The following is a 144,179-nucleotide window of genomic DNA, read 5'->3' on the forward strand; positions in this document are numbered from 1 at the left end:
GGAGTCTTCCTGAAAAACATACAGGGGCCATCAGTGGGGTGCCTTTTCTTCCACTCTCTTCTGCACCTGAAGCTACATAATAGCTGTTACACTGTACTGCACTATGAGGATGACAGATCTTCTAATTTGGCTGTGGTAGCTGCTTTTGAGCCAGGCTCCTTCGATGGCCTGCAATGAGGAGCCAGGAACAGCCTAAGAAGCTTTTTGAGCTTTTTAGACAATAACTGTGTGAGCTAAAGGGCTGCTTGACTAATTTTTTTTTTTTTATTATTATTTATGTGAAATTGTCAGTAAACACATATGGAACAGAATCTGGTTGCTTCCACTGTCTCTTTGAAACTTCTATATGTCAAAATTAATTTACCTTTAAGAACCATATTTTGAGATTTTAACATTATCAGAGCATGGAAATAAGTAGCTATTCTTTCTAAAGGTCTTTATATGCCTTATATACTTAACATGTCCAGGAGGCCTTCCATGGTCTACTGAACTTTTTCAAGAGTCCTTATGATGATAAACCATTTATTTCCTCTCTCTTTTAGGTTTCCTCTCTCTTTGTGTTTAATGTTTTCTTATAAAAAACTACAGTATTTTTCCCCAAGAATAATCCCAATATATTTTACAAACTGAATATTTTGAACTTATTTAAACTCAGTATAATCCTATTAAGTAGCCTCTGACAATAGGTATGTGCATGTAGAGTTCTATATTTCTGTCTGCCCTGTGAAGCACACAGAAGTGCTGCACATCATATTTATAAGCTCTATTTTGAATTCTTTCTGCAACTAAGACTCCCACTGAAGCCATCAAGCAAGTTACTTTTACAAGGAATGTAGACTCCTACTCAAAGTGAATATTTTTTGTTATAGACCAAGCCAGGGAATGCTGAGGGAATACTTAGAGTTGTCTTTAAAAGTTTAAAAGTTTTGAGTCTCCAAGAAATAGTGTTACAGGAGAAGAGTAAGGGTGTGCAATGAACGATAAAGTAGAATGTCTCTGCGTAAACAAGCCAATTCACTTCTCATTAAACAGAATATAAGATGATGATGACTGGCACAAAAATTAGATTATTTTTCTAAATAAATAGGCAGAACAAAGGAAGCAAAATAACCTACTCCCTGTTTCAAGGTGTGGCTTCAACTCCTTAGTTTGACCACTCTTCCTTACAAAGCTGATATGTTAATTGTGCTTACCTGTGTTTGGTTTAGGCAAATACTTTTCCTTGTTGAATGTCCTGATTACCAACAGACTCTGATCAAAGTCAAGATCTTTCTGTCCCAAGTTACCATTTGCCTGTTTACTGTGTCCACACAGTGTTCTGGCTTAAATAGTCAAAGTGCATTACTGAAACAAAAACTGTTGAAATATTTTAAAAGTTAAAAACAATTTTGGCTTCACCAGAACAGAATGGTTAGTTGCCATAGGAACAACATAATGCAGGGGGGAATTAAACATCATTACAATAATTTGTAAGTATTGAATAGCTGCTCTAAGCTTTTCTTCTTGGCATATGGCAAATCAAAAGGTTCATAACTTTGTTGAAGCAAGAAGACAGCCTGAATGGCTTTATTTTCTTTTCCAGCTCACTCTGAGGGAAAGCAGATTAGCAGTCTTCCCACAAGTAACAGACAGAATAACGAAGTATAGTTCAGTGAAAGGTAGTCTGGTGGTTAGGAAAGGTAACGAGTCGTTGACTTTTGCTTATGAAACATCAAGCCAAATTCCTGTAAACAATATCTTTTAACTGCATATGGAGAAAGATAATGGAGAATGTCTAAACTCTATTAGCACAGTAAATTGCATGATATTTTGCAGTTGTATAACACTAGCTAGTGTTAATATGACACCAATTGATGCTAATAATTTTTTAAAATCTAATCAGTTTTTTAAAAACATGTCCCCCCAAAAACCCTCCCCCCAGATCCAACACATTAATCTCAGAAACTTATGAGGGAATGCTTTGCTATCAAATAGCTTTCTCTTTGATTTTAAGGAAAAAGTAACAAAAGCCTAAGTGTTCACTATGTTAAATGTATTGAATAATGTTGACAAAACCCATTACCCTCCAATATTATGGAGGATGTATCTTAGCAATCTTACTAAATGAGTTAGAAAATAGGGCAAATCCAAAGCACTATTCCTATAAGCTTTTCAGTTGTGTTCTAAACTCTTCCTGAAACTCTAAGAAATCTTAAATACTTCTTTGATGTAGTGTGATCCCATAAAAATGTAAGAAAACCACTGTAGTTTTACAGACAGAATCCTGTCTTGATGATTTCAATCATTCCAAATGAGAATTCTATTTTAATTATACGGTTTGGCTGTTGATTTACACTTGTGTTTCCACATTTTACACTTTTTGGCCTTCTGACTTCATATCCACCGACCAGAGGGAAAGAAGTACCCAGTGATTAGTCTTTGTTTTAGTGAACAATTAATTTCTTGCCTTATCTGAAACTGTCATCTAACGTTGAAATTTTTTTCTTTTTTTTTTTTTTTCCCAACCACACCTAAGGAAAAGAATCAATCAGTAGTGACAACTGGTATATTAGTATGTCCTCATGAAAAAAAATTGAAAAACAATATTGTATGTTTTGAATAAAAATAATGTCTACTTAATAGCCTTTACAAAGAGTAAGAAACTTTTTAATATCTGGGACCATTGTCCTGTGTCTCCAGTGTTTGAAACCTTTGCATTAGAAATTAATGATAAGTACTCTGGGACTACATCTGTCAAGGGACTTGGACACTTTCCAGTTAAATGTTGTAACTTTTAGGGGTCTGACATTCATATTATTATACCAGACTTCAACTGAGACACTGTCACCTTCTTTATTTTGTTTTGGCATGTCCCATTTTCTGTTCAGAAATTTTTTCTAGAGATAGAGGGGAGAAGAAAAGTGGATGATTCTTGCTAAATAGATAACACATTGAATCAGCCATGTTGAGCATTCTGATGGATTATTGTGAAGCCCACATTGCTTATTAACTATGTGCCTATGATCTGCATGGGCATACAGAATTTGACATGTGTTGGAGGTATGGGGCTTGTCATGTGTGTATTGATTAACTCTGCAGTGCACATATAGACACTTTGACTCACTCTGAAACTGATGAACAGAGCATGAAGGCCTTTCACAGCACTGGAATGAACAGCTCCAGGAAATACGTATTTGAGAGGCCTCAGCTTCCTCCACCTCTGCTGGGAAGGTAGGCACCTGTTAAATGCTCTTTTACAGAACTGAACAGAGATCCCAGTTCTCTCTTAAAAGATGTGTGTATGTATATATGTGTATATATATATATAAAAAAATAAAAACTAATAGAGAATTTTCCAGGCTGCAAGGTCAGGTCATGTCTCCATTTCTGAGAATTGCCTGTAGTGAACCGTATCTGTACCTTTTACCTCCTGCTCTAACCAAAAAACTATTGCAGGGGTGGGGAGGGGAGGTGAGAGGATTTGGAGACAGTAAGTTGAATGAGAACATTTCATTATTATCTTTGAAGCCCTACCAGTACCAGTCAAAAAAACCCAAAACAAAACTAAGTTTCCTGAGATGAAGAGAATGTTTGAACAACCTATTTTTTTAGAACACCTATCTGAAAAAAGGCAAGCTCAGATTCCTATCCCTGCTCTCAGAACCATTTCTTTTTTTTTTTTTTTTTTTTTTTCCCAATAGTGTTTCAAGTCAGTCACAAAAAAATCCTTGGATTGAGGAATGCACTTCATGATTATAGGCTTTAATACTTTTGTAGTCAGGATGCCTCACAAATTAGGTGGCAATGCCTAATATGGCCTTAAGCTTCTTTTTTTTTTTTTTTCTTTTCCTGTGCAAGGCACTTGATTTTATACCCCTGAATGACTAAGAGAGTATCTAGTGACTACCTGCCACACCACACAAATTCAGAGCAGTGTCCTGTAGTCATGCATATTCTTTCCTATATTTTCCAGTGCTTATGCAAAGTTTCTTGAAAATAATTTCTACACCTGAGGTAGACTGTAATTAGTAAGCTATAGATAGCAAATTGTGCAATATGCACAATATATCATTTGTGTACTGTAACCTAAAGAATTGGTTTCTACTCTGGAAGAATTATTGAATAAAAGTATCTGATAGATATGCCAGATTTATCTCATACAGTGAATAGACTTATAGGAAGAAAATTGATAACTCTGTGTTCAGTGCTTTATCTGCAGAGTGTGCAGTAAATAATTTATGTGACAGACATTAAATAATGACAGTATAGGAAAATGTGAAGTACCCCTTTATGAAACAAGCTATGCTGTATATGAAATGGAAGGGTAGAGAGGGTCCTCTGGAGAAAGACTACATATATAACAATTAAATACTGCATTGTAATGCATATACACGGAGGATAAGATATGGGTTCTGCAGGCATACTTCTTTGTAGCATCCTTAGCTCTTCATGAGCCTGACTTTCTACCAGACTAATTAGCAATTTCTGTAATCTACCAGTGTGATTTGTATTTCAGCTTCATATCATGGTTATAAAGAAAGGGTTCCTATGCACATCTCTGTTAACATTATGCTTTTAATATTTTTAAACAAGAAGAAATAAGTAAAAGTATATTTATTTTTGTGTGTTCCGTGACTAGAGCTAATAAAATACTGCAAGCTGAATATTCAACTGGATTTTGAGTGGTTCCCAGTTCAGGCACATTCATGAACCTTTCTCCCTGTTTTCACTTGCACAAGAAGAGTTTTAGCTAAATATTACTCAGAATACCTATTTTGATCACCTGTACTTCAATAAAAGTCTTACATAAATGCCTAAAACATCATTTGGTGTTGCACGTTTATTATTTTCTGTTTCAGAAAGCTGTATTCAGTCAACAACCAGGAACAGTACTAAATCCAATTTTGTTGTTATTGGATGAATGCAAGACTTTGACTGTGCCCTCAATGTCTTGTCTCTTCTTACAACACACTGTAGTAGTGATGATTAGTGTCCTGACTTAGATTTGTCACAAGGATCTGGAAATCAATTTGTGAGCCATGGTGTAGGGTGGAATGTAGGCAAAATATTCTGTGGGCCCTTTGAGTCAGATGTAAATTGGTTGTGATTACAAATTGGACATAGTTAATGGCTCCCATGCTCTCTTCCGGTGCTCTGTTCTCTTTTGTTCATCAAAAGAGAGAAAATGAAATGTAAATTTGAAAACAAAACACATAGAACTGATGAAAAAACAAAGCAAATGTACAATGATGACCTGCACGCAGAATGTGTTTGTTTAAGCTGCTGATTATGAGATCCCCTAATATTCAGAGTCCTTGTGTTTCAAAGGGATAAACTTCATCCTTTCTGAATGTCTACAAATACTGTAAATATTTTCAGAAATTGGGTTTTGTTGAAGGGTGCTCAGTAGAGTTAGATGTTGCAAATTATTTGGTTGTCTGTATGATTGTATAAGCATTTGGTGAGCTGATTGGTGAGCAGCTTTTAAAACTTACCTTTTGAATTGAGCAATTAATGGAAGTAGGATGTTGAAACTTCCATATAACTAATAGTCTATCTTAAGAGAACTGAATGCAGAAATTGTGATAGAACTGTGGTTGGAAGAAAGTCCTAGAATATAGAATGTCAAAGCTCTTCACAATTACAACAGATTATTTAAGTACTCATTTTCTTTTTCCATCCACAGTTCACTGTCTGGGAAACAGGGAAACCACTTTTGTTCCATACCTAAAGAGTCAGAGGCAATAAAATAATATAGAAATTGCTTAAAAAACCAAGCCCCACAAAACAACAAAAATTGAAATGTTAAGACACATGGAATGAATTACAGAATTAATAAACTGTAGGTGATGATACCAAAACCAAAATATACATAAATATGTAGATTATTATCTATACGCTGTTATTATTTATTTAATGAGATTACAGGCAATACTGCCTGCAGGGTATTTATCAGTTTACAGAGCTGTCTGTCAATGTATAAGTACAGAATATTATATGTTATAGAGCAATCTGTAATAGTGTTCTTTTTCACATTAATATTTACCTACATTTTATTAAAGAAGGTAGAATAAACTTTTTCCAATTAAAAAATAGTAATATCTGTTGTCTTTGCATTAGCAGCAGTTGCCTCTAAAGTGAAAATAAAGTGCTGTTAATTGTTTTTTTATTTTTAGTATGTAATGTGTAAGGCTAGTATGGATGTTTGTATGTTCATCTCTTTTTTTAGAATAGTTTGAGAATCACCTTAAAATGTCTTTTGCTAAAAGCCAGAAAAATCCATCTACATTTGTTAGTATTATAGCATGTATGTAATGGAAAAGAGAGCACTACTTTCTCAGAAATATGTTATTGATGACTGCTGTTTAGCAAAACCATTAATTTGGTTAAATGTCAGCAACAAATTTCTACTGGATTAATGGTTTTATACAAAACCTGAGAGGACTTAATAGTCACAGAGACAATCAAATCTGTATATTGATTATGACAAAATTGCTCCCAGATAATGATAGATTTCTAAAAATCTTTAGATTTAAAATTGTGTGAAATCTGAACCTACTGACTCTGTTCAGTATAATGGTGGAATACATCTTAACACAAATATGAAAATTCAGATAAAACTGTACTGCTATTTGCACTTTTTTTCCTTTATTGTTAAAGCAGAACAGTTTAATCCATTAGAACCACCTAAAAATAAAGTGTGACATTAAAGTCTTTATCTAGTTATACAGCTGTCAACAATACTGGTCATAGTTTAATCAAAATATCAGTAAAGTTGCTGCCACTTAGTTAAGTAGCCCAGAAAATTAGATCCTGTTTTGTAGTGTATGTTTATGTTAGTCTCTTTTAATGTGTTACTTAACAGAGGAAGCAACAACACAGTAAGTCTTTTATCCATGGATTCAGTAGTGTAGCAGATTTTCTTTCATCTTTTTACTGTTTTTCTTCTTCTAGCTGATAATAATATTAATGATAATGAAACAAAACTTTGTATTGTGATTGATCTCAGTAAAAACAGACTGTGCCCTTCAACTGTAAAAAGTAATTTTAAGTTTTCACAATATTTGAGAATATGCCTATGGTGCTTTACCAATAAACCAGAATTTCCTGTATGCTACTTCCTTGCTTAGTGCACAAAAGAACTTGCTTGAGCGTGAAACCAAAGGCATTTTTTGACATACAAATTTTCCCAGCCTTTTAAAATTAAATATTTAACTATATATAAAAATTGTGTAATTTCACTGTACTTATGTGCTCAGGTGGCAATTATTTTCCTTATATTCTGTATAGTGCTTCAAAAATGGGTAATAAACATTTAATGTGTTTAATGTGTATGGTTTCGTGACCTTTAGTTTTTGATACTGCCATGAAATGACTGGCTTTGGAGAGTGAGATTTTTTAAATCAGAATCTCCTATAGGTAAATCCTGTGAACTACAAAATCTAGTTTACAAGTTTTTGAATAAGACAAAGAAATGAAATAACCTGTCTTCCTGTGACTGATTTCTTCCCCGCCTTTCCTCCATAGCTACATCTTCCAGGAAGATGCAAAGAGCTTTCATCCTTTTACTTCCCCGCACCTTACGTCTTTTTTTCTTACTTTCCTTTTTATAAATTTATTTAAATTAACAATATCTTGCATATACTCTCGATTCTGGATAAGATATAAAGGTCAAGAAGAAAACAACCTAACATGGAATTAAACTCTCTGTTATGCTCTCTCACTCTTGCATCATGGTGCTCTGGGTGCTTTGTGTGTTATAGTACCATGAATCTCTCTAATGTTGAACTCTATTTTTTTTTACAGGGTTATGAAATATATTATTGTTTATCACATCTCTTAGAAGTGTTTTCTCACACTGAAACAATTTATTTATCCAAATTCAGAAGGTGTTCTGCTGTGGCTTCCATAGAAACCACTCTTCCTGAGTAGTTAGTGTCCTCTTATTCTCTGCTAATGAAGAGTACTCTACCTCGTTTCAGTACTTGACACTGTTGATAATCCCATCTTCCTGAACTATCTCCATAGCAATCGTAGTTATCCTACCAATCTAACCCATTATTGTCCTTCAAATCTGGGCTACTTCTTTGTGTTGATAAACCTTCTGCTTATACCATAACAAGGTTAGACTCATGATCTTCCATTTTCTGTGTTCAGCTGTACAATCTTCCTCTGTTTATTTGTCTACATTTAGTAGGTTCCCAGTAATGTTTTAAATTAATAAATTCTAAATGGTTTGTTACATGTTCTAAGGAGAGAAATACCAGGTTACAAATTTAGTTGCTAGAATTAGAATTATTACTAAGACATGATTTCACAAAAAGTTTGGCATATTTGTGAAAGAATATACAGATAATATAAAACAGCTATATAAAAGGCTGTTACTTATTTTTTTAACAAATTGAAAGAAAAACAATGATTTTAACATATCTCTGTTTAAACAATGGTTGCAAACTGTGCTTTCTATTTTTATCTAGGTGCATTGATTTGTTATGAGGGGTTATAATTATTGGTTATACTGCTCTTTAGAATAAATTCTCTGGCAGCAACATTTATGATAGCATAGAGTTAGTAATTTTAGTGGTTGAATGAACAAATCCTAGCAGTGGTAGAAAATCAGCAGGGAGGCTGAAGGAATTATTGCTGAACCAATAAGAACTAACAAAATTATTAGTGCACCCTTACATCTACAATCTTTTCCTGATGTACAGGGAGATGTTATCCTTTTCAGTAGAGAATAAAATTCAATTTTCTGTAATAGTAAAGTTAATCTAAACCTATATTGAATAAATATTGGGGGGGGGTGGGGTGGTGTTTGTCCACATGATGAATATGCAGAAGGACTGCAGAAAGATTTCACAGGAAAACAGAACCTAGTATCAGCCTTCACTGAAGAAATTCAGACTTCTTTTTCAGAAGAACTGACAAGTTATATAGCACAACTAATCATGGCTGAATTTTATCAAAATCTTAACTATGGTTTAGTAAAGATTCAGAGCATGACTACTTTTGACATATGTATATTTGCATCCCAATATCCTTTGACATCGTTTCTAAATTATTAGCTATTCTGTGAGCATAACTGATTAGTTAGATGGACTTCTAATGACAAGACTAAGCATATTTTAATACAGAGATAGGAAATAGAAGGTTTGATTAACAATGAAAATTGAAAAGTATCATCTTTCATTGGAAACATGGACACAGTTGATCTTTGATCAAAAGAAGAAAAGAGGAAAAAAGACTAGTTTCAGATTGCCAATGCTGATGTAAACAAAACATGTTTTCTGACATATTGTTACTGTCTGGGGTGAAAAAGTCCACTCAAAGAAAGATGCTAAAACCTACAATTCAGATGAATATAGAATAAACTATGATTTACTTTTTTAATATATTTGCTGCAAAATAATTTATCATACATAGTGTATTGTGAAGAGTTCAGTTCCCTGCATCTAAGTAATTCATGAATGTTTAGCTGTGATAATAATTTCATATAGTGGAGTCAAAATAACCTCTGTCCTGTCTGTATACTGGAAAATTCTGATGTCTTGTAGACTATGAGTAGAAAGAGTTTGTGTATCCCACTCATGCCAGGATTCCTCTAGTTATTTAGCTTTAAAATCTTGTCTTGAACTGACCTGAGGATCACAGAGATAGGGAACAGGATTGAATTAACAGTCTGAAAAGACTGCTGAAGGACTGTTTGTGTTTTGAGAAGTGTAACTTCTGACCATGATGTAACCACACTGTAAATTTGCCATGTATATTCTGTTTGCCTAAGTTGCATGGTGTTATCTAGCAGTCTCTTTGGCTTGTATTCTCATTTTCACACAAACTGCTCCAGGTGGGCAGAACAGCCCTGCCAAGGACAACTATATCCTTCTCTACCAAGCTGCGGAGCTGGCAGAGTGGAAAGTCATATCCTGCCAAATGTCTCTGAGGAGCACAGCAGGCACAGTGGGTTCTGCAGTGTTTTTCTGAGGTTGCCTGCTTATCTAAATATTCATTCAACTGGAAAGCTGTATTGGGATACAGTATTACAGCTGTATTAGGATACAGTATGGATTCTGGTAAGAAGCCTGTTTTGAAAAAAAAATTACAGAAATAATGCAGAAGGGTAGGGAAAGTAACAGTCTTAACTTGAGACTAGGTTAGAACACAGCAAGTTATTGAAATAATCTAAATGTATTCAATACAGCTTGAAGCTGGTCTTTGAGACTTTGTGTTTTTCTGCATGGCGGTTTAATTGATGTGTTTTACAATAACAAGTTTGCAAGCATGCAGTGCACAGTTCAACACTTGTTTTCACAATTAAACATAAGTGTCCTGGAAAGCATACTGTTATTCAATGATGTCCTATGGCAAATAACTGATCTGGAGTTCTCCTTGTGACCATCTAACTAGTATTAAAAAACCTATACTGGTAAGGCTTATGTTTAGAAATACATATCGCTGTTAAACTAATTTTGTTGCTTGCCTGAAGAGCTTTCTGCAGGGCCATGTTAACAAAGAATAGTATTAAGAAAACCTTATCTTCTTTATTGTAATTTTAAAATTATTAAAAAAGAAGTAGGAGCTGACAATAAAAACCTAAAAATATTTTTCTATAGTAATATTTTTTCTGTTCTTTACTAAAATAAACTTTTAAAGAAATGTGTTTTAACACAATTTTGTAACCTTTCCTATAGAATAGGTTTCCAACTTGTTATACAAATATGACATAGTCATCAAGCAGTATTTTTATGTTCCAGAAGATATTCTGATATTTCTTTATGTAAGAAAATAATAATAAGAAGTACCTTTGAAAATTTCATAAGAAAAAAAATGGGAATAATTAAAAACATATATGTATTAAGTAAAACTTTGATAAATTAACTTAATTTTATATGTTTGGTATGTTGGTATCATTGAACCTTTTTCTACACAGAATAGAATTTAATGAAAATTAATGTGTTCTGTCTGCTCAAATGGTAAAGTTCTTATTTGAGGCTAAAAAACATTTTAAAAATCCATGAAAGAGGCTTGAAAATCAAGAATTTGGCCTCAAATATCCATGTGTCAATATAAGACAACAGCAATAAAATTGTGACTGAGATCAGTTTCACAGCTTTTTTCTGGCTAAGTACTGAGATAATGACGTGCACACCAGCTTTCAATGTGGGAAGCTCCATAGTGAAGAACTAATCCATGTTCTTGAGACACTTGAGTGTGCCCTTTAAGTTCTGCTTTATTTTCACCCTCCTTGCCAGTGGTGCAGACTGTGATTTAGGCCACCTAGAGGGCCCTGGCTCTTTCTCTGCATGCAGAAGCTCATCCTTTCTTGTTGTGAGGGTTAGCAGTTTTGCCTGTGGGTGTTATTTTTGGTAGCCTTCTGGGTGGCAGAGGAAGTGGGACAGAAACAATAGAAGCCAGTCAGAGAACCCTACACCTGTTAGCATTTTCCTACAGAAAACAGCGAAGCTTTCTTCCTCTTTTTTTTTTTTTTTTATATTGTTTTATTCTCTATATATCCCAGTATGATAATCAAATACACTTCAGCACTGTATTATTCAAAAAAAATGGGAAAGAATAAAGAAAAGGTCCACATGGGAATGATAATATTTATATATGAATGTACTGTACAAAATGTGTGTATGCTACTGAGATTTAAATTTCCATATCTGACATAATGGTGATTTGTTTTTCTTTGATTATATCATGAGAAACAGCACAGGAAATGCATGCTGTTAACAGCTGATGCATTGGATGTCATGTTTAATATTTTTCAAATATAATAAAAATATTTAATATTTTCCTGTGGATTCTTCTGTATAATGCTAAAATTAAGGTCAATGAAACACCATATTTTTTTTAATATTCCTTAAGAACGCAAGAGAACATATAAATGACACATACTAGGTTGATTCAAGTACTTTGCTGTATTAGCATAAAGATTTCTTTTTGAAAACATGCTATAAAAAGCACAGCAGGATTGTAAACTTGGCATTACCATACCCCAAAGGGCTTATGCTTATGTAGCAGTGCTAGGAAATGAGACCCTTCTTCCAAAAAATAGAATTTTACCCTATAAAGACAATTTGATAGGGGTATTTTGCAGGTATACACAGGTTCACCAGTGGAGAAGCTCTGCAGGACCAGGTTCTGCATCTCAATACTATGTAATGAAAAAAGGAATCTATGTACAATTATTTAATATTGCAGATGCTACTGCTGTAAGAGAGTAATATTGTCTTAGTAATTACCCCTTCGTTCTGTTTCCATCCCTTATTCCTTAGCAGAATGGTTCTCTACTGCATTATTGTTTGTTCTTCTCTTACTTAATTTAAATTGTAACAAATAAACGAGCTTCTACGTTTTTCCTGGGGAGATAATTCTACAGTTTAACAAATATCAGTGGTTTGATATTGAACGTTCTCATAGTCACTCTGTACATCCCTATTCCTAATTTTAAATGGAATCCCCTATTTTTTTGAAGAGAAATGTCTTGTAGACCACACCTGGTATTTAGACTTTTTTTCCATTCACAGAATCATCTAGGTTAGAAAAGACCTTGAAGATCATCTAGTCCAACCATTAACCTAACACTGACCATTCTCAACTACACCATATCCCTAAGCACTATGTCAACCCAAATTTGTTCTTCTCAAATTTGAATAGTGCATGTCTACTGTGAAAAGCTGCTAGGTTTTATTTATTTGAATTTTTTTAAACATTTTGTGGTTCACAAACAGGCCATTGGCTGGATTATTTCTTAACCAATACAGTAGCAGAAGCTTTACCTTTTGACTATTCTTTAATACAACAAAACCTTCTCCTTCCTTCTATTTCCCTCTTCACTCCATAAGTTCTAATTGCAGAACTGTGGGTGATGCATGAGCAGTAAAGGGACACAGCTTGACTTCCTGCTTCCATGCTGAGTTTGAGGCATGACTAAGAACGAAAACAAATTTCTACTAGGAAACTGAGCAAATATGATCTTGAAGTCACTGACAGTTAATAAATTTGGAATCCCTATTTTTGTTGACCTGTTTACTAGGCTAGGACTGTATTGTCTTTTAGCAGTCACAACATATATGTAAGTTCACATCTTAGAAGGAGAAACTGTACTTCAAATTATTTTGAGGTTACTACACAAAGTTCTTAAGAACAAGCTAGTTTGAAAAAGAAAAGTCTGGTTTGGGAATTACTCATCTTTTGAATAATCTCTCTGTTAAGGAGAATCTTGAATGTATCAAATTCAACTATGGCAATTATACAAGCCCTATTGAATGCTTCTGGATCAAGACCAGAGGGGTTTTCTCCAAGGGGGATCTTACAGTAGGCATCTGCTACCGACCTCCAAACCAAGACGATAAGACGAAAAAACCAATATCTGGGTCACTTAAGAAAGCTTCAGTTCAACAGAACCTGGTTCTTATGGGTGACTTCAGCTACCCAGACATTTGTGAGAAGAACAATACAGCAGCTCACACAACATTCATCAAGATCCTTGAATGCATAGATATCACATCCCAGTTTCTTGGGACGATGACTCATTTGCTGATTCCCAGGTCAGGATTAAGGTGAAAGAACACCAAGGATTATTCAATTCACAGAACTCAATTTTTATTTGCTCACAATAGATATTGGCATGAAACTTTATCAGTAAGCTTTGCAACTTCTGCAACAAACAGTAAACTTCATAACATACACCAACTAGTGGCAGATCTTATAACATGCCCTGACAAGTCTTGCCTTATATGCAGGGATACAGAATGAGGATGGGAGGAAAAAGAGAGAAAGAAAAAGAGAGCAAGACAGACAGAAAGGAAGATTTCACCAGTCCTCATTCCATTGTTGGTCCAGCCAGCCCAGGAGCCCAATTCCAGAGGGGCACCACCACTTAGGGCTTTGACTTGTGTCCTTTTATAATTCCTTGCCCCTCCTCCAGGTGGGCACATAGACTCATTGGGATAATTAGGCATCATGTGCAGTCTATGCTCCTCAAATTCTTTTTACTTTGGTGCATGTGTAGTTTGTACCTTTAGATTCTTCTGGAAATGGGTCAGTGGGTTTGGGGGTTGTTGGGAAGTTGCTCCCCCCTCTCTGCAGATATGACTATTGTCTGACCTTTCTTCTTGATGCATATGTCATGAAAATGGCTTCTCTATTGGCTCTATATGAAGTCATCAAGATAGGGAAGTTCAGACTCAAGGAAATGTGGTCCCATCTCCATCGGACCCCCTCCTTTCACCGTGCCTCCCTGACATTACCTGTACAACCCCGGTATTTCCATAGAAATTATTTCTTTTACCAAAGTTCTTTATTGAATGTTTGAGACATTAACTATGGTTTCATCAGACTGTCACAGTAGAGGACTACTTCCTCATACAAATGTTAGATGTGCCAACCAGGAATGAGGCACTGCTGGACTTGCTACTCACAAACCAAGAAAATCTGCTTTGTAATATCCCAGTTAGTGATAACCTTGGCTGCAGTGATCTCAGTATTACTCAGTTTGGGATCCTGCTGAACACACAGAAGATTAGTATTAAGACAAAGGTTTTAGATTTTAGAAGAACAAACTTCAGCTCGCTCAGAGCTCTCTTGGGAGGGATTCCATGGGAAGTTTCCATGGAGGATAAAGGAGTTAGCAAGTGCTGGGAGTAGTTCAAGAACACTCTCCTGGAAGAAAAAAAATGAGTTCATCACCTTTAAAGGTAAGGGAATTAGGCCAAGTAACAGACCCCCTTGGCTTAACTGTGAGATTCTGAGTCTGCTCAAAATCAAAAGAGGAGCATACCAGAGATGAAAAAGTGGACAAATTACCATTGAGAACTACCAGGACATCTCCAGGGCATGCAGAGATGCTCTTAGAAAAGCAAAAGCTCAGCTCAAATTGAAATTGGCCAAAGATGTGAAAAACTATAAGAAAGAGTTCTTCAGGTATGTAAACAACAAGTAGAAACAGAAGGAAAATATTGGCCCATTTTTAAACAGGAGAGGTGAATTAGTCACCAGAAATGCTGAAAAGGCACAGGTTCTCAACACTTTCTTCACCTCTGTCTTTACCAGCACTGTTGGGCCTCAGGCCTTGGGAACAAGAATCCAGGTCAATGCAAACACAGACCCACTGTCAGTGAAGTAAGAGTTGATATGTGAACTATTACAGGAGCTTGACCCCTACAAATCAATGAGCTGTGATATTATCCACCTAAGGGTGTTAAGAGATCTGGCTCATTGTTGTGAGACCGCTCTCCATAATCTTTGAGAAGTTGTGGAGATTTGGGGATGTCCCAGACTATTGAATGAGGGAAATGAGACCAATGACCCGAGTATTGGACGAGGGAAAAGCTGTGGATATTGTCTACCTGGATTTTCGAAAAGCATTTGACACAGTTCCCCATAATATTCTCATAGAAAAACTGGGTGCCCATGGCCTGGATGAGCGAACGGTCTGCTGGATCAAGCACTGGCTGGATGGACAGTCCCAGAGAGTGGTGGTCAATGGAGCTAAATCCAGCTGGCGGCCCATCACAAGTGGTGTTCCTCAGGGCTCAGTGTGGGGACCATTTCTGTTCAACATCTTTATTGATGATCTTGATAAGGACATAGAGGGTATTATCAGTAAATTCGCAGATGACACCAAGTTAAGCGGGAGTGTCGATCTGCATGAAGATAGGGAGGGACTACAGAGAGACTTGGATAGATTGGATCAGTGGGCCAACATTAACGGGATGAGCTTCAACAAGGTCAAGTGCCAGGTCCTGCACTTGGGCCACAACAACCCCATGCATTGCTACAGGCTTGGGGAGGTGTGGCTGGAGAGCTGTCTGGAAGAGAAGGATCTGGGGGTTCTAACTGACAAACAGCTGAACATGAGCCGGCAGTGTGCCCAGGTGGCCAAGAAAGCCAACGGCATCCTGGCTTGTATTAGAAACAGTGTGACCAGCATGAGTAGGGAGGTGATAGTCCCTCTGTACTCTGCACTGGTGAGGCCACACCTGGAGTATTGTGTTCAGTTTTGGGCACCTCAGTATGAGAGAGATATCGAGGTGCTGGAGCGGGTGCAGAGGAGGGCAACGAAGCTGGTGAAGGGCCTGGAGAACAAATCCTATGAGGAGCCATTGAAGGAGCTGGGACTGTTTAGTTTGAGGAAGAGAAGGGTAAGGGGAGACCTCATCACTCTCTACAGCTACCTGAAAGGACATTGTAGAGAGGTTGGTGCTGGTCTCTTCTCACAGGTAATTAGTGATAGAACAAGAGGGAATGGCTTTAAACTCCAACAGGGGAGGTTTAGACTGGATATTAGGAAAAAAATTTTCACAGAAAGAGTGGTCAGACAGTGGAATAGGCTGCCCAGGGAGGTGGTGGAATCACCATCCCTGGATGTGTTTAAGGGTCATTTAGATGAGATGCTGGGGGATATGGTGTAGGGGACAACTTTGTAGAGTAGGGCTGATGGTTGGACTCGATGATCCCAAGGGTCTTTTCCAACCTGAATGATTCTGTGATTCTGTGATTCTATGACTGGAAGAAGGCTAATGTTATCTCCATCTACAAGAAGGGCTTAAAGGAGGATCCAGGAAATCATAGGCCTATCAGTCTTACTTCAATGTCTGGGAAAGTTATGGAACGAATCCTCCTGGGGGCTATCACAAGTTAAATGAAGCACGTGATTGGGAAAAGCCAGCATGGATTCACCAATGGCAAATTGTGCTTGACAAACCTGATCACCTTCTACCACAAAGTCACCTGCTTGGTTGATGTGGGGCAAGTGGTGGACATTGTCTACCTGGATTCTTCCAAGGCTTTCAATACAGTTCCCCACAGACTTGTCCTACAGAAACTGAAGCATTATGGTCTAGACAAGTGATCTGTGTGGTGGATGGGGAACTGGCTGACAGGCCACACCCAGAAGTTGGTGGTAAATAGCTCTTTTTCAAACTGGAAACCTGTCACAAGTGGGGTCCCCCAGGGATCGGTATTGGGCCCAATGCTGTTTAGTATCTTCATAAATGATCTGGATGATGGGATCAAGTGTACCCTGATGAAGTTTGCTGATGATACCAAACTGAGTGAGGAAATGGACACTTCGGAAGGGAAAGCCACCCTGTAGGAAGACCTGGATAGGCTGTAAGAGTGGTCTCACAAGAACCTTATGAAGTTCAACAAGGTCAAGTGTAAGGTCTTGCACCTGGGAGAACATAATCCAGGAGTGCAGCACAGGCTGGAATCTACCTGGATGGGGAGCAGCTCTCTGGAAAGGGACCTGGGGGTCCTGGTGGACAGCAAGTTCAATATGAGGGAACAGTGTGCTGCAGCAGCAAAGAAAGCCAACAGGATGAGGGGTTGCATCAATGAAGGCATCACTAGCAGAGACAAAGAAGTCATTACCCCACTCTATTCAGTGCTTGTCAGGCCACACCTGCAATACTGTGTTCAGTTTTGGTCCCCACTATGCAAATAAGACGTGGAGAGGCTGGGGAGGGTCCAGAGAACAACCACAAAGATGATCAAAGGACTGAGAAGCCTGCCCTGTGAGGAAAGGCTGAGAGAATTGGGTTTGTTCAGCCTTGAGAAGAGAAGGCTTAGTGGAGACCTTACCACCATGTTCCAGTATTTAAAGGGTGTCTACAAAGAAGATGGAGACTCCCATTTTACAAGGAGTCACATGGAAAAGATGAGGGGTAGTAGGTACAAGTTACTCCTGGGGAGATTCCACCTGGACACAAGAGGAAAAATTTTTGCAATAAGAACAATCAGCCACTGGAATAATCTCCCCAGGGTGATTCCCCAACGTTATGTGGGGATTCACTAGTGGTGGATTCCCCAAAATTGGGCACTTTTAAAATTCATCTGGACAGGATGCTGGGACATCTTTTCTAGCCTGTGCTTTTGCCAAGAAAGGTTGGACCAGATGATCCTTGAGGTCCCTTCCAACCTGGTATTCTATGATAATAAAATATTTATAGGATTGGTGGCTGAAAGAGGTTTAAAAGTGATTACTGTTGATATGACCATCAACAAAACCGATTTACAATTTTCACCTTTTCTAGTTTTGTGATTCTCCCCACTACTAAAACCAATAGCATAATGTAGACACATAACTAGGCTTCTGGTTAGCCAATTTCTGTTCTTGGTCACTGGTCACATCTCTGACAGTCCACTGTCTGTCCTTTGATGAATCTGAATGCATTTTGTGACCCTTGTCTGCTTTAAAATATTTTATTTTGTTTTTTGCTCCCAAACTGCCATTATCTTTCATCCTCCTACACATCTGTTCTTTTTCATATTATCTTTCTGATATCTGTGTATCTTTCTTTTATGATATATTTTGATGTTTCCCAAACTGTAATCCGAGATCAGTGATCTATATTAATTAGTAAAGACCTTTTGTATAAATATTCTTTTGTCCTGCTCTTTCTGCAAATATCTGTTTATTGTATGAAAGTAAAAAAAAATCCATGTTCTATTCATTTTTCATCCCTAAGCAATTAGGTGCCACAAGGATGCTTTATAGCCTCTAATGAACATACTTAGTTTTTCAGGAAACTGAAACAATATTAATCATATGCAAATGAAATTATATCCTCCTCAACTACAGTGCATTACCAATGCCATTTAATCTCCAGGTTGTTGGGGTTTTTTTGAAATTAACAATTCAAAACCTATTTATGCATGAAAAGATAGTTAACTAACTTTAAAAAATGAATCTAAAAAACTAAAACTTGATCTCATTTTTTTTTTTTTTTTGAGAAAATTAGGTAGCAGGCTTAAAGCAAGTGCAAGCTCAGATCATAATTAAATTGAAGCTATTCAAAGCATAAATGGAATCAAAAGAGATTTTAAAAGCTTCATGGAAGATAGACCTATTATTGGCTATTAAAATGATAGTCCAGAACAGGTCAGGATGAATATTGAACCAAGGTCTCCTCTTTCATTTCTAGAGGCCGCTTGTCAGAGCTTACTGGTATTACTGTTATACAGAGGAAAGAACACATGTCCTTTTTTTTTTTTTTTTTTTTTTTTAAAAAAAAAAAAAAAAAGTGTAGTAGATCTTTTCTACTCCTGAAATGAGAATGAATCAGTCTTTCATAAATGAATGCAGAAAAATGGAAACATTTAAGATAATCCAATTATTGTTCTACAAAGCATCTCTTATGAAAAATAATAGTGCTACAATATCTAAACCAGCCTGAAAGAGCTGAACTACCAGAGGAATCTCTTTGTGTGTCAGGAGGAAGAGGGAAAGAACATTAGTTTTCTCAGTCTGTTTTATTTACAGTCTGTAGGTTTTGCTGCTTGCACGAACAAAAGATCAGCAACAAATCATCATCAGTAATATTGAGGAGAGCAGAACCACATCCACAGTTGCTTTTGCAGTTTTATTCAGTGAGAAAATTAATACTACAAAATTGGAAGGCAGCACTACACTGATGTATGTGGATGGGCAAGATATTATATAACAATAAATAATTTCCTTTATACTCTGAGACTGCAGGTGAAAGTCCTGGGGTTAACTGCAAATGATGGAGAGAGGACAATGGAGAAAAAGAAACTCGGAAAAATTGATTTGTTCTTGAACCTGGTAGAACATGACAGTGTTGTTCAGACCTGTTGTTAGGCACTATATAGGTTCAATGATTTATGCGTTATGTAGATTTATGCTGCCTAGATTTATACTTTTAAACAGTGTATACTCTCTATTAAAGGAACTTAGTACAGGTTCATCATGACATCATTCAGTTACATAGCACTCCATAAGGAAAGGCTGTGATGCTATGGGACAGATGGTTATCCAAATCCAAAATAATTTGCTCTGGAGGGAACAGAAAAGTAAATCTGGAGCTGCTAAATATAATGCAGTAATCACTTTACCATGTTCATCTGAAATCTAGAAATCACTGAAGCTGTATCAATGAACTTTCATAGCTATATTCACCCATGTCTGCAATGTCCCAGTTCACCAGGATATTTAGAACAATACCGTCACTAAATGGAACTGCAGGCATCCACAAAATCATTCAGGCCTGATTCCATGATGATGTTGCAACTTCAGAGAGTTGCCTCTAACAGTGCTTCACATCCAGCAAGACTTGGACTTAAATGAGACCTTCATTGAATCAGAAATGTAACTGATTTTGAAATAATAAAAGTTTGGAGTCAAATGTTATGTTCTTGCTCTTGATTTTTGCCATCCAGAGCTGCAACCTGACAGTTCAGAGTTCCCATCTTTGATATGATAACCATGACATGTGTGGTGGTGTAGCCCCCTGCTGGGGTCTGAGACCATGTGGCCGCTGCCCCTCCCCCACAAAGGGAGTGAAATACAAAGCCCCGAGGCTGAGATAAGGAAAGCAACACAACAAACAATAGCAATAAGAATAACAGTGATACCAATGAACAGAGTGAAGTATATACCGATACAGCAAAGAGAGAACCGGCTGCGCCAACCCACGCGGTCACCGATTCTTCCCGCGCTCGCGCCAGGATGTGACGTCAGCATGATATATGAATAACCCGGCTAGAGCTTCCCCCCACTGCTGGGGAAACTTAACCCTATCCTGGCTAAACCAGGACAACATGTCAGGAATTTTCTTAAAATCCAATGCCTGGCTGTTGTGAACCACTGACTTCACAGAAGTTGTGTGCAATACTTTAAAGAACTGGATATATTACAAGAAACACAGGATAAACTGTTATTTAATTGCATAGTAAAAATGATTGAGAATATGTATGTATTATGCATCTGAATTGTGAACTACTTTGTTGCCAACTGGTTTATCTAATAATTTTGAACTAGCTGCTTTGAAATTCTGCTCTTCTGCCTCTCTGGGTATGCTGACAGTCCTATCCTACAAAATTCAGGCAGTGTGTTGCCCTACTGGCTGAAAAATCAGATTAGAAGAATGTTTTCTCATGAACTGATTTGCCATATTTATGCACATATGACAAAAGTGAATTGAAAAAAGTATTAATTGGCAAATGTCCCTAAATGGGGATGTCAGCACATCTACCTTACAATGTTGCATTACCAAAATACTCAAAATTTGTAATTTAAAAATGAGAACTTCTGTTAAAAAACAATTTTTAAATTAATTTGGCATTTGGACTTTAAAAGCTTATATTGCAGAGTGTCACTGAAGATTTTTCTAATCTTTGTCAGTCCTGATGAGAAAGGATCCATAAGCCTAAAAACTTGTCTGGTTTTATTAAAGCAACTAATATGGTTGGATAAAAGATACTACCTCTCTCCTCAGACTTTCCTTCTATTACAAGTCTGTGAATCTTTTCTGTAGGAAAGTCCACATTTGATAGGTAGAAATGTATCACCTTTCTTTTTTTTTTCTTCTACTTTATGTAAGGCAGTATAGATTCATAGTTTTTGTAAGATTATTTAAAAATCTGTACAAAGAATCTTTCTGCAAATTATATATACACAATACTATATAACCATCTAATATTATTTAAAACCGCTTTAGAGGATTTTTAGAATCAAGATTTTAGTATACATTGAACTATCTGGTTTAAAACATCGAAAGATATTTCCTCTACATCACTCAAATACATATGTAAATTACGTCAGATTACATCACTTGTACAGACATCTGTTTGTATTAATGATGTAGTGCAAAACATTTAATTTTTAAAGGTTTTTAATAAAATCAAGGGAAAGACCATTAATATGAGGGTTTTGTTTCCTCTAAAAAATTACGGTCTGTGATTTCTCATAGTACTTTGCAATGAGTTTGGTATTGTGAAGTACAGCATCATGTCATTGACTTTAGAAATAAAATGCAGTGGGTGAAATCTGGCCCTTAATGGTAGTGCTGTGCAAAAGCTGGCCGTAAAACACTGCAGGGTTGGCTGAACATCAGTGACAACAAATATTCTGGCACTATTGTACAGGATGGCTGAAGGCACTCAGCCATGGCACAGAGGAAAACACACTGCCATTGCTTTGGAAAAGATCAAGCTTCTCCTTTGGTCAGTAAGTTGCAGATGGCAGCATATGTACTAGCAGGTGGGGAAGCTGTTTACACCCTTTGGCTCTCACTCAGGATCCTGTTGGATGGTGCTGCGCTGCCTGGTGTCCATTCTGTATCCTAATTTGAGCATTAGTTGAAACGAAGCCCTTCACTTACACAAGGGATAGGGTTGAAAAGCCTCTTCATGTCTTGTTTTCTTTCTGCATCTCTGCTGAGTGCTAGTCAGGCTTGTTCCTAAAGATTTATCATTAAATTACCAATCTGGAACTTCAGGGGAAAAAGCAATTTCTTTCAGCAATCAAAAGATAATGTCTCATCAAGAAATCAAATGGAAAGGCATTGAAGGAGTCTTCAGAAATAAAAAATAATAAATTATGGAGGAGTAGAGACCAGCTGGTGTTGGATACTACAACCTAATATTCTTCCACTGTCCACCCCTCTGTCTCACTGTCATCTAATTTAAATGAAAGATTAACTTTTAGGTTTAAGCTACTTCCTTGCCAAATCTGGGCATATGCGTGCAGTTTTTAGGGCTTACTCCACATTTCTTTGTCTCTTCTTTTCACTTCATACCTGGAATTAAAAGCCTCTTTTGTTCACTATCTTGCAAGAAGCAAGCCCGGGAATGCATCTCAACTTCTCTTGCAACTACCTTGGTCCTGTGTCAGAAACACATGTCCAAAGCACAACCTTAATTTGGAAAGGATCTTTGACTCATGGTGTCCCATGGGAGGGCATCCTTTAAGATGTCCAAAATTTGTGGGTCAGTAAAAGCTAATTAAAAACAAATTTTCTGATCAATTTAAGCAGTGAAGGTACATAAATTAATGCCTGCTAAATGGTTATCTGTCCTCAACGTAGTGTGGCCTGTCCTGCTGGGTGTCCTTGGGGAAACTGGTGCACAAATAAGTGCTTTTCCTACCTGTAAAATCGTGATAATGACACTGACCTTCTTTGTAAAAAGCTTTAAAAACTATGGATGAAAAGCATTATATAAGAAGTAAGTATTATTATCGTTGCTCCTGGCAACTAGCAGCCTGCTTCCTGACAGCTGCAAGAGCAATTCTCAAGTGACAAAAATCCCAGTCTTAATTTCCTTCTCACAATTTTTACTTGTGAAACTCTAGCTTTCACCTCTTCTTCCAGCAGTAAGTGCCAGATATGTACTTATGCGATGCAGTGTCTGGGAGGGTCATTCTGCCTCCTGCTGCTGGAGGGAAAGGAAGGCTGTAAGGATCCCAGACTGGTTTTTGGATCCTGTGCTGCTCCAAGGATATTCTTGCACTAATCTAACAGATTATAAACTGTTTCTAATATGGTCTAAATGCCTACCAGTAACTCAAAAGGTAAATTGAAGGACAGAACTATAAGCGGTGAACAACATTATTATCATTTTACTCCCACCAAAAATCAAAATCTGTGTTTGTTCAGGCTTACTTTGTACAGCCTGTCATTCCCCTGTGAGAAGTGATGGTAGAAATGCTTGGCACACTGACTCTAAAAGCAAATGCTTTTTAAAATTATGGAGTTCATTTCAAGCTTGATGAAGGTATATTAATATGTGTTATGACAGGAGCTGTGTCAAATTCTGTGGTAAAATGAACAAAATCAGGAATATGCTCATATTTTAAGTCACAGGACTGCTATGAAAATGTATTTCCTTCTAAAACTGCACACCAGCAAGAGGAAAAAGACATTGAAGTTGTGACAAAATGCTGTCACTTCTTCGGCTTTTACTGGTGATCTGAAATTTGCTAAAAAGTGTTCTAATGAATTTTCCTGGAGTGGGTGAAGGGTGTTGCAGAGTACTTTGCTTTGAATGAGGGTGGTGGGGGGGTGGGGAGCAAAAGGAAAGAAGTAGATGTTCCTGCATTTCCTCTGTTGCATGGTGCCCTGTGACAGCCATTTGGCAGATTCTGCGCAGAGGCACTTGTTTCCCCTGCAGAAATAACGTCAACATGATTTCTTTGGACCACAAGAACAGTGATATTCACAACACTCTTTTCTGCATTTCCATTTCTATGAGATTTTAACAAAGATGCAAAATCCCAGATTTGGAAGTGATTTTTAAGTAGAGTTCAGGCCATATACCTCCTAGTTTGAATATTGATTCATGAACTGAAATGGAACTGAAGTGTAAAAATATACCCTCTAACACCAGGATGCTAGAGCAACATAAAACAATCTGTAAAATCATATTGTTTTATGTGCTTTGGTTTGCATAGAGTTGAATAAGTCTTGTACCCTGGCATTGTTTTTTTCCTATTAGATGGGCATCTCTGTTTGAATAGAAGTGGTACGTAAGTGTTTCCGTTTGTTAACCTTATAGATCATAGAGAGGATTTTTCATGTATATGCATATATATGCACTCACCCATACATATAGACAATCGTATGCATACAAAGTAATATCCATGTTATGTTCCTGTAAAATTCTTCTAGAATTAATCTCTCCCCCATTCCTTTTTGTCCTGGTTTGAACTTGGCTGGTAGCCAAACACCACGTAGCTGCTCACTCACCCTCTCCCCATCTGAGGGATGGGAGAAAGATTTGGAGGGATAAAGGGAGACTTATAGGTTGAGATAAAAGCAGTTTAGTAATTGTAATAAAATAAAACAATGACAATAATATAAAGTACAAATGGGTAATGCACAATGCGATTGGTCACCACCCCCCAACTAATACCCAGCCCGTTCCCAGCTAGCAATCCCAAAATACCAAGATCCCACAGTTGCAATCCCAGAAGTGAGAGAGAACCCCCTCCTTCCTGGCCACCCCTCCTTTATATACTGAGCATGACATTACATGGTATGGAACATTCCACTGGCTAATTTGGGTCCGGTGGCCTGGCTCTGCCCCCTCCCAGCTTCTTGTACACCTGCGCATGGGCAGGACATGGAGAGTTGGTGAGACATTCATCTCTTAACAACAGCCATAAACATCAGTGTATTATCAGCATTGTTCTCATACAAAATCCCACATGGAATCCAAAACATAGCACTGTTCTAGCTACTAAGAAGAAAAATTAAATCTATCCCAGCTGAAACATGGACAATCTGCCTATAACAGGGGCAAACATGTTGGATTTCCCCATTTTTCTTTTTTTTTTTTTTTTCTTTCTGGAAGTGCTCAAATTCATCTACAAATTCAATTGTAAACATAAAATATAACAATACTTCAATATGCAATGACCCACCAGTTGTGTGTTCTATCTGTCTGCTTAGCATAAGTGAGGAGTGAAGTGTAAATGTGACTTTAAAATACAACTTTCAGTGTAAATTAAACCATTACCAGTTGAAGTGCCTTTGGTAGAACTGAAGCTGTTAATGCCTGTTATCATTAATGCATAAAAAAATGTACTAAGAGAAAGTTTCATATATTCATTGTGTGTGTGACTATTCTATTCTGAAACAGCCATTTCATGAAATGACTAATAATTTGAGGCATGTTTATGTATGGTGATGGTTGCAGTTAGATGGCTTAACATGGCATAATGAAGAGTCTGTTTCAGCATTTCACTGAAAGATGCATCCTTCTGTGGGAAATTGTCTCCAGCATTATTTTTTACTGATAAGACTGTTTATCAGGATAAGATTATATTCTATGAAGGTGTTACAAAATTCAGTTAAAGTGAAAAGAAATAGAAAATACATAAATATTATAAAACAAGACTTTATCATATGTTCTTCTTTTCTTTTTCTGCTTTCAAGATGGAATGGATTTACTATTTTTTTTTCTTGGAACATTCACTTGGAATTTTTCTGTGTTCATTTTAACTCCTTTTCACTTCTTTTTCTCATTTTCACTTAATCATGGGGAAAGCCCACTCAAAATCAATTTGAGACTGTTCAGAATGATGACTAAATCCCACAGTATTTCCTCACGAGTTAGTAAATTTATCTTGGCGCTTAGCAATCACAAGTAATTTTTTTGGAAGAGATCACAAATCAGTCTTGTACATCTTAAGTGTTTTCAGCTACTTCTCCTTTGGAGTGAACCACAGCAGATCTGAGTGACAGAAGAGTAGTTCCTTGGTGAGATTAACATCAGAAGAAATTACCTTTCTCCTTCCTCTTGAGCCTCTTCTAAAGGCCTAAGGCCTTGAACTTCCCAGTGAGACATGTCATAGGTTTGAGGCGATCCCATGGATCTGGAACTTTGTTAAGCACAGCTGATTTCACAGAAGATGAAGATGTGCATGAGCATGAAATGCCCAGCACTTCTGTGCGTCAGTTCTCTCACAGAGAGAAGAACGTCTGCAGAAGCATGACTGGAAGGTGCTTCTACCTCTCATCCCTCTGTTTCCTGCTGCTTAATCAGTATTACATATCCCACTGTATCAATCAACACTTCTGCCCAGTATTGGACCAATATTATTTGCCTATTCATCTGAAGCTTGCTCTTTTTTGTTGGACTTTTTGTCAGTTGTACCCATCAATGTCACTAATCTTAAAATGCTAAAGGAAGCTAATAACTTCATCACTACCAGTTTGTATTGGACAACTCAAAGACATTTTCTATAGCAGTCAGCAACTTCAACCATGCTAGGGTAGTGGTATCTATACTGGACCTCACCAAATTCCTCTAAATACGGACCTCTGAATGTAAAAATAGCCATCAAACTCTAAGACGCCTCTCATGACTTTCTTTTCTTTCCCTGTATCTTTGGAAATCCAAATACAATGTAATAGTGGGATCTAGGTGTGATGCTCCCTTTAGGATTTATAGAAATCATATAGCCGTTGTTTCACTGATGATTAAAAGGAGATGACTTACCAGTAACTGGCCTTCAAAATGAGTTGTCCACATACACATTTATTATTCAATCTCCTTTTCTTCTCCCTCAGAATTCTTGTTTATTAATTGAATGATGAACTGTCTTAATATTTATTTCACAAAAAGATTGTTTAAATGATCAAAAAATTGATGTACTTAACTTGATCAGTCTGAACCTGTTACTGGAAAATAGGAGTCAATCAAAGGGTGATCTGAAGTTTTTCTGCCACCTTTGTAACCCGATGAGGTAGATTTCTATATCTATCAATGTTATGCAAGTTACTGTTGGTTCCTAGATATCTCCCTTTGGCTGTTCAGAGGCATAGAAAACCTGAGATTTAATTAGCTACAATACCCACTACAGCATCCAGGGTATCTGGCCACCCAGCAGCCTCAGCAAGTCACTGACCAGAAGCTGCACCTGTTCAGAATGTCCTCAGCACTGGAAGGTGATACAGGGTGGGTTTTGCAGGCATAACCCTCTAGCATTTTGGGTGAGCAAACTCAGAGGCAGTGCAACCACCCTGCTGAACACCCATCACAGCAAAAGTGCATGCCTCTGTCATAGAAAAAGGTGGCAGTGTTACCCTTGAGGGATATGGCTATTGCTGTGCAAAGGCACTCCTCCATAGGAAATACCCTGGGAATCAGTCTGGCTTATGACACCAGAAGCAGCAGCTCATCCAATCGCATATGGTTGTCACTCATTAGTTCTATTGTATAAAACGTAATCAAAAAGCCTGTCTCCAAAATCTCAGTGAATATAAACAGGTAAAAATGGGACAGAGTGAAACTGACATATCACAGTAGTTTCCCCTGTGAATACAAATTCCTCATCTGTGATGTGCTATTTACTGTGTTGTTTCAGATGTAAGAGTAAAAACAGATCCATTTTTTAAAAAAGAATTGTAATAGAAAAAATAGTTTCTGCATCCCATTTGAATGAAGAATCCCACATAACTACCAGTTAGGCATGTCAGGTGATAAACTTGCCAGCTAGTTTTAGTCATTTTAAGAATACTTGAAATTTTTAGCAATTTTGGGAAATTACTTGTTTTGTTGTATCAACTATGTGAATTTCTCTGAGCTGTAAACCCATGTAGGTCTTCCTTTAAACATATATTGCTTTAAGTGATACAGGGTTCTTGGGCTTTGTCTCATCCCATGTGGAGGGTTATGAGGGGGTGAATCTTTTGAATTCCCTGAGAGCCTGCGTGTCCGTGGAAGAGCCCGTCTGGTCTCTGCTCGGCAGAGCTGCGGCGGGGCGGAGTCACCACAGTGACTCAGAGGAATAATTGTGCTGGTGACTTTATTAAGTGACCACTTTAATGAATGAATGGAGACAAGTTGGCAGCAATCAACTGATAACCCTCCGGAGAACGAATAAAGGCACTTTGATGATGAGACTATTTTCCTAATAACCCATTAACAATCAACCAATTGTAGTTCAATTCCTACAAAAGTTATATACATGAATATATGTAAGAAAGAGAGACACCAGAAAGAGGAAAGAGAAAAAGAGAGAGGAGGGGATAGGAAAAGAGGAATCACTACCCTTGGATCCCACATTGTCACAGATTAGTGAGCTTGTCTGTAGGTGGTGGGTCGACAAAGACACACGTGGGGTATTGCCTTTACACAGGCTACAGTTACCTCTCTTTGCTTTAGTGGCAACAACTCATGGGATGAGAAAACTTAGAGTGAAAGAAGAGGGGTACCTTTCTTTGATGATCTTCTGGAGTTTCTGCTCTTCTCAAAATACCACATAGGTACCATGACATAATGAGACTGAGGACATGTCTCTCCCAGATCATTCTGTGAAGTTACTTCTACAATACTTCTTTTTCCTTTCTGTCACTCCTTTCTGAAAACAAACAAACAAAACCACCACAATACAAAAATAAGATTATTTCTATGTGAAAAATATAAATTCTAAATTAAATGTGTATGTCTTCAAGGAAGAAGAATTCCTCACACCCTGTTTTCCTTCATCCTGCCTTTACCAGTAGCCTCTCTGAAATCAAACTAGTACCCTTTGATTTGTCCTCTGCCAACTCTTAACATCTTAAAAACCTATTTAACCCCACTGACATATACCTTGTCTGTATCTGTCCTTGCTTAGGGATACATGTATTTCATTTTGCCCTCTCCTGCCATTCTACATCACTGTATGATATTCAGATTTCTGATGACAATTTACAAGATTGCTAAAAGCTCTCCCCTTAGTCCAATCTACTGTGTTTGTCACTGAAGATGAGGTTTGGGTGTACAGCTTCTGTAAGTCAAGGAAGTTTTTGCTATATTCTTGTTTTGTTTTGGTTTTTGATTTTTCTCCCCCCACACCCCCCACCCCCCCGCCCAGTCATTTATTTTCAGGGACATTGTTTTATTGTCCATTTTTTTCCTCTTATCCTATGTTAAGGCAGTGCCTTAAAGTTATGAAAATTGCATTGAAAGACTAATGCATTCCTGTGTACTTTCAATTTGCCAGCAACACTTTTGAGAACATACATTCCATAAGTCTTTTGTTTTCTCTGGCAAGACACAAAAAAGAAATACGCATTCTTGTGCCATCAAGCTACACACTGATGCCTTGTTACTGCATGTCATCCATGTACATGGCTGACACATGACAGCAGATTATTTTGACTGTTTTGTGTCACTGAAGTTTTTTGTTTGCAATATAGTATTGCAGACCTGACATGCAGCTCACAGTGAGCTGTTCAGGTGCTTGTTTGGAAGCCCAATCCCCACACACACACACACACACCCTCCCAAAAAAATAGGAGTTCAGTGTCAGAAAACTTGAGATGCATCCTTGGGGCTGTCAGAATAATATGGTCAAGGGATAAAATAAATAATAGTGAAGAGATATTTGTGAGAAATAATCTGAAAGTCAGCATAGTAGAGAGGAAAATATTAGGCAGGTGTGTGTTCCTATATCTGGGTGAAGCGACATGTAGCCTCTTTATTGTCTTTTTGGTAAGAGATGAGTGCCTCAGTAATCCACATTACATTGCCAATGTGTATCTTAAGTTTCTTTCTGAAAAGATTTGAAAAACAACTAAGTAATCTAGACAAAACCTTTAAACATGATTATTTTGGACATCTGTATGCACTAGGTTTTCCCTAAAGTTGATATTAAAAATGGAAATGCTATGGATACTGTATATCCTAGATTGTTGAAAACTTTGACTTTTTTTCATCCATTTGAGGTCTTTTACTTTTCTTTTTTTTAAAAACAAATATGGATAAAGCTTGCAACTCTCAGTCAGATCACATGTGATCCAGGTAAATTTCTCCTGTCCTGTGTTGTGGAAAAAATGTGCATTGCATGAAAGCTGATCCAGCAAATATATTTTAAACATAAATATATACTTGAAGATTGTCATTAATGCTTTAGAAAATATGCAAATGTATGCACTTCTGTGAAGGAAAAGAACACTGACATCTTTAATAAAATATTAGTTGGACTTTGTTTTTATTGCTTGGCTGACTTTGATTTAAAAAGAAGCTGATTTGCCTGATTGCAACTAATTTGTCTGATTTGCCTAATTGCCTCAAAACCGAAAAATAAGATTAGAATACAAAAGCCTTCCTTTCATTGTTGATGTTTGCTTAATTATTCCATTTTTTTAAAAGGCATATTATAAAATTGTTTTCATATCTACCAGAATAAACCTTCATGGTTCCTTAAATCCCCAGGCATATATCTGTTAAATCCTATCACCAGTTACCTGTTCATATAAGAAGGTATGTGGGAGTGAGTTTCACAATGGAACTATATTATAATGCCATATAGTAATACACATTGCAAGTCAGACTACATTTATTTATAATAATTTTTTCAAAATAATTTTTCTTTTTTCTACACTATATTCCCATTACAGAGCACTCTCTCCATATTGTTCTTGCACAGTACATTTCAACCACTAATCCAACATAAGAAGATGCATTCAGAAATTAAATATTGCACAATATGCAGTTTCCTTTGTTCAGAAAGTCTGGACAGTTCCTTACGATTAACAAAGTACGTGAGTAAGTAGTGTTTTTATAAATACTGATTTATTTAATAAAAATACAAAAATATAAATATACATATATAAAAATATCATGATGCATAAACACACAGACATTCTTTAACTCAATAAATATGGCAGTAATATTAATCTTCTTTAAAGTATATTTTTAAGATTATGTTACAATGCAGGTGCACACTGTCCCAGCTAGTAGGAAAGATAATGCAAAGCAATTAAAAAAAAATTAAGTTTCCATCTCAACATTAAAGGCACAAAAAGCCTTTTATTGTAATTTCATTGTCAATAAAAAACCTTTCATCGGAGGTTTCTAGGCAGAGAGGGTGAATTATAGACTTTTTAAAATCTAAATCATTCATATTCATTCACGTTGACTTATTGATTAAGCAAACCCTTACTAAGACAACATCTATTTTTTGTAAATTTTTTATTCCCAAGTAAGAGAGAGTAGGCCACTTTATCTAGTTACATAGACATGAATTCCACTAACACTGACCAGGTCACAGATTACTTTCTCAGTCTCGATCACTGTCTTCTCCACCATACATATCTGCTAGTTTTTTAAACCGAGGCCCCCAGTCACTGAGGTAATCATAGTCTTGGTTGCCCTCCGTGGTAAGTGATTCCAGGGAGCTGAGTGAATTTGCTATGGAATCATTTCCTTCGTAGGCATATGTTGCTAATGAATCATAAGGAGGGGCAGCTGGGTCTAAATCATTTTCCTTTAACCTTCTATGAATAAAATCTTGGACATCAATGTTTTCCCAAAGAGGTGCAGTCCTTCTTATCTGAAATATAGTTTCTGGGATAACATCTCTTCTCATCTTACTTTCCTCCCTTGCTTCTGGATTTCTCAGTGTGCCAATGTCAAAAGCCTGGGTGTCTTCTTCCCCACCTCCTTCATCATTGTAGGTCACAATGTTATCCCGAACATCATCCTTTGAGATTATCAAGGGCTCTTTCTTTCTCTGTCTCTTGAGAGCCATAAACAAGACAACTAATACTGAAAGGAAACAAAAGGTGGATGAAGAAACACGTAGTTAGAAATTAAATAAATAATCATTTTGCATTACATGTTGGACTGGAAAAGTTTTAAGGTTAGGGCGGGATTTTCAGTAGGAATATAGTGATAAAAGCTAAGTCCAATTTGAAGTTAATAAGGAAAAATTATAATGATTTTATAGCACTCAAAACTTATGCTTTTTTAAACTTATGGGAGCAATGATTAAAATATTATATATTTGAAATAGATATAGAATTAAGCTGAAGTTGAAAAGCAGACAATGTAAAATATATCATCCTACCAGGGTTTGACTTTGATTTTAGTTTTGTGAAGTACCACCTTCCTGGCAGTCACTAAGGTTGATTTCATCAAACGTAGTTGAATCTCCCTGGCAAAAGTAATTCACACTCTTGAAAGCTAGTGATTTAGGTATTTCTAAGTGCCTAATTCACTTTTGAAAATGGGATCTATAGGTCCTTCTGAAAATAAAAACCTAACACCTTCAGCTATCAATATTATTGACAAAACTATTTTTGGCTTCAATAACTGCAAGAATTGAAATCTAATCTTTGCTATGAAACGTTTCTTTTTAAAAACATGATCCCCCTAGTTTAATGTTAGTTGAATAACTCTTCTCTTTGGAGAGGTAAGGCTTGACACAAAAATGAACCTCTGCAGAGGGAGATGTAATACTGAAGTTAGATTTGCAAATACATTCTGGTGTCTAAATGCTATTGATTTCAGTAAGAGTTCAATGCTTAAAAGCATTTAAAAATCTGACCCTAGCTCCAGTAGCTGGAGTAAATAGGAGAGTCAGCGAGATCATCTGTCAATAAGGCATAACAGTGGTTGCTGAACTGCACATTACAGCTGTGCTGAGTACTTTTGTTGAGTCTTAGGAGCAAAGTTTTTACTCTGAATGACTTGAATACTGGTGAATAAAAGGGAAGATTGGACATAATGCAGGTAGGAAGAGGGGAACAAATATCTTCCACATGCCATGGTACGATGTTGTGAAAGTAAAGGCTGTTCTGTTCTGTTCTGTTTGTTTGTGATTTTTGTATTTGTACAGGAGTCATTCTTTTCAAGTTTTCCTAATGCTAGACAAGTAATAGCCCACTTAAGAAAGTTTAAGAACTTCATGTACAAGAGTAGGGCAGATCAGCAAAAGGTTATTATGAAGAAGTGTCTTTCACAGCCAGGTACTTATTATGTCTCTCCTATCTTGGGCATGATGACACCATTCTACTATCCTAACACACCACATCTTGTTGAACAAATAAATAAGGTGCTGAGAATCACACCAACTGTAGACTAACAATTCTGTTTAGCTGCTCTTCAGCCTTATGCTACTCTGGCTTCAGCTATGTCTGTAGCGTTAAATAGAGCAGGGTCTCTGACGCTGGGGCCAAGAGACACAAAGTCACAGTTGTTTTGCACAACACTGGTACCTGAGCCTATTCTGAGTCTCGTGTGCTATCGTTGTGGTTTTAAAGGCACATTTTGATTTTTGGTTTTAGTTCAATATTTCTGTACTAAAGCATTGTAGCCAATCTGAGTGATGCTTTCATAGTGAGCCAGTAAGGGTATGTGTTTCATGGTACACATTTCATGCTCTGTGTTGGGGCATGAAGGGTGGCTTTGAAAACCCAGAACCTGCTGACATGGTTTTAAGAACTATGCAAGGTGGAGACTGAGATCTGTCAAAGTTTGAACCATAATTGTCTGTTGGAAGTGGTGCCCTGAAAGTTCTGATGCTCAGACTATGCCTGGGTAACGCCCTGGGGAATCCAAGCTGGCTCATGCTGAAACCAGGTCAGCAATGAAGATTGAACCTAAGCAGTATGGACAGTTTGCCAGAGTTCAAGTACCCTTCCTTCCCTATGCCCAACAGTACAGATATAGTTCCTACATATTGTCCCTCTCCTAACAGTCTCTGTGGTCCTTTGACTATTTACTGGAGGTAGCTTGAATCCAGTCTAAAAAATGAAAAAAAAAAAAAAAGTGATTTCCTTAGGATTATGTAAACTGACACCCATAAATTTATCACTGCTCCCTTGGCAAGTTGTGTTGGCTAGGACAGCTGGAAAGGGAAGGAAGTTTTCCACAGAGTTTGACCAGAAAGTAGAGATGATGGCACTTTTAAGGAGACACTTCTCTGGTAAGCAAAACATGCAAGTTGCAATTTCAAAATTCTTTCCACCAGGTTATGAGCTAGCATTTATTCTAGTCTCTTAATTTGTTACTTCATCTTTCTAATGCTTCTGCTCTCCAACCACCCATATAACTTCTGCACTCACACTTTATTTAATCAGTTGTTCTCACTACCACTTGCAAGCAATTGAACAGTTCTCTTCTATGCTTTTGAGCTAAATATTTCCTGAGTATAAAAATTACAAATCATTCATGATTAAATAGATAGTGTAAGTGATAATTTTTTAATCACTGAGAAACTTATCACTCACCTTCAGGAATATGATTTTAAAGTCCTGGATCTAAATGAAGATCAAATGAGCGAGCATCATCTAAAACTGGCCCTAGACTTTAAAATGTATTTCATCTAAATAACATTGATCATCTCATTCTTCTTGTACACTCTTCTGAATAGTAATGATGAAAACCAGCCCATAGTATCTCCTTTTCCCACTGTCCCAGCTCCTCTTCCATCTTAGAAAACAGCTGATTAAAAAAACCCCAAAACAACAGCAAAAAACCCCAACACTTCAGGTATGAAATATTGTTCTGCAGGGTCATGTGAATAAGGGGTTGAAGAATATCAGGGGTCTAGAATTGACCAGACCTTTGCCTAGTCAATTCAATGTCTCATCACAGGTACTTGCCTAGCAGGATAATGATGCAGAGGAGAATGGCAATGAGTGCTCCTGTGCTGAGGCCAGCAGGGAGGAGCAAGGCCTCAGCGCTGCAGGACTGCATGTTTCCCCGGCTGTCGCAGGCACACACTCGAATGGTCAGTGTGCCAGTGCTGCTCTGGATCGGGTAGTCATTGTCAAATATTATGATTGGCAGGAGATAGGTACTCATCTTACTACGGCTGTATCCATTTCTTCTAGTCATAATTCCTGCTGTGTTATCTAGAATGGAAAAGCAGAATAAATACATGTTGCTGAGTGAAGTTTTATGTGGTATTGGGGCTGGGAGGCAGGGAAGGGGATAGCACTGGTCAGTAATTACCTTTGTTGTCTACAATGGAGAAGTTTGGATGAACAGCAAATTCTGGCACCAACTCAAAGAAAAATTTGTGTCCTCGAGGAGGGTCATCTTTGTCAATGGCACTCACAGTCTGTATCAGCTATAAAGAAAACAGTATTTCATGCTATTTTAGAAATCTTGTGTTTAAAATAAGGTCTCTGCCTTTCATGTCTAGTAAAAATCCAATGAATCTCTATCTGAAGGCACAAACTGATGTCCTAAGCCAAATGTTCTCCACATAACCACAGGAAAGGTTACAGTAAGCAAATTGTTGTTTTATTGTTTAAACACATAACAGAGGATGAAAAAGGGGAGTCCTCACTGCAAGACAGCCATGTGCTTTGATTTGTATTCTATATTTTGCAGTGATACAGAAACAATTGCTCTTCTGAATAAGCCATAAACCTCCTGTGGCCTCATGTAGGAATGACACAGAGTAGTGTGTAAACCAGTTGTTAAGTGGGTCCAATTCCCAGTCCACCTCATCTGCTCCTGGCGATAAATTGGAGTACTGCACTGGCTCGGTTCTCCTGAGGTAATAAAAAGAGATGCTTTACTCCCTCCTAAATTGAAACCTCTGGCTGTGGAGCTTTATAGCTGCCCTAACAAGGTCATTCAAGCTCAGCTGGGAAGGAGTGATAATAGTGCTAGCACAGGGTCAGAGTAGAGTAGACTAAAAAAGAGAGGCTTCAGCAGTACTTCTGGCTTTCCTGTTGCATCAAAACACGTGCCAATATATGTACTCATGTATATAGAGACACACATACACGCAAGCAATCTGAGTCTTTTCCTATGTGCTGTTAGACAGATAGATAAAGGCTAAGAAAAACAGCTGCAGGAATGAGGAAGGAAAAGCTACCTGGGAATAGCTGTGGTTTGTGAAAAGACTTACAACAGTTAACACCATGCCAGGTTTCATGAGTCGTAGTGACTCCAGTGAGCCGTATGAATGACTGCTGTGTCCTTTGCACTCCCTAGTGGGTATCGCACTGGAGAGTGACCCATACTCCATCTTGGCTTGCAAGGACGTGTTTGAGTTCAATCACAAGATGACAAAGCTTGGTGGCATGAGAATGGGAGTAAGCTTCAACTGAGGATGCTGCAACTTAGTACAGGTGAGTTTCTATGGCACCTAAACTTAAAGGCAAAAAGGGCTCAGTAGTCAGACTTGTTTCTTTCAAAGCCATGAGGGAACAAATGCCTGTCTTGAGGTTTTCAAGTGTTTCCAGTGTGTAAGGTGTCTTGAAATCCCACAGACATCAAAGCCACTTGTTATCAAAGACACTTCACGGCTTGTTTTTCTACTCTTTCCAGGGAAAGTACAGCATGACTTCTTCAAGAAATACAGTAATTGACAAGCAACACTGATACAATTTTTAAGTTTTGGAGCAATCAAGTAAGGAATGCCTTTTTCTTATGTACTTTCTCTGAACATCAGCTTGATTGAGACTTGAGGATACAGTTAAATTTTGGAGGGTATTTAGCATCTCTCAGGATAGAACACTGTATTAGACAAACATAATTATAGGGCTACCAAAAATACTAAAGTGTTTTTCTCACTGCAACATTCAGAAACCTGCTGTTGCTAGTGCTGTATTGCACAACGAGTTTTTGGACCATTCTTTCTAGTTAATTTTGGGATACATTTATTACAGCTAAAATATTAAGTTATTAAAAAAAAACCCCAACCAAAACAGTAGAGAGATCTGAGTTTGTCTCACTCATTTCCTAGCAGCGCCTTCTAAAACAACCACAAGATTTATTTTTCTTTATAATTTTCTTTTGATTTTTGAGGCATATTGAGGAACTTGAAAGGTAATTTGTGAACATCAGCCTTTTACAAGAAGACATGACTATGGTGAAGGCAGGATTATGCAGTTTTTCTAAGTGTGATTAGAATAATAACTACATAATAAGATCTCTTTATTTTTAAATCATTTGATGATTATTAGATTTTTTTTTTTTTAAAGTTTTACCTATTTCCCAAAATTAGCCAAATCCCTGTTTATGGCAAAGTAGCCTGTTCACTATGTTGCTGAGTCTCATTTGAGAAATTATGCCCACATTTTTCTAGTGTCTCATTGCTTTTCTCTTTGCTGTAATATGCTTCTGACAGTGGCAATACAGAAAACAAGACCAGGATGGTGCTCAATTTTAGTTTTCCATTGTTTAATGCAAAACTGTAATATTGCTACTAAAAAATAATTCTTTCTGATAGGACTAAAATACCATATACACTGCAATGAGGAATTTTTCCTCTCACATTTTTACACGTTTGAAAAGACAGAAAATGTGTAAAAGTGCCAGAGTAAAGAGATATCATTAGAATAAGTAATAATATTTGTGCAATTTCTTGCTGAAAACCTCAGGGAAAAAATATCCTCATATACTAGCTACCAGAAATTTCAGTTGAGTATCTTGGGGGTTTTTGACATGTAATCAGTGGGATGTTTGTAGGATCTGGATTTGATTCCCTTCATGTCCAAATCACATGGAGGAGGACAATTGTGCCAGACATAGAGGGACTTAATTACATTGAAAACTTATTGTTGAGGGTAAGGCTGAAGTAGGAAAAAAACCCAAACTTATTGCCTGCTCTAACTAATGGCTGCATAAATTGAGAACCAGCTGTTCTTCCACCAGGAAAGATGGGAGAATAAAAAAAAAATGAGAAAGGATGATTGAAGGTGATTGTGTCCAAATGATTAATAGGTGAAAGGAAATCAGAAATGTTATCTAATTAAGGATTATTTTTTCAGTTATACAGCTGTAAATAAAAGAGAATGATATTAATGATAATCACTAGAAAGATATGTGGCTATTTTTATTTTAAGTATCACAGTTACATGTAAAAGTTTAGTACTGTTTCATGTACATTTTGTAATTTCATGTAGGAAATGTATTCTTCCACGTTGAAGGAGTTATGGACATTGAGTTATGATCACTCTTCACCAGGAGTTCAGAAAAAGATCTCTGAAACTGTAAGATTTATGAAGGAAGAGTTATTTCAAGAAAATTACTTTTACTCAAATATATTTCAATCATATCAGTCTTAAAGAAGATAAAAACATTCCCCTTTTTTTATTTCTTCCATAGTTTCCCATGAGAATGAGCACAATTTGTAAAATACAACATTATAGCCATTATTTTGAAGGTTGCGTGTGCATGTTCATGTGTACTTCTGTGTGTTTAAAGAAACAGTCTCATACTCTTAAGTGGAACTTATTGGATAAATTCAAGTTTTTAAGGAACACTTGTCTTTGATGATACTGAAAATGTAAACAAGCATTGACATAAAGTTTGCTCTTTTACACTCAGGGAAAAGTGGCTATAGCAGCTTAACAGCGTAAGATGAGTTGTGAATGAGGAATTATTCCCACTGGAAATATTTCTTGTAGAATTTCTTTCATGATGAAACCTTTTAAAGGGTTTGGACCTATTTCCCATTGGCATAATTTTTTCAAATGTGGAAATGTTTTGATTATAATACTGTTTTGCACTTGTTTTGTTGTGGTTTTTGTTTGTTTGTTTGTTTTCTCTCCTGAATACTGTGTTTTTAAGGCCATGACTTACACCACAGTCAAAACTGGGATTATAGTTTGCATTCAGTCTACTTTATAGCTGTTCATACTCATCTCTGAAAAAGTGATTGGGGATTAATAGACTGTCTAGTAACAGATTCCTTACTTGTATCTGGTATATTCCTAGACATAGACTGCTCTCCCATTTTCTTCAACCTGTTTTAAAGATAGAAAGTGAGTAAAAGCTAGGTGGGGGCATTATGAATTAACAAGGGTCCCTGTGCACTTCAGAGCATGCCCTTACTGTTCCTGAGGCTGCATTTGTGGACACGGAGAACTTCACAAGTAGGAGACTTGGGTCCTGGGCTCAGCCTTGGGACCGCCTCTAAAAGGAATATAAGAACCATTAAAGCAAACATTAAGCTAGTAGGGCATCTTTAACTGTATAGAGGTCAGCACCAGCCAGCCACTTTTTAGATCAGCTTTTCAGCCTGTGCTGGCTTGTCATGTCATGCGAATAAACCACAGTTTCACATTGGCTCCAGGGTACACACTTTAAAAATGCAGCAACATGCTTCAGATAGATTCTTGCAAGGTTCATTGAAGAAAGCTGAACAAAACAAGATCTATGAATGGACAGATGCAATATATTTTCAGGTTAAAACTTCTACTAATAAAACAAAATTTGAGACAAATAGAAGGTCCTCAATGTAATCATCTGCTGCTTCTTTTCAAAACAGCAGCATATCTGTGGTTGCTATCGTATTTTTAAAACTTTTTTTCAAAATTTCTCCTTTTAAAATACACTATAAATAAGACAGTGAAAAATAATGTCACCTTCACAGGAATTTAAAGATGGTCTGCTGTTGTAGACAGTGCTTTTCTGAAGACTTAAAGGACTGTAATTGTCATATAGCATGAAAATTGTACTTCTAGTCTCAGAGAAGTAAGACCACTGGAGACAGACACTGTTAAGCTACAGATACAGTAGCAGCTGCTGAATTTTGTTGTTCCTTATATGTGATTATACATATGCAGTGGAGTAGGCCTTCAATCCACTTGAATCATTTGGGCTTTCATTTTTGTTATGTTATGCTCCTAGTTAAACCTGGATATTGTACAACAGAGAAATTTATCAAATGTCCTTTATCTACTTTCAGCTGTTTCTGAGATAAGACTTAAAAAATTTCACTAGGCATTTGAGAAAGGAAAATTTGGGACATTTTGCTGCTTGTTTTTGTATGACACTTTTTTTCAGAAGTCATATAGGAGAGAGCAGAACAAATACTGGATCTTGGAGCACTGTTTTTCTGATTCTTGAAAATTACTAAACTTGTTTTTTGCTGCAAATATTTCCCAAGGAATCTGGAAATCTGTCACCACTTTGCAATAAACCATGAAAAAAACATATTGTGAGAGAGGCGGAGCTTTTGACAATCAACAGGAAGTAGTAGTGTGCAAATGCTGTGGGGGAATGTAGGAAGAGCAACTTTATGTTTCTCCTGTCCTTTCTTTCTCTTGCCCCTTTTCCTTCCTCTATGATATCTGGTAGGGACAATCACTAACTAATCTTGAATGCATTAATAACACAGCACAGTGTAAGTGGCTGGGATGAAGATTTTGTAGAAGATTTCAAAGTGGCTACATTTCTTCAGGAGTGAAATAATAATATAGTTTAAATGTCCCCACATAGAAGTGTTTCAAAATCAGTCCAGCTCTTAGTGGATGACCATATTGTCATTTTGCAGCTTGAGTGATCACACATGTTCAGGCACAGATCTAGCCTATACACATGTATGGTGCTAGCTGCAGAAAGCAGCCTCCATCATATGTGTATAAACTTGAATAGACCTTTGATCTTGATTCCTTAAGTCCAAAGAAATGTTCTAAAATTACTACTGCTTAACAAAGCTTCATGTTTGGTAATGCAAACCACTTTGGTTTTGAAGTCCTGGCTCTGTTCCACAAATGCGTTGACAGTTTTAAAGCAGGACTGAAAGCTTATCAGAAGTTGGAAAATTCTCCCTTGATCTCCAATTCCTACTTCAAAACAGAGACAGACTGCTAGCATGGGTCTCTCTAAATCAAGACAATAGGTGTCTACCTAGAGAAGGCAGCTACAATATATAAACAATGTAATCTCTGTGTGCTTCATCTGAAAAAAGGAGGGGGAGTATGGAGGCTAATGAAAAGAAAAATCTGCCAGCTTTTTGATGGAGGAGACAAATTCTTTCTCTGTTCTGATGCCTGAGAGCCCCTGAATGGCAGGAAAGAACACAGCATCACTGCAAAAAAAAGCTACCCGGGTTATTTTCTTAAATATTATTATTGATGGCTGTTGAAATTAGCTAAATTGTTACTAGCAAATTGTTCAGTTAAATCAGTCTCCTTTTCAAGTAAATCTTCCTGGTTTCCATGGAGAAGACTCATCCTCTAATCCAGCTAAAAAGACCCAATTAATTCCTGTGACAAGGGCATAAGAGAACTTGTACCAGAGCCTTCCCCACAACAGTCCCTGGGGCTCTAGAGCACCATCAAAGGATTAGAGATTTCTAAATTGTGCGAGAGGAAAGCTGTGTCATACTCCTCTTTAGCCTGTGTATTAGCCAGTGGAATGGGACTGCATGGTAACAAATCTGTTCCAGACTAATGAACATAGTTGTTTATGCACTTCTAGTGATAATGTTTCTCCACAACCATACCGTTGTTGTTTGGAGACAAAAGAGTAGCAGGGGAGGAGGAGAAACTGTAGGATTTTCTTTCCTCTGACCCTCCTAAGGCTATCTGAAAAACACAATGAATGCAGCCTCTAATATCGGCTGATGTTGAGAATGAGTAATGTCGCTTGGCGACAGAGAGCAATATTTGATTATTCTGACTGCTTCCTGATGCACCTGAGATTTAGAGAGCAGTGTGATTAATAGCTGGGCCCGATTAAAAAAAAAAAAAAAAAAAAAGAATTAGAAATTAACTAAATGTATTTATCTTCTCAATCTGGCTCTCCTGCTATGGGCACCAGATGTAGAAGCACTGCTGTGATCTGTTAAGAAGCAATAATGATCCTAATAAGACAGCTGCTTTAGGTGATCTCTAAAATAAGGTGTAGTCCTAAATGAACACAACATGATTCTATATCTTTATTGTACTATAGGGGGACTGCTAAACATGAAAAATATGGGTTATCTGGAATTTAGCATCCTTGGCCAAAATATTCAAGTTTGTATCTCTGTAGTCGTTGCTATTTTTAGGCACCAAAATAAAAGTAGTCTCATCCGATAAAGGTAACTTGTTTTCTGAAATACTAAGTCAACTATATGCAAATGTCCAGCTGTGAACTCAATGTCTAGAGGAACCCAATTGTTAACAAATAGAAGAACAATCTGGATCTCTCATTCTTCTGCAGCTACACTTAATGCACACTGTCCTTCTAGTATTTTTTTTTTTTATTTTTCCAGTGAGGGAAAATAATCTCTGAAATTAAATTGGTATGCCACATGTAAGGGAGGTCTGAAAAACCATATGCCTATCTAATGGGCCTCTGTCATCTCTGTTGTTAGGAAAACACAGAATTTACCAGAAAGGTGAATGAAATTTTATACATTAATGGATATTTCATCAAGTATGCTAGACTAGATGGAAATTTAAGAAAACTGACAAGCAGTATGCCTGGATTGAACTTGGTTCAAATATATGACAAAACCTGTGCTTGCTGGTTGATAAAATTGCACATGATTAATTTCAATGAAATCTTAATTTGTAAGCTTTGGAGCCTTTGTGTTATACAATCAGAGTACATCACTCACTTCGCTATCAGTCATTATACTGAGATTTTAAGCTTTATTTGTCTCAATTTCATATTGTGCAAAGAGATTTTGTTGCACAGACAGAATTTAGGTCATATGCCAGTGTTTGAAATTAATGACTAGGATTATCTGAATGTATTCTATGTGTAAAAACATGATAGATAGATAGATAAAGATAAAGATAAAGATGTTAGATAAAGATAAAACAAAACTATGAGTGTAAAATAACCAGAAGTTTAGGGACTTTTTTCTCATTTTATAAGGTTTGAACTGTATTCTTGTGTGACAGTTTATGTCACTGGTTAAGACACAATGTTGTGATCATAAACCTCAGTTGTTTTGGAAGGTGTTCCTTGTTAATTTTTCTGATATTTCTTCATTGTTTTAATTTAATTAATCACTGCCTTTTATATGCATATTCCTCTATTTATATAATTTGCATCAAAAATATTAAGACTTTCTTGAAAAAGAATTAAAATAATGGTCAAGTACCTCTTCAAAGCCAAGTGATTTCACTCAAAGTATCCTCTGTCTTTCTAACCCACTTACAAAAATTCCAGTATCAGGTGCAATGAATGAAAAATAAGTAGAATTGAATGTAAAACCCACCAATCCACTTTTTCTCCCTTATTTGTTCTCTCCTTTTTTTTTTTTTTTTTTTTTTTTAATCTGTTAAACCATTCATAAAACATCATTTGAATTACAACTTGTAAATTGCATGTTCTTGCTCTGTCTAGAGTTCTGCAGGACCTGAAATTCTAGACTCATATCAGGGAACATCTATGCTACTTTCAGGGCAACTCCCATGACTATGTTAAATACAACACTGGGCAGCAACCAAGTGAAAACATGAGCATGCTTCCTGATGCATATCCATATACCCCAGCCCTGTAAAGCCTTTGAGTGTTGTATGATCACTGTGCTCTAAGAACAAACAAAATAGCCTACATTCAGATCCTTTCCACATACTTTCTATGAAGACAATCAGCCTTGTTGGATGATGTCAGCATAAAACTAGTGAGACACAAGGACAGAACTAAGCTGAGTTTAAGGTTCCATCCTGGCCTCTCTCCACTAGAGTAGGAACACACTCAGATTTGTGCTAACAAAAATAATGATCTCAAGCTTTTTCTTCCACTCAGAAATACATTAGTCTAGAGAAGAGGCTCATGCATGGACTTAGGCCCATACTTGAAAGACAATCTCAAGGTACAAAATCTGCTATTAAATCCAGTTCTTTGGTAAATAATTTGAGAACTAAAAGCCAGCAAATCATACATCTTTCTTCACAGGATTTGAAACTGAAAGGCTGTCTGGCATTAGCATAAATAGATGTTGGTTATAGCCGCAGTAATATTAAAAGATTTCTATAAAGTCCTGGCTCTGAGTTCCATTAGTCTGTCTCCTTTCTCAGATCCCAGTTATCACTTTATTTTCTCTAGAAATCTTGTTATTGTCTTTTTAGATTATTACAGAATTGCTGAGATAATTTAGAAAGGTATATACAAGAGCTTTGACCAAATTCAACTCAATTCCAAACTGAAGTTTAACTTGCAAAAGTTTATTTTTCATATCTCCTTTACCGAAGCATAACAAAAGATTTTCCTGCTTTGTGTACTTGAAGATATGGTTACATTAACTAAGGCTTTGAAAAAAATGCGGAAAAAAATGGAATTATTAAACAGTATAAAGGGTTTTATAGCATTATGTATAACTAGTTCTGAAAAACATTTTCTGACAGTAGGAATGAAAAAACACCTTAAAGTATGATTTGTATTATATGCTGTATTATTATACTAGGGTAAAATCCTGCATCTTTTATCTCCTCCTTTTTTGAATCAGTTGTTAGTTTCTGTAGAAGGTAGGAAATAAAGAGGCTGAGTTGCTTTGCAGTTGTTCAAATTAATATATGTTGAAGTCTTCATTATTTTATTCCAGGATAGTTTCATTACAAGTTCTTCAGTGACATAAGTATTTGTTTACCTGTCCTGCTTTTGCATTTTCACAAACAAATGTTTCATAGTATTTGTCAAATTCTGGTGCATGATCATTTATGTCTAAAATCCGGATGAAGACAGGTATCTGGCTACTTTGTTTAGGATTATCTGAAACAAGAAAATTTTTAATATTACAATACAAGCATTTACAGTCTATGTCTATGAAAAGACCTGAAAATATCTAATCTTTTTTTTCCAATATACATAAGAAATGTTAATTTTTCTTGATTATACTAAAGCAATTATATTTCATTTCCTACTGACATATATTCCATACACATAAAAGCCCAAAAGCCCTATTTATATTTGAAACAAGTTAATCTATTATAGTATATATATTTTGAAATAATATAAAATATACTTAAATTTATTTGCATTAAAAACAGATCACTCAGTTATTATTGTCTTCTATACATTAGTGCAGTAAATGATTCATTGCAAAAGCTGTTTCTTGAGGTCGAACTGTCAATAGCATTTACTTGTTCAAATCAGTAAAACAGTTAAACAGCATCAGTCAACAACAACACAAAAAAATCCCCCACAACCAACCCAAAGTTTTCCTTTCTCTCCAAAATGTAGAAACCAAAACAAAAAAAGGATGCTATCATCAACTGGTGTTCACAAATTTGACCACCAAGGTTAATCTATCAGTGGAAATGAATTTTGCAGTACATGTATTGAAAATGGGGACCATATTTGACTAAACAATGAAAAAGCATTTATGAGGAAAAGGTATCAGTCTTTACGGGGATATATATAATCTCTTCATATTACCCGATTCCCAGACTGTTAAGCACATAGACTCCTGGGGAATCTATAGGGAGAATGAAGGAAGGGAGGAAAGTTGTTCCCTAAAACCAGTGTCTCTGTTTCCCCTCTCACTCTGTTGGCTGGAAAGAAAAGGCAGACAAGAGACATTCAGATCTAAAAGGATCCAACAGAATGTGAAGAATCCAGGTGAAAGTCTTAGGGCTAGGATTTGCTTCAGACATGGAGGGGAAAGAATTTCCTCTAGTATTGGCTACAAATGAAACCATTTCCTGAGATAAGTTAAAGCAGTTGATGTAAAGCATTATTTCTTCCGCTGTTTACAGTGGTCATTCTGACAATATGTTATTTGTCTGTCATGGCCGTCTTTTTTTCCAAGGATTTTCCCAAAGACTTAGCTTAGGATAAAGCCTAAGTGCATCACCCCTGCACCAAATTATTTCTTGAGAATTCTCAAGGAACCAGTTAACTTGTCTAACATATACTGTACCTGGTTTTGTTGAGCCTGAGAATTCCATATTAACTTTTCATAAATGGACAAGATAATCCTAAAGTAGTAAATTAAATTTTTAGATGTGCATTTAAAGATACTCTGTCTATTGATAATATCTGAAGAAGGTCAAAACCAATGAAACAAGGTAAATAATAGATACTGTAGAATTTTAGTCTTTTCTCAGTTCTAATGTTCTTGTGAGATAAATGATCTCGAACTTACTGATTTCAGTTGCTATGACAGTGATGTTGTGCCAGGGAGTTTCTTCCCGGTCAAGTGGCTTTGAGATGAATAAGGATCCATTTCCTGAGTAGATGTTGAATATTCTGTCAAGGTCAGTGTGTCGATCCACAGAATATCTGTCAAGGTACAGTACAACTGAGCATCTCCTGTTACAGTTTCTAGTTTAGCTCACAGCCATCTCTAAAAGTTTTCTAATTTTAAATGTGGTTAATCAAGAATGTTTCCTTTACAGTTTAGCTAAGCTTTCCTGTAGCTGCCTGAGGAGTGTGGCATGTTACAAATACTGAGAAACAATTTTTTAAGACTAGTGAGTTGGATGAAGAGCAAACTATGTGGGCAGTTTGTTAGACTAACATTTTAAATTACATTTTAGCTTATAAAGTGAATGCTGGAATAGCAACTAGAAGTGAACATTCTTAAATATTTTTTTTGCAAATTAATTGTTTCTTGGAGAACTCAGTCATCAAAGGACACACATTGCAGATATAATTAAGTATCAGTTTATAACAAGATATTTTTGAGATGTCACAAGGACCATCAAAATCACCATAAAAATCTTTGGATTAGTTGCTGTTTAAGATGAAAGTTCTTAAAATCTTATTTTATGACACTTGCTATTGGTTGTTTTCCAGCAAGGAAAAATTCATTTTACAGGTGTTTTTTAATTAATCTAGTAGTTACCAGTCACAATGTATAAATTGAGATTTTATACATAGATTACTTAAAAATATTTTATTTTCTTCCTCCTCTCACACCTCCTACCTCAAACTGTACTGCTGCGGGGCATGATAGGCTTGTTCAGAAATGCAGAAATCAAGTTTCCTAATCTGTTGCATGATAAATACACAGATTTCAGTGCTGTGTTTGTTACTGCAGATAATAATAGCAGATGGCTAACAATTACAGCAGTTTCACAGCATTGAACTCTTACTTATAATTGCTATGACTTTCTCACAATCATTTCTTATTTAATATAATGTGATCATAAAATAGTTAAACTATGGAACATGGTAGACAATGTAATGTTTAGGGAATTATGAAGGTACAGAAGGCTGACTGCTGTCAACCAGCAAGGAGAATTGAAATACAGCATTTTAAGTAAATTTTTTGAAATACATCATTTTTACATAAGTTTGACGATGGAAACATGGTATAAAAGCATAATGTTATGAAGAGTTTGGTGAAAGTACTAGAACATGATGCCAGTTAAATGCTGATCTCTCCTTTCTTTTTACCTGGTGCCTATAGGCTGTCATTCAGAAGCATACTCTGCACTGTTAACTACAAAATAATTATATAACTATACTGTTACCTACACAAGCTCCCATAAATATTTCTCTGCTTGACACTTTTCAGATTACTCAAGTGGCCCCCTATTACATTGCACTCTCATCACTCTGTGCATGAGACTTTACCCACATCTAAAGCATTTTATATTGTGGCTTACTTTATTGCATTCTTTGTTATATCTGGATCTTGGGCTACAACCTGCCCAATAACGCTTCCTTCCTTGACATCTTCATCTACGTCTATTAAATACCAGGGTCTGCTGAACACTGGAGGCTCATCTATGTCTTCCACAGAAATTTTGACCAAAGCCATGTCTTTGAATGGCCCCAGCTGAAGAAAACGAGGATCAAGATGAGTGTTGGTTGCTTCCACTCTTAAGGTGTATAACATCTTGTTTTCAAAATCCAGATGCTGGGGAGTAAATAATAATAAAAAAGAAATTTTGTCATTTTACAATAAATGTAAGTCAGTTTTATAATGCTGAATTAGAAGTGTAGGCATTTTTATGAGTAAAAGCTCTAAAATTTAATACATCTTGGAGAAGATGGAGTATATTAGGGTTTGTTCTAGGTTTAAGAAAAATAAAGAGTATTACAGAGCAGCAAGGTAATTATGATCCCTCTACCTACTACTTGTTCAGATTCCTGGAAAACCAGGAGGGGTCAATCTATAGAAAAATAGAGAGAAAGAAACAGGGAAGTTGGAGTCAATCCACAAGTAGGAGTTGCTAAAGTTCTTATTTGTCTCATCTCATTGGTAGGAACAAGAGCAATTATCCCATCTCTTAAATGTTCTCTGTCCTATATCCTTTTCCTTACTCCTCCCCCATTACCATCTACCCTTGAATATTTTGCATCAGGAGCAACTCAGACCTGTCCCTGGCCTCCTTGTTCCAGAGTGAAAAAAAACCCCATGAAGTCTGATTTCCAATCTATGTGACATTTATATTATGCATATCCATATATGCATATATGTACATTCATACGTGCACACATATACAAGCATGCACATACATAAATATACATGTTTCCAAATATGTGTGTATAGATCTATATTATATATATGTAGATATCTATTAATTGTTCCTGATATGTTCAGTCAGAATAGAACCAAAAATAATGTTCAGAGTTTAACAGTCTGAACACTAAAAAGTAACCAATAGATGTCAGAGGTGGTATTTTGAATTGAATATCTGCTGATGTCTTTGCTCTTTGAACTGCCATTGACATAATGTGTAACAACTTAAGTTTCACCAAGGTTGGACTTAAACCAAGACAGGTTTTAGGTACTGGAGATACCTGAATTTTGGACAGATTAGAGAGGGACAATTTAGCCTTGGAGATGTAAGTTCATCAAACTTCAGGTGAGCCTCCAACCCTGTGAGCCTTACTGCATCATTCAGCTGACAAATCCCGCTGTGAACTGAACCCTCCAGGTTTTCACAGCCCTAATTTGAAAGTACTGTGTGTGAGAGTATATGTATCGAACAGACAGCAGCCACTGAAATATTGCTTTATGTGAAGTGGCATGCCAGTAAATTTCCCTCAAGACTTGAAAATAACAGGTATCTGCTGAAGAAAGCGAAGAACAAAACTAATACAACTTCTTGGCAGCCTGACCCCTTGTGAGATCTACCCTTCCCTTCCCTGGAAAAGAAAAATAACTGTAACACCTGGAGAACTAAGTACATATAAAAGAGAGGGAGAAAAAAATAAACCTTTTTGACAGTTATAATCCCTTCTTGTGTGTCCTTGTCAGTGACGATATCAAACATGTCTGATCCATCCCCATTGGAGATGCTATACTCAATCTCTGCATTTTCACCCACATCGGGGTCATTGGCTTTAATTCTGCCAAGAGGAGTCCCAGGTGGTGCAGACTCAGGAGAGCTGAACTGGTAGGTGCCTGGAAGAGCAAAATCAAGCATTTACTGTTCTGAGAAGCTTTGTTCTTCTGAATAATAAACATCTTCAATTTCACCCGGATCTTTTAAGTAACTTGAAGTTTGAAACGCTGTAAGGAAAATGATGTTAGTCATCATACTAAACTTTAAAACAGGTTTTGGAATTGATTGACAAACTGTCACAAAAATTTCAAGTGATTCTTCAAAGCCATGTAGGATTGTGCTGTTAATGTTTTTTACTTTTTTTTTTTTGTGTTCTTCAGCTATAAGGAACAGAGAAGCTCGACAATAAGGCACCAGTTCTAACCTTGATAATTTAACAGTATATCTATCTTTTTTTTTCTCCCAGTTTTCTATAAATGTTCTCAGATATATTTAGAAGTAGCAGGGGATTTTGTTTTGTTTTCTCAAGGCACAAGAGTTGTAGAAACCAGTCTGTATTTTAGAAAGTGACTAAAATAGAATAGACATTTTTATTTTATGCTTTTGAAAGATGTATTCAAGATTTGTAGGTGTTCTGTGTGAAAGTAATCCATTCATCCATTATTGGTAATACATACTAAAGAGTCATGGTAAAGAGCATTGGATACAGGTTCATTTTAATTGCTATAGTTAATTGAAATGCAGATACATTCAGATTTTCTTTACTCTGCATATACTTTTTGTGCTCTTTTAATGGTTGGTTTCATTTAATGTTTTTATAATCAAGGTTTGCTAGAAAGAATTCTGATTGCACATTAATCTTGCCTACATGTATGAAAAGTGAATTTAGATGTATTTGTTGACAACACTTGCAATAAAGATCTAATTATAAAGACATACTCTTGCAGAAAAAGTAATAATCAGATGGTTTTCTTGACCAGTCAGAACAAGACAATGAAGACCTTTCATCACTAGCAAGACATAAATGGTTTTAAATCAGTATTTTCAGTTATTTGCTACTAAGAAAATGTAAAAAAATCTGATATATTCATCATTTTACATGTGACATTCCAGAATCTGGTATTTATTTTAATCTGTTTTCTCATGTAAATTAATATTAATTTACTGAGTGAAATAGTAGCATTGGAAAAAATACCTTACAAGATTTAAATTGTACAAATTATTTTGACTTGCAGTGAAGTACAGTTAAGTATCTTTCTTGCAACTAGCTTATTTCCTGTATTTACATGTACTTGCTTTCTTTTAAGACATTAAAGGGTCATGAAGGTTCTTTTTAAGTACAAGGAATATACCAAACTTCTGAGTGCTGCATGAGTTTCCATCCCCAATGGTACAGACGAAGAACAGAAGACTGTCACTGCAAATACCTTATAGTTGTATAAATGTGTAACAAAATGGAAGATAATACTTGATGCTAAATTTTATTTGCTGTTACAAATTCAAGGTTGTAAGTGAAAACTCAGTAGTAGACTGTCTGGCTGCAATCCACGGAGACTAAAATGCATATTATTCCCTTAAACCAGGATGAAAATGGAATGAAAGCTGGGATTCCTGGCAGCTAAACCATAAGTGTGAAGGCTTGTTCAAATTCAAGGTTTTGGCAGGTGAATCAGAAATACTGTAGGAATAGATTTAATCATGTTACTTATGACTTCTTCCAGAATAAATAACTCCCTTGAGTGCTTTTACATCTGAAAGCATTCCTTATTTTTGTGGTGCTGTGTGTGTGCTACGCATTTTTGGAATGCAAGATGGCTAATCTTGTTTAGAGTACAATGTAATTCAGAATGTCTAAGATTTTCATTATGGTACCATTTAAATTTAGTTTAGGCCTGCGTCTTTTAACTGTCCAGGATTTCTTTCAGTAAGCAAATTGAAACGGAAAATCTGTTCCTTCTTAATGAAGTCTAAACAACCGGTACTTCACAGTGCACTCTGCCATTTTCCTTTCTTCTGTCCCTCTAAGAAATCAATCTTTAGTTCTTCAATACCTTGATATTAACTCCTGTTGCTTGCATTTGCAATTCACTCTCTGCTTTGGGCCACATTTTCACTTGTTGCCTCATATAAGAGAAAATGTAAAATAATTGGTTTTGGAAGGATAGATTTCCAGAACTAGATAGCTCTTTGAAGGTATGTCCCTCTTCAGAACTATCTAAGAAGAAATCACATTCTCCAGATGTTTCCCTCTGGGTTATTAAGTGTTGAAAACCACCCTGCTGAGGAGAAAGAAAATGAGAGGGAAAGGTCATCAACAAAATTAAAATTAAACCATTTAATAGATCCCAGAGCAGGTCTTCTATAGCCCATCCAATGTGTTTCAGTGATGTTCAGTGATGTAGAATGTTACAGAGAAGATTGTATGAGGCATCAAATTGTGTAAATTTCCCTATAATTAAGTACCAAGCCCAAATATTATTGAAATAATCAGAAGAACTTCCATAGACTTCAGACTTCAGCAAACCTTGAAAGAAGAGCATCATGAGGAACAAAGGTGGAGACTGACAATGTATTTTGCAGTTCTATGAATTCTTCATTCTTTATTTTTTAATTTAATTTAATTTAATTTAATTTAATTTAATTTAATTTAATTCAGCAACAAAGCTTACAATTCAATGTGCTAGACTATTCTAATTTAGGTTCAAGAATTCCTATATGCCAAAATATTATGGGCTATCCCATGCTATACATGTTTAAGCAGTATTCCCTGCTGAAGTCAAACAGGAAGGTTGGTTAAAAATTGCTGTTTGAGTTTGCCATGTGAAGGCAATTCTCAGAATGTAAACTCCAAGTATGAATTCAAATTATATTTCCTCATAAGGACTGCAGTACTTCCCCTCCCCTTTCTTTTAAAAAGCAAACTGTTATCATGAATATAGAGAAAAAAAGTTATATGCAATTTCAAGAATCCTTTCTCCCACACTGTCAGAGTTTTCTAACATTTTTAAAAATCTGTTCTAGGTTGACCTGTTTATAGTATTCTGAGTGCATTTATTGCCATGGTACTGAAGTGCCTTTCAAGTTTCTTAAGTCCAGGAGAGTGTTTTCTAAATCAGCTCTGTTCAGTCCTTGGTGAATCTGTAAAGAGAAACAGTCAGGTCCCTAATCAGCAACAAGCAATTCTAATTTTATAATGTGGATATTTTTCCAGCAGGCACTTGAACTGAGGCTATAAATTTCTTCTATCTGCAGCCTATCCAACAGTTATCAGACACTGATTATAACAATCTGGGATTGGATTTAAACCAGTGGCCTAGTATGAAAGGATCTGTAGCATGCTACTGTGAAGCTTTCTGCATTGTGCAGCTTTCTGTTTGCTATTTTTTATTCTACAGAGCTATTTTTAGAAAGCTTCATTGTGTTATACTGGTCTAGATTATCAAAATCATTCAACATCAAGAGCTGAACACAAGTTACAGGTACCTAAACCAAATGCGTAGACTTCCAGCAGAGCATACCAGCTGACCAACCCTGCCTGTGCAGGGTGGTACATTAGAAAATTTGCTGACCTATTTGCTTGCCTAAACATGTGGAACTAAAAGTGTCTCCAAAACCTGAAACTTGTATTTAGTAATTAAATAACTCTAAAGGCTTTCAAGTCCCTGCACTTAGACATCTAAGTTACTGTTAACAGCTCATATTCCTTTAAGCAGAGTAATAATGGGAAGTAAGTATCATTCCAAGAAATATTTTGTTATTAAAAAAATTGAGGCAGACATTCACATTTGCCTTAATAATGCTGCAGCATAAACAGACACAGCAGTGGGCCAGAATTTATACTTAAAAAAAGGGAGAAAAAAAGGTCCCAGATGGTGACAGTGAAACAGCTGATTTTAGAGAGATTCTCTGGAAAACAACAGTACTATTAGATGCTTCATACTCTGGGGGAAACGAGGCGGGTTGTCATTGACATCAGTCAGAGTGATGTTCACGGTGGTCGTCCCTGATAGTCCTCCCATCTGGCCTCCCATGTCTTTGGCCTGGATGACCACTTGATACTGTTCCCTGTTTTCTCTGCTCATGTCTGGTAAAGCAGTCTTGATTATGCCTTGGAGAAGAGAGAAAAAGGAGAGACAGAGAGGTAAAGAAGAAGCACCACCCACATTAATCTCAGGGTTTTTAAATGGATTCATGTAAAATATACTGTGCAGATGTTAATCTGTAGCAATCAAAAGGCATACTACAATAAATCTTTCAATCTATGGTTGATTTAATGTGATTTTAAGAAAAAAAGAGAAATAAATGTAACAGAGATATTGTTCATTTTCTGTGATGTGCTAAATCAATCTAATTATTCTTTCAATTAAAAAATATAAATATATTTGTTGATTTAATGAAATTTTTCAGCTACTATCCCCAGATATTATTTTAATGGGTTATGTAATCTCTGGCCCTTGTGAGGTTTTGATACTATAACACAAGGCTGAACTCTAACATGCCCTGCATTCATTCTTTCGGACTGTAATAAATCATAGATTTTAATGCCCAATGGTTGCCCCTGTAAGTCAGCTAGGACTATAGATAATGAAAGAATTAGTCAAGACTGTAAAATTAGTGTTGGAAAATCTTTTTTGGGTGTCCAATCTCAAGAATTTCATAAATGTAATTTAAATGTCTCAGACCCTTGTACAGCACAGAAAAAGAGTAGGAACCTCAGGTGAGAAAACCAAAAATCCCATAGGCTGAACAGAGAAGTGACCTCAGTCCTCCTGGGATCCAAAGTCCAAAAGACCTTTAATGAAAGTAGACACACACATGCTTTCTTTTAGAAAACCAAGCCTTTTTTTTTTTTTTTTTTTTTTTTTAGAAGGGTGGTGGCTTTGCAAGGTTGAAGTGATGACAGCTTTTTCTTGTGAAGTGGGAGGATTTAAATACAGCATCCTTTTTTGCTTGGAGGATTCACACCCCTGCCTTTCCTCTCTCAGAAGAAGGGTCTGATTACAAACTTGATATGGAAGCTGTTTTATTATGCAAAAAAGGTAACCCTGGAAAACTCCTACTCTTAGAAAGAGAATGAAACAAAGAAAAAACCCCTCTGTAGTCTAGTGGTTGTGGCATTTACGTATGTTCCAGGATTACCAGGTTTTTATTACCATACCTAGACTTGTTTATATATGTAACATTAAAATACAAATGGGATTAAAATGAAAGATAATCCCAGAACCAAAGATGAGAGCTCAGGTCTTCCCCAAACCCTCTGCATGCCTAACCACCTTCTGCCATCAGCTAATGGCCATGTGGAACTGTTTCCCTGCCCACGCCTGGTAAAGATGTTTTGAGTAAGGAATTGGAAAAAAGATAAAAAGGAGAGAGGTAGGAAAAGGTGGAAAAAACCCAAACACTTTAATCCTAAACAAAATCATTATGCCACCTTTTAAAACTGTAGGTATGTGACTCTCATTATCTTTTTGGTATAATGCCCTTGCTGGATTTAAAAAAATACATTGTTTCAAAAGGAAATTAGCTATCAACTGAGCATGCTCAATGGATTAGGAACTTCAGGAATTCTGGTCACAATTGCACTTAAACTCTGGATTCTCAAACCAGAACAATTTTGATAACATGCAGGATCAAGCTAATGCAATGCCTGCTAAATCTTACATGCATTAAGATTAGGTAGCTAGAGGCAGGGAGGGTGTTTGTTTCTTTTTTGAACCCCAATTTTGCATTATAGATAACCAAAGTTTACCCAAGATTTTCTTCTGTCTGTCTCATATATTATTTCCTTCATAATAGTGAAAAGGGCTTCCATTCATGCATTACAACTTAAAAACATTAATACTTCTTACTTCAATTCTAATAGCTGTTGGAATCAGAGTACAGTTTTAAAACTCATCTTGAGTTAAAAATTGTCAGTGGTCAAGAATCCATCACAAAGTTTTAGAAATAATTAATTGACCTTTGGGGATTTTTTTTACCTTATAGTCTGAAATTGTCCAGCTACTTTCCCCCCCCCCCCCCCCCCTTAAAGACAAACAGATGAAATCCCTAGAAATTGGTGTAAAGTAAGCTTTAATATTTTCATGATTCCTCAGACCCTTTACAATATTCTATACCCTTTCAACTGTTGACCTTTAGAGCTAACAGTCATCTTCCAGAAGTTTTATTCATACCAAGTAAAGCAGTTCTTCTTCTGCAATAATATTATTTTCACAAAAAAGACACACTTTTATTGTGATAAAAAAAGTATATCAGCTTTGTGTCAAGTCATATGATACCATACGCCTGTTCCAATATTTAAATGCAATTGAAAAGTGACTTGATCCCTGTATCCTGTCTCTGTCATTGCAAAAAGTAAGACTGAATGAATTGCTAACCTGTTTCTGGATCCACTGAGAAATATGGCTGTCCCTGGAGAATGCTGTACACCACTTTGGCACTGTTTCCATAGTTGGCATCATCAGCATCTGTGGCTGTCACTTGAATAACAGATGTACCTAAATGGGTACCAAACAAGGAATCAGCAGATTTTAAGAAGGCATCTACTTCTTGTAAACCACATACAGTTGTTTCAGTATTGAATTCAGTAAAAAACTGGACAGAATCTAGTGGACAAATCCAGTGTTATCCTACCCAAGCAAACAGTAAAATAAAGCCTCATCTTCCTTGTGACTGAATCTAAATTCATTATCACATAAGATTGATGCTTCAGTTAAACAAGTGTAACTGCATAGGGATTGACACACGTCTTTGAAACTCAACACAGCATTAGGTTTTTTTGGTGATGAAACAGGTTTGAAGATTGTTCGCTGGTAATAACATGACCTCAGTTGAAAGTATTCACTCAAAAGGTACATAGCTGCTGTGTGAAAAGTACCATTATGATTCTTAACTTCAGCTTAATCAATAAATTAACCTAAATTAATTTCCTTACACTAATTTTCTGCTTAGATGACAACCTCCAAATATCTGAAGTCAGACTGAATAAAAAATTTTGTCTTATCCTAACTAATTTTTAAGATGCTCTTAAAAAATTAGCTTGGTTTTGCAATAAGAAATTCTGGATTTCTTTTCTCTCTTGATCAAAATTATACACCTATTTGGCAAATAATCGCCATTAAACAATAACTACATTTTTTCAGCATTCACTTATTTTGCATGAAAACGGCTTGTGATGGCTTGTGATCACAATGAAGAGAATATAGGATATATGGGATTAAGAGTACTGTGAGCCAATATCTTTGGTGTAGTTTATGGATTACAAATGAAAGCTTCTGTAAATCTTCTAAAATATATAAAAAGGACAAAACTGTTCTTCACAAGCTTTTATTTCTAAGCAATTTTCAAGATGTCAGGGTACATTCTGCTAACACAAACTAGAGCTGACAAATGTCTGGATAAATGCAGTCAGTCCAATATCTAGAAGTGTAAAGGTCCTTAACTCTGTGCCAAGGGCAGAAGACTGACTGAGAAGAAGCTCTTTACTGTATTTTTTGATGGATATTTTTTATGTATCACACTTCCCTTATAAGAAAAACATCTAGTGACCACTGTTCACTTAAGTGATATAGGATTCTATTCCTTTTTTTTTCACCTTCAGCTTTTCCAGATTGAAATTCACCTAGAAAACTTGCAGTCAAGTACCTCCCTAGACTATAAATTTAGAAGATGCTCATTTACCTGTGACTAATGGAATTGAAGTGAATCATATCTAATGTCGCACTTCAGTGTATCCGAGGGATTGGGGAATGTAGAAATCCAGACTAATCAAAATAGATTCTTAGACTCATAGAATCATAGAATGGTTTGGGTTGGAAGGCACCTTAAAGATCATCTAGTTTGAACCCCCCTGCCATGGGCAGGGTCACCTTCCACTAGACCAGGTTGCTCAAAGCCCTCTCCAACCTGGCCTTGAACACTTCCAGGGAGGGGACATCTACAACTTCTCTGGGCAACCTGTTCCAGTGTCTCACTCTCACAGTGAAGACCTTCTTTCTTGTATCTAATCTAAATCTACCCTCTTTCAGTTTAAAAACATTACCCTTCTTCCTATCACTACACCCCCTGATAGAGTCCCTCCCCATCATTCCTGTAGGCCCCCTTTACATACTGGAAGGCCGCTATAAGGTGTCCCTGGAGCCTTCTCTTCTTCAGGCTAAGCAATCCCAACTCTCTCAGCTTGTCCTCATCAGGTAAGTGCTCCATTCTCCCTGCTCATCTTCGTGACCCTCCTCTGGACCTGCTCGAGCAGGTCCATGTCCTTCTTATGTTGGGGGCCCCAGAGCTGAACACAGTACTCCATGTGGGGTCTCACAAGAGTGGAGTATTGGGGTAGAATCCCCTCCTTTGACATGCTGACCACAATTCTCTTGATGCTACCCAGGATATGGTTGGCTTTATGGGCTGCAAACATGTGTCGCTGGGTCATGTTGAGCTTCTCGTCAAGTAGCACCCCCAAGTCCTTCTCTGAGGGGCTTCTCTCAATCCACTCATCACCCAGCCTGTATATGTGCTTGGGATTACCTGACCCATGTACAGAATCTTGCACTTGGCCTTCTTGAACTTCAGGAGGTTTTCACTCAAGCCTGTCAAGGCCCTGCTGAATGGCATCCCTTCCCTCCAGTGTGTTGACCGCACCACGTAGCTTGGTGTTGTCAACAAACATGCTGAAGGTGCACTCAATCCCACTGTCTGTGTTGTCTACAAAGATGTTAAACAACACTGGTCCCAATACTGACCCCTGAGGAATGCCACTCGTCACTGCTTTCCACTGGGTCATCGAACTGTTGACTGCAACTCTTTGAGTGCAACTATCCAGACAATTGCTTAATCACCAAGTGATGCATCCATCTGTCCCAATCCAATGTTGGGGGAGGTTTCAATATGATCCCAAGAGCAAGATTAAGACACAAATGAGGTCAAATGCCGTATACCCAAAACAGGTTTTTATTACTAAAAAGAGGGGTGGCGATAGGACAGAATGGAAGGAAAAGACAGAAATAAAGCAAGGATGCGGGATAGGGCTGCAAGAATAGTCACCACCATGGATCCAGTGGCGTCCCGTTGGTCCTCAGTCTTTAGTTCTTCAGTGGTGGGTGCACACAGATCTGGCTTCGATGGTGGGTGCACACTGAGCAAAGTTTTCTACTGCCTTTTTAAGTTCATCATATCCGCTGATTAGCATATCTGCTCACCTTTAGATTTTTTTTTTTTTCTTTGGTCCCACAGGTTTTGCTGCATCTGGCTTCTGGGGCAGAAATGCTTGCCTCTTATCAGTTCATTAGCAATGCAGGCATGGTGTCTGGCCTACACAATAGAGTCACAAATGGCTACACGATAGGGCCAGCTCAGTACATGTCTGCCCCTTTGAGGGTTTTCTAAGGAGTCCGACAATGCAACCACAAAGAAGTGGGGGGGTGCATCCTTCAATACACTCCCGCTTCTCTTGGCGACATTGCCCAGACCAATTCACAGGCCGCAGCAGCTTGTCTTGGAGGTTTGCACAGACACAAGCAAGCTTGGAGACAGTCAAAGGACATTTCAGTCTCTCACACCATCAAATCCATGTCTCTCCAATTTATAGACAAGGATGTCATGTGGGACAGTGTCAAAAGCTTTACACAAGTCCAGGTAGATAATGTCAGTTGGTCTTCCCTTATCCACCAACGCTGTAACCCCATCATAGAAGGCCTCAAATTTGCTAGGCATAATTTTGCCTTTAGTGAAGCCATGTTGGCTATCACCAACTACCTCCTTATTTACCATGTGCCCTACCTGATCTTGCTGGCCACAGAGGTGAAACTGACTGTCCTGTAGTTCCCCAGGTCTTCCTTTTTCCCTTTTTAAAATGGAGTTATGTTTCTCCTTTTCCAGGCAGTGGGAACTTTGCTGGACTGCCGCAACTTCTCATATATAATGAATAGTGGCTTAGCCATTTCATCTGCCAGTTCCCTCAGGTCACATGGACTTGTGCACCTTCAGATTCATTAGATTTTCTCAAACCTAATCTCCTAAGGTGGGCAGTTCTTCATTCTCCTAGACCCTGCCTTTGTGTTCTGTATCTTGGGCGGTGTGGATGGAGCACTTGCTGGTGAATACTGAAACAAAGAAGTCATTGAGTACCTCAGCCTTCTCCATATCCTGGGTAATCAGGTCTCTTGTTTCCTTCTGGGGAGGACCCACATTTTCCGTAGTCTTCCTTTTATCACCGATGTACCTATAGAAGCGTTTCTTTTTGCCCTTGACATGCCTGGCCAGATTTAATTATATCAGGGCTTTGGTCTTCCTAACCTGATCCCTGACTTCTCAGACAGTTTCTCTGTATTCTTCCCAGCTACCTGTCCTTGCTTCCAGCTTCTGTAGGCTTCCATTTTGTGTTTGAGGTTGTCCAGGAGCTCACTTGTTCATCCATGCAGGCCTCCTGGTGTTCTTACCTGACTTCCTCTTTGTTGGGACACATCAATCCTGAGCTTGGAGGAGGTGATTCTTGAATATCAACCAGTTTTCTTGGGCCCCTCTTGCCTTCAGGGCTTTATCCCATGCTACTCTGCCAAGCAGATCCCTGAAGAGGCCAAAGTCTGCTCTCCTGAGTCCAGAGTAGTGAGCTTGCTGCGGGCCCTCCTCATTGCCCTAAGGATCTTGAACTCCACTATTTCATGGCCACTGCAGCCAAGGCTGCCCTTGAGCTTCACACTCCCTACCAGCCCCTCCTTGCTGGTGAGAACAAGATCCAGCATATCGCCTCTCATCGTTGGCTCCTTTATCACTTGCAGAAGGAAGTTGTCATCAACACATTCCAGGAACCTCCTGGATTGCTTATGCCCCACTGTGTTGTCCCTCAAACAGATATTGGGGTGGTTGAAGTCCCCCATGAGGACCAGGGCTTGTGAATGTGCGGCTGCTCCTATCTGTCTATAAAGGACCTCATTCTCTCAGCCTTCCTGATAGGGTGACCTGTAGCGGACCCCCACTATAACGTCTCCTGTCCCTGCCCTCCCTTTAATCCCATAAACTCTTTGTTAGCTCCTCATTCATCCCCAGGCAGAGGTCCATGCACTCCAGATGGTCTTTGATGTAGAGGGTAACACCCCCTCCTGTATAATAATATTATTATTAGGTCCTGTTAGATGCATTTATTTTTTCCTAGTGTGTAATACTGCTTTACACATAATAGTTTTACCTACATAATAGTAAGAATCCCCACTATTTCAGGTTATCTGAACAGGATGACAAGAGGGTAGAAATACTTATTTCTCAGCAACAAAACAGCAGAAAAAAGTTGTAAAAATGCTTTGTCACAATTCATCAGACCCTGCAGAAGATTTTTGCCATCAACAATCTAGATTACTTTTTGCCTGGTTAAACAGTTAGAGGTCATCTGTGTGCTAAGCTGAGCTGTAAAATAATCCTGAAGAAGTGAACATTTAAGGACAATTTTATCACTAACAGTGTCCAGCATAACCGCTCATCTGGACAAAAATGAAAAGAGTTTTTTGAGAAAAGTGAAGTTCCATGAGTCCTATCTGCTTTCAAAAAAACAAATAAGTTAAATCCCATACCTCCTCAAGACTAACAGAGAAAGGAGAGGCAGTATCACTTTCTAGCCTATGAAAAATGTAAAAGTCATCAGCAGAATCACATGTTTATAGTGTGTGCCACTGTAGCATTTAGAAGTTAAGAATCAAGGGAAATATATACGTCTATCCCATCCTTTCACCCCAAAACCCCAAAATCAGGAAAACTTATTGCTGTGGCCTCCTGATCTAGGCACCCTCCTGGGACTGACAAAGACATCTGAGTATAGTCATAAGAACAGAATGCACATTAACTTTCTCTTCCTAGTATATTGTTTTGATGAAAAAAAAGAATGCTGAATCCTGCTTTGAGAACGTTTTTTAAATTATTTATTTTTTTAAGAAAAGCATTACAGAGCTCAAGGCAGTCTTTGAGAAATTTCTGTCTTTCTCTCATTGGAATGTATATCTTTGTTTCCTGAGGCTCAAGTACCATATAATTATTGTTGCTGAGGAGAATACAGAAGGGGCAACTGTACAGAAACATTGAAGGTCACTACCAGATAATTCAAGTGAATCTTATATAGAATGAGATCTCATTATAGTTTGCAAAATATTAATGTTTTCTTTCATTTGTCAAATTTTGCAGAGTGGTGAAACAATAGTGTTATAACAGCTATTGTTTCCTAGTAAACTGATAATACAATCATGAAAAATTATTAATAAAAGTATATTCTCAGAAAATTTACTGTCATCATGCAGTTCACTCTTGTCTCTGCCAACAATCTGCTGTTTCATAGAGGAGGATCCTCACAGATGATAGGTAATGTTTGTGCAACGTTTTCTTATGAGGAAAGAAACCACCTAGCTTTTGGGGTCCGAAATTAAACCAGGAAAGGCAGTGAAATAAAGGAACTCAGCACTAATTACAAGGTAATTGGTAATGACGCAAAAACAGTTTAGATATTTTTAATTAAAGACAGCTATGCCCTATCCTCAGCCCCACCAGAATGGTGCCCACAGAACACTGATATATTTATTAATTTGTTTATCTGTAGTCTAGATTACTTCACAAACAGCCTTTTACACACATTTTTTCAGCAGAAGTCAGCATGATTTAAAATATGAATCATGCCACTATGTTAGAAATTAGAAACTGTCTGAGATACTTCCACAGCTGCCAACATGTGCAGGAATGAAGGAGTGAAGTAGAGCCTGGAAAGAATTGGGGGTGGGAAGAAAGCATTTTAGTTTTTGTCTTTGTTTCTCACCATCCAACTCTATTTTTAATGGGCAATAAATTAAATTAATTTTCCCAAGTCAAGTCTGTTTTGCCCCGATGGTAATTCATAAATGATCTCCATGTCTTTATTTCAACCCGTGAGCTTTTCCATCTTATTTTCTCCCCTTGTACTGTTGAGGAGGAGGAGTAGTGAGAAGGCAACTGGGTAGGCCTCTGGCAGCCAGCCAAGATCAAACACACCACAAGAGCAAACTGGTGTGAAAGATGACAAAGAAAATGTGAGAATGAGTACAATAGCAGTCTAAGGAGTGATAACATCACTTTTCTGCAAAACATAGTGAACTTCAACCCAATACTACCCAGCAAGCCTATCCCATCTCAGGATGGGAACTCTGAGTTCTCAAGAGTTATGTCTTATTTTGTTTCTTTATTTTTCTTTTTTTCCCCTTTCTTATTTGTTTTGTTTGTTTTGACGATTTCTCAATACTTCTGTCACACAGTTTGCAGATTGTTTTGATGGCTTTGTCTCTCAAAGATTCTCTCTATGTCTGCATAATATGACCAAAGAATAGCAGTTTGCTGAATGTTTTGAATTTGCTAAGGTTTATGAATGCTATAGTATCAGCAGTATTTTTTTTTTCCCTTTTCTTCTTTGCTTAGATGTACGTCTGAATCTGGAAGCTTAAACACTTTGACAACAGATCTGTGATGGATGGGGTCCTAATGTAAGGGTAGGAAAATGCAGAAGGATAATTGTGATGATAACCGCAGAGAAGGCAAAATTAGGGTAAACCTGTGTAAGTAGTGTCTTTGTGTGCATGTGTTTGTGTGTGCATACGTATACATGTAAGTGCGTGTAAGAATGTAGAGTCCAAAAGGAAAACTGAATTAGAGAGAACATCACTGTATATCTAGGACAGTATAACTCAGTGTCAGAACTGAGTTCCACTAACACAGATTTCCAGAATTCATGAGGAGTGAGACATAAATTTGAAAAAGTATTTGAAATGAGAATGCTTTTCTGAATTATATTTAAAATGCTTTCTATTTTTTTGTGCTATTCAGTCTTTGAAAGAATCCCTCTGGTATAATTAGGTCTCCTAGCATGATACCAGAGTGCATAGCAAAGCCAAAGTAAATAGCCTGCAGAGGATTGCTATACTGCAAGAGTGGTCTTCCACAAGATGAGATAGGCACACATTTTGTTGCCTTTTCATGTAAAGTCATACTCTTCAGCATGCAACTCCTACTTGTCTCCTTTGGTTGACAAGAATTGAAACAGCTTCTGCCAGTCAGAAGAATATATCTGTGTCTATTTGAAAATGCTATTTTTACTGATAACTTTTCCTGTAACCTTCATTTTGAACAGTAATCTCCAGCTTGAGTGAAGAAAATGAGCAGATTATGTTGTTAGCATAGAATTTTTCAAGATTCTACCATGAACATTGGATCAAAAAATGACAGATAGTGATTTACATAACATTCAGAACCATGACATTTCTTTTCCAAAGGGAATTCTGTAACTTCAAAATGCATTTTGAGTTGGATTCAGACATTTTTTTTATAAAAGTAGGATTTCAGATCTGTTCAAAGTTTTGATTTTAAGAAATAATAAGGTGTTTGGTTTAGACTTTAGCCTTCTAATATAGTTTTCAAAAAGAAATTTGGAAATAAAATCTGAAAATACTGAAACAGGATGTTTTTTACATTATCGGACAACTTCCTTTCTATTTTTTCTCAAGTCAACTTCTGTCAAAATTGGCAATTATTGAAAATTTCTGATTTTTACAGAGAAGTTTTGAGTGTGTGTGTATCTATCTCTGTTTAAGAGAGAACTCCACTCAAAGCAGAAAGGCTGTTTCATTTTCAGAAATAGACGACCAGCTGGGGTAAGTGGAGAGGCAGGAAGGACTTTAACTCCCTAAAGGAGAAGCTCTTGCGCTTGCTTCCTGTTTTCAAGCGCAGTGCCAATCTGCTGTTCATCAAGTTTATTCATGGAGGGAAGATTTTAATAGTGGATTACTTTTACAAGCTGAAAAGATTTGGGAGAGCTCTGGAAAACCTCTGGAGGCAAAATTAGAAATTTTATTTGGCTAAAAACCTTAAGAAGATAAGTGGACAGATAGTTTGTTCAGACAGCATGGCTCCAAGGATTATTTGCATGCAGACTTACTATAGGGATATCTCTGCTGAAGACATGAGTGAAATTTTAAGTGAACTACAGAAATATTGAGAGGTAATAAACCACTTTTGGTTTTGAGAGCAGGTTGTTCTCTCCAGATAGGAGTCTGTGATTAGGCAATGAACTGGAGAAATTATGAACTAGGAGCAGTCATATGGCACTACCCAAGCCTGAAAAATTTAGGAACACGTAGAATTCAGAACCAAGGATGTCATTACCGCATCAGTTGGACCACATCACTTCAGACTACTTTCTATAAGAAGGGCAGGGCTAAATAAGGTTAAGATATAACTCTTATGCTTTGACTGGAAGACATCCCTATCTAGAAAGCTGAAGGAATAGGGAACTGCAAAGTAAACTTTGCTCTTTTGTACATGACCACAATTTAGTGGAGATTTCACTAGACTGCTTTTTCTTTGATGCATGGTTGGTAGCATGAAAGATTTGTAAAGGAAAAGGAAGAATAAAAGCAGAAAAGGAGCAAGTATCAACAAGTAAATGGATAAATGATTCAAGCTAGAAGAGCAATAAATGGGCATGACTGAGAAAAACAAATAAAGGCAACTTAGAACAAATAAGGAACTTGAGGAACCAGACTCAAAGGAGAAATAGCATGACACTGGGAAATTAAGAAGAAACTTAAAATATAGTTCAGCCATATATATTGAGCAGAAATTTATATAAAAGAAAAAAGAGAGGAGGCAAAAAGGTGGCTTAAAACAGGAGATGCAACAGTTCATATGTTACATTTTATCAAGTTGATGATTTTTAATAGTCCACTGTATAAGGTGAAATTTAATTTAACTTGAAAACATGTTGTCTCTTATTTTTGTGTATATAGTCTCACATAATGGCTGACTGAGAAGTCAGTTGATGTTCTAGCTTCTATAGATGAGTACTCTACCTTTGTTTTGGTTGCCCACTGATCTCCCATCCGGGAATCACAGTATTTGCACCACTGTAGTGTACATAAACATTCACTGTAATCCCTGCTAACGTGACTAAAAGTAATTTATGAGAGATGTAAGAGAACTAAGTTATGCTGTGTGGCATAGCCTTACTTCTTCCCTCAGAACTACCTTTTCCTCTTCACTTCATTCCATACCCATAAAAAAAGATGGACCTTACCACCCATTCTGGAAATACAGGATATTTTTATGCAGTTTTACTCCAGAAACAGACCCTTGTATTTTATAAATATAAGGGTGAAATAATTATCATAATTTCTTGTGTGTGTTGCGTTTTGATGTTTAGGGGTTTTGTTCAATGCTTCCTTTTCTATGACAAAATTAAGTCACACTTTAGAGTGTGTTATCAGAACTTGCATTAAAGAAGTACGTGCTAACGATTGTCTCACCACATAGAAAGATGCATTGTGACTAAACTACTCTGTCTTTAATCTGCCTGAAATGCTGTGTGGGCTAGAGGCTTTTGCCAGTGAATACAATACATATACCACTGTAACATAATGTCTGAAATTGAACTGGGAAAAGAATGACTAAAGCTGAACAAAGCCGCTAACCCTCACCCTCCCGCTGTTCAATACCTTGATATAGTAAATTTAGTTTTCCTTTGGCAGTAACTGTGAAGTGCATCAGATGCCCTGCATGAGAATTTGAAAAGTATTATGGATGCAATAACAAGTGGGAAACAATATAAAGAATGAGAAGCAATTTGAAGTATTGGTGAATGAACAATTCAGTGTATGTTTATTCTTTCAGGAAGCTTCTTTTTCCCATTCTCACCATAAAGAAAAAGCAATACTGGTGCCATTAAATGTCAGTGATAAGATAGAGAAAAGAATAGTGAGACTCTTTCAAGTATTAATGTTGACTAGCTTTTACATTGCATTTCGTAATGACTAAAGAGGTACAGTATAAAGTTATCTGCCATCCATAATAAATGAACTACAATTTAGAAGTCTTTTTCATTTTGTTCAACGTTCCGTACATACTTACAATTAGAAAACACACTTTTTTTAGACAGAGATAGTATATGCATTTTATGTTCAAAAGAAATTAAAACCAAAAATGAAAAGAATGAATCACTAAATTATCCTAAAAATTTCTATTTAAAATAATGATGAAACTCACCAGTAACATATTTCTGGGCCTGGATCTGCTATGCATATGTTAGGTTGTTCTAACTAGAAGTACTTGCTAATGAAACCAGTATGTTGAAGGAGAAACAATTAATGCCATAATATGGCAGTGAATTACCTTGGTTACTCTTTCTCTGACCACGGTGCTTTTACGAAGTATATGGAAACAGGCCAGCTTTATGGACTGAGATCTGCCATCCATGGCAGGTCAGTCACATGAACTCCACCACTTGTTTCCTTTTTAAAGCGGAGAGCTGGTAATCTTGGCTATTTACCCCATCTTAATTTCTAGAATACTCCAAAAGAGAGAAACAGCTTTCAGCTGTTTTTATGACAAACTTATGAAGAGCTTGTCCCCATTGATCCTACTGCAATGTGGTCACCTACTGATTAAAAATCCCAATTCCTACCCAACAGTTTGAACCAAGTTTTTAGTTTTATTTATAATTTTTAATTTATAAAATAATGAAGAAATCATAGGGAAGTTATTTCTTCACTACTCTCAGAGCCCTTTGTTCATGTAGCACATCTTTAAGAAGCTTTCTGCTTTGCCCTTTTCTTTTCTCAGAAGACATTACCTGAGGTCCTCCATACAATCTCTAAAGGTTTCACTTAAGAGTAAGAGAGCAAGGTTAAAATAAAGTTTTCAATGATTACCACTTTTAAGGACTAAAATTTGAGTTTCTGATGTACATGTATGTATAGTTCTGTATTTTACAATGCAACCCAGACAGGTTTATGAATTCTTTGGCAAGGAACAAGTCAGCTTTCTGCACCTGTTTGTAATTTGTTCTCTTTTTTTGAGCTCGGCTTTTGTATCTCTTTATTAGATTTTGGAGTCTCTTTACTATGGATGTCTATCTACGACTGGGAACTAGAACCTCACTTTCATTTGCATCTTCAAAATTCACCAGCAATAGAAGAAAATGGAAATCTTTACAGAGTTTCTACCTTTGCCAGCTCTGTAAACAGGTGCAATTTGAAACCCTATGTGTATCTATATTATGATCATGAGAATCTAATACATTATTATTAAGACAACAGGCTGACTTCATATTTATTTTATTTGAGAGCATTTTCATCATCTGTGGAAAATCCTGTTTGGGTCTGTCTCTTTAAACATTAATATAGCTGTTGAAAATATGAAGATTTTATTGGCAAACTCAAATTTACATTAGTTTATAATATGTGATTTTGAAAGCCTCTTGCTTCTGTTGTGTTTAGATACTGTGGATGTTGTCTGTGGAAATGACAATAAAGACCTGTAATTTGGAAAAGAAATGGAGTCTAAAGCAGAGAAAATGAAACAAATTCCAGGGTTATCTTAGTCATGGGCTTTTTAAAAATTACATCAGTTAGAGTACTATTTTTAGACAAAAACTAAACATTTCTAGGGCTTGCATGGGTATATATAAGTAAATATAGATGTAAGTATGTATATGTGTGTATGTGTACATACACGTTGATAACCTCCTAGAACAGTGGTTCTCAAACTGTTGTTCATGGACCCCTGGGGGGCTGTGATGTCATCACAGGGGATCCATGAAGGTTTAAAGCAGGGGTGGGGAATGTCCAGCCCGGAAACATTTGGTGTGGCCCACGGCAAGCACTGTGCCTCCTTTTCCCTCAGCCCCCTCCCTTCAATGCTCCTCTCATACTCAAGCCCCACCCCCCTCCCCCATGCCTGCCCAGATGTGTTAGTATATTCAGTGCTACTATGGTTGGTGGGACCCACTTTAACTAGGCAGTTTTTCTCTTAAAGACATTTTCTCAACCCAATGGCCCTCTTTAGGACCACAATGGGGCTGAAGTCTGTTCCTCCAAGTGGTGGGCCTGGACCCCTAAACAAACATATATGGTGACTGAACACAGACAAACAAGAAGGGAGGTGAGAAGGATTGTAAAAAATTTTCAGCAAATTTTAATGTAAAAATTGGCATCAAATTTAGAATTAACACGTTAAAATACCATAAAATGGGCCATTTGAGAGTGCTGATGCTATTATTTCAAATTCATATGGAAACATTGCATTAAAGATATTATAATAAGAGTGTGTGCATTAACAGATTAACTTATTTCCCCTTCTCTCCAAATTTGAAGACCCTTCTTGAGAAAATTGAAATAAACATTTGATGCAGTCTAGTGCTTTAAATCTTGAATTAAGTTGTGGTGGTCCATGGCCACAAAAGGTATTTAAAGAAGGTCCATGGTGAAGGAAAGGTTGAGAACCCCTGTCCTAGAATATTAAGTAGAACCACTCTAGGGACTTTTCTGTTATTATTTCTAGACATTTCATTTATCTTCAAAAGTGTTCAAATGTCTTGAGTATAATCTGTCAAATGATACACATGCAGAAGTGTTCTGCTAAAGACTGTTGAGTTTTCACTATGTTTGCAAATTGATCACAAGTGCATTGGCTACTGATGGCAAGATTACAGTCACAGTAGATGACACACATTTATGAGGATGATCTTGTTTGGACAAATCTCATAGATTTGAAAACTTCTGGTTGAAAAAGATTAAGAATATTGATTCCAAACTGCTTGTTTGGGAAATACTCTTAGAAATGCCTGAGCTAATTTCCAAAGGTTTAGATACTGGGGTGTCTAGATGTCAGTGAAAATTAGTTGGCCATATGCTTTTAAATAGTTTATCTTCCTCAGGTAGACACACATTCCTGATAACCAAAGTATCTTTTAAAATCTTATTTATGAAGTCAGTAAGTATTAGTCTTCCAGATCATGAAATATAAGACTTTTTTTTTGTCCTCTCCCTCACTCACCCTCCTCATGTGCTGCAGAGGTGGCTATTTTATAGGTGTTTTTTTCACAACTGTCACATATTTTGACTTTATGAGGAAATAAATATTTTGATTTTTTGTTTACGATTCTAGTATACTGTGTGCATAGCCTTATTTATGATGGGCTATTTATCATCTGCCTTAGAGCAGAGTGAAGTAACTGCTATTGAGTTGGCTTTCTGACAGGAAGCTTTGGTGAGAATTTGTGGTTTATTGGCAGCAACTCTTAAATGCAGGATATTCACACACATGTACATATTTCAGTGGACAGCAAGTTAGGCTGTTTTCCTTTGTTTTGTTTTTAAATTACCAATGAGGTGTGAGCAATATGTATTTTGAATATGAAGATATGAAAAACTTTCATAAGGAATGAAATCGTTACTTGCACAGATCTTAATCATGCTTGATCTTAATTTCACAGGCACATATCTATGAGGTTGTAGGTAAAAGCTACTCTGGAAAAGCTTTTGAGGCATCTGGTTAAATAATAGAAAATAAAGTGAATGTGAGCATCAGGATTGCTGTCACTGTGAAAACTTGCAGGTGTGCATGTTGCTAGACATTAAGAAAAATATGGTGATTGCCATGAGAAATGCTGTAACCTATCTTGTTCCATGTACTTACTAATAGATGAGTATCAATGGGAATAATATAGACTAGTTTTCAAATAAATAGGAGTTAGACTAGATAGTCCAGGATGACTTTTCTTACCTTAATTTTCTTAACTTTGTGAAAGCTATGTATGACAACAGAAAATTACTGAAATGACCGTATGATTGGCAAGAAAGAAAAATGGTGATGTATAATAGAATCCAAGCTGAATTGTTAACTGAACAAAGAAAAAAACACATGTAGTAACCACCATTTCTATAATTCTTCTATGTTGTTAGAAATGTATTATCAATTTTCATGATTTAATTGAAAGAAATGTCATTTTATTTCTATAATATATATAAACATACATCTCTATTATAAGTACATATATACATATATATTTATATGGGCACATTTTTAGTGAGAAATTTACTTATTTAACAGTACTGTATCCATTATGAGCAGACATTCCCAGTCCTTCCATGTCAGTAGAGAGGCATTTAATGGTCTCTTTTAGGGAGAATAGTGGATTTCTTTTGGGGGACCAATGTTCCTTTGCTGAGCTTGTTACTCTTAGACTGGTGGTATGATGCAGCTAAATCATCTGTAATAGAAGTATTCTTAATGATTCAGATTCATAGGAGATAAAGCTTTCATTTCTCAGTAGCTCTATGAAAATTGAGGGTTAGGGGTGGAGGAGGATAGTTCATGAAATGAGGTACACAGGATAAATAAAGGTGTAGGAGTCTGGACCTTTATTTTGTGACAGATTGATCTGTTTGATGAGACTGTTATGTGTTTGGAAGACTGAAAATTATGTCACAGCATCTTTATGTGCATTTTACTGTGTGTGACGCTTAGTTACTTTAATTTATATTATATTAGAAAAAAAGTTGTTTTATCATTGTATCTTATTTACACATTTTGGAAATACTTGGAAGTACATGATTTTTAAAAATAAAACTGACATTTTACACTCAGCTGCATATCGTTAACAGCTGAAATGTATATTCAAGCACTCAGAAAGCTGTGTTTGCTTTTAAAAACAACTGAAAAGCTTCTGTTTTCGGAAGATTAGACTAAGTAAGCATCCCAGATGTGCTTTAATTTAACAGAATGAAAAGATGAAATAATACTTCTCAATATAATCTGTAAATTTCTTTCATGGCTACATATAACCAGTTCTCAAACATATTTAACTTGTATCTAGTTAATTACAATTTCTGACTTAGAACTGTGTGTCCGGTCTTCCCAGCCTACTACAGATCCAACATTTGAAAAATCTCATTCTCAAAAATCGTTTAAATGAAGAAAAGGAGTTTTTTCAGACACCTAAAACTACACAAGTAACTTAACTACATGGTGGCAGGAAAGAACCCTGTGCATTAATGTGATATAATAGAGACATTAATATTAGCACTTTAAGAGTAACATCTGCCCTTAGACAAGGGATTACCTCCTCCCCACTAACTTGCTTATTTTAATATCTGCCATGTTTTAATTTTAATAAAGGTTATAACTCATCTATGCCTATACTCGACATGTTCCTTCTGATAAAGACAGAGTGTTCCTAATATTGGTAATGTCAATTAGTCCCAGTTATTCCAGTCCTTAGTACCAGCAGTTCAATTGCTTCAGGCTCCAATATGGCCACATAAATGTGAGAAGGGGCTCACTGCACCTGTTATAATGTAACCTGTCTTAAAAGAAGCAAAATTATTTGGTGTTTCATAGCTGCAAGAGGTCATAAGGGAATAAATTAGGTGCCTGTAAACTGACATCATGCATAGGAACTCAGTATTTATTGTGGCTCTGAAAACAGTTTGCGCATGGCTGTGAATTGTAACACATGTTTATATTAAAGAATGTATGAAGGGTGTATGTTCATATCAAGAGGTATATATACTGACTGAAGTAATATTTTCAGAATGTCAATGGGATTTTTACTTTTTAGATGTGAAGCCATGAAAGATGAAAGGACCTTGGTTTAACATCCTATCAGAAGGACAGCATCTCTAACAAGGCAGAACGTATCCCATTGTACTGCACTGCAGTGTGAGCAAAAGTGCTGATGTAAAGATTTCAGGCCCATTACGCTTTTTTTTCAGAGATTATAGTGTTATAGCTGGAAATCTACTGAAATAAGAAGAAGGAAAATGGATACATCAAACAACTTTTAGTGTAAGTATGATATAGGAACTTTTAATGTTAATTTCAAGCTCTAATCTAGAGAGGTCAAGGCCTCTGGGGTTTTTATTTTATTTCATTTTGTTTTCATTGAACACAGAAAATGGGGAATAATAAATTTGTTGCAATAGAGTAGCCAGGCAAATAGTATTGCACTGAATCATTTCAGAGGGATATAAAGGGGAGTCACATTTAACATAGCCCAGGCCTGAAAATTCCAGTTGGTAAAAAGACTGTAACTCCAAGGGTGCTGTGATGTCTGTTGCTGCAGTAGCTGAACACATTTTGACATATCTATGGAGTAGAGCTGTTCTAGTCTTCCACTAATTGGTGGGAAATTGAGACATACAGAGACTAAATGAATTTATGGTCACCTTAAAACTGCATCTCCAAAGTTTAGGCAAAACAGCTTACAAAGCCTAAAGTCACATATAACACTTTAAAAGTCACCCATCCTGTTTACTAATTGCTGCCTTTGAACTGCTGTCATCTTATTTCTTCCTATGAGAAATAGTTTAGACCAGCATGTCATGAAGGGTCAGCAGGTAGAGGTTTATGGGAGCTCAGAGGAGGTCACAAACTTCTAACAATGAATTGACAGTGGTTCAATTCCCATGGGACAGAAATATGGAAATTATTTATATCTTCCTGTATTTACAGCAAGCGCTAGCTACATTTACTTGCTGACAGCACTTCTACAAAACCCCATTTTTTTCTAGCACCAAGAGTGATTTCCCCCCTGCAAAAAGATGAGAAAGAAAGTGAGGAGCCCTATTTAGAAGATATGAGGATTTTGTAGGTGAAGAAAAATGAATATGTCAAGTGATTTTTTAGCTGAGGTTAGATACTGCTGGATGAAAGCGTCTCTCATGCTTTTACCTACTATACTTTGCATGCTCCTGTCACTTCCCTAGCACCAGCTCTGGCATCTAACCTCATGTGATCTGACCCAGGGAACAAAAGTAGCAGGAAAAGAATATTGACCTTGAACAATCCATTTTTCTGATGATTTAGCCCCTTAAACTTTCTTCTTTTGGGTTTAGAGGGACAGTGGGTAAGGCATAAGACAGCACAAGTAGGACCAGAGACCAAAAGAAGAAAAAGAGCACCACTCCTTTTGTCTGTAGCTTGAGATCTGCTTATCTGTAATGTTAAAATGTGCTGTAAATCTTAAATTTATGAATAATCTGAATTCTTCAGAAGCACTGTTTCAATCTTGTTAAAGTTAATTTTTGTCTCTTGTTTTTCTGGATGTGCAGTGTCTCAATTTTTTCACTTGTGGTATTTATATATTCTACATAATCTTTAAAGGAACTATGGTATTTCTGATGACTTATGAGAAATTTCCCGAATTTTATAAATAGGATTTATTTATTTAAGTTTCCTCTTTACCTTCATATATATATATATATACACAATATATACACATTATGTTTTTATGTGATTTCTTATATTAATTTTGTAATGTTTCTTTTGAGTCGGTAACAAAGTATAATGCAGTATCACTAATGGATAAATTTATTTATGTAAAGTTAACAAAGCCCTGAAGGAGAAAAATAATATATAAATTAAATGTTTACTTTTAATTTCATATGTTTGGATGTTGAATAAAGTTGTAAAATGATAATCATCGTAAAATGTTATTGTAAAAAATTAGTTACATCATTTGTTTAGATCCTAAAAAGAAACTATTGCTTTTCATTTTCAGAGTGTATGTTTATTTGTTTCTTGAGATCACATAACTATTTAGGAGTGTTGTAAACTCACAGATTTTCCTCTGAGGATGGTTTCATTTTTTTTCTTGAAGAGCCAAAATATCCACATTACATATGATTTTGTTTATCTAACTAAACAGAAGAAACCTCAGGAAAAAAAAACAGTAGTTGTAAATGGACATTTGAATTTTACAGAACTTATATACATTAATCATGAAATAAAGTCCATACAGGGAGATCCTAACACTTACATTACATCTAGGTTTAAATCAATGGAGCTGTACAAATTCAAAACAACCTGTTTATAGTATCAGAGCTCTAGTAAGTAAGTTCCTTGAAGAGTAAGCCTCCTTTGTGCTAGGAAAATGCTGTCCATATTATATGTATAACTATACAAAAGATATAAAAATTTAAGGGGAAAAAATCATTATCTAAATAAGTTTCCTTTGGCATTCCAGTGGTTTTCTTTTTTTTTCTTTTTTTTTTTTTTTTTTTTTAAATAGAAATAAGTTTTAAAGCACCCACTCATACTCTTTGGAAAAAGTTCTGCCTCATGTCAAATACAAAATATTTATAAAGCATTCTATATACTTTCTTAATAGAAATGTAGTGCAAGCCTTTGTAAATAAAAATACTATTCATGTATGTAACAGAATGCATGTCCAAAACTGACAAAACCCCAAAGTACCCCAAATGTATTCTAAAACTAGATTTATATTTTTAACTGTTTAACAAAAAGAGGATTTGCCTTTTCCACCTTGATGTTTTATTTTATGAAATATTATGATGCATTGAACTCTTATTTTATATTTTTATCTTTATTTTGTTGAGATTTTTTTCATTATAGACTTGTATAAGAATAGTAAAGAAGATAAATTTAAAAATGTTCAAAATACTGCATTTAAAAATGAGAACCCTATGCAGATTCTGACAGTTACAGAAGTTTTGAAATTCTACTACAGAATAGTGACAAATGCAGAAATACAGGAGTGTATTCTATGCAGAAATATAGGGGGTATAAACTACAGGATTTCTGCCATCATGCTTAGTTTGACTAAAAGATATTCTAATACTGTATTTTAACCACTGAATGTAAAATACGAACTTGGGCATAAAATATTTATTAGAAATACGTCTTTCTCTTAAAGCTAACTCAATAATTAATTTTAAAATAAAGTATATGTTAACAATTAACATTCTGAAATTTTGCAAGTTAACAAAGTAGTTTTCATAAGATTGTGAAAAAGTCAAGACAGTCTTGCACAGTTTTTGTTTTATAAGCCCCTGAAACCAGGAAAAATATGCAGAGGAGAAAATATAATTATTTCCTGCTGAAATATGAAAGATGAGAGCTGCCTCCATTTTGTCGTTTATACACATCTGTAGATTAATGCTTACTGAAATAAGCAAATTCAAAAATAGCAAACATGACAGTTACGGTTCAGTTTGGTTTGTTTGGTTTTTTTTTTTATTGTAAGGCCTACTTGTTCTTGTAAGAGGTTCCTATATAAAATGACAAACTGTTCTTGAGAAATATGTGTTTATGATTATGAGATGCTGAAAACATGACGTAACTAAAACTAAATATCAGAATGCAGACTTAGTTAAATCCAGTAGTAGCTGTGATGCTTATATATTCCCAAGAGATGCTACAGAAATAGTGAACAACGATAATGAAACTTCTAACACAAGAATTGTGTAACTGATGTTGCTGTATATACTACTGCACTCACACACAATAACACGGTAATAAAAATGGTAGTATTAATGCATATTAGCCTGTGCTTTTTACTGCAATTTCATCTCTCTTTTTCTTTGTATGTATGTACTTTGTATATATCTTTTATTTAGAGTAGCTGTTAAATACAATGCATGTTTAGGCATGCTGTAATCCTGTATGCCTGAGTTGAAAATGGCCATATCTGTATTTCATATATAACGTCCTTCTATCAAACTTCATTGTTCAGCTACAGAAAAACTCTTTTATTCTGATTGTATTTGCAATAAAAGTAATTTAATGGGAAAATTATAAATTTTAAATTTAGCCATTTAAAATGTAGCCCTCTATACATTATACACATCTTGTCCTCTACAAATTCTGAACTAGGAGGTGCCTTTGGTTAGATCCATAAAATCTAGAAAGTAGCAGTTAAGTATGAAGTAATGAGTGCCAAGTTAAATTAGGCATTATCCCTTCTTTTAATAGGATCAATTCAAAGATTAAAAACACGTTGTAAAATATTCATCAGCTGCATGTTAAAAATGTTTAATGAGAAAAAATGGTAAGCCTTACTTGTTAAAATTAACAAGGCAGGCAACAGGAGGGTGTAGTAATATTTACCCAGGTGTCAAAAGAGATTGAACTCCACAGGACATCTCATTGCTAACTCCCATTTTTAAAGATTTCTTAACTTTATTTATATCCTGAGAAAAGTGGTTTTCACAATGAGGTGTAAGGCTAGTTTTGATTTTATTTTGGTTTTTTAACTATCGTCTTTCACTTGGAAAAATACTTGGACAATAGCTTCTACTCACGTAAGCCTTGAAGATGAAAAAAACTAGATTTTAACTATGATCAGGGCTGTACTTTTTCTCTACATGAAGAGAAAATGAAAAGATTATCTCAAGGTGCATAATATCTATTTAGATTTTCTGAAGTTTCCTTATAATATTTCTAAATTATAGCCAAATCAGAATAAGTCATGTTTCAAATCCACCTGCTCTTCATTGTGATCAAGACTGTATTTTACAACTTTGGTATTCCATAAATTTAAAATATTGAAAGGAACTTTTGTTCCTTTATTTGCTATATTATGTTTTGATTAACCTTTATGGGTCTGTCTAGCACCTTTTCCTCATTGTTTGGAATTATTTTTTATTGAATCAATTTACCTAGTCTGACATAAATCTCAGGATTCTTCTAGTCAACTCTAGCACTCTTTAAAAATATAGCTACAGCAGTTATTATCCTCCCGTACTTCAGTATAGTAGCTGATTTTAATGAGAAATTTCGTGTTATTGAGTTTTAGAATCTCTTAAACTAACTTTCTCATTTAATTTTTTAAGTTGATATCACTGTGAGCATTTAGCGTGATCATTTCCATAAAAGCTATCTGAAATGACACTGCAGTCAGCTCACTTCAGTGGTTTTGATTGCTTCCAGTACTAACTTTGCTACACAGCATTTTAAGTATACCCATAATGCTTTTGGTGATATGACTGGATCCAATTTAGTCATAGCAAGGGTAATTTATGTATAGCTTGATGGTTGCAGTGTAGATATTACAACATAGGATTAGCACAAACTAGTGCACAAATAAGCATTCATGTTTCCCTCTAGGCTTGGATAGGTTGTGCTGAAAATGGATGTTACACTTTCACTGTTCTTACTATCAAACTAGTCAAACATGAGTGAGGCTTGCCTATTGGTACTGAAAATCACACATTCTGACAGAGGTGTTGACTATCATTTTCCCTTGTGTGCTCTAGATCTAGTTATTCCAAGAAGTAGTCAGTAACACAGTGAGAAATATGTAGTATGATATGTCATTTGAATAACAGATACAGACACAGCTGGAAACATTGCTAGTGATGATTCTTCTTCAATTTCTCAATCTTAATGACATTTTCCTAAGCTTTCATAAATATGTGCTGTCATATTTGTTGAGCTTGGCAAACATAATAAATATAATATTTAAGAACAAAATTATATCTTAAGACACAAAATTGGAAGGAAATGGAGGATGGGAAGAAACTGATATTTCCCCACAAATTTTTAACCTGCTTATCATGAGTATATCTATTTCTTAAAATGTGTATAATGTATAGTGTATGGTTGTTTCCAGTCAGAAAAGTTATTTGGTTAGGTGTGCAAGATTCTGTGTATATATGGTTATAACTAATAACCTTCATCATCTTAAGTATCTATGAAGGTAATGCAGGACTACACTGACTTGTCATCTTATATAGTCTTAGTAAAGATGATCGTCCTATTCTAGGGATCTTGTGTGATCTTAGTCTTCTTTCTTTCTTTCTTTCTTTCTTTCTTTCTTTCTTTCTTTCTTTCTTTCTTTCTTTCTTTCTTTCTTTCTTTCTTTCTTTCTTTCTTTCTTTCTTTCTTTCTTTCTTTCTTTCTTTCTTTCTTTCTTTCTTTCTTTCTTTCCTTCTTTCCTTCTTTCCTTCTTTCCTTCTTTCTTTCTTTCTTTCTTTCTTTCTTTCTTTCTTTCTTTCTTTCTTTCTTTCTTTCTTTCTTTCTTTCTTTCTTTCTTTCTTTCTTTCTTTCTTTCTTTCTTTCTTTCTTTCTTTCTTTCTTTCTTTCTTTCTTTCCTTCTTTCCTTCTTTCCTTCCTTCCTTCCTTCCTTCCTTCCTTCCTTCCTTCCTTCCTTCCTTCCTTCCTTCCTTCCTTCCTTCCTTCCTTCCTTCCTTCCTTCTTTCCTTCCTTCCTTCCTTCCTTCCTTCCTTCCTTCCTTCCTTCCTTCCTTCCTTCCTTCCTTCCTTCCTTCCTTCCTTCCTTCCTTCCTTCCTTCCTTCCTTCCTTCCTTCCTTCCTTCCTTCCTTCCTTCTTTCTTTCCTTCTTTCTTTCCTTCTTTCCTTCTTTTTTTCAGAATATTTTCTGTCCTTTTCTTTCAGGTGAACTTACTTTCACAGCAGCAATAACCTTAATATGCATTCCTCACTCAATAATTTTTCAGTTTGTTCTTCCTTAATGACTTACTTTACACAATCCTTCAACCTCAAATTCCATTTTAAACTCTACAGTCCAAAATCAACTAAGAGGTTTGGCCCTACTTTCTTACCAAATCTGACTTTTGGACATCTATTTGACAACTGCCTAATCTGTGAACAGCAATATATAACAAAACCACTGAAGAGATTGTGTTGAGATGTAATGAACCTACCTGCATAATTGACAATTCTGTAAATCTGTGATTTTCTGCAATAAACACTATGTTCAGGAAAGCATTATTTCAACTGCATATATAGACAAAAGAAAAGCTAGTAGTTGCTCATTCAATCATACCTATTGAATGAAGAATAATTACAACTTCTTAAATGCCATTTTCATGATGCATTGGAGATTTTTTAATGGATATCCTAGCCACTGTGGGAAGTATGAACCAGGAGCTACTTCCACAGCCCATTGTATCAGTTTTTTCTTCTTTTCCCTGCATTTTGTTGTATGTGCTGCCCAGTGCATATTTGCTAGTTTACATTCTTATAGCTTTCTTTTGCCTAGATGTTTCAAGAACTACATTATCTTCATTATGTATTTTATGTGTTCTCTTGTGTGCTTTATGGGAAGGTTTATAAGAGTACCACTTGGTCACCTGTGAATTGTATTCCACCTACAACAAGAATCTCACATTTTCACTCCCAAGTTACTTTCTTCACTTACGGAATCTGCTCCTTTATCTGGAGGAATAGGACAAAGGGACTCCAAGAAGGAATATATTTGTGTATTCCTTATTTACCTATATGTACATCCTGACTGTTGAATTAGCATTCTTATGACTGACTTCAAAAATACAGAATTTCTGCTTCTTGAATGGACTGATGGGGATTTGAGTTCTTATTCTCTGCTATTTAAGAAATTGCAAAACTACTTTTACTCATTCAAATTCAAATGCTAAAAATATTCATTCCAGTATAGACTTTATATCCCCAAATGCAAATATAAACTAAACATAGCAAGGAGTAACTCAGATCCTTTTTTTTTGCCTTGATATTGGAAGCTAAGGGGCTTTTTTTACTGTTTAAATTATTTTCCTCTAATTCTTTTTTTCACAGTAAAATTCACTTTTACTTGGTCTTTTATGGACACTTTTTCAGCTTAAAGTACATAATGGTACTTATACTATCATCATCCTCATCAAATAGATGTTTCACAGACTTAAAATTTCACAGGTAGTAACAAAGCACTGGATCTTATTCTGATCTCTTTTATTCATGCTTCTCCATTCACTAATGAAGTTGGACTAAGTGATAAGGTTAAACATGGACATCATGCTTTTTATGCTATCTATTCCTATGGAGTTCCTTCCTTACAAATATATTTCACACTAAATATGACAGGTGCACTGCCAACATTTTTCCTCACAGATTATAAGGAAATTAAACTCTGAATGGTAATAATGTTTCTGTTTCCATGTACATTTAAAAGAACCTCCTGATTTCAGGGCAGAAATCAGGAAGTCTAAAGCCCAGCTGGAAATTACCCTGGCTTCAGCAATCAAGGATAACAAGAAATGTTTCTGTAAGTATGTCAGTAGCAAAAGAAAGACCAGGGAGAGTATCCATCCCCTGCTAGATGCAGGAGGAAACATGGTAACAAGTGATGAGGAGAAGGCTGAAGTCCTTAATGCCTTTTTTGCCTCAGTCTTTAATAGCAAGACTAGTTGTATTGAGGGAATCCAGCCTCCTCAGCCAGAGGACAGAGACTGGGAGAACGATCTCCCCTCATTCCAGGAGGAGACATTCAGTGACCTACTGCATCACATAGACATACACAAGTCTATGGGACTGGATGGGATACACCCAAGGGTGCTGAAGGAGCTGGCTGGGGTGCTCGCCAAGCCGCTTTCCATCATTTACCAGCAGTCCTGGCTGACCAGGGAGGTCGCAACAGATTGAAATTGGCCAATGTGATGCCCATCTATAAGAAGGGTCGGAAGGATGATCCAGGAAATTACAGGCCTGTCAGCTTGACTTCAGTGCCTGGGAATCTGATGGAGCAGCTCATCCTGAGTACCATCATACAAGACATGCAGGACAACCAGATGATCAGGCCCAGTCAGCATGGGTTTATGAAAGGCAGGTCCTGCTTGACAAACCTGATCTCCTTCTACAACAGGGCGACCTGCTTATTGGATGAGGGAAAGGCTGTGGATGTTGTCTACCTTGACTTCAGTAAGGCCTTTGACACCATTTCCCACAGCATTCTTCTGGCAAAACTGGCTGCACGAGGCTTGGATGGGCACACGCTTTGCTGGGTAAAAAACTGGCTGAATGGCTGGGCCCAGAGAGTTGTGGTGAATGGAGTTAAATCCAGTTGGCGGCTGGTCACGAGTGGTGTTCCCCAGGGCTCGGTTTTGGGGCCATTCCTGTTTAACATCTTTATTGATGATCTAGACAAGGGGATCAAGTGCACCCTCAGTAAGTTTGCAGATGACACCAAGCTGGGTGGGAGTGTTGATCTGCTCGAGGGTAGGGAGGCTCTGCAGAGAGATCTGGACAGGCTGCAACGATGGGCTAAGGCCAACTGTAGGAGTTTCAATAAGGCCAAATGCCGGGTGCTGAACTTTGGGCACAACAACCCCCAACAGCGCTACAGGCTTGGGGAGGAGTGGCTGGAGAGCTGCCAGTCAGAGAGGGACCTGGGGGTGTTGATTGACAGCCGGCTGAACATGAGCCAGCAGTGTGCCCAGGTGGCCAAGAAGGCCAATGGCATCCTGGCTTGTATCAGAAATAGCGTGGCCAGCAGGGACAAGGAAGTGATCTTGCCCCTGTACTCGGCACTGGTGAGGCCGCACCTCGATTACTGTGTTCAGTTTTGGGCCCCTCACTACAAAAAGGACATTGAATTACTCAAGCGTGTCCAAAGAAGGGCAACGAAGCTGGTGAAGGGCCTGGAGCACATGTCATATGAGGAGCAGCTGAGGGAACTGGGGTTGTTTAGTCTGGAGAAGAGGAGGCTGAGGGGAGACCTCATCGTCCTCTACAGCTACCTGAAAGGAGGTTGCAGAGAGCTGGGGATGAGTCTCTTTAACCAAGTAATAAGCGATAGGACAAGAGGTAATGGCCTCAAGTTGCACCAGGGAAGGTTTAGACTAGATATTAGGAAGCATTTCTTTACAGAACAGGTTGTTGGGCATTGGAATGGGCTGCCCAGGGAGGTGGTGGAGTCTCCATCCCTGGAGGTGTTTAAGAGTAGGGTTGACATAGCACTTAGTGATATGGTGTAGTTGGGAACTGTCAGTGTTAGGTTAACGGTTGGATGAGATGATCTTCAAAGTCCTTTCCAACCTAGATGATTCTGTGATTCTGTGAAGCATTGTTGGACCCTTTGCATTATACATAGTAGCGTAGGTATTCCCTTCTCATGATTATAGAAGAGAGTTATAAAATAGAGTCCTGTTCCATTATACTTCTGCTACTGTCCTGAGAGATAATTATGAGCTTCTGGAAATTTTTTTGCAAAGATACATATTAGTCACAGATGTTGATTGGTATCTTATTGTCTCTCTTAGCAATGCCATAATCTAGGGCTGATTTTGCAGACCATTACAGTAATTCATGATAAGTAAATAACTCTTGACAATTTACCTGTCAGTTGTTTCCCATAACCTGTGTATTTTATGCTTACTCCTCAGAGAGACTGTCTCTGCTGTAAAAGAGTGGAGCACTTAGGCAATCATGATATCTTCTGATGCATGCGTGTAGGTGAATATTATCTATCACTTTATAGTATTTGAACAAAACTGACAGTATTATTTTCCTTTGATGCTATAGTTCTCACCCATCTTCTACTGTTGCTCCACATTTTTTTTTTTCAGTGCAGCAGTTGTGAATAGCTGTAAGTTTTTATCCATGAAAAAAATATATTTAAAACAAAAAGAAAAAAGAGTTATTTCTTTGGGGAAGGGGTTCATATATTTGGTATCTTAAAAAACCCCAGACAAACAAGTCCATATTAAAAATAACATCACCAACAAATACTAATATTGATACCAAAGAGAAAAATAGTTTAAAAAACATAGCAAAAAAACCCCAAACAAATTTTTAGGTATTTGTAGGAACATATTTTGCACCATTTTGATACATTAATGATTTTACATACTTACATGCTGAAAGTTGTTTATGACTAAAGGTGCAGAAATATTTGGTAAATTAGACTACATGTACAAAGACGATACATCTTATGCAAACTGTGGCAAAACTATGTAGTAACTTATAAGACACCATATGTGCTACCTTGACGGTTCTGTAGGGCTTAAAAGTAAGAAGTAGCTTATAGTGTGGAAAAAGTATTAAAAAGTAGTTGAAGATGAAACACATAAATAAAAGCAGAAGCCAATAATTTATTATATATTACTGGCAACAAAAACTGTTCTATGGATATTCACAGAAACTAGTATTAAGTGCCTCAAATAATAAATTACTTTTAAGTTCCAAAGCAACTCAAACTCATTTGTATTTTACATAAGGATAAGTTTTTACCTACCAACTCCAGACATCTCCGGAATACTGGCGGTGTACATGTCCTTGGTGAATTTTGGTTCATTGTCATTGATATCGTGGATTTTAATGATAAATTCAGACTCTGGCTCCACTTGTCTTCCAGTTTTTCTGTCTATAGCCTTGGCACGTAGCACATACAGGGACTTTTCTTCTCTGTCCAATTTCTTTGCAGCATGAATATCTCCTGTATTTTCATCTATAATGAACAGACTGCCAGCCCCATCTCCTGTTAATATGTATTTTAAATTTCCATCTCCTTTATCTTGGTCAGTGTGTAGCTTCAGGGAGGTAGAAAAGAAGAATTCTATAAATATATGCATTGTTATTACAGACCAAATCATTCAGCATATATGAATAAGTCTGTACAATCTTGACTATAATTGGGGTCAGTAGTGGTTATCTTCTGTTTCACTGTTGGAAAAATTGAAAATTTGAGACTCAGCCATATACAAAAAATAGCTCTAAACAAACTATAAGGACACAAGGGGATATAGAAGATATTGGAGTAGTTTTTAAAATTACCAACTTAAAACAAAAAATGTTATTTCTTTGAATATGCTCTTCAGAAACTACCAGAAGCCTTTCTTTTGAAGATGGCAAGGGGTGTAAAATTCCTAAGTTTCTATTTGCAAAGTAACACTTGTCTTCCCATTTGTTCATTGCCAGTAAGGCAATCAGCTACCTTGTAACAACATAGAAGAAATGAGTTTTAAGGATTATAGCTTCTGAACTCCCCCAAATCATCTATAAATGTTCTGATTTAAGTAACTTGTACAACTCTAGTTGTATTTTTTTTTTTTTTTCCCTTTAGGAACATCTTACCTCAGTTAATTACTTCCTTCCTTGTACTCCACTCAGGAGAAATAATTTTCAAGAACACTAGGAGGTAAATTTTCAAAGCATCGAGTGGGGTTTAACAGTCCATTTCCTACTACCTCTTCATAAGAGTTCAAAACTGTATCCCTGTGAACTTATAGGCACTGATTAGTTTGCCAAATAAAACAATTATGAAAAAATGCCTACATCCAAAGCCAAAGCAAGCCATTGAAGCTGACCTAGGTACTAGAAACTCTCACATAATACTCTTTTTTGGAAGTCTGTTCCTCTTATTTACTTTACAAGGACCCACAGTTCCTTTTTATGAACATCTGAAGTATATTTTCCTCAGTTTTATGCTTACAGTCACATCTGGCCACAGATTGGTGACCTGAGCATTTTTCAAATGTGGATAGAATCTTATCCCAGCATTTTTTTATATTTCTCTGAGAAGAAAAATATGGTATATCATCCACCTGAGAAAATATTTTTCAGTAATAGTAAAGTTATATACTCTAGATAGTCACTAGAGACAGATAAGTTATTTGATGCCACTTATTTCCTTGTTTCCTTGTTTCTGTATTCCTTCCAGTGTTTATCTCCATTTTTTGTAGCTCAGCCATTACATCTTTTAATTACTCCACCTGTATGAAAGGTGATTGTGGCAGATTTTGTTGAATTTCTTCACTTTGATTTTTTCCTCTAGTTTAACACTGTAGCCTAACACTAGTCACCAAATGGTCTTCTAGAGGTAAGACTGAATGATACTTAACACTTAATATATTCAGTGTATATCTGTAATAAATATCTGTGAAAATTCTTAAGGATTGCATACAATGGGTTAGAAGAATTAAACACAACATACATACAGCATTCAAAAATATGTCCCTGTCAACTTGTCAACTCTACAGGTAATACAGAGAAAATAAACTTAAATATTATATGGGTATCTTGACAGAGTGTGGAGCATTACATTATCAACATACAAAGTTCATTAAAAATATTTAATTCTTATTTTCATATTTGATTCTTATTTTCAGGAAAAAAAGAAGAGACTTATTTGTATGTCAAGTACAAAATATAGCATATGTCTTTCAGTCAGATGATTCTGTCTGGTGCCTCACAGGACAACTTCCTGTCCATAAGAAACAGTGTACATTCATTCTTGTTGAGGTATTCCTCACCTTGTGGCATAAATATTTTTCTCTTTTTCTTTCTTATTTTTTCTTATTCATTTTTATTTCTTATTTTTATTTCTTATATTTTTCTTATTCTTATTCTTTCTCTTTTTTTCTTGAGGTAGAACTTTTTAAAATATGCCAAATAAGAAACAGATCTCAAGACTGATGACTTGCACCTGAACCTAGTTTTCTTATGAAGACAGACCAGCTTCTTTTTGAGTCTTTAAAATGTCCAGGTACCTGTTACAATGCCCCCTTAAGATCCTCAGCAAGCCAGCTGGGGAACCCTCCAGAGCAAGACCCATGTCTGGGAACTGGTGATGGATCAATCCCATGGGTCAGGAGAAGGGAAATCACTTAACAGAAGACATTAAGGAGGTTGGAGCCTGTGTGAAGCTTACATCCTTTCTCAAAACCAAATATAAGGAAGTACTTCTCAATTTTCACACAAGACATCATTGAATAATCAGTAATTTGTCAAACTGTTTATAGGACTGACATTAGTCATGTAACTGTTTAGGTTAGACATGTGAGTTCTCAAAAGCTGAGTAGTTGCACATTCTGTCCTGTATTTACAAAGTTACTTTTTGTGTTTTCGAAATAACTTCCATCAATCTCTCTGGGGTTTTTGGTTTTCTTCCTGCACATGTATATGCTCCAACACACGTTGTTATTGATAGAAATTTATTTAACATGCTTATTGTTGTATGAATTAAGCTAGGCTCTGACCCACAGGTATTATCTCCATAGCAGCCTGCCTGACAGACTGCAAAGAAAGAGACTTAACTTACAGGAGCTCTGGTCTTTAATTAAAAGGCCTCCTATGCATGGGAAGATGGGAATATATCCAGAGACACTAGAAGTTTCCCACTTTAAAAACAAGCAGACATTACTGAAACAAAATATCACAGATATCAACTGGAAAATAAAAGAAAGAAGGGGGTAAGGGGTAGAATGAGATTTTTATATTGTCTTGATTTAGAAATCAAGAAAACAAAATTCATAGTTTAAATAGGAATATATTTTATATGTGCAATTTCATCAGAAAGAATAAGTACATAATATGCATTTTATTGGAAATTATATCTGGAATGTTATTTTAATATAATTTTAAATGAAAGTGTGGTAATAATGTAGTTCATATTTGAAAACCTGCTAAATGCTTTTTCCAGTCAGTTCTGCTACCCAAAGAATCTTTCAGAGACTATAAACTGACTTAAAGTTAGCACTTACTAATATTACAAATTTTGCTATTTGAAATTTTTTATTCCTACAAACTCTTTGTAGACTTGGAGAGCTAGTCATCTGCTGAAAAAAGGTCCTATATACTAAAAAAGAAGACAGATGCAGATGAGTAGCAGAGATCCAGGCTGTAAATGTTAATAGTGTTAGCTTGCCAACCCCATTTTGATTGTTCATATGAGCAACTCTGATGTCAATCCAGGGTCGACAACCTTGTGAAACAGGGTGATGATGAGCAAGTAGTGGGAGCAGTGATCTTTTCTGTGCTAACAAGTGGTTCTCGAAAAAAATCACATCTGTCCATTGTCAATCCCTTAACTTGCTCCTCAACTATACATAGATCCTCAGAGAATAGGTTAATTTATTTTATCTGTCTGTTCAAACTGTCTACAAAGGTGTCAGGTCGCTCAAACTTTGATGAGTATTTCAAGCTTCCCACTTATGTTTTTATCAAATGATAAACAGAATTTTCAAGCATGATAAATTTGGGAATAGAATGTGATTTCTTAGCAATGAAGAGTTCCATGTCTTATTGCCAATTTACTATAAGTAAGATCACTTGAAATACAGTTTCAAATTATCACTTATTCTACATGGAACAATTTCTAATACCTATGTATGTTTTGTTTTGCAAAACCAAAAAATCTTCACTGATCTGTGAAGTAATTTTGCAACATCATAGTTTGTGAAAAAAAAGGGACCATTTTCCTACTTAAGAATAAATAAAGCAAAACATTATCCAGCATCTTATAGAAATAAAATACTAATTGTGTAAAACAGAACAATGAAACCATTCTCTCACTATAATGGAGTTATATAATTACAAAATGTGTTTTAAATTTATGAGACAGAGTAACTCCACATGACTGTAGATGTTTATGCAAAATAAGTATAGGGTTATATACATTTGTAAAAAGATACTGCAATTTAATTTTGACCAACCAATTGTGTTTCTTTATGACTGGTAATCTTCTATAAACTGTTTAAATATTTTGAATTTATAATATAAAATATGATTTCAGCTTTTCAAATTGTGATTGTTCTACAGAGAGCCTGCAGAAAATCACCTACAGAAAACCACATGCAAAAATGTGGTGTGTTATAAGTTTTCAATGTCATGACCTTTATTCACTAAAACAAAGGGACAAGAACAGAGAAATTTTCTAAATCCTATTTCCAGATATAGTAAATGGTTTTGCATACAAAATAGTTTGTGGCTTTTTTTTTTTTTTTTTTTTTTTTTTTTAGATTAGTAAACTCTTTATGTGTGAGAAGGAGGCTCAGATGTTCAAACTGGAAAAACAGTATTCATACATTTGATCTGAAGTAATCTTTGACTGCTGTGGTTTCTCTCTACATTTCACAGACTCAGCAGGTCTGGGGATGTCCACCGTTTACTATGAGCAGAAAGGCATTCCTGTTGAGATACTTTGTTTTGGTTTGTTCTGCATGATCCTTTTTCTCTATTTGGGGTGGGGTAGGTGAGCAAGAAAAAAATTCTATATGGGTGGTAAACAAACTTCTCAAATTCATCCTTTCTCATATCATAAATTGTTCATTGTGCAATTTCTGTGAAGACCTGGCACCTCAGAGGAGAACCATGAAATACTTTGATAAAGGAAAACAAACAAACAAAAAAACCCAAACCAGATAATATATTAGATTACTCAGTATATAGTGACCCCACTGATAATAAATGCTATCCCCATTCCATTCAATATCCAGCATCAATTCATATGAAACATATTGGAGTAAAGACATAACTTAGAAGATGCACTGCTGAGTATCTTGATGTCTTAATATCCTTTGGCACACATTTCTATAGTCTTCTGTGTGGCTGGCTAAACATGTTCTCAGCACAACTTTTCCTGAGGATCTTCAGAGACAAAGACATTGGTAATGGTTATGGAGGTGACAATTAGTTATTTCTGTAACAATGTATGTCTTATAAATACGGACATATTTATAAATGCTCTCTCAATCTTTTTCCTTTATTTACATAGGAAAAATATGCATCTCAAATTATCTATCCAGTTCTGGGAAACTAAGTTTTTATGTGATGTGATAATTGTGATCTGATGTTCTCAAAAGAAATCTTGACATAAGTTTACATGTGTCCCTGTTACTGTAATTTCCAATAAGTAAATGAGTAGTCAAACAACAGATTATCTCAGAGGTCTGTAGCATAATCCTATTTCCCCTAAATTAAGTACCTTGTTCTTTTGACTTACCCTCCACTCTCACGTAGCACTCAATATTTATCAGCAAATGATGGTTATAACACATATCTGCCTGGTTTCAGGAGGTATTCTATTTAACTATGCATTCTTAGTATGTCCAAGGCTAATCCATAGCTTCTCTAAAAACTGCTATTATACAGAGTAGAGAAAGATATCAACATTCTTTGGAGGGAAAAGATATCTCTATCTCATAAATTATCAAGTTCAGGAATTAGTATGGAATGGCAAAACAAAACATAGAAGAAAAGAAACAATGTTGCCTTAGAAAAGAGTTCCTTAAAGGACAATGTTTAAAAGTACTTGACTGTTTCTTATTAATGTAATTTTAATTTACTAAATTTCCTGTAAACTGTACAGCTGATCTGTTTCACAGCTCTGTGTATTAGAGGGTAACTCTTTTCAAGTTAGGCAGACATATAATCAATGGAAGAAGGGAGAATCAATGGACACAGTTAACAAATTATATAGTGATATGAATGAATTTTCCCCATTTAGAAGCAAGAAATTACCAGACTTCATTTAGATTTCATTTTACTTGCAATTTATTTCTGTACAACTATTGTTGCAGAAGAAAAGGGGAAAAAAAAGAGCAAGATGAGATACTTGTGACTAGTGAGATTGTTATGAATAAATACAGTGAAAACACTTATTTGGTTGCCTAAATTCAGAAAAGAGGTATTATCTCTCTTGTGGAGAGGGATGACCAGAAAGGAAGGACAAAGACACATCAAGGAGAGAGTAGATCCATGTTTACATTGTGGTAGGCATTGTACTAATGCTTACAGCTTAGATGGCTTACAGTGTGCCTCTGTACCACGGTATAGAAAAAGGGCTATTACAGATTTCTTACCTCCCCTGCCTCCACCCACACAGTTGTCTCCAGCAGAGGAATCCTGATATCCCATGATCTTCTGTCTCAGTATCTGTTTGCCTGTAAGTGTCTTTTAGAAAGTGTGATCAATGTTCTTTCCTTATTTTTTAAGTGAAGATATGTTGCAGTCAAATTAACTCTTTTTAGTGTCACTAAATTGGTATGTCTGCATATTTCAGTGGTAGATGGAGACCACACTGATTTCCACATTGTTGTGGTGAAACTGCTACCAGAACACAAGCAAACCTCTTGAAGGGTATGTCGAGAATACAAGATTACATGGAGCCTGCAATCACAGTTAGAATGCAGATACACATGGGAGGGTCAGAGGGAAAAAAAAAAAACAAACAAACAAAAACTTTTAAAGTCGGAAATCTTTTTTTTCAGATGTGTCATAAACTTATTAGCTAGATAGGCAGGTGACTGATAGCTGACGTGGAGGATAAGTGAATTCATGTGCATGCCCAGTCCCAGGTCCAAATGCTGAAAACTCCAAACTCTCTAACATCCTGGTCACACATTAGAGAGAGGAGGCTTCTATACATCTCAGCTATTTTTATTTTCTCTCCTCAAACCAGGACAAGGAGAAATGGGAGGAAGATGCAAAACTGAGTGTTTTCTTGGCATGGGGAAGCAGTTCTGGGTCCCACAGGTTAGATAAAGGTGTGTTACCTTTCCTCCTGTGTTCACTGTCAACAATGTTGCCTTGTATATTGTGAAATACTGCACTTGGTGTGTTCATCCTTACTTGCTATTTATTGTTGTGTAAAAGTAGAAGTTCTTTAAGCAGAAGTCCTACAAATTACATTAGAAAATTTTAATGTACTTACAGTATTTTTAAAATTCATCCTGTAGAATTGTGAAGGTATTTTCATAATTTCTGTAAATTTTCTATAATAATCTGAAGGGCTTAATTCCTCTTTCATATTATAGTTGTGTGAAGCAATTTCTAAGGAGTTTACTGCACTCTGCTATTTCTTTCCACCTCCACTAGTACAGTTATATTGTATTTATATTTACACAAAACACTGAAAAGTCTCATGGTAAATTTGTGTATGCCTGTATATGCATTTTAGATGTTTGGAGCAATAGCCTATTGCATGCTCTTTGTTCATTTTGGCTGGAATAGGGTTTTGTTTCAGTGTGTATGATTCAAAGGTCTTTCTGAAAGGAGGACATTAGGGTTTGCTTACTGTTTGGTTTTTTGTTTTTTTTTTTTTCCCTTCCAGTTGCTGGAGGCATAACAATAAAGACACAAAGTGTAAATGGTGCTAGTTATTTTGGTTTGAGACTATCACAAGTCAACAGGGGAAAATTGGAAGTTATAAAAGATTATTTTTCCCCCCTGTGAAAATTAAAGCTGAACCAAGAGTTATGCTGGTATTGTCTTTTTATACCAAATGTATTTCTATTTAAGGTTTTGCTAAACCATAACGCAGCTGTCCAAACACACCTCTGTTCTTTTTATATTTCATGTGCAATTTATGCTTCAGATGGAAAACATTCCCCCTCCCCCCCAAAACTCTGCGTATTCAGCCTCTTAGTTCCTTGTACAGTTAAGGTACTTTCCACAACCCAGTCCCAACTTTGCCTTTACTAAAAAGGCTTTTCCTTGAGATTAGCTTTCATATCATTGCTTTCTTTACAGCTTAAGGCAGAGGACTCAAGGCATGTATAACATCAGATTTGAAAACTTTTCCATAAAATTAACATAATGAAACATTATATTAATAGTTTGACATCTAGAAAATGTTGAGTTTGGCTGTAATATATTCGGACCTACTGACTCTGGAAAATGTATAGGGAAACTATAATAGACTGTACATGGCATAAACGATCAACTTGGCAGTGTCCTTAACTGTCAGATTTACTATGGCTCTTTCAAATATGCTTATGTCTTCTTAAATGTGAAAGCAATAAGCAAAAATAGTAAGCAGTGGGAAGGAACAAGGAAGCATAAGCTACTCAGGTGTGTTCAAAGTGAGCTTTTCTGAAATGAGAGGAAAAAAGCAAATTTCTGTACTTTTAGGATTCCTTAAACATCTTTTAATCACAGTTTCTAGCTAAAGCTCCTGGGCTGAGAGAAGAAACATGAAATACAGGAAAACACAAACTCATGTGTATGTTACTTTTACAAAGCCATGTGTCTATTTACATCAAATTTCTATTCATATATGGTGATTGTACTATTTATTCTGAAGCTGTGGCACAGATAAAGATTAAGCTTTCCAAGTCTGCCCAATATGTATTAAAGCACAAATTGATTTGACCCCAGGAAACTTGACTGCAATTATCATTGTAATCTTACTCCAAGTAAAGAAGGTTATACATATAGAGGTGGGAAAGAAGACAGTATTTGCAAAGGAGGCTGCATGAGTATTACGTAAACCAAAATAAATTAATTCATACCAAAAATGCAAGAAATGTACTTGAAATAAGAGCTTGTGCCATCTCAGCCAACCCTAAAATCTCACAGAAAATACATTGAGTGTTAGTGATGGGTAGGTTATTAACCAGTGCTCCCACTCTATGATTTCAGACTTTTGTGGGACTTACAGAAGCTATGATACAGCATCAACAGCAGCTCAGCCAATATTATCCTTCATTAGCATTTTAACTAATTAAAAACTCTAAAGATATCTTAATAACTGTAGTAGTTCTTCAGTGTGGATTGCAGTAGCAGTATCTGCATTGCTTTAATTTTCTATTTATGTGTGTTTAATCAAAAGTTTTATGCATGTGCTAACTGGCAATGTATTTACCTGACTTGAATTTGTGACATCAGCACAAACTTCTTAATTAAACAAACTCTGCGTGTGATGGTAACCTAAGTGACTGTATATTAAACATGGTAAATGACATTTACTTTTCTTATCTTCTGTTTTCCAGCATCTGGTTCTTGTGTTCAGCTGTCTATTGTTACAAATTCTCTAGAGAATGATATTGTAAAAACCACTGCTGACATCAGCTCCAGGTGCTGATTTTTACTTAGTAGGTAAGGGTAAATCTGGTTTTCATTCACGAAGGTTTCAGCAGAATTCTTAGAAGTCTTTTGGTTCTGCTGATACAAACAGAATATGGGGAAATTAACTCCCTCCACATACATCTACCCATACCTAGCAGGGAGTCCTGGAAACCAGAGATGTTTTCTCAAGTGCCTTTTTCCCTGTCATACTTTGTACATCTGTGCCCTATATGCCAGGCTGTAGTCAAATCTGGAAAAGTGGTTGCATTCTTACTTCTGCACAAATAATTAGATTCTGCACATATAATTTCTTTGTTTGTTCTCCACTCTCTATTCTTCAAATCAGCAACTGGGTTGCAGGGTTTCAGCCTGATGAAAAGAGCCGAACTGTTTTTTATGGTTTGCCATACCCTGTCATTTGGCTGTTCCATAAGATACAAGTTTACAGGAAGTGACTATAGTAATCAATTATGTCCATAGGTCAGAAATTATCACATCATAACATCAAGCACTGTCACTTTAATCAATCCCTGGAAGAGTGGTAAATCCATCATTATTTTAAAGGCTTCACAATGAGGAAGGATATTTTTCTCAGAGATTTTTCTCTCACCAGAAACTTCTGAGTGAAATCTGTCTCTCTGTGTGATATGTCTTGCTGTTTTAGAGGCACTCAAAATACACTGTAGTTCCAAAAGATGTGCACAGAGATAGGCAGGAATAAAAGCTCTGGCACTGGAAGCAACATGAGTTCATCATATGGATGGATTATCTCTTACCCTCCACAGAACTAACTGATCTGGTCTCAGCTTTACACTAATAAGCATATAAGAAATACTCTAGTAAGGGAGACCAATGGTTTGTCTAGACAAGTACTTTATCTCAGAAGCAATAAGAGATGCTGGTTTGAGAGAGCATGCAAGTCTGGCCACTGTAATTTTTCTTCTTTTACACTCCCTGCCTCCCTGGTCCCAGCATCTACAACTATCAGATTAGAATAGGGATGTTAAAGGGACCTGTGCTGGGGTCTTTTTTTTTTGGTTTGTTTTGGTTTGGTTTTGTGTTTTATTTTGGTTTATGAATCTGATGTTCTTGAACTTGTCTCGTTCATTGCCTTAAGTTTGGACAAGTACTGCCTTGACTGAAGTTACACTGAACTCACCAATATACTGTTTCCAGTTGTGGGTCATGCACAATGATCTGAAGAACACATCAATAACAGGAGCATTTTATTAGTTTTAAGCACAATTTTACATGTATATATACATATATGTATGTATACTTTAGACGGACTGAAAGTCATACAACATAATGCAAGAGTAATAGAGTAAGTTGTTGAGATGTGAGGCAATATGATCAAAGAGTCTTTTTTGGCCCAAAATATGTAAACAAGCATCCAGGTTTCCAGCACCAAACAAACAAAACCAGACTGTAGGCCTGCTGACTCAAAGGAATCAGATCCCAAAATGTGCATTCTTCCTAAACTGTGTAACTATATGTTTTTTCCAGAAATATTCAAAATATTTTAAGTAATTTACTATCTTTAAAACATATTTACTTTTACATGAATACATTTCAGACCTAAAAAGCAATGATTTTGAGTTCTCCATGCTTATTGATTCACAATGATCTCTACCACAAAGCTTCAGATTACAGTTTAAGAAAATGTATTTTTCCTAAGATCCTGCTTTGCAAACTGATAAGCTAAATATTTTGTGGACACTGTACACACCTCATAAGAAGAAATCTGTTGATTCCTCAATACTCATTTCAGAATGTGGTTCTTAAGTGCTGTCACTTTAAATACCTCAAATGTTTATCTAAAACAGAACTTTCAAATGAAAGGTAGTGGAAGGTAGGTAACATCATTACCTGACTTAAAGCATCACTGAGACCCTTTGCTACTGCATATTTATTGGCACAGTTAACCAAACAAAAAAGAAAAATGCAGGCTGAAATTGACTTAAAGTATTATACTGTTTCTCTGTTTTGCAGACTATTGGAAATGTGAGCTGTCATACCAACCGAAGGGTAATCAGTGAAAGTATACTGTAGAGTTATCCTTCTCATGCCTTCCTCAGTCTGAGTGCAATTCCCCTGCCCTGTGCCTGACTCAAGACACAGAGGTGCATTCCCAGCTCTTGGTAAAATCTGAGAAGCAGATTCTCAAGGCAGCTATACCAAAGCATCCAGTTTGAAATCAGGATGGGGCATAATAAGCACCAAGCCTTGAATCTATGTTGTGATAATGTAGCTTCCTAAGTGAAGCTATTGTTCAGGAAAAGTATGCTGCAAAGCAGTACTTAAGAAAGAAATAGGGTGGGGTTTTTTTGTTTTTTTTCTTATTTGTCACTGATTTTATATTTATTGAAATTTTCATTACCTACTTTTACAGTTCTTTTAAATCTTCTTTCAAATTACCATCTTTGGAAAGTCATCACTGTAATGATGACAAAGACAAGGCAGTGGCTGGAATAGTTATCAAAAGAACTTCATTATTTTCCCAGCACAACAGAACCTGGTAAGTGTAATTTCATTTGGAGGGAGCCTGAGATGGGCTTCGGGTTCTGTATAAACCACAGGCTGGTTGTACCTGTCTGATTAAGCATGAAGACTGTTGCTTAGACAGTCAGGATAAGGCTGCCTGTGACTTCAGATGGAAACTCCATGGAAGAGAATTAGTGCCTAGAGAAGCCGAAGCATAAGGCCCAAACCAAGCGTAAAGCCCTGCAGATCAACAGTGTTGCTTCATCAAGGGTATGTTTAATTTAACAGCTGAATCTGCAAGCGATCAGATGAAATGACATTAATATGGAGTCATTAGACAATGCAGGAGTTATTTAAGAGTGATTCTTAAATTTTTTTTTATTAGATTCTCAGAGCAAATATTAATGAAAAAGAAGCCCAGCAGGAGGTACATAAATATGAATTAAACTAATGCTAGTTTAGCAGCATGGATAGTCAAAGTGTTTACATCTTGATAAAGCAGATAAAAATCTGAATGTATCAATGCTAATTTTGTATTACCTTTATGAAAAAATAAGATTCCGGAGGGGAGATGGAGTCTTCAATACTGATTGTCTGCATCCTTTGCTGAAATTCATTTTTGTCTAAAGAATTACTCTGTACTTTGGAGAAACACAAAGCACACAAAGTTAAAATTGGTTTTCTAACTATTCTATGACTTCATCTGGAGTAAAATTTTGACCGTGTTCTTGTTGACCATTTAAAGATATCTTTTAAGATAGAACTTGAGATTTTGTTAATATTCAAAATAAGAGATCAGGAGTGCTCTTTTTAAAATGGTTTTCATTCTTGATGTGTGCTATCCTTTCTGCTGCTTCTCTTCAAATAGATAAGCCTTGCCATTATGCTGAATTTGTCCCTGTGCAGTGGCTATTCAGTTCTGCATCTAGCTGTTGTCATTGACTGGCTCTGTGACCGCAAATCACTGTTTCAGCAGCAATGCTGCAGTTTTCTCCTCAGAAGAACAGATATCATGTCATTGCCTTCCTCACCATAGGTACTGCTCGTTTAATATAAAATACTTTGATGTATTTTATTGAATGGTACTTATGGAAGTGGAAATTATTAATAATCATAGCATCATCATTATATGGTTTTATTTATACTTTTCTCTTTCGTCCTCATCAAAGAGATCAACATAAATCTTTACTTTATGCTCACCAAAAATAAATGTTATGGATATATATAAATATATACATTCTTATATCTTTTTAGAGGCATAAAATAATTTTAAACTGTGGGGTTTTCTCTTGTTTCTTTTTCTTTTGCACACTTTGAAATTAGACCAGATTTAGTCACCTGAAGTACAAAGACAATTAATATCCATACCTCTAATAGAATGAAAACAGAAGGCGTCATTCCTGTTTCCCTCCATTAACAGTGTTTTTGAAGGACTAAAGAATTTCTTCTGGGATAGATTCATATTGTGCCCCTCACTTCATGCCTTTCTGCACGTGATTCTAAATCTTTCAAACAGAATGGGTGGGAATCAGACTGTGACCTCTTTCACTTCACAATTACTAACCTGTACAGATATTTTTGTGTTCTGTGAAACTTAGAGAGACAGTTAAAAAAAAAGTTTAATGATTTATTTTGCTTTCTTGCAACTACTCCACTTCTGTTTACTTCAGCAACACTATATACAGAAATATTTGCTTCCATGCCAAATTCCGCTTTACGTTAATGTTATTGTCCACAACATTTACATCTAATCAATATAGGTTTAAAATGAAAGATAAATATATATAGTTATTTCTTTTAGTCACTTGTGTTACACAGAACATAAAGTAACTTGTTCCTTTTTTTAAGAAAAATTATTGATTTAAAGGATCTTTAGTTTCAGCATTTTAAATCCAAATGCTGCAGTGGTAGAGAGACAAGGTAAGCAAATACTTTCTATATTTTATTTTTCATTTGTTAATTCAGTCCTATCAATCAGTTACCTGGCCCAGTTATATTTGAATATTTAATGCTCTGTTACCTCCTGGTATTTGACAGTGTTTATTCATCATAAATGCTTATTAAAATGAAAAATATGCTTACTTCCACAATCCCCATAAGACTGAACTACCAGAAAAGCATCATTTTTAAAGCTTGCATCAGTAGTTGCAACATTTTTAACAGTGTGATATAGTAGTGTTAATTCCACTCGAGCTGCATAGAAGTTGTAAACAGAACTTTTTTAAAAGAACCTAATTTGTTCTCAATATTTAGAAACTAAGTATATTTCAGCACTTAATGAGAAATATGTAGCAACAGCTAAAAGCTCAGGGGCAAAAATGGCTACAGGTGGTGAACACAATCACAGATTTTAAGTTAGGTAAATACGTTTTATGAATGCTTGAGTAAAAATATGACAATATCTGACTTAATACTTCTGTGTTCATCATTTTTATGTGTTAGGAAAAGTTACAGCAATCATCTATATCACAATTCAAGCATTCAAGCACTGTTCACCAGGTAGGTAGCTATTAAACATTTAGTTCTGTTTTTTCCTCCTTTTCATAGTATGTCCTGATATCTTACTCAACCCAGTACTTCCAAGCCCTGCTTTAATCAAATGTCTGATTCATGGCTGTTTTCATGATACTCCAGAGCTTTATATGTAATGTTTTGTGGAAGCACCTTATACAAAGACATGTTCTGAGGAAAAGTTTCATTAGATAAGTGTTGGTAATTACATTTTAGAGATGGAAAAAATAAAGTAAAATGTACATAAAACAGCATTCAATCAAATTCTATTAATAATTTTTTCCAGCATCACCAATTATTTTTAGGGCAGTGTTTGGGCTAGAACTTTATTCTTGTAGCTGAATTAACCATTCCAAAGACCTCTTTGAGATTTTTTTAAGAGTTCTACAGCTTAAATAGAGAGGAATTGATGTAATTCTCCTTAGATTCCCTCTATGGAAATGGAGAATACATAAAAAATATTTCTCCTCAGTTAAGGCTAAAACTCATTTAGTATTATCAGCCTGATTGTCATTTCCTCACACTCACAATTTGACAAAAATGGTATGATGGTTCCCATCTGAAATGGGCATACTTGTCCCTGAAATGTGAAGCAAGATAGGGAGGAATTTATAACTTCTGAAATGTTCATGGAGACCGGAATGCCTTCTCACTCTTTTTATTACACTCTGCTTTGTGAAAACAGAAAAGAGAGGTTTCAGCAGATTTGCTTGACCAAAGTATGATATAAGAGAAAGCAAAAGTTATCCTAGTATGTTTGTGGTGCTACGGAAATACATACAGCAAGGATTTGACTGTAGTTTTGTATTTCTATAACTGATAAGAGATCACAGATTCCTCTTTGATTGATATCCAGCATAGTGTCAAATTGACATTACATTGGCTAAACTAACATATTTTTCAGTTTCTAGAAGGCTGAAATGTGTGATGATTTCTGCAATGTACAGGGTTTGATGTATCAGACATATACAGGAAGAAAGGACTTGCTATTCTTGACAGTTACTTGTTGACAGCTCCTCTGTTTGTCTTCAAGGTGACTATTCATAAACCTTTCTCTGACTGACAAGTTGTTGCTCAATACCACCTTCTGATGCAGTCAAATTGCCCTTTCTCAGTAGTCACATACTGATTTGCTCTGATGGGTTTTTCACTCTTTTTATCACCAAGCTGGCAGGTACCAGTAAACCACAATATAGTCAAACACTTCCCTTATTCAGGATCGCTCCCATAATGTAATCAATGCAATAAATATGTAACATAATAAAAAGTATCTTGTGAAATACATCTTCCTCACCCTCCCACCTTTTCATGCACAATAAATGATTGCCTGATAATGATAGGTCTGCAGATTGCCACAATCTTCTCTTCCTGCAGGCTTAAGGCTGCAAGGCTGACAAATACCAGCCTATGAAGTTGTAATAAGATAGGGTTATTCTCTGAGTAAAAATTACCTATTGTGGCAGGTTTCTGAGCCAACCAGATCTTTTAGGCGGACCTGCTTAGGCCTTTCTGCATAAGGAGCTTGAAAAGACCAAGGTGTTTATGCTCAGAAAAGTCAATTTTCACTAAAATTAAAATGTTTTTTTAAATGGCAAAGGGAAGTTACCGCTGGAGACAGAAGAGATCTCCATTCTCCATGCCCACTTTGTCTCTAAATCAGGAGTTTTTACTCTGAGCCTTGGTTTTCGTTAGCTTGTCAACACCCTCAATCCCAGCAAACTCCACAGGGAGTCCTCCACCATGTAGGCCCTAGAGCCTCGTTACTGTTGTCCTGACTCACCCACTGGGTGGTCTGAGCACATTCTGGAGATCTCTGGGGAAGGGGAACTGTGACTAAGCAACGAGCAAGCATTGTAGTGAACAATAAACTAGACTCTACACAGTACCCTTGCTGCTATGCTGGGTATTGGGTGAGCATAATTTTTCCACACCTGAGAGGAAGAGCATGGAGAGAGAGAGAGAAAAGGGAAAAGAGCTGGGGAATTAGTTTTGGTTTGCCTTTATTGAATCATCTCGTATTGGCTTTGACTTTAAAAGTAACTGGGTAATTTTTCAGATGCCTGTATTTATGCTATGGATGAAGCTGTCACTTAGCCCTGCTAAATTATCAAAAATCATCTTGCAAATTCTCCTTTTTCCATTAAACAGAAAGGGTCTATAAAGGCAACCAGTTAGTAGCTTTCTGCTTTTTTTTTTTTTTACTTGAGAATCATTGCATACTGGATGTTCAGTCTAGAGAGGAAAAGGGAAGGGAAAAGGGAAGGAAATGAGGAAGGTGAGAGTTTGGAAATAACTGTTCGAGGATTTCCTCATTTCTTATGTCTTTGGGTTTATTTTGGTTTAGTTTTGTTTTTCAACAGCAATTTAGCTAATTTAACATTTCAGCTTCAAAAACACAAACAGATTCCTTGAAAACAGAACAGACAGGGACCAAAAGAGATAATATGTGCCATCCCCCTGCCTCCAGGTAAGATTAGTATGGACTTTCTGGCACCTGTGTTTTTAGTTTGTATGAAAACCTCCAGTATCAAGATAATCCTGTCTCTCTGAGTGATCTTTACCTAGTACAGAATCACAGAATCACAGAATCATCAAGGTTGGAAAAGACCTTGAAGATCATCTCATCCAACCGTTAACCTAACACTGACAGTTCCCAACTACACCACATCCTTAAGCGCTATGTTGACTCTACTCTTAAACACCTCCAGGGATGGGGACTCAACCACCTCCCTGGGCAGCCCATTCCAATGCCCAACAACCTGTTCTGTAAAGAAATGCTTCCTAATATCTAGTCTAAACCTTCCCTGGTGCAACTTGAGGCCATTACCTCTTGTCCTATCGCTTATTACTTGGTTAAAGAGACTCATCCCCAGCTCTCTGCAACCTCCTTTCAGGTAGCTGTAGAGGGCGATGAGGTCTCCCCTCAGCCTCCTCTTCTCCAGACTAAACAACCCCAGTTCCCTCACCCACTCCTCATACGACATGTGCTCCAGGCCCTTCACCAGCTTCGTTGCCCTTCTTTGGACACGCTTGAGTAATTCAATGTCCTTTTTGTAGTGAGGGGCCCAAAACTGAACACAGTAATCGAGGTGCGGCCTCACCAGTGCCGAGTACAGGGGCAAGATCACTTCCCTGTCCCTGCTGGCCACGCTATTTCTGATACAAGCCAGGATGCCATTGGCCTTCTTGGCCACCTGGGCACACTGCTGGCTCATGTTCAGCCGGCTGTCAATCAACACCCCCAGGTCCCTCTCTGACTGGCAGCTCTCCAGCCACTCCTCCCCAAGCCTGTAGCGCTGTTGGGGGTTGTTGTGCCCAAAGTTCAGCACCCGGCATTTGGCCTTATTGAAACTCCTACAGTTGGCCTTAGCCCATCGTTGCAGCCTGTCCAGATCTCTCTGCAGAGCCTCCCTACCCTCGAGCAGATCAACACTCCCACCCAGCTTGGTGTCATCTGCAAACTTACTGAGGGTGCACTTGATCCCCTTGTCTAGATCATCAATAAAGATGTTAAACAGGAATGGCCCCAAAACCGAGCCCTGGTGGACACCACTCGTGACCAGCCGCCAACTGGATTTAACTCCATTCACCACAACTCTCTGGGCCCAGCCATTCAGCCAGTTTTTTACCCAGCAAAGCGTGTGCCCATCCAAGCCTCGTGCAGCCAGTTTTGCCAGAAGAATGCTGTGGGAAATGGTGTCAAAGGCCTTACTGAAGTCAAGGTAGACAACATCCACAGCCTTTCCCTCATCCAATAAGCAGGTCGCCCTGTTGTAGAAGGAGATCAGGTTTGTCAAGCAGGACCTGCCTTTCATAAACCCATGCTGACTGGGCCTGATCATCTGGTTGTCCCGCATGTCTTGTATGATGGTACTCAGGATGAGCTGCTCCATCAGATTCCCAGGCACTGAAGTCAAGCTGACAGGCCTGTAATTTCCTGGATCATCCTTCCGACCCTTCTTATAGATGGGCATCACATTGGCCAATTTCAATCTGTTGCGACCTCCCTGGTCAGCCAGGACTGCTGGTAAATGATGGAAAGCGGCTTGGCGAGCACCCCAGCCAGCTCCTTCAGCACCCTCGGGTGTATCCCATCCAGTCCCATAGACTTGTGTATGTCTATGTGATGCAGTAGGTCACTGAATGTCTCCTCCTGGAATGAGGGGAGATCGTTCTCCCAGTCTCTGTCCTCTGGCTGAGGAGGCTGGATTCCCTCAATACAACTAGTCTTGCTATTAAAGACTGAGGCAAAAAAGGCATTAAGGACTTCAGCCTTCTCCTCATCACTTGTTACCATGTTTCCTCCTGCATCTAGCAGGGGATGGATACTCTCCCTGGTCTTTCTTTTGCTACTGACATACTTACAGAAACATTTCTTGTTATCCTTGATTGCTGAAGCCAGATTAATTTCCAGCTGGGCTTTCGACCTCCTGATTTCTGCCCTGCATAACCTCACAGCGTCTTTGTAATCACTGTGAGTGGCTAGTCCCTTCTTCCAAAGGCTGTAAACTTTCCTTTTCTCCCTGAGTTCCAGCCAAAGCTCCCTGTTCAGCAAGGGTGGTCTTCTCTGTCACTGGTTTCTCTTACAGCACCTGGAGACTGCCTGTTCCTGAGCCATTAACACTTCCTTCTTGAAGAGTGCCCAGCCTTCCTGGACCCCTATACCCTTCAGGATCGTCTCCCAAGGGATCCTTTCAAGCAGGTGCCTAAACAAGACAAAGTCAGCCCTTTTGAAGTCCAGGATGTCAGTTCTGCTTAGCGCTCTCCTGACCTCTCTAAGAATAGAGACCTCTATTATTTCATGATCACTGTGCCCTAGTCATCCTCCAACTGCCACATCATCCACCAGTCCTTCTCTGTTCACAAAGAGGAGATCCAGCAGGGCACCTTCTCTGGTTGGTTCTCTCACTAGTTGCATCAGGAAGTTATCTCCCACACATTCCAGGAATCTCCGGAACTGGTCCCACTCTGCTGTGTTGTATTTCCAGCAGATGTCTGGGAAGTTAAAGTCTCCCACGAGAGCAAGGTTCTTGTGGGAGAAGTACTTCACTGTATTGACTGTATTTACCATGAAAAACTTTTTCCTGATGTTGAATGCAAATCAACCTTATGACAATATGAACCCAACTTCTTCCCTGAACATGACAAGAATTTCAGATTTATTTTTAGGAGTCTTTTATGCAATTGAAGAAACAGAAGGTGTCAGCTCTCATGACAGCTGCTCTATCTGTACCAAACAATGCCAACTCACTCTTGTTATTCATGTATTTGAAGTCTCTGATCACTGAAGTTGTCTTCAGAAATTATTCTTTATTTTGTGAAATATGACGTCAAATTTGACTGCAAAATTCTAGCTTAGCCCTATCATTGTAATGTAACATTCAAAATATTTTGCATTTAAACAGTTTATACTTAGGTTATGCATGATGTGATGAGATCTCTTCACTATTTTTGACACTTCAATTAAAAATGTGTTTAGGTTGTCAGAAATGAACTGCTCTCCTTTGTCCAAAAGAAAAGAGTCCTATTGTTTTTGGAAGATGTAACATTTGTCTTTCACCATTTTTTACCCTGGTCCTCCAGCCTTCTTTTTAAAAGTAGCAATAAAATTTTATTGAAAACCTTCTTTTTTACTATTTTTTGAGAAAAATAAATTTTACTTCCATCAATTTTCCAATAAGGTTTACGTTGGAAGTCTGCAGAAAATAAGTTATTTTTAAACAAGTAAAGCTATGGCTCTGCAGTGGTATTTGTAGTTAAGTTATGCATGTATCTGGAGACAGGGACTTGTGGCATTTTTTTTAACCTTTATTTTCATGGTTTGCCTGTTTCCATTTTAGTTTTGTTTTGAGGATCCATTTGCCTAGAGATATGGCTGCTTGAAAGTAGATAAAATGTTCGTTGAAAAAATATGCTGAAGAATACAATGTAAGTGGAGATAATTTATTAATTTTGGAATAGAATAGATTTTCCATCTCTAGTTTTCTAAACTACTGGTCAGACTCTTTTTTTATTTCTTTGATCTCTTCTGTCCTTATGGTTTTTTTTCTTTTGTTTTGATACATCATTATCTCTGCAGTATTCATTCAAAGACAGGGAAAAACTTGGAATCTGAGAGAGGAAAGTAAAGACAAAAGGAGGAGACCCAGGGGTCCAAACTAATTTTTCTTCTTTTATTTGATCTTAAAATACTGATTTTTCTTTAAGATCAGAGATTCTAATGAAAATATATTATTAAATCTTCTTCTAAACCTGTGTTTTAAAAGATGGCTTTGGGATATAGTGCATGCTAGATGGAGCATGTTGAGAATGTGATGAAATCTTCCCCCAGCTGAATTACATTTCTAAATTATTATTTATCAACAACATATGATTGTTTATGATTCTGTTGGGGTTTTTTTTTAACTTATCATACTGCTAAGTCAAAAGATGTCAAAGAAACATGCTGGTTTTAGCAGCACTTAAGTGCTGTACTGAATGCAACAGTTTTTCAAATAAGACAAGTGGGATGGATCTATAACAAAGTGGAGGGCACACTTGAAACACTGAAAGGATAGTGCACTTGTATGTTCTCTCATCCTAAGAATAGGTGGTTCTTAAACTGTCTCTGTGGAGGGAAAATAACTAATGTTGTAAAGAAATCCTTATGGATTGATTGAAGGCACAAGTGAAAAAGTAAGTTCTCTCACATACTCTAAAGGCAAGATTAAGATAAAATTCAGTACATAAACCCCCCAATATTAGGTAATTAATAAAAAAATATTTTTGCAGTGGATGAGAACATTATGATTCAGGATGGAGAAACTGAAGTTACTGCAGAGTTTGGCACTGCAGTGTTAAGAGCCATCTCAGTGGGCCACCCATTTGGGCCATAAGCTTCTTCCTCAAAAATTGCTCAGGGTAGTAGCTGAGAATGGCCAAGGCCTCAGCAACAGATTGAGGGGACATGGATGAACTGGGATAAAACTAATGGATTAAGGACTTCACTGGTCCCATTCTCTGACTTCTCTGCTGCTTTGCATATTAAGAGGGACCCTACTCTGGAATTTTGTGGTGTGCCAAAGGCAGCCAGCAAGGTAATGTGAAATAATATTTCCAGGCATTAGTACATTTTCAGTCTATATTTACAAGGAAATACTATCCAACTCCATTAAATAAGAATAAAATCCATGCAGTATAATGGGGTAATTGAATGAAGTTTTATATTAAGTAACAGCAAGTCTAGTGAGGTTGGTAATTCAGAGAGATTTCTTGATTGTTATATGAAGTTCTTTTGATCTTGTCTCTGTTTACTTATAAGGCAGACTGCTATGGTAGGCAACCTCACTTATAGATGTCTGAATATTTGTAAGTGCAAACTACAGTAAACAAATGATTGCATTTAAATAAATGTTGTACCCCACCCCCCTTAAAAACAAAACAAAACAAACTGTTCCCCCAAAACCTCCACTCTTTGAATATTTTTCTTTTCACTTTATACTTCTTAATAAGACACACAGGCAAACGTAATGAATCAAACTCAGTGGTTAACTGGATGTAGAACAGAGATTTTCTTCAGTTTGCATCCAATTTAAATGATGTTTATGACATGCGAAGCCTAGTTTGGTGTTTTTTTTTTTTTTTATGGAAGTTATTAAACAGGAGGTTATTCATAAAGCAGCTAATTTTGAGCAGTGCCAGTTCTTTTTTACTTGATTTTTTTCACCCTTAATATGAAAAATAAAGGTTGCAGGTGGCGCACAAAAATGTTTTTGTTGTAGTTGTTTGTTTATTGTTTTTAAATTCTGGGATATGACAGGTGTCTGACTGTATACTTTATGATTGGGTCTAACATACATTGCATGGAACTTCACACATTATCTGCGCACCAAGATTAGCAGCCTTTGAATAACAAAGTGCCTGTTTGATATAGGGAGAGACTAGCTTTCATGTAGAAAATGTAATTGGGTGACTTAAAGGAGGGAAAATGTCTTGTCTCTTGAAATCACTTGAGTATATTGTTGCAAAGCATAAAGGACTGCGTTTTCCAAAATGGCTGATGATTTTGATTAGACCTATTTCTTCATCCCTAGGGATATTTCATGACTGGAGTTAGAGATGGGATGTTTGGCATTTTGCACAACTGATCTCCATTCAGTTGGTATCAGGTAAGTTATTTAGATGTGTAGACACATAAAATCAGCATTAGCTTTGGAAAATAAAACTAATTATCCCTTGGCTAGTTGGTTAGAACCTTCTGTGCACTTTATTAGCTTTTTCTTTAATTAATGAACATCATTCCCATCCACATTTTAATACTTCCTAAATTGCATGTACTTTTTTTAGATTATTATCTCTTTGGATTGTTTGTTTAGGAAGTGAGTAAATTTGATAGGCTTTTCGCATAGCAGGTCAGTGTTTTAGATTTCATTTCTTAAGTTCTGTATGAGGCTTAAAGTCAGTAGTGGCTGAGAAGTTGGATCTATGGCCCCTACCTAGTGAAAGAAAAGGAGAATCCAGAAATGAAGGAATGCCACAGTATGATAAACAGTCAGGTGTTTTATTTTCTCAACCCCTTCATATTTCACAAAATATTGCCAGTAGGTTTTTGTTTGTTTGTTTGTTTGTTTTTTTTTTTTTTTTTTTTAAAGAAAAATCTCTCATACATTTAACTCTGAATGTTATATGTCCACTTTTTCCCTTTCTTTTTTGTGAATTCTTAGTAGGCAGAATGAGTTTTACGGTTCCCCTCACTACACCCTCTGAAAATTCCTCACATTGATCATGTCACTGAGATATTCAATATTCACAGTAGGCAACAGGTATCTTGGAAGAATATGTTCATTTCTATGTTTTAGAAATTTTGAATTTTTTTTCTTGGCCAAATTTTTAAACAGGACTCTGTGATACTGCTTACCTTACCTGTGTCTTGACTGAATATTTCAGTTGCAAACTCTCCAGAGCAGTTTATCTCCCTGCGTATTTTTTATACAGCACCTAACGTGATGGAGCCACTGCTTTTTCTAAGCATTTCCTGAATATAATTTAAACGGGTAAGAAATCAAAGGATGTCATAAGCAGTTCTTGCATTGTTGCAGGTATGAGTAATAAGACCTAACAAATTTATAGACTTCCTATGCACTTTTTATGCATGTACCAATACATGAGACAGATAGGACATCTGAATTGGGAGAAGAAAGATGTTTGATGGATCTGCTCTATGTTGTTTGGATTTACCTTGCTCCCATCACATTCACAAGACAATTATTCTGCATATATGCCCTGTCCTTAAAGGGTGGTTGGTGATTTAGGTCTGTTTGAGAAATTTCCTTACTACATTTGTTCTAGCCATCAAGCCTTTTGGCAGCTATTGAATGTTAACATCCTTTGCTTATCAAACAATAATTTGTATTTCTGCTAAGTGCATTAGATGCACTTACTGATCTCCATTTTATGTCACCTATCATCACTATCATTGCCTTTGTCTAAAAGATATCTAACTATAATTGGGAACAACAGTTTTAGCTGTTCAGTGTCCTTTAACACCATGTTACCTCTGATAGCAGTCTGGGAGCCATGCACCAGATTTGCGTGGAGCTGAGTTTTTCATCTGCCTTACAAGTACACCAGACCTATTTTTTAGTTACTTCTTGTCACAGGGTGAAGCCTATCCACAAGCACCACTTGGATAAACGAGACCGTGATTGCATCTGCCAGCTCTAACTGCTTAGATTAGTCTGGTATGTACAGAAAAGAAACAAAAAAAATCAGGAATGATGGAGCTGTTAACCACTTTCTATTCTTGGAAGATATTTGGAGGGAGACCAGAAGGTGAGAGTAACCCTAGTAACAACTGCTATTTGGCCTTAGATATGGGGAAAGAGATCTTCCTGGGGCTACTTGGATAGTGAGGCTATTGGCTGATAACAATCTAATTTTAAAAAGCACTACTTAAGATGGTAACACCTCAGATATGGGGGAGAAACTCCTCCCTCTAGGGACCTCTCACAGCAAGTGGGGCCTGAGCACAACGCAGAAGTGTTCTCACAAGGACCAGACTGCCAGCCAGGACTTGGACAGTCCAGCGGTCAAAGCAAGTGTCCAGTTCCCCTGTGTCCCAGCTGCTGGTCTAAAGTCGTCTGGAGGGCTGAGCAGTGGGAGTGAGAGGTGTGTGGGTGTCACAGAATAGCTCTCCATCCCATGTACCTATCCTTCTTCATAAAAAAATTATGCTCCTTTATGTCATACCAAGTGTTTCTACTACACTGCCAATAACAGAATGCACTCATAACAAAATAAAGCATCAAGAAAGTAGCATTACTAAGAAAACACAAACAATGACCTAAGAGATTAAAATTGTTTGAAAATTGTTCTAGGGTGGAAAAACTAACTATTTAATATTATGGCTATGATCCCTTGGAATTCTATTTCTTGATAAAGTTTCTTAATTCAGTTTATTTAATTTTTAGTACATTTATTATTCTACACCAGTAATCCATCTGCTTGTGCATATCCATATTAAAGAGGGACTGGATAAGAATACTTGCTATGAACTAGTCCCCATGGGTTGGGATAAAAGTGCTCTCTCTTCACACATACCAGTTTACTAATTACCATCACTTTGAGCAGGAGAATACTAAACCTGAGATTTAAGCCTTTCTCAGAATAATAATGTTCAAAAAAGTTGTTGCTTTTTTTAAAAAAATAAATTCCTTAATTGACTTGTTGTAGCAGCTCCCTCTTGGTTTTTTATGTCACATGTACCTAGGATAATTTGAACTAATTCAAATGTATTTACTGTGGTTCACTGAGGACAGAACTTTGATCATTTTGTCTTGTCATAAACTGTTCTAAAGTTAATGCAATCACATGTAGTTTATCACTTCAATACAACTCCATCTCTTCGGAAAATGGGATAATATTTGGGGTGATTTCCATCTGTTTAGAGAATCAATAATACTGACCTCTCTTTCAGGACCTCTGTACAATATTTTGCAGTGAAATGTGAAAAATATCAACATGTTATCTGAGTTATAAGAAATGAATCATTTCAAATCCAACTGCTGTACAGTCCTTTGGGTTTTGGTTTTGTTTGTTTGTTTGTTTTTTGTTGTTGTTTTTTTTTTTTTTTTTCCTGGACTTAGCTCTATGGTAATAAGGTCCAATGGCTTTTAGTTTGGAATAAGCACAGTGTAAGTTTGCATCTGTTGTAATATACCATGTAGGCATTCCTTGTGTGAGACAGACATGGTGATAACAATCTTGATGTAAGCTTAATTGAGGTTTAGAATGACATAGATGGTTTGGAGTCCATTCATCTACAGCAGTGGGACTGAAACTAGAATCAGCTCTTATGTTTGATACGTACTTCTCCTCTATGACAGCTTTCTATTTTTACAAGGAAATATTTCTGTGAGTCTAGGTAGAACTTACAGCTATAGAGATCTCTATTATTGTGTATGTTATTGTATGTTTTCTTTGCAAGTTTACTCAATACTAAAAGATACTTCCAACCAAATTTTTTTTAGATATCTCTTCATGCAGTTAGTTCACTCTTTATTGAAGATCCCTTTGCCTACAACAAACCTTGTTTCACTGATAAACAGATATAGCAATGGGATTATTGGCTTTCATCTTATTTCCCCTACTGCAAGTCAGAACTAATTTCACTGAAAACAGAATCGTATGGGTGTAGTGTTGGTATAAACAAGGTCAGAATCAAGTTCATAGTTACCACGGTTGGCTTCCTTGATATTTATTACTTAATAGACATGATTTCATATTTTCCAGATGATCATGCCTCCCATAACCAGAGATATTAACAAATGTTCAAAACCATTTTGGGGTCTTTTAATTAAAAATGTCTCAATCTATTTGGTAGTTAGACACCAGCAAGTGAGAGAGCTACCTGATGATCTGATTAGTAACAGCATTATGGATGAATGACAGAAGCTGGAATGGACATTTATTAACTTAAAAGATACTAAGATAAACATTTTCTTAATTTATAAGTCATTCTGTGTGGTTGTTGTGTGTATTCGAGGTCTCTACCAAGATTGTTTAGTTATACCAGACCACAAGGCAGATCTGTTGATGATGAGACACCACAAAGGGCTAAAAATCTGGGAAGCTTTGAGTTGTGTGTTATCAGGAAAGGTGGAACTACAGACAGATGGAATTCAGAGATGTGGTTGTCAGCAATAGCTGATGTAGATAGGTCTCAAAGAATGGAAAGTCTGTCAAGCCATTAAGTAATGATTTCAGTTTATTGCAGAAATTATGAAAACTAGATTTCATACTTTATCCATACTTAGATTCATGAATAGACACAAGTTTTATCATGAATAAATAGAATTCTGTTTTTCATCTGAGGAAATACACATCCCAGTTGAAGTGCTAAGGCTTGGACAGCAGGCCCAAGCCAGAGTTGAGCTATAGATGAATCCTGTATATTTTATAACTGATAACCATTGTGCTAGTAGGTATTGTACTAAGTTATAACAACCCACTTATGCTGGTGTAAAAAGTGCTAAAGCATTGAAATACTGCAGCCTGAACAACAGGCCCCAAGCTGAAGCTGCTAACTTAGCATGTAGTCATTAATAAAATATGTAAACTCACTAGTGAAAGACAAAATATAATCAGTAGTGAGGAGAGAATGTATCCAACTTTCCTTGTTTAGCCTTGTTCAAGGCTGAGAACCCAAGTATTTGGCCTTGTTAGAAACTCCCTTGGTTCCCCCCCCCCGAGCCCTGGACAAGCTTTGGGTGGAATCCAACAGGAGAATGAAACCAGAAATTTTCCACTCAAAACAAAGGTGCCAGCTATTCTGGCTTGTCGATCTCTGGTATATAAGGCTGGACCCGCTCACAGCGACTTTGGATGCCTCACCTATGGGTGGACGCACCGCGTAGGATTTCCCACTTGCCAGGACAGGCTCTCCAAATCCTCGCTGTAACCGGGGCTCCCCAGCGACTGCGGATCTGGATGATGGTAACATATGCAAGTGGTGATGGATCTTTCTTAATCACTATTCTCTCAGGTAGTAATGATTTGATGCATTACCCTGTATTTTCTTGTTTGTTGCTTTAAGTGCACTATTCTGCCTTTTCTTACTGCATGTTTTCTGTATTACACTGTTACATTATTTGGTTATCACCAGCAAAATATGCCTACTCTTTTCACTCTGGTGTCTGAGTTTAACTGGTATCCTTAATCAGCAAAACACCAGTATACTTGTAAATGCCATGAGGTAGATGAATGAAGGCATAAATTCTCTATTCCCTTAAGTAATATTTATGTTCAACAGTTGAAAACTGGAAATGATTCAGTAATAAAATTTGCATGGGCATATATAATAAGAAATTAGAACATTTTCATTTCCTATTTTTTGTCACTACTTCATTTCTCCCATAATTTGAACAATCGTGGAAGCTTCAGGTGGTCCATGACATGGTTTTTTTGACTTAAATGGGAAATTGGGACCATTGCTGTATGAAAAGCAAAACAACTCTGGAGAAGGGAAAATACCAAAGGTGTCAGGTACATCACCTCTAAAGAATCCTTTAAACATAAGGCTTACCTTTCCCACATATTGAGTATCTGGACCTGTGTACTCCTCCAGCAAGAAAAATTGATTCCACATCCAACCACGTTTGGTGCGACGCAGTGTTTTTCCTTCATTCTCTGACAATGTTGTTATCCTTTCACTGTGTGAGTGCTTATTAGTCCTTTTTTGGGATGGCATCATATGAATCGCATGAAACATAGAGCTCCAAAGCAAAACTGTCAAGAAGGAGTAAGTCCTCATCATTTACAGAGATTCTGTTAGCCTCCACTCCTCTAAATAATTCACCAGAACAGATTTTTCAAATGTTATATTCCTCTTGTAAGTAGGACCTAGGGGATGGAAAAAAGTATTTGAGTAAGTTGAAATAACTTTATTTCCTTTAGGCCATGGCCTTAGGGAAACAGGAATACCATTAGCCTAGTGATCATGACAATAATCCATGGAAATTACATATAAACATAAAAATTATGCAGAGAGTTTTAAGTCGAGTTCTTTAATGTCTCTATCATCTTCTTCTATTTCACACTCTCATACTGTATATAGACATTAATTTAAACCAGAATCTGAGAAAAATACTTCTTAAACTGAAAACTTCAGCTACCATCAGCATCTTGACAAAATGGAACAGCCCAAATAGTAAGAAACCTTCCAACCTAATCTCTTCCAGCTCAGCCTGATGCTATCCCCTCTTACTATCTGTTCAGAGCTGTCTGCAAACCTGAAATTTCTGTTACTTCATGACTAATACAACTCCTGCATCCCCTTTGCTGGCCTCCAGTTGTCCAGAGGATCCACTTCTGTTTCTGCACAAAGGAACTCATAATATAACATGAAGTTTAAAGTATTATTGATACCTTCAACATATTCCTTATTCAAGAAAGAAAAAATACTTGTTAGATAAGTTTCAGTTCACAGGAATCCTACTGGGGATTTGGGACAGAATTCTGCATTTAGAATGTTTTTTATTTTTTCCCCTCCTGAATGGATGAGGATTTTCATGGTACAGAATCTTATTTTTATTATTATTTTTCTGAAACTGGCACTGATGTTTTGTGTAGAAGTTTGTAAACAACATTTTGTCAGAACCAAAGAGGTTTTTTTAAACACATACTCTTTATTTGGCAGTACAACTGAGGTACCTGATGTCCCAGTCTTTTCCATAACCTGGATTGTCTGTCAAATCTGCTTTTGCTTTAGGATATCTTTAGCTAAGCTGTCATTATATATTACAGAAAGCATAAGAAAACAATTCAGCAGCAAAAATATCGTTTACTTTGTGAATCCTAGTCTGTGAACAGTGATAGCAGCATGAAGCCACAACACCCAGAAGTTTTAGAATACTGAAATTTTTAAATTTTAAAATTTTAAAAAAGCATACACACCTATCTTCCTTTCTCCCACAACCCAACATTACCAGCAGCTACCTGCATTTTGGTTTTTTTAGGGGAAAGGAAAGCAGTCTTTTTCTGTATAAAAAGACAGAATTTTTTGGAAATAAGATGCTTTTTGTGCAAATTATTAGTAAGTTGAGAACCAAAACTGTTTAATGGAAAACATTCAGTGAATTATAGTCTAAAGGCCTTAATGATTAAATTGATAGAATTGTGCCCTTGTGTGAAGTTTTCCTTAAAATGATGATAATCTGTATGGTTTCAGGATCTTAACTAGCAATCCTGAAGGAGGATCAAAGTCTTAGCATTTTAACAACTTCAAACAGAGTTTTAGCTGAGCAAGAAGTGAAGGCTTGGAATATTTATCACTTTCTGACATCATGTTCAAAAACAAAGAGACAACAATTTAATAGGTGTCAAATTTATGTAGAAGATCATGAATATAATTTAGGAAAACTCTTATTTTATTTATTTTAATTGAAGAATCAAAGCACAAAGTAAACTAACTTTATTTGCATAAAGTCATGAATGTACATATATCTTGGCATAAAATAGTGGATGTATTTTCTTTGAATTCTGTAGGTATACTCAAAATCTTGTTTTCTACCTTGTAATGCTCAGTAAGTTCCTGTTGCATGCAGAGGGGCAAAGAGGAACTCTCCTGTGGGTAGTTTAATACCAGTAAATTTTAACTTTGTGTACATGATGATCTTGCCTTGTGATTGAAACTTACTGGATACAAATCAAAAGAAAAATAAATCCTCAGCCAATCTTTTATCCATTTCTAAATTTGATGATTCTAATTCCCTGTATAATATAGACTGAAGTAGTTTTTATCACTGATTAAAACTATTTATCAATGTAGAGCATAAGACATGATCATCCAGATCCTCAAATTCAGCCCACTGCACCATCTGAGGCAGCCTGCAGGGCCTCTTCAGACTTTGTAAATCCTGTAGATCCTGGTTACAGTATTGCAAAATGAGAGCAAACAGCAACAGGAACTACTTTTGAAAATACCGTACTCAAAAGACAGAATATCAAGTTTTTCCAATGGCTCTGAAGTATCTTACCTCTTCTTGAGATACTCTTTCTTGATGTGTTCTCAGATAATGCTCTTTCACAGCTGCATTACAGTACTTTTTGTTGGACGGTAGTTCAAGAATTCATCTTATATACATTCTGAATGATAACATATTCAAATATTCATACTGATCAAATTTTGTATTTGACTGCTTTTGCTTTGTATATGAGTGATGTGTTGCTACTTAACTATTCCAATAAATTTTATGTTTTTATATAGTTAAGGTCATGACTGACTTCTTTCTCTAATGTCTTGAAACATGTCAGCTCTTTTGCATTAAAACAAAACAAGCCACAAAACAAGCCACAAAACAAACAAACAAAAAGCCCTGAAAACTACACACATATTTGTCAAAATTTTAATACATAGTGAAACTACGAAACTAGTAAAATTCCTAAAAATATGTTTTAAAAAACCTCTAAGCCTTGGAAGACTGCTGTGAAAAATAAGTTATCCAAAAATGTCAGAGAGATTAGATTTTCTCTTCAGAATGTCATTATTTCAAAATTTAGACAAATCTAACACTCAGATGATTTAATCTGGTTTATTATTTACTCTTTTTTGAAACAGGGAAGGATAGGGGACATTAATATATTTTTGTTTAGACATTTAGAGATGTGTGATTGCATGTTCAGTTTTGCAATAATTTGAAATGGAAATAAAATTTCAAACTTCAAATTTCAAATGCTTTGCTTTTGCTTTTTCAAAACTATACATTTTGAATTTCCTGAAATTGCCCTTATCCCTTTCTGTCCAAACAGTTTACCGTACTCATTCAAATGCATAAGATGTTTATACTACTCTTCTATTTGTACTCAGAGAAATACTTCAAGGTGGTCATTGGTTTATACATCTTATCTTGTAATCAGCTGCTCAAATGGGTCAGGATTTGTGTTTGGTAGACTCAGAAGGTGTATTTTAATACTGAAACACAGGATTCTGGTGTAGGCTGGAAAAGTAAGAGCAGCTGTTCAAGGGACTACAATGCCCTGTGCACAGATGCTCTGAGCCTGCTATAAGAAATTATTTCTGTGAAAACACCTAACAGAGGTTTTTTTTTTTTTCTCGGAGGAATCTTGGTTCCCTCATTTTGTACTAGCCAGGGCAGAACTTAATCTGAGATTGTTTAAAATGTGTGGTTTTCTGTGTAGTGCTGCCCTCTACTGATTTCCTTGCTAGTTAACAGACAGACTGTACTACTACTGAGAGGAAAGGTAATATCCTTCATGTCAAGAGGGATAAGACTCAGTTTTTGGAATAAGAAAAAAAAAAAAAAAAGCCCATTATTTCCTTCTTTTGATTTTTACAATATTTGGACGTATTAGGTATAGAGAGTTATTAGACTGGATCAGTCTGGATCTACTGAACATTATGGTAAATATCTAATTTGGTTTCTTCTAAGGGCAGCAAAGATCCTAACTCTGAAACCAGAGAGAATAATTTTAATGGGTTTTTTTCTAAGCCACTTGTCAAAATTATATATGCAATCTCTCTTGCTTCACTTCTGCTTCCACCATTAGTCAGTACAATGGTCAACTTACTGTACTTGTCAAACAATGGAAAATGGTTTTCTTCCTAGTTGTATTGCAAACTTCTTTTAAGATGATATATTCATGTATTAAACATTTTAATGCCCCAAATTTTTGAGAACCTGCATTCTTTCCCCACTTTGCAAATCAGAGGATCTGAGTGGAAGCAATAAATGTTTTTTATTCTTAGGGTTTGAGGGATCTGTGATGGTAGCCTAGAACCATTACAGTCTTTCCTCTCAGTAAGGGCTCTGATATCAGAATCCTACAACAGTTTCAGGTAAATGAATTATCTCTGTATGAAAGACACAGTTCTGAGCACATTAGCAACTGAAAAAAATGGATCTTTTAAAGTCCTTTGGAATGCAAAATATTCTATTTAGTTTCTTCAGGTGTAGTGTGAAATAAGACCTGCTGGGATCAATAGCAGGGATTTGTTAGCAATGATGCCAATTTAAATGTTTCTATAGCAATTGCCATAGCAATGTTTTTAATTAGTGCAACGCAGTCACTCACAAGCATGACACGAAGAAAGGCTAACCTTCGGCAACTTGATAATGTATCCCACATTAATTTGTTTCATTTGTTAATAGTAAAGTAAAATTCTGTTCTAAAAGAAAAAGGCTGTGGTACTTTAGCTAAAAATAGCAGAGTTAACTGCAGCAGCAGTGCTTCATAATGCTCTCACCAATCTTTAAATAGGAAAGATGCCACTGATGTTCAGGATGATCCAAACAATCTGTAAAGCTAAAATATGTATTTTTACAGGATATAGCAAGTATAAATCTTGTGTAGCCTGCATGCATGGAAGCAGTCTCATTGACTTTGGCTGTGTTTCTTTTGAAATCAAAATAGCTGAATGTAGCTTTAATCTACCTAGCCTGAATACTAAGAATAGTGAAGCTGTAGCAGCAAAAGGCTGTGCTATAAACAGCAGACTGCCACTGATAATACCAAGACTTAGGTAGAGGCTGGATCTGTGCCACTGTAGGTTCACTTCTGTTAGTCCCTTAACTAATTAAAAATAACCCAGGCATGCATACGCATGCTTCCTTTTGACTGCAGCACTCAAATATTCTCCGAGTGTAGTCATCCTACAAACATGAATGTAGACTGTGGATGTATCATTGATGTCTGACTTTCAAAAAACAAGCTCTTTTTGTTTTCATCTTCCAATTTTTGTTCCCTTTCCTCTCTCCTCTTCATAGGTGAAGATGGGGTTGGGGGTAGCATTGAAAGGATGAAAAGAAAACAGCCAAGGTGTATCTTGACTGACATCCTGTGCTGAACTTGGGAGAATCAAGAAAGGTGTTTACAATTATCTCTGAGAGCTGCAGTAGCCTTTGAGGGATCCCCAAAACTTAAGGGACAGATTTTGAACTGGTGAACACTCATTCTTTGAGTAGAAGTACTCAGATCCCATTCAGGCACAGAAACATGGGCCACACCAAAAAAAGAAACACATCCCCACTCATCAGCTCCACTGCAAACCTTTTAGAACAGATTTTCAGAACCTTTTTTTGCCCATTGGGTTGCTGATCTGTTCAGCATATATACAGCGGAGATAAGCTCTGTTGAAATTTTTGCTACGAAACAGCTGAAGGCACTTCTTTATGTCTAGGACACCAGTGCAGGTTCCCTTAACTACATGACTCAAGGAGTCACAGGAACAGAAATAAAGTTTTAGGGAATGAGAACTAATAGCAATTTGTATTGGAATGTCTGTTGAATTAATGTCTTTAGGCAAACGAATCTATGGCTTGTATGTTCATTATAAGAAATATTTATTTTCCTGTGACAAGAAAGAGTTAGCATTTATTTTAGAGTTTTGACAGCCTCTTGGGCATGTACATTGGAGACACTGGTCCAAATTCAACTCAACATGTCTTGAGTCACCCTCTCTATAGCACTCACAGTGAGTAATGCCAGTCCCCCAGGTGGGTGGATCTGGCAAGAGAATGTGTTGATTCATGTTTGGACAATCCCCACTGTCAAAGATTCGTGCAGAAAGACAGCTGTGATTTAAAGCAACTGTCCCTGGGCGGTGAAAATACCATCTGCCCTTCTCTGGAGCAAGTCTCTTCCAAACTGCAGATGAAACTGTTTCTGGACTCTTTCTCCCCCAACTATCCTTCCATAAGCTAGTGAATGAAGCCTGCAGCACTTCCAACATATCCTGTATAAGGGTCTCTTACTTGTTAACAATCGTACTCAATGAAGCTAAAAAGAGACTTTTAAATATCTACTCCTGAGGCAGCAGATCACTGGATTACAAAAGTGAAATGTGTATTTTCACATAAAAAACAAAAAAGATGATCTTTTTTCTCCAGTAATGAACCTTTTTACATGATCTGCTTTTCATCAACATGAGGGGAACTAGGAAATACAGCACTTGTAAATCCTTAACGCAAGGTCTTTTGAAGATATTCCTTTGATCTTTAGTATCGATTTTTCTCCACGGGGAACACATTTCACTCTTATCATATAATGAAGCTGCATTATAAGTTTTTATACCACACCTTATTTACAAATGCAACACATTCATCACATTCATGGTTTTTAACTAATAGCTCTTAGAAACAGGAGGAATAATAAATGCTGTCATCAAAGTCAATTTTTTCTCTTTGCTTCCCCTTTAAGACTGCCTCAAGTTCTGTCACTCATAGACTGATTGGCTGTACTTTGATATTGATACCCTGTAATATTAAAGGTTGGGGTTTTTTTTCTGTGGACAGGAGGGGTGTGTTGGTTTGGTGTTTGTTTTTTCTTTTTTTTTTTTTTTCATAAACAGCATAGCCCTCTATCTGCCCAATACAAAACCAAGCAGTATCTGAAGATGTAGACCCCTATTTTCCAGATGTGTTGATTCTCATCAGTCTTTCTGCATGAAGCAGATGAGATTCACCTATGATAGCACTATTAACAACAGGACATACTTACCAGTTGTCCTGATAACTGGGACTACATGTTTTCGCCAAACACCTCTTTCTTGCTGCTCTATTATGCAGCAGTCCACACTGGTCACACAGCTAGGTCTTAACGAAGCATTCTGAAATTCCATGTCAGGTGTCTCCTACCTCTGCATATCTCCTGAGCATCCCCTGAGATGAAAACTTGCTAAATTTTCTGAGTCTACAGCTTGTACAATGCCCCAAGACGTTCTAAATGCCGTAATTTCTCAGAATAAAAGCATCTTCAAGTTAGTTTTTTCCAGATTTTTAAAAACAATTAATCTCTCCCATGCGTTTTTTTGCTCATGTATGTCTGAGTCATTAGATATCTTGTTCTTATAGAGAAATGTCATGAAAATCAGATTTTAATTACTGTCTGCAAGGGAATATACATTCACTTCTCTGAACTGGAAAAGCTCAGTTGCTGACCAATTAAAGGTAGATATCAGATTCAGACTAGCAATTGCAGCCTGTTGTCACTGCCTCCTTCCTGAAGGAACTGAGTGCTGTTATTTATCAGAGCTCAACCCCCTTTATGTCCTTCTGCTGTCTCCAATGGGATCACAAAATCAAGAAAAGACTCATCCTCAGAGCTGAGCAGGCCCCTTGTAAGCATAGGAATTTGTGCACAGAAACAGTGCATAGGTTTAATATAATTTTTTGCATTTGTTGTCTCAGTTAATCTGAAAAGAGTCTGACGCAGCTGAGGCTTCAGCTTTTATTTCCATAATAAGCACCCTAAAATACCTACAAGTGGTAATCCCACCACTTTCAGGAATAATACAGTTCTCAGAAATATAATGTATAATGACTTTCCCTTTTCTTATTTCTAGGTATGAATTTCTTCCTTAAACACCCCCCCCCCCCCAAACAACAAAAAAACCTTTTCCTTGCATCTCATTTGACTTCATTAATGAAAGACAAATGCAAAACATGAACAAACTCAAAATAAGTGTAATAAAGTATTGCTTATTCTGTTAGTAACCTGATAGTCCAGATGAGGATGTATTCAACAAGCACACATTCATAATAACGTCTAAGCATGGAGAAGAATATAGGACTTTTCTCATGTATATTTTCTCAGTCACCAAATACTAAGTATTTAGCAATCCCCAATAGATTCTCTGTCATGACTTGCTCCACTTTTGCTCTGAAACCATGTAAGCTTCTCTAGAAGCCACAACATTCTGCAAGGAGACTCACAATTTAACAATCTTATGAAAAGAACAAACTCTTTTTGTTTTTGAACATTGTAACTGACAGCTTCATTAGGCAACTACTACTGCCATTGGAAGCCACAGTAAATAGTCATTCCTTCTTCACTTTCTTTGTCACTGATTAATACATAGACTTAAATCAACTTCTCCTTCAGTTGTCTCTTTTCCAAGATGAAAAGTTCTGGGACTGTCTGTTTAATCATTCCTTGTCTGAAAACTGTGCCATACTTCTGATTGCACCTGAAGCCCTCCTCTGAATGTATTGTATTTTTTTGGTGTATCTTTTCAGATTGGCAATCATAACTTGTTGCAGTATTCAAGCTGCAGGAGCTTCATGCATATATAGACAGCAGCTTATTCACATTCTCTACTTAATTTCATGATGATACATGGCATTGTTTGCTTTTTTTGACTGATGCATTGCTCTGGGCTAATGTTTTCCTGTTATTATCTATTGTTACATTATGGTGTTATTTCCCTATAGTCAGACTTTATTATTTTAAACATAAAATCTGAGGTTTACCATGTGTGTGACTACAAAATTTCATAACAATTTCACCATCCATCATTTTGGTGTCCATTCACTGTATTGCATAGACTACAAATGTATACAGAGCAAACTACTATAGTTATTAAACCACTGTAAGGTAGAGACTGGTTGGCATGACAAGGCTCCAATCCATATGGTTAAACTCTCTTCTTCTCTCCCTTGCCTCCCTCCAAAACAGGGTTACCATGTCCATATCATCTATGAGAAATGACCTTGGTCTTGGTCCTCAAACACTGACAGAAATTTTCTGGGGGAGTGCTGTGGGGATTCGGAAGGAGTTCCTGCGAGAAAATGGACATGTGAGCAATCCTGCATATGAGCAAGACTGTAAAGCGTCGGCAAGGATATGATGAGGAAATGACCCTGAAAGAATGAGGAAGAACCCAGGAAGTTAAACAACTTCAGGGTGTGGGTTTGGGCGGAGGAGGAGTTTGTACAATGTCAATGTGGCAGTTCTCATCCAATCAGAAGAGAGCTTAAGGAGCATGTGCAAAGCTAACTGTCCAATCAGAAAGAATTATACCATGTGATTGTATCATGTGATTCTCACCTTCATTATAAAAGGCTTGGTTCACCACAATAAAATTGGTATTCCTTAATCACACTGATAATCTGCACTGCCCATATCTCCCACAGAGTGCCAGTTAGTACAGCCTAAACTGATGTTAGGGACTGTAATAACAGTGAAACAATATGGGCAATTACATTATAAAAGACAGTTTCCTTGCCAGGTGAAGTATATTAGTATAATCATAGTCATAATATCATTTCGTAAGGTTTTGCAAAGGCCCCTTGGCTTTATTATGCTGAATGTCACTTGCAAAGTTTTTCACCTTAATACTCAAACCTGTTTTCAGTTGGTTTATGAGTATGTTGAACAGTGCTGGCCCTAGTACTGATCCCTGTGGAACACTACAACAGACCTTATTGCAATGTGAAAACTCATTATTTACCTCTTCCCGCTGGTTCCTGTCATTTAATCAGTTACTGATATATAACAGGGACCTTCATTTCTAGCTCATGGCTGCTTAAGAGCCTTTGGTGAGTGACCCTGTCAAAAGCCTTCTAGAAGCACAACTAGATCATATCAAAGAGGTCAAAGCTATCCACATGCTTGATAACTCTTTCAGAGGACTCCAATGGGTCTGTGAGGCAGAACTTCCCTTTCCAAAACTATACTGACTTTTCCCCAGTATGTCATGTGCCCAACAATTGTATTCTTTATGAGACTTGCTAACAGTTTCACTGGTTTGGGCCTTAGACTTTGTCCCTGTGACTTGTCCCTGGTAGAACTGAAACTGTTTTTTAAAAGTTGGCGTTGGATTTGATACTTTGAAACCTTAAAATGAAGGAAGTTGAAATGATATGTTAAAGGAAGTAATGACTATTTCAGCAGTTTCGTCACTGAGATTTCTAAGATTCTGATAATATGCGTGAAGTCACAGCCATCTACTACAACTCAAAATCCCACTGTACTGAAATTAGATCTTCTGATGAGTCCCTGGTTAAATAAATAACAAAAATAATAAAACAATCTGGTATTTAATCCTTAAGGGTTTATAACCCCTTCTGTTTTCTCCTGAAAACTGTGACAAATGAACCACAGAACACTGGGTAGCCACAAGCATAGCATTTACCATCATAAAGGTTTTCATGGAGCTTCTCAAAAAAGTTTTCAGTTTTTAATTATAGCAGTTTGTTAAATTCAAGGTTTCCCAAGACTCCGATGAAATGACAGAAAGTGTCACACAGATACTTGGCACTGGATACTGAGTGTGTATGCTGTTCTAGTGGAGCGCCTTTCTGCTATGCTTTTCCTAAGCGTTTATGGTCTCCCCAAGAGCTAGTAGCCCACATGTGGTCAAACTCCCTCTGGCGCTTCACAGGCCTGCAGAGAAGCCCACCAAGAACTCTGATCAGTAGCTCAGAGTTTGGCTTCTATGCTCCATTTCATATTGAAATTTTGATTATGTCAAGTTTTAAAACCCTCTGTATCTCAGTATGAATTCCCAGAGCATGCAGATTTTAATGTGATTTATTTGGATTAATTCAAACCACACATACTACCTTTCAGATAGCATTCCTGAAACACCCCCTATGTTTTCCTGCCCTTTTCATTACAACTAAGAAGCAAAAGATATAACTGCATGTACCATGCATATAGTTCCAGTTTCAGAATGAAAAAGGAGTAGAAATATGCCTGAAAAAAAGTGATATAGCAAAGTATTTGTTTTATGTTTTCTGCTCTAATATTTTTTGTCTAGCTTTGCCCAAAATTGCAGGGCATAGTCAAGCTTTAAAATTTTCTCGCATAAACTCAAATGCCTGTGACTCTCTCCTTTCCTTATTGCATTCCTAAAAGAAGAGGGAAAAGGATATATGAAGAACCATAGCTGTGTTTGGGCTTCATACTGCTAAGATAAGTCATAAAATATCTGGCTACATATAGACCAAATTAATTCAATCACGTAACAGGAAAGAAGGAAGTGCATAGTTAATCTGTACATAGGGATATGTATGTCAGTTACTTTTTTTTGATCTTTTCTTGGTTTATGTAGGAAATGAAATAAACTTATACTTCCTACAAGTGAATTTCCTCCCTCTTTTTATCTTTGTGATCCTGTAATCATTATTATAGCCAAGTTTTGATGTCACTTCTAAGTAGTATGGATGGGGCTACACAGTATCAGTTAATGAAACAGTTTCATTTCTACTGTCAGTAATGCGTGCTAAATTGCCCTTTTTTTTTTACTAACTCTGAAGAACCGTCATTACATGCACTATCTACAGGCAGTTCTTCATGGAAAAGAATGTACCTTCCTCTACATCTTGTTACTACGGTGTTGATTTTAAAATAGACATTTGTAGTAACAGTTATTAATAAATAGGGTAAATAATAATGAACCAGCATAGTCAAATGCAATTGTCCTATTGCAATTCTGGATGCTGTGAAGGGAAACCATGCTGCAATGGTGTAATTAAGACAGGCATCATGATATAACAATTTTAAGTTAATTGGATAAATAGCCTAACATCTTAATGAATATGGAGGAATGGCTATTTTTAGTAATAGAAAGTGCTAAACAAAGCCTATAGAACAATTCATTCATATATACCTGCCTAACATCAATATTTTATATAAAGGTAGTAAGAAAGCAATAGGAAGGATTTTTGAGTGAAATAAAGTCTTTCTTCTAGCTGACACAGCTGAAGTCATTGAATAGTGCTATTGAATTTTTCATGAACATTTTTTGCCAAAAATTTTATTTCTATTTGTTTCACAGCAGCACACATGGAGACATGGAGAAAATGGAACCTGTTGTGTAATGCGGATTTATGCCTAGATATTAATGTAGAGAATGGTGGTATGCCTCCAATATTTGGGAAAGCAAAATCCAAATTCAGAATTAAATATAACTATATCTATAAAGCCAACATTGTTTGATTACTAATCTTACATTAGAAAAAATTTTAAACCATAAGAGTTTAGGATCTCTCAGGATTCACTGTTTTGTGTTGATTGATACCTTTTAACAGTATTACTCTTTCCTCAGCTTTCCCTAAATCTAATAAAACACATTTTATTTTACAAGAATGATTTTTTTCTTCTAAAAATATTTCTTTTAATTCTTCAAGGATATACTAAAAATTTCCTGAAGCCAATGCATATAAGACTGTGGACTTTCAACTAAGTCAGTTACACTGGCGATTTTAAAAGAGCAATTCAAATGACTGCTTATTTTATTTTTCACTCACAGTTCCTAATGAAGCAATAATAGTGTGGAAACAAAATTTGTTCCTTACTGGTCACTTGTCCAGAGAGGAAGTTAGATTACGTGCTCTCCATCAATCTTCTGTTTACTTTCTCCTTCAATTTGTATTAACAGCACTGCTAAAATAAAGAGCAATCCATAAGAGAATTTTATGTTCCAGTATTTATAGGTACTTGATAGACTAATGTTTAACATATTTCAGAAATATTCTAGCTACAGTCCTATCTGGGAAATGCATGTCTATTTTTATAGAATGTAGAGATCTGCAATATAATTCCATTTAGGAAGAAACTTATAAAAAGCTTGTTTTTATTAGCTGCATTTATCACTGTTAAGCAGAATCTGGGGGAGAAACAGAGAGTCTTGTGTTATTTTTTTGGTGTTAAGGACATGATGAGTTTTCTTAGTATTGAATACTAGATACGTGCTATCCAAAAGAGGGAGCCGTAACATTATACTATATCTTTCCACTTTATGAGACAGTGAAACTGCATACATTCTTTTATCCCTCTTTCTTAATTGTACTTAAAGATGATGTTTGCTCTGAGTTTCTTTGGTTTTGTATGAATAAGCAACATAGTTCAGAACTAGATGATACATGCTAAACTTATTGGAGCTGAGTGAAATTTTTGTACTGAAATCAAATATACTTAAGAGTAAAGCATCCTGTCATTAAAAAAAAAAAAAAAGTCAGATTAATTTCTCTTGCTCTTGATTCCACCACATGCTTTTTTACCAATTTTGAGAAGAGTTTAATCTCTCTGTGTTCATTTCCCACCTTATGAAATGGAAAATATATATATATCTATCAAAGGAGAGTGCTTGAAATATTTGCTAAACATATTTTGATTATTTGTCTCTCTAAAAAATGAGATCAACATAAAATATCACTCTTAATAACTGATGAGATGTTCATTTCTATGAAACCTTTGCTTGGAGGAACATAATAATCACACAGGCATTACCAGTATTTTGGAAAACATGGATGGGATTGCCTTCATATCTGAAACATCAGTGGACTAATATGATCTGGAAGAGTAGAATAAAAAAGCACAGAGTGATCAATAACACTTGCCTTACTTTCATAGTTTCTTTAGAGCATTCTCTTTGCCTCTTCCTGATAGTTCTGTGTACCACATGGGGAGTCCAGCACACCCCACTAAGCCTGTGTGCCGAGGGACTTTTGGTATTTTTGGCATCAGAGAAACATCGATAGTTGTTTAATCCCTTTCTAACATTTTTGAACTAACTTTGATTTGCCTCTTGCTTTACAAAAATCTCTCTTGCTGATTTGACTATGACCATCTCATTATTTGGTAGCAATGTAATTGGCAAAAGTAATGTTAATGTTGATATTATAGAACTATTTGGTAAATGAGAAAAGATAGATCATGTTAAAACCCTAGAGATGTAAGTCCAAGTACAAATTCTGTAGCTGAAAGCACATATACTCAAATATATATGAAATTATGTATGGAACTTATGTGAAAATATGTTACCCCTTTTATGGAATGTGATTTTTTTAATTGCTTCTAGTATTTTTCTTTCTTATTCCTAAATAAAATTAAACATCATAGCCTACATATGCTATATAATCTAAACCATTACATGATTTTCACTTTTTTTTTTTTTTTTTTTTTTCACAAATAAGAAAAGAGGAAGGCAAGCACAGGGAAGGGAAAGAGCAAGTGTACTGAGGAGGAGAGGAAAGGGAAGAGAGAGGATACAAATACTTGAGAAAAAAAAGCTGCAGGAAAGGACAATAAGTATTCTTCAGAGAAGTGTATAAAGCTAAATGTGAGCATTCCATTCATAGCCTGTATTTGTTAGATAAAGTTTAGCTGTCCATTAGAATCACTGTTTTCAGTTACTCAGTTCAAGAAACATGGATCTGACTTTTTCAGAGCTGCTGAGTATTTGCAGGACCAGCAATTAAAATAGTTTTGCAAATGCTCACCAACTCTCTAAACAGCCTATGTTACACTGGGTCTATTGTTTCAGCTATTTTGAGATCCACTAAACTTTTCTGTCCCTAGCTTTTCCTCACGGGAAACATATGTAATAGTCATACTTTTTCCATGTTTTCTAAGAGCCTCTGCTACTTTTTGTGAAACCATGTCTGGGAATAAGCATCATTCACAGAAATCAGTATTTATCACAGTGGTATTTGAAGTCACCTAACAGTTTTTACTGCAATATAATATATAGATAAGTTTAAGGAAAACTTCAGTATTATTTGAGTTAGGATAAACTTTAAGTGACTCCACTGCAAAGTAGACAAGTCGGACTGCAGATATTTTTGAGAAAAGCAAACAGCTGAATAAAGCAAGACAGAATAAGCATTCCACCTTAAAATAGTTTAGCTGAACAAAGCATTTAGGCAGTTTCTTCTTCACCCTGAAATTCTTTAGACAGATTTTGCTTATTACATATCTCTTGATCAGATAAAGTCAATCCAACCTATGATGTGCCTTGTGGAGACAGCTTGTGACTTGTCCTCCCAATAATTTGCTCCAACAATACATTTGAACTCAAAACTTGAAAAAAAGAGAAGATTGTTTACAGCTATTTATGTTCAACAAGTTATTATTATTTGTTTAAGAGCTGTTCACTTTTCATAATTTACTACAGTAATTTTTCCAAAATTTTTACCAGTATTTTTCCAAATTTCCTGTAAGAGATAACTTCTTTGGCTGGTATGTTTTAAAATTTATGCTTTTCAGTTTTAGTATCTATATTTCATGAGCTTTTATTATATTGCTTCATAACATGTAAACAGCTTTCCATGTCACGACTTCTGTTGTGACATGGAATGCTTTAGTAGGTAATATGAAATGATAAAAACATTTTAATTATTGAAGGCCTTCTTAGCTATTACAAAATTAAATACTTTTTCTTAATTTCCATATTGAAACCCCCTCCCACATATGTTATAATGAAAGTTGGTAATTTTACCCAGAAGTTAATTTCATAAAATAATTTTTTAAAAATGTTATCAGCTGCCATTAAGTCATCATAAAAGAAATTATGAGCTTGAGGTTAAACCTATTTCTTGAACTTTAGCTTTCCCTTTTGGTCTCGATGAATATATAAGAATATAAATTTGTTCACACCAGCTTGTGAGTGTTGAAATTATAACAGAAAATGCATTGAAAAATATACTACATGTGAAACTTTCCTCGTCTGGATGTGAGCCTTGTGAATGTAATTAAAAATAAAAATGCTTACTCCAGCCATAATTTTACTTTCTGTTTTCCCTGTTGGAATTTGAAAATATGATCATGTTTTCTCCAATTATGTTCACTGAAGTTCTTTTAGGTGCCATTAGGCTTACTTTGAATACTCCATTACCAAGTCCAAACCAGTCATACTTTCAATGTATTGTTTGGTTTTAATCATAGAAGTCCTCTGTCATACAGTGAATTACTATTAACACTTAATTTCTGTTTGTTTTTAATGCAGGCTGCATCTGCACCTACACTAAAACAGGTGGTCTTAAGAATTTAGGTAATTACTTCATAGTTAGAATTCCCAATGTCTGGTGATTTGTCTGTGATGCATACAGTTATAATTGTCTTCTTCTTTCTGAAAGCCAATATATTCTAGATTTTTCTGATGTGTTTATTTCAGTATCACCTTTATTTTGGCATGCATTCAAAGTTAAGTGTGGTAAGGCACTCTTTATTTCCATTATTCTTTCCTCCATCACTTACACAGGACATTATTTCAATAAGCAATTAATCTTTGTAGGGGTGTGGTTTTTTTTTTTTTCTCTTTCTTACATGCACTGTAATTTCTCTGCTCAGGTGTGCATAATATTGTTCATACTTTTTGCTGTTCTAATCTCTGCAGGAAATTTTAGAACTTCCTTCCAAGTCACGTATGTCAGTATAAGGGTTCTGCTAACTTCAGTGTCTTACAGTTAGGTTTTTGTTGCATTTCTGTAGCTTTTCTACTTTTTGTCTGGCATTAGTCACTTAGTGTCTCTGCCTTTTAATGAAATATTCTTTAATAATACACACATTTTAATGCTTTTTAAAGCAATGACTTCAACATGTGTTACTAATGTATGCAGTTGATTGTTTAAACCAAAGATTTCTTAGCTCTGTGTATAATTTTAAGGTCTGTACTGTGTGTTTATCTATTATTCTAATTATGCAGTAGTCATGTATAACTATTTTATATATTAAAATAATTTATTACTTTTATAAGAAATATGTTCACAGTATTCTATTTATTCCATTTTAAGCTGTACTGAAATGATATTTCAAGCTCATTTTGATAGCTGAATGAGCTATAATTTCCCTTTCTCTCCCAGCCTATAAAGAATGAATCCTCTTTACACTATCTGGACTATCTTCTAACTTTATCTACTGATGTATCAGAAATCAGTATTTGTTGGCATTTTGTAATACTGTTTCCTCTGACATTTACCTTGCAAGGATCATGGAGTTATTCCAATATTTGTTTGAATACTGATGACATATGTGCCGAAGATAATATTTTTTTAAAAAATAATTATCCACATAATATTTTTCACATATTGTGTGTAAACTGGCTTTGTCATTTAATATTAACTTCTATTCACATTATATTCACATGCACATTATAAAAATTTATGTGGATTCTGCACACATACCAACAACACCTGTGCAGGAGGAAGGGTGTGAAGATGCTGAAAAGAAAAAATTCTTATCATTTAACACTAGTCCTGATTACACGTAAGTTGACCATTTCCCCCCCTAGTTTGGTTGCTATTGCCCAGACTTCAGGCTCTGGTGTGAGTCAGGCACTTCAGGCATTCCTGAACAACTGGTGTTCAGCTGCATAACAAATTCTGCCCGTCTGTCCCTGTGCAGTTCTCAAGTCCTCTGCTCTGCTTATTAATGACCGTGACAGTATTTCCTCCCTTTATAAAGACTGAACATAAATTTTACTGATGTCCATGGGAATATTCAGGTAGACTATGTTGAGCTTTGCATCAGGACTATGTACACTTCTGTTGTTTACCTGGAGCTTGTACTAAACTGTTTTCATAGAACACTTTGAAATACTTTGTTGTAATTACTGACTAATAATTGGCAATTTCTGAGGGGCATCACATGAATACGTATTTACTTGGTCTTTGATGAAACACTGATCTTCAGTCCAGTGATAGTGAGATAGAACCACATCATTGAAAAGACATTACATATGATGTGCTAATAATACTTGTATAATTTTCTCAGGTTCTAGTATTTCTTCTTCAAGATTTACTTTCACTCTTTTCTTCTATGCTCAATAAGAAAACCTGTTATTCGAGTTAGTGCATTTTTTTTTAATGAACAGTAAGCTATGACTCTGTTTATACTCTCCTGTTGTACCAGCAATTTAACAGGACTTCAGCTTCAGTAGTAAAATTATTTGGTTATTCTTGTCTCAGCTGAAGTCAAAGGCAAAACTTGAATTTAAGCAATGCAGACTTATATCCATGAAAGTTTCTGAACTTGTTAATAACTTCATATTAAAACTAGAATAGTTAAAACTTCTAATTTTTAAAACTGCACCACCTGTGCCTTCCTGCCTATTCTCCTGTCCTTCAGATTTATTAGTGATATCAAAATCACAACAAAGTATAAATAAAAAATTCTTCACTCTCAAGTCCTTTTACAACCTCTCCCTTTGTGTGCCTACAGTATTTGTCATATATGGACACAAGGTTATTTGGGCCACATATCTTTTTTTATAAACCTCATATCTATTAAAAATGCAACAGACAAATATTGTTCTAGGTTGTTTCCTTTTTGATTACTATGGTTTACAGACACTATAAATATTTTTAATCAGGAAAGTGGGATTTCAATCAGGAAAGGCGAACATGATGGTGACATTAATTCTTTTGGACAAGAGGTCAGTGAGACTTGGAATGAGGGGAAGTATCTTTTCCTCCACTTGCTAAATCAGTTTGGTCTCCAGAGCAAAGGGAAAGGACTTTTTCACTGGTACATCACCCTGTGGTGGAGGGTGTCACCTTCTTTTTCCTCACTTCTCTCAGAAGGAGGACCACTCAGAAACCTCTGTCCCCTTCACTGTCTCTCTTCAAACTAACAAGTCTCTCTGACCCCACAAAATTCAAGTCTTCCAGCTCAAACCACAACAAGGACACAACAAGGCCAGTTGCTCCACAAGACAGTGAGGCCAGGCCCTAGGGAGATGTACAGAGTATGAGAAGAGATAAATGTTGGAAATGTTATGATACTACTCTTATTCTGGCAGATAATAATTTTGGTAATTGGCATCATGTAAATTAAGATTCTGCTGGGATCTTGAGGTATTCCTGTTCACTAGCAGATGAACTCTGTGAAATTACGATGCACCTGACTTTCACTAGTAAGTCAACTCCAACTTTTTAATTGCACTTATTTATACCCATAAATATATATACATACATAAGTAGAGCATATGTATGTTCCTCCCCTAAATATTGAGGTTTTTTACTCTCATTATGTTTAAATTTCTTTCACGTGTAATTTGATAGAACTGTGGACAATAAACCAAATGAAGACTGACAAATACTTCTTATTAAATTCTCAGTGAGATAAACTGCAAGTTTTAACATCTATTCCTAGCATTAATGAATATGGCTGTCAAAGTATTAAGATATATCAATGCTCAGACACAACAGTTATAGTAACATTCAATTTCTTGAAGAAAAAATAAATTACAATATATGCTGCCTCCAAAGATGAACACCATTATATTTCAAGGCAAGTAACAGTTCTTAATTTTTTGAATGGGATAGGTGCTGTTGTTTCTTACCTGCATCTGAGAAAGCAATTGCTTGTAAGTGGAGGTGGTAGCTTTGTCTTATGACTACCATTTTATTTAAATTTTAATATCTACAATTCTCTTTTTTGTAAAAAGGATAAGAAATTTTAGACGCTTTGTGACAATCCTTAAAACCTTGTACTTCATTCAGTGTGCCTTAGAATTAACCACTACAGACTACTTGAAAAGGAGAGAGAACATGTCTATATATTCCTTGTCCTTCCTGTCCTTCAGAGACGTAATAGTGGCCACTGGGATGGAAATGTCTGTTTAAAAGGAGCATGCTCACACCACTTGACCTGTCAATTATCAGGATAAAGCTAAACTTCAGAAGTAATTAAGTAAAATAGGAATAAGAAGTCAACTTTGTATTTGCACTATGAAAGGACATTTAAATGAAAATTAACAGAGGTATTGCTTTGTCTACCTTAGGGCTGATCATTTAGATGACAATATAGTAAGGCTGAAGATATTTTGAAAACTGCATTGTAGCAACAAGATTCCAAGTTTCCTGAATCTTTGCCCCTTGAGGTGAGAAACAGAGAGACAAGCTGAAAACCGCATTTTGAAAGTCACTTAAATTTTCTGAAGGTAGGAATTTTGTCAATACATGAAATCAGGTAGAAAGTGCATGGGTATTGAGTAAATACAGATGCTTCACTGAGACTAATCAGTTATGTCATGTAATTGTATTACAGTGATTTAGTAATCAGTTCCTCTTTCAGGAAATTCTTGCCTCAATACATAGTTATTGAATGAAGCTGAAATTGTTTCCCGAAAATCTTAAAAGAATAAACTGAGGCTGACTGGTTTGTGGACCGTGGGAACCACAAGCTAGTCAGCTCCACTTCTATGCCTGGTATGATCATGGAACAGATCCTCCTGGAAGACATGTCAAAACAAATGGAAGACAGAGAGGTGACTAGGGGCAGCCAACATGGCTTCACCAAGGGCAAATCCTGCCTCACTAATTTAGTGACCTTCTACAATGGACTGACTGCATCAGTGGACAAGGACCTGCAGATGTTATCCACCCAGACTTCTGTAAGGCCTTTGATATGATCTCCCACAACATTCTTGCTACTAAATTGGAAACATATAGGTTTTATGGTTGGACTGTTAGATGCATAAGGAATTGGCTGGTTCGTTATTTCCAAAGAGTTACAGTCAATGACTCAATGTCCAATTGGAAACCAGTAGCGAGTCGTATCTCTCAAGGGTCTATACTGGGACAAGTACTATTTAATGTCTTCATTAATGACATAGACTGGGATTGAGTGCACCCCCAGCAAATTTGCAGATGACACCAAACTGAGTGGTGCAGTTGATATGCTTGAGGAATGTCATCCAGAGGGACCTTGACAGGCTTGAGGAGTGGGCTTGTGTAAATCTCATGAAGTTCAACAAGGCCAAGTGCAAGGTCCTGCACATGGGTTTGTAGTATTACTACAGACTGAGGGATGAAGGGATTGAGAGCATCTCTGCAGAGAAGCACTTGGGGATACTGCAGGGTGAAAAATTGGACATGAGTCAATGACTTTAAACTGAAAGAGGGAAGGTTTAGATTGGACATAAGGAAGAAATATTTTACAGTGAAGGTGGTGAGACACTGGAACAAGTTGCCCGGAGAAGTTGTGGATGTTCCATCATTGGAACTGTTCAAAGTCAGGTTGGATGGGGCTTTGAGCAACCTGATCTAGTGGAAGGTGTCCCTGCCCATGGCAGAGAGGTTGAACTAGATGATTTTTAAACGTCCCTTCTGACCCAAACCATTCTATGATTCTGTATTGATGGTGTGGGCAGAGCAGCTGTTTTGCTGTGTTTTCTTCTGATATTTACTGGTCTGGGCCTGCTGTTAAAGAACTGAAACTTGAAATGGCCTACATAGTTCTCCTCAACTTAGAGCATCTTTCTTACCTTACTTGATATTAGTTAAAACATATACCACTGGAGACCTTACAATGCAAGTACATGCATGGCTTTCATGACATTGATGCTATGCACATGAAAATATATATGCATATATCTATGTTGACATCATTATAGAGATATATTTACATAAATATCTCTGGATCTCTATCTCATCTCTATCTCTAAAGTGATATCAATACAGATATATAGCTACATATATGTGTGTGTGTGTGTTTTCATCACAAGCAATGATATGTCAGGATTTTTTTTATTGCCTACTAAACTCACAGGCTGACTAGCACGAAATTTAATTAGTGCTAATCAACTTGAGGTGAAGGAAGCAGAAAATTATTGTGACTCATTTATTTTCCATTCTACAACAATGTCCCTCTGTTTATGTTCATTAAAAGCATGATTTTTTTCAGATTTCAGCTTTCATTCTGTACAAATTAATGATTCTAATGCTATTTGCACAGAAAGGATATAGACAAACTACAACATTCATTTTGGTCCCATTTATATGGTAGCTGCCCACAATACTACATTTAAAAAGAGCTCAAATCAAGTAATCCAGAATCTTATGCTGGTTTACACAAATCTTTATGTGACTTCAGCTTTGTGAATCCGCTCTTGAAGCTTTGGAGAGATAGCCTGCCTCCTTCCCTCCCTCCCTCCTCCAGAGAACTAGTGATTCTTTCTACTAAGTTGGCAGGGTTTCTTCTACTGTGTCCAGGCATGTTTAACAATTACATTTGGTTACTCAATATATGTTTCTGCCCTGGTTTTGTATTGTTTGGGACCCCCATAAGTACGTCTTAGGAAAGTTCCCAGTGACTTGCACAGCACATAGCTACTGTTACAAACTACCTGCACTGTAAGAAAAATATCACTTAAATAGTTATCCTGAGTTTATACAATTTTCTGTACAAAATTTTGTATAAAAAATAGGGAAATTATTTTTGAATAGGTGAAATCCTCTGTATGTCATGAGACCAGGAACTTTAATCGTGTGCTGGTTAATCCTTAAAACGTATTTTAGTTCTGTTCAACACTCAAGATGTGAATACATGCTACTCCAAGTTTGTTGCACACAAATATCTGTACGGAAACTACACAAGAACTATCTGGTCTCATATGCAATTGTTAGTAAATTTTCAAATGTATCATTTCTTTGAAATCATCATTTATATATTGCTTGACACTACTGAGTATATCTCTTGAGTAATCAAATGTAACTATGGTCCTATGTCTGTGTATAGCAGTGCAGTTCACTATTTAATCAAACAAATACTTAGTAAACATAATACTTATAGCAGTTTAAAAATATATCCATTCTACTTGTAGGCTTTTAGTTTTGGGAAAGTATTATGAACAAGAATATAAATATGTTTGGGACAGAAAAAAAACAGAGGACCTTTGTATATTTGAGAAGTTCATTCTTTGTGGATCTATATTGTTGGGAGCTGTTAGACAAATTTGCTCTAAAATGTAAATGTGAATTGTATGAGTGTAAATTCAAACAGAAATTAAATTATTAGAATGAATACCATTGGCAGGAGTGCTAAATCTTTCCTTCCAGCAGTGCTAACAGTTATGGTTCTGAATGTGCAATACTGGGTAGTTTCCTAAACCATTATCTATTAGATTCAACCTTTTCAGATCTATGTCAGTATGAATAAACATCTTTTATTTTACTTTTTGTTTCTTTTTTTGCCAAAATCATCAATTTATGGTGCCATCTAACCAATTCCTAACTTACTCCCCTTTTTGACTTCCCTAGTATTATTTTCCCTTTTCCTGAAGGAAAGCTTCAGGGAAAGGTTCTCAACCAGTAGGTTTTTTTTGGCCACTTGTAGCTGAGAGCAGCTGTAACAATATTTTAATTGCCTTTAATTGCCTTTAAAAATAGTTTGAAGTATATTAAATGCATGACATACTTTTCTGTTTTGAATGTCCTGCTGTTTCCTGTAGGAATGCTTTGCCATCAAGAGTAGTGAGAATTTTTCAGTAGGACTATGACTGGAAGAGCAGGCAGCACCAGAAGCTTGGTTTTGATTAAAATGTAACAAATTCTATTACAACATTATAAAACTCTTACTGGAAGTGATATGTGAGTTCTCAGCCTTCATACTACTACTACTACTACTACTACTACTACACAAAGAACAATATCTTCAGTATCATAGATAAAGAAGTTCTATCTCCATGAAGGAAAACAAAGAGATTAATTAATATTCTTTAGAACACAAGGGGTTTTACTTAGTATCTTACCCCTTGAAAGGATATAAATACAATCCAGAAATATGTCTTAATTAGGAAAAAAGACATGTTTCATATTATTTTAAAACCATTAGGAGCAAGATCTGGCTCAACGGCTGGTAATCGATGGGATGTAGATAACAGCAAGGAATGATGAGTCTACATTAATTTTAAAATATATTTCCATTTTTCAACAGGTCTGAATTCTCATTAGAGGTGAAATTTCCTTTTACATTTGGGAAGCAAATGTAAGGATTATTGCAAATCTTTCCAGAAATGGAAAAATATTTTCTGTAACATATTTTTACTTTTACTCTGAGGAAAAAATATATTTTTATCAGATGGAATAATTATAAAAACACACATTCAGCACTCATTTTTACTCTACGTAAGGGAAATGCACAAAAGCAATTTCTCTGGCTTCAGTGGGACTAGTCTTATTGCAAAAAGTTAGTCATCCAGCATGTGGCACAAGTAACTATCCCAACAAATAGTTTAAACAACTGCAACAATTTCCTTTTGAAATAACTATGTTTTTCTGATTTATTTTTTCTGTTACTACACAAGCAGAATCATTTCCATGAGATTTCCCACAACCAGCACCTCTGCCTTAGAAATCAGAGGAAAGAACTTGTTTACAATAGTTTCCCACTACAAAACTTGATATTTTAATCCATTAGTACAAAGTATTATGATAAAGAATAATGTGATTCACATAAAAGTATTGTGATAAACAACAAAGTAAACAGGCAAACAAATTCAGCCAGAAAGTAGCACTGCAAACTTAAGCAAACCCGGTTTAATCTATTCCATTTTAAAATATTGTATCATCTTATAATTTGCATGAATTATGTTTGGGTTTATGTCTGTATACATATATATGTATGAATGTATGTATATGTATATATATGAAGAATTCTGTTCATGAACTGGGGCTATTTTGATTTGTTACTTTCATGTATGAGTAATTTACTGATACCTTTTAATCATATATATGTATAAACTGCTGGATTTTAAAATGTTAATTTGCATTTGTACTATGCCTACTTTTTCCTTTAAAACAGAAGTAATGGGATTAACTTCACCCTTATCCCCAGATCACACCTTTTTCACTTTACCTCTTGGTCATCTCCTCAGGAGCAAATATTGAATGATGGAATACAGAGGAAATAAAGAACAATTATTTTAGTAAGATCTTGAGCTGAGGAAGTTAGATCATTATACTTTTTAAATTTCCTTTACTGAACAGTATTATACAACCTGATGTTTTATTGAATTATTTTTTAAGAGGTGCCAAAGTATAAATGTCAAATTCTGCACCACTGATTATCAATGTAATTGATCATAATTTTCAAAAAGTAATAGCTAAATCCAATAATGTCTGTATATATTACTAGATAAGCTTGTATACATTATTAATTACCTTCAATCGAACTATTAAAAATATGCAAATTGAGATGATATCCTTATAAGTGTGCTGTTGAAAATGATGGTAAGATTTGCTGTTTGCATCCCCAAACATAAAAAAATTAACCACAATTTTCTCTATTTCACAGAATCTCTTCCTGGGTATCATTTAGAAAGAGCATATTTTGAATTTGGACAAGTAATTTAGGAGCTCTTTCTCAACACACTTATATACAATGGGAAAATGTTTTCAGTATCTTTTGGAAATTGTAGTCTAAGCAATGACATGCATGGCCCAACACTGTAGTATTCTTCCAGGCAGAATTTCCATGAAGCTGGTGGTTATTTCCCTTGAACAGGGTTTGTGAGGATGAAGCAATCTGACCACCATTTCACACTTAGAAAATTTCTACTTGCATAAATCCCTCTGACATTTGCATTTTTGTATCAGGAGATTCTAATATGAAACTTATGTTTGTATGACACAGGGAAAACTGACTTTAATATGATGTTATCTTGATGTTGCTACTACTCTTGCTACTAAAAGGTGTGAAATTTAAATAGAGAAATGTGCATTTAACTGACAAAGAAATACTCTGGCCATCACTTGAGGCATTCCATTCTGCAGTTACAGAAATATATTTCCAGAGAAAGGTTCGTGACTGTTTACAGTGTTACTTAAGTATTCAAGGTACATTTATTTTTATGAATATTGGTGCATTCATATAGAGAAATTGGGGGACTGGGAAAATGGAAGCCTCATTCTACCCCTGGCTCTGACACTGCGCTACTCCATAACTGAGATTAAGTCAATTCAACTCTCTGTGCAATAATCTCTGTGTATGGGATGAAGACAATGCTACCTATCTCCTTTTGTAATCTTTCCGAGATTGCGCAATGAAGATCATAAATAACATACTCCACTTCCTATCTTTTCTATAATTACATTACATACTATGCATGAAAAAAATATTTATTTCTAAAACATAATCATTTCAGAGCTTTCTTGTAAGCTGCAGTATACATCCAGTATTTTTCCTTTTTCCCTGAAGTTAGTAACAATCTTCCTTGAACTAACCAAAGCCCAGTTTCACTAGGATTTTGCACTACAAACACAGAGTATGATCTGATCATCATGATATGTCTCTCCTGTTTAGTCATGCTCAGCAAGTAGGCCTCAATGCCACTGGGTTTTTTTATCATGATCAGTTGCTGAAGTCAGGACGGTAAGTTGCCTTTTACCATTCAACAATTCCCTATTTGTTTAAAAGGCAAAAGGTGAAAGTTATTAAAATGATGCTTAACTGCTTTTACAAAGATTCTTTTTGTTCATTTCCCTTTGCTTTATTTTCCTTCTCCTCCCACCCCCCTTTAGCAAAATTTTGGATGTATTCCTACAAATGACTTTTCATAAACTCACTCACATGCAGAATGCAGTTAGCTTTCACTCAGACATCCCTATTCATGTTCAAATATTTGAGCTTCCGCAGATAGCATTTGCATGTAACACCTGCTGCAAGCCTTAGAAATTCAGAAGGCATTCTGATATGAGTGGGAGATGCATTTTTGTCTAGGCTTTTGCACCAGTTGCCTTCTGCAGTTAAATAGCACTGACTGTATGAAACAAACAAATAAAATTATGCATCTATATTGTCTTATAGCCAGATCTATATAACCCAGTTTCCTTATAAGCACAAGATTTGTGCAGGAATTAGGACAATTTTTAAACAGTGATCATTACTGAGTTTTGATTTTCAGTAAGGTCTTGCTGTATCTCCAGAACAGTTTGCAAAATTGGGAAAAGAAGGAGGAGGAGGAAGAAAAGAAGAGTTCTGTGTTTATCTCTGAAAATAAGTGTTAGATTCTCTGCATGTGTGTTACTCTACAATAAATGAAAATTCTGAAGTAATAATTGTTCTTCATGTGTCATGCTATCGTCAGGCTTTGGACAATCAGCAAGAGACATCAGTCTACTTTGTTTTATCTCCTGAACAAACTCATCCTCAGAAAAAATTGTCAGTCCTGTTACTTTCTAGCTCTACTTCTCAATGCTTCTGCCAGTAAATTCCCTGCAACCTATGTCGTGCAGCTTCAGAAACCATGTCCTGATGCCAGGGCATTAGCGAATGTCAGAATTAAGTTGTACAGTTCTTTCTGCACCTTCGTGGGTGATAACATTTAAACTAGTGGATTTAGATTATTATATTTTGTTTGGCAGATAAATTGGGGAGTGAAATCATCCTTATTGGCTGATCCAATAATGAGACAGCGTCTCTGCCAATGCCAAGCGACTGCCACTGAGATCAGCATCTTTGTGGAGCAATAGCCAGGTGAGGGGAGAGCATAGATCCCTGGGAATGGGCTGCTGTCGGGAGGGGAAGACAGCCTTTTCGGAATGGTCACTTCTGCAGACAAGTGTGAAAATGCTGAAAGCCTGAAGCACTTTTACCATGGAGCTGTACAAAGCATATGGCAGAGTTGTTTCTCTCCAAACTGCATCTCCAAACTGCTTTTTGTGTTTAGGTGAGACATACTGGTTACTTATGCAATGTAATTTTTCACAATAATGGCTGCAAGACCATCTCTGACATGAAATACTCTACTTTGCTCACACAAATAAATATATGAAAAACTTTGAGTGTTGAAATCATCCCGTCAAGTTTAAAAAGATTGGACAACTATTTAGGTGCAAGTTTAGTATGCAGTACTGATACAGCTACATTTCCTCATTTAAAAATATTCTTGTTTATCTTAAAAAAAAAAAAAAAAAAAACAAGAATTATTTTTCATAGGCTTTTGATTGTATAACATCACCTTGCAAAAGTTTTATATTGTTACTAATAGAAAATCATGTTAGCTTTAAACATATTTAATTCTATCTTAAATTTATATGATTGCATAGTGAATGACAAATGACAGGAAAATGTATTTTACCTGTCAAATTTACATATAGATAACAGTACGCTTTTTAAAAAACTAATACAGTTCTTCTATAGAGTTCTTAATAATCATAGAAAAAATATAAGACTTCTAAAAATTTAATTAGTCCCTTATCACTTTTTAGAATAGAAATTAACATTTTAGATATGGAAAATGACTTGGAAACAATGATGTTTAAAGGTTTGTCATTAGCATTTCCTATCATTGCCACCAATATTATTTATTAAACAAAGCTTTTGATCCCATTAACGAAACTATTACAACTATTACACTTGCCTTTTTATCAGGTATACTACTGGTGTAGTACTCAGCAATGAAGCATAATTTTGCTGTGATTTAAGTAAACTATTAGTTCTGTCACTGACTTCCGTCAGAGCAAGACTGATACATTGGTTGTAAATTTGTCTACTGAAAATGGAAATTATCAGAAGAAAATACCATTCTGTTTTCTGACCTACTACTTAAATCTGTGAGAAGGTGAGTGGCTACTGTATGCACATTGGTATACAACTGCAAGGGATATCAATTTATGTATAGTTCATATGCATCATTCTTTGAAGCTCATGCAATGAAATTGAATGGATATGACTGCATGTTTCTTGCATGTGAAAAGAAAAAGCAAAATGTCATTCGCTGGGCAGTTGTTTTCTGCTGGTTACTTCAAAATCAAGTGGTTGGTTCGACCTTTTATGCTTTCTGCCTCGCTTTCTGTGCTAGTCTCTGATTATACATATTAGGCTGATAAGGTTGTTTGGTAGCACTTCTGGAAAACAACCTTACACTTTAAGCCTGTTGACTTTGACTTATGGCTATGAATAACCAAGGGGACATCTCCCTCAGCTCTCAATCTTTCTGAGCCCTGAGCTGCCACTTCCTCCTGTAACACACATTTAAAAAAAAAAAAAAAAAAAAAAAGTAATTTTGCTACTCACACTAAAGAAAAACAAAACAAAGCATTGGTACTTCATGATTAGTAGCAGAAAAGACCTCCTTTTTCATCCTCCTTAACTGGGTTTGGTTTAGACTTTTTCAATAAAAACAAGTGTGAAAGAAAGAAAAGGAAGATAGCTTCTATCTGGACAGGTGAAAAAGCATCCTGCACAGAAGTTAGGCTATATTGTTACTGCTATATTACAGTAAAAACTGAATAATGTCTAATAGTACTGCCAAAAAGCATACACACTTCTAGCTTTCTAATATGCACAAGCAGTTGTTATATATACAGCAACACAAGTTTAGATTTCAGCAATTTAGTACAATTATTTTCTTTCTGAATTGTATAAAATAAATCTCCCCAAAGCGCTCTGCTGCACCTGCCCCCTACCCTCACTCCCTAAAAAGTAACTGTAAGTCATCTTTAACATTTTAGACACTTTTTAAGAAAGCATCTGCTGTTTTGCTGTCAGCAATTTCAATTTCAATTCTAAAGAAAGTTAATCTACTCACCGTGTAAGCCTAGCTCTGTCTCTCCAGTGCTGCTTCTCTACCTGCTTCCTCCCTTCTGCCTGTTACTGTATCTCCAGCGCTGTGTGTACTTGCAACTAACTAGGGCTCCCTCTCTCCCAGCATCACTTTTAAGTCAGGCAGGCAGGGAGCTGAAGCCAAAGGGACTCTCTATCTGATTGGTTTCCATTCAGTGCCCCCGATTAATAAGAAGCGTCCCTCACAGAGAGAGATGTTGCTGCTGATGGAGCCGCAGTGCTCAACATGAGAAGGTTTGGGGCTGGGGGAGACAGGCTGGCTTTGCCAGCCAAACAGTGATTTGCAAGTGAATGCAGTGGGAGGGTTCAGAGAGGAGGGCTTTGTTAAGGACCCTCTATTTAACTGAGGCTTAAATACAGAGAGATGCTACCAGCTCAGTTTGATCTGTTTTCAGTTTTAAGGGTAAAGGCATGCCCATAACCTGTGAATTATGTGGAGAAATAATTATCTATAGCAATACAGTGCTGTTTGTGTGCACATACACATTGAAGGATGCAAAATTATCCTGTAACACTGCAGTGACAAATGATTTTGAGTTGAAAGAAGGCAAGGTGAGGGAGATATCCTTCTGTACTCAATATATTTACAGCACTAGTGTCACTTACAGCTATTGATAATGATGAGCTTTTACCTGAAAGTGGACAAATTACAAAGTTGCAAAAGATGTTTCAGGAATTGTGGCTAATAATGTTCAAGTCATTCACAGAAATATGTGCTTTTGCCAGCAACAGTAATGAATTTCCTGTTTCCTGGTGCAGCTTGCTTGGGTGCAAGTAATCACTGGTCCCTGCTATGTCACCAGATGTTCAATATTACAGAATATTGTGGTTTGCTTGAACTAGCATCTTCAACTGAAACATGTTGCCTATTAAAATGGGAAAACTGGAGTAAGTTCTGGGTTTGGATCTGCCATTTGTGCATTTTTGTGCATTTCTGGACACTAATGAGTATTTCAGCCACTGACATAAGATAAACATTTGCAATGGGACTTCTAGGAACTGATACATTGCAATCACTTTCTGTACCAACAAACCCTGAAGATAGCTTCCATCAGATGTCTGTTGTGGGCACCAATACAATAACATAGAATGCTGCAAAGTGTAGTTCTCTGGGCTTGTAGAATAATTAATTTAGTACAAAATTTCCTCTTAGAAAGATAGATCATGAGGCTAGTTTCTAATTATGAAATATCATTAGGGCTGTGGGCTCAGCAATTGGGGTGAAAGGAGGAATCTGTTTATTCTGGCAGAGAAACTTTACAGTAACAAAAGGAATGTTTACATCAAATAGTCAATTGAGAAACCTAAGTAAACTATTCCTTTTTCTTTATGCTTTTATTATTGCTTTAATACTACCTTTGATGAGCTCCAAAGGCTCATATTCACAGTACATTGTTTCTAATGAGAACCATTTCACCGTTAGATCCCATTTGAAATTATTAAGAGATTGATGCAATTCGTACAGACATCAGTCAGACCCTTTCCATTAATTTCAGTGACAGTTAAGTTGAGCCCTGAATGAACTTAAGTCCTCTCTGAGAATGCTATACATCCATTAAAACAATATTTGTATATGTGTAACAGAGTTCAGAATTTGGTCTAATATTTTGAAAATCACAGAGCAAAATCCAGACCCAAACCAAAATCAATTACTGCACCTCAGCTAAAATGCATAAAGCAAAGTTTTAATCAGTATTTTCATCCCACAGTCAATCCACTTTAGCAGTGGAACTACTGGAAAAAATAATTTAGTATAATTTTTGTCTCAGTAATTACATGGGAGAGTAAAAATTAGCTACAGACAAGTGTATATCTCTGATGCACTATGGTGCCAGTGCAGCCTTAAATCTTGGGGATCCTAAAAGATATTTTCTTAATAGGAAGATGTCTGGATGATAAAATGACATGAGTAATGGCTCTACTTTTTTCACTGTATTGGCTTTTTTTCACTCTTTTGGCTGCTCTTCGGGAACATTGTGGCTACTCTAATCAATATTAGGAGACCATCCAGGTACAGAGAAATCCCTGAAACTGGAAATATGTACAAATCATCTTTGCACAATACTTCCTTGATCTTTAGAAAGCATTATTCAGTGGCAGCTGGAGTACTGGCCTCTGCTTTAAAGGCAGGCATAGATCTGTTCAATACCAGGCAGAGGATATTCAGAGAAATGAGAATGGTGCCATTTCTGTTGATGCCATCTTCAAGTTTGTAGTAAAACAAGCAACATTATTTATATTAGAGAGCATAATGCCTGCTCTCTCACATACATTTTTCATGGTGGTGTAAATATGGCACAGTAACTACTACAGGGGGAAAAAACTGAAATTATATGCTATACTTTCACAAATAAGAGGCACATCTAATGTAAACGGTGTTGCATGATGGGGGTAAAAAGTTTTGCAATATACACTGTAAATGGAATATATATCAAAAGTAGGCCAAAAAGGAAAAAGCGTAGGTGTGACAGCAAATAGGGAGAGATGGGTAGAAATCTGAGGCAGTGCTCTAACACACAGAAGGCTACTCCATGTAGAGGAGGAAAACAAAATGCTCCTTCTGAAAAAGAGTGGGCAGTGGAAAGAGATATGGAAAAGCAGAAAGTGCACCAAAAGGGTAAGGCAGGATTGTTTTTATTGCAAGACAAGCTGTGCTTCAGTTTTATGTTCTATGAAGTCTTTTTTGGAATCGAGTCTCCTCTTTTTTGATCCCTATTCATCCTTTCTTTACCTTCCTAAAGATTTGTCTGCTAGTGTCCATGGGAAGCAGTGATTACATAACCAGTCTTCGTTGAAATTCTGAAAATTTCCTTATTTCACAGAGGTTAAGATCACTCAGCAGTGTATGGAGTTGGGCTGGTTGCCATGTTAAATCATTCTGAGTACAATCACTGTTTCCCATCATTTTTTGTTTTCCTGACTTGTTTACACTTAATTTGTTTAGGCAAAACTAAATGCAAATAAAACATCAGAAGAGAAAAGGAAAATCTGTTTTTATCCCTAGGTTTTCCCACCTATATTCAGTCAGCAGATGATGTCTAGAAATCTGTCAGTGGGACTTTGATATCTCATGTAATCTCTTCACATGCTTCCGATAAACCAAGGCAGGCCTGAATTCTCACAAATCTCTGTTCCCACAGATGTCCTAGCATCTGTAAGGAAAAATTGCTCCAGGATTGGGTAGTAACAATTTCCCTTCAATACAACACTTATATGAGTTGTTTCCATTGTCAGAAATGTTAAATATGTATTTAATCTTTCTCAAATAAGAGACTCTATGTGATGCCAAAAAAGAATAGAGCCAAACAGAATGGAACAGTCAAGAAATACATAAATAAGAAAAGCTCCCTGAGATTCACAAGAACAAAGCTAAGAATTGTGCGACTTCAGCTCTGTTCATATTCACCAGAGCCTTTAAGATTCTGAAACATAAAGAAACTGGATCAAATAAATAGCACCAGTTGAAAAACTAGTTCTAAACACATCTGTATTTTCACTTAGTCAATCATTTCAAAAGATGCTATTAACTTATTTTCCAGCTTTTCTTCAAGCTTTCTTCTCCCTTTCTGTGAAAGACTTTAGATGATTCATTTATGATGAAGTGTATAACTTTGAAAGATTGTCAGAGCATTACTAAATCAGACCTGGCAAGCACTAGATTTTGGCTGCCCCCCTTTGATACGCTTAGGATAGGGCATAAGAGAAAGAATAAGAAATCTTCTGCTACTTTCCCACTTTTGAACCTCTTTCTTTGGTACAATTATGCAAGGAACAGCCACTCTGTCTTGTCTGAAGGAGAATTACATTTCTGGATATGTCTCCAAATTCCAAAAAAAGACATGAGAGGAGGTAAGACGTGTATGTGGGAGGGGGGAAGAACATGTAACAAGACCAAAACATGGTAAGAACAGTTAGACGTTGCCAAACTTTGAGCCGTTTAAAACAAAGCAAAATTAAAACACATATAAGGCAACCTTGTGCCACACAGACCATTGGACTAGGTTAACATGTCTCCCGACTTATTTCTATTTCTGTTTTGTGAAATACAGGAGTAAAAGCTTTAGTTAAGAATATTTGCAATAATCAGTTTCATAGCTTAATCTGTATATTCTGTTTACAGCATTTTTAAGCAAATTAAATCCCCAAACTTGAATTTTTCCCAGATTGGTAAAAACCTAGTGATTTTTTTTTAGATTGTTGACACAAAATGATTAGTTATTTGCATACACACACACGTGCATATACATATTTATATTCATGCACATCTTCCCGGTTTATTTCTATGAGGAATTTTGTTTATATCAATAAGTCAAGATTCAAACATAGTATCAAATTAACTTGATTTCATGGCTTAAATAGGTAGATAAACATTTTTAGAAATCCCCATCAGTTTCAAATTTATTAATTTGTTTTGAATTATTTTTTTGCCATCCATAAATCAACGGTATTTATCACTTCTATCTTGCTTTCTTTCTTCAGTCTGCAGATACAGTGCTCCAAAATATTAAAATAAGATAAATCTGAGTTAAGTTTTGCTGAACTGAAGTTTTAAAACATCCAGCCAGATTTC

At 36.3% G+C, this 144,179-nt stretch overlaps 1 protein-coding gene across 3 annotated transcripts; it reads right to left on the reverse strand.

The window, feature by feature from the left end:
* Positions 1 to 31,279: 31,279 nt before the first annotated feature.
* On the reverse strand, positions 31,280 to 110,579 carry CDH9 (cadherin 9). Of its 3 annotated transcripts, none has more exons than XM_074848121.1 (11): positions 110,322 to 110,579; positions 82,434 to 82,728; positions 55,256 to 55,375; positions 52,819 to 52,986; positions 48,810 to 48,997; positions 47,250 to 47,503; positions 45,782 to 45,918; positions 44,285 to 44,406; positions 34,960 to 35,077; positions 34,608 to 34,859; positions 31,280 to 31,767 (listed from the first exon to the last, which is right to left on the reverse strand). In XM_074848121.1, the coding sequence occupies exons 1-11, from the start codon at positions 110,550 to 110,552 to the stop codon at positions 31,280 to 31,282; spliced, it is 2,373 nt and encodes a 790-aa protein (XP_074704222.1). In that variant the 5' UTR covers positions 110,553 to 110,579. The 3 variants fall into 3 exon arrangements, with proteins under 3 accessions (XP_074704222.1, XP_074704214.1, XP_074704232.1); XM_074848113.1 differs by having other exon boundaries at positions 44,285 to 44,469; XM_074848131.1 differs by lacking the exon at positions 55,256 to 55,375 and having other exon boundaries at positions 110,322 to 110,399.
* Between the last annotated feature and the right edge of the window lie 33,600 nt (positions 110,580 to 144,179).

The sequence above is a fragment of the Strix aluco genome, chromosome 1, assembly GCF_031877795.1.
Source record: "Strix aluco isolate bStrAlu1 chromosome 1, bStrAlu1.hap1, whole genome shotgun sequence".
NCBI lineage: Eukaryota > Metazoa > Chordata > Aves > Strigiformes > Strigidae > Strix > Strix aluco.

Bases quoted from the DNA above. Each gene is read 5' to 3' on its own strand.
- CDH9 (XM_074848113.1), bottom strand. From the start codon at position 110,552: ATGATGAGGACTTACTCCTTCTTGACAGTTTTGCTTTGGAGCTCTATG. The intron at 52,987-55,255 runs GTTAGCAATTCA...CTCTTCTCCAAG, and splicing joins CTCAGTGGATCCAGAAACAG to GCATAATCAAGACTGCTTTA. The intron at 47,504-48,809 runs GTTTATTTTTTT...TTTACTCCCCAG, and splicing joins GGATTATAACTGTCAAAAAG to CATCTGGATTTTGAAAACAA.